Source organism: Delphinapterus leucas, unplaced genomic scaffold (assembly GCF_059928025.1).
Source record: "Delphinapterus leucas isolate spDelLeu-1000000601 "Yukka" unplaced genomic scaffold, BTC_Dleu_Yukka2 spDelLeu_asBTCV2_sq49, whole genome shotgun sequence".
NCBI lineage: Eukaryota > Metazoa > Chordata > Mammalia > Artiodactyla > Monodontidae > Delphinapterus > Delphinapterus leucas.
In genome coordinates this window covers 3,375,821-3,519,999 of record NW_028322258.1, presented here as the reverse complement: position 1 = coordinate 3,519,999, position 144,179 = coordinate 3,375,821, and the positions used below count along the sequence as shown (strand labels likewise).

The window sequence follows — 144,179 nt, the reverse complement described above, 5'->3', positions numbered from 1 at the left end:
AGTTTCAGATCGCAGCCTCCTCCTACCAGCTAACAATCTCCATCTCCCTTCCCTCCTTGCTGTTTTTCTCCAACACTTACCTGATATACTATTCTATCCATTTATTTAGTTTTTATTTACATATTTATACTTTTTTTTTTGCGGTATGCAGGCCTCTCACGGTTGTGACCTCTCCCATTGTGGAGCACACCCGGACGCAGAGGCTCAGCGGCCATGGCTCACGGGGCTAGCCGCTCCGCGGCATGTGGGATCTACCCGGACCGGGGCACGAACCCGTGTCCCCTGCATTGGCAGGGGGACTTTCAACCACTGCACTACCAGGGAAGCCCTATACTTATGATTTTATATTTGCTTATTTACTTTTGTCTCCCCCCTCAGCTCAAGAGAGACTATATTCATCTGTGTTAATCACTGCTGTGTTTCCTGAACATGTCTATAAATCATACTGAAGAATGGTGCCTGAACTTTGGTAAGGGATCAATCAATTTCCTTGGCTGGATGAAGAAATGTGTTCATAAATTAATGAACAGATCTTCGGGGCTTCTGACTTGAGGACTAATGGGAAGAGGATGGCAAATGGTTGGGACAGGGTACAGCAAGAAGTAGTATTTGGAGTACTCTGATAGCTATCCTAACAGATAAGATTGTGTTCATTTAAGTAGTTTTAATGAGAGAGCTGGGAACTAGGGACGCACAGCATTAAGGTTTTTATAATGCATTCTGTAGAGTTCTTTTTAAGTCTGTACAAATATCATTGAAAATATATGCATACATATACACCGCTGTTACTTTATTTAGTGCTTTACAAGAGTCCCTCAAGGAAGGGGTAGTAGCAACTCTCAGTATCCTTCCTTTATGATGAGCTTAATTTATTCAAAGTTACATCATAATTTATTTGTAACTGTGAAACTAGACTTAGTTATTGAATAGACCCTCCCTAGAAACGTATGACATTAATAAAACCAACAAAACTTTGTTCAGTTTCCAATGATAGACACACTACAGACTCAATTATGGGCCATCCAGTTTAATGAAGAGAAGAAGTGATTGAACAAATACAGAGCAAACAGAATATGAAGTTTTATCCTCCATTAATATTAGTAACGGATACTGTGGGCTCCAGTGCCTTCAAGATAGCTTGAGACCATCATCTCTGTGTCATGGGCAGGGGGATGTTCAGCCAGGATGTCTTTCACTGTCACTGAGAAAAATTTCCATAATATATAATGATACCTACTGAAACTGATATGGGGTATTTGGGTAATAAGGAATCAATTAGCATATTTTTCCGGAAGCCCTGACTACAAAATGAAGACAGTAGATTTGGACACTTTCAGCCATGAAGAAGTTGTTTGGATATTCATCTTTATGCCTAATGAAATAAGCTTATTTCATCTCTGCAGCTTCCCATATACCATTTTCCCACCTCTGTTTTATGTTTGGAAAGACTTTTAGAAATTGAAAGTCAAGTTAAAAAGTGAGTGACAACTTAAATGATATATGGAATATTTTGCTGACTTACAAGAGCATGCAGAATTAAATATGACCCAGTTCAAATGTTTATTTTAATGTGTATGTTGAGGTGGAGTTTTCAAGGTGCCAGAAAACGAGAATTCACCTTCCAGTGTGTGCTACCAGTTCTGTTCATTGCACAGAACCATCTTCATAAAACATACTGTTTTCTATGTACCTGGTATATATCTCAATTAGTTTGAAGAATTTCTCAGATACCTCTTAATATGTAGTGCTCCAATTCCAATCTCGCCATGTCCTGTACCAGTGACACAGCACACAGGAGTTTTATTTCTCTTTATTTCTCTGGGTTGTTCAGAACCCAATGAAAGAACGATGGAATGGGATCAAAGAGATCAGGGTTCTTGTCCCAGATTTACCATAAAATAATTGTGTCCTCTTGGGAAAATTATAGTCATTCTAGGTCCCTTTTCTTTACTTTGACAGAGCTGCACTAGATGACCCCAAATAATATAGCACTCTTTCAGTAGTAGCTTAGATGTCATTGGTATTCTGAAACAAATGAAGACAATGACACATGGAGCTGTGCAACATCTCTGTAACTCTGTTGTCTTAGAGTTGCCTCCATTCTACAGATGATAAGATGACTGTGCATAGAAGTAGATGTTTGGAACCAGCGGTTCCAAAGTAAGTGGAGGTCAACCACAAATTTCCTTCCTTCCTGAAGCTCACTTAGCCAAAACATAGGCTTCTGAATAGTAAGCTGTAAAGCATATTATCAGTACATTTAAAAAGAAGCTATTCTTCTAGGATTTCCAGTTAATAGCAGGAGGTTTTGAAATTCTTAAAAGATCATCTAATTTTGTGAGATTTACAGCTCTATTTTCCTGTCAAGCAAGTTGTATTAGTGCCAGACAGTCATCTGAGCTTCTGGATGCTTCTCTGAACCTCTTGAAGTTTTCTTCTTGCTATCTGAAATTCATGCCAGATAAGCCTTTTTCTGGAGCGTATGTACAGACTTGTGTATTTTTATATAGGAAAGCGATGCAGTGAGTCAAGTCGGGGGTTAAGCCCTCATTCTCAGAGTGGTACTGAGCTCCTGGTGAAATATAATTATCATTTCCTCAGAATCGAAAAGCAGTTATCTCAGGTGTATAATCCCATTAACGATTTATACATTTACGTATGATACATGTATTCATTGTACCTACGAGGTGTGTTCTCTTTGGGAAGTACAAAGCTCTTAGAGACATAGGTTGTTCATTTTTTTGTTTTCCCACAAATACTGTGACCCTTTGAGCAGGAAGGTCTATATTTTACTAACATCTAGAACCAGCAGTTAACACGGTGTCTAAGATGTAGTCAATAAATATGAATTAGATAAATGAACACATTTTTATGTAAGGGCCAGGACATGGACAAATAGAAATTTTTCATCTTCAGTCACAAAGCAACAACAGACATAATAATGATACAGACAACAAGTGCTACGGTCATTCAAAGAAGGCATAGAATAGATAGAAGGATCTCCTCTGTGGCACCGGGAACTATACTCAATATTTTGTAATAACATCTGTATGGGGCACCTGCTCCACACCAGGCCCTATGACAGGTGCTTACATACTTTCCCTCTCCCCCATCCTATGGGGAAAGTACCTCTGCTATAGATTTAATATTTGCCTCCCCCATTAATAACTTTTTTAAACCTTATTCACATTGCATCAAAGGGATGCTTTGATGCAATGCTGAGGTCTTCTCAGCAAAGCTCATGGGAATTTGGTATATGAGGATCCATAATAGCGATCCATTTCATCGGTGTCAATCTTTCTGGATAGTTTGGGTGGAAAGGACAATTCCTGAAGGTGCGATACCTTCACCGCATGTACTAGCATTGGGTCTTGCTTGTGTGTGTGTCACCGACTTCAGTCTTGCTGTAGCAATAATAGCTAAGATACTGTACAGCTGAGAGGCTATTTAAGTATTTATAGATATATACATAAGATAAAAGCACCTAACTTTTTTCTACCTATTGCTTACTTTCCACAGCAGTGTACACACCACACTTTAGGAAACAGTGATGTTGTCCAATTTGTCTTCTCATTTGAAGATGAGAAATGAAGGTCTGGAGACCTTTCATTGCTCAAGGTCATTCGAGTGTTTAAGGGCGGGGTGCTGGGGTTCCTGACTTCCAGGGAACCTAACTTTTCTCTGAAATTATACTGCCCCTTAATCTCTTAGCAGTACATAAAACAAATATTGGTGACCTCGTGACATGCCAGCCCTTGGGTGAAATGGATATCTGTGACTGGTTCTCAAACTTTGAAGAAATGGGAGTCTAGAAAAATAAACCCAAAACAGTCATGCAAAGACTCATTGGGCTGGAAGGGGAGCCCGTGGTCGTCTAGCTCAGTGCTGGGCTGAACCCTGGATCGTCCAAGGAGGGTCTTGGAGGCCTCTCTGCAGGCCAAGTAGTCAAGGCATAAGGGGGAATCAGGCAGGTTTGCTTCTGTTTCTTCATGTTATTTTCATGTAAGATAGCACTGAAAACTTCAGAAGTAACACTGGAAATGTGCTGTGCTTGTCCATTTTCATCTTATAGGTAATGACATGAAGGCTCAAAGGGGGATCATGTTTTTCTAGCTGATAACAGACAACATTCCTCATCCAGCATTCCTATAGCTTAAAAAAGCAATAGAGGCAAGTGGGTCCATGAACGTGGGTTTTGTGGTCACGCAGATTTGAACTTGCACCCCAGCAGGGCTTGAATGGAGTTTTTCTCTCCAAATTAGGCAAATTGCTTCTCCAAGGCTCATGGGGTGGTCAGTGTTGTTATAGGGGAGTGAGGTAAAAGCATTTTCTTCACCATATCCTGCCCCAGACGTGTTATCTGAAAGGAAGGAAGGAAAAATGGGAGGGATATATGGAGAAAGAGGGAGGAAACTAAGGTGGCAGAGAACATTCCTAAAAGTCCTCCATGTTACTTCTGCTGTGCTTCCACATGCTCCTTGGGACCTCGCTTGCCAACAGAAATGTTGATTAAGCACTCTGGTTCTTATGTACTTTCTGCATTGGGAACACTTATAGTTAGGTTTCAGGGCTCTGAACTCCCCAAACTGGGGAACTTGTCATTAAAAGGTCCTTTTAAATAGCACAAGTGCCCCAAAGTTTAATGGCATTAGATTTTGGCAATGATTTCTTGAATATGACACTGAAGGCACAGGCAACAAAAGGAAAATAGAGAAATTGGACTTCATGAAAATTTTTAAAACTCTGCGCATCAAGACCCTATCAACAGAGGAAAAGGGCAATCACAGAATGAGAGGAGATGTTTGGAAATCATATATCTGATAAGGGATTAATATCTAGAGTGTACAGAGAACTCCTAAAACTCAGCCACAAAGCAAACAACCTGGCTAAAAAATGGGCAAAGGACTTGATTAGACATTTCTGCTAAGAAGATACATAAATGGCCCATAAACACCTCAAAAGATGCTCAGCATCACTGATCATTAGGAAAATGCAAGTCAAGACTACAGTGAGACACCACCTTACACACTTTAGGGTGGCTACTATGAAAACAAAAAATAAGGGTTGATGAGGATGTAGGAAATTGGAACCCTGTGCACTACTGGTGAGAATGTAAAATGGTACAGCCATTGTGCAAAATATCATGGTGGTTCCTCAAAATTAAAAGTAGGATTACCATATGGTCCAATTCCACTTCTGGGTATATACCCAACATAACTGAAAGCAGGTTTTGCAAGATACTTTGTATACCTCTGTTCATAGCAGCATTGTTCACAATAACTAAACTATGGAAGCAACCCAACTGCCCACTGACAGATGAATAGATAAGCAAAACGGGGTGTATACACAACAGAATATTATTCAGCCTTAAAGAGGAAGTTCTGACACAGGCTACAACATGGATGAATCTTGAGGACATGATGCTAACCTACCAGTCACAGAAAGACAAATGCTCTCGATTCCACTTGTATGAGGCACCTAGAGTGGTCAAATTCATACAGACAGAAAGTCGAATGGTGGGTGCCAGGGGCTGGGGGTAGCGGTTGCTGGAGGGCAGAGAGTTCCAGTTTTTCCAGAAGAAAAGAGTTCTGGAGTTTGGCTGCCGCACAACGTGAATCTCCTGAACGTGTCTAAACTCTACACTCATAAGTGATACGATGATACAATTTTATGTGCATTTCACTACAATTGAAAACCAAACTTGGACTTTCCTGGTGGCGCAATGGTTAAGAATCCACCTGCCAATGCAGGAGACACGGGTTCGAGCTCTGGTCCGGGAAGATCCCACATGCCGCGGAACAACTAAGCCCGTGCACCACAACTACTGAGCCTGCACTCTAGAGCCTGCGAGCCACAGCTACTGAAGCCCATGTGCCACAACTACTGAACTGCATGCACCTAGAGCCCGTGCTCCGCAACAAGAGAAGCCACCACTGTGAGAAGCCCACACACCGCAACAAGGAGTAGCCCCCGCTCGTCGCAACTAGAGAAAGCCCGCGCACAGCAACGAAGACCCAACGCAGCCAAAAATAAATAATTAATTTTAAAATTAATTTTAAAAACTATTAAAAAAAATAAAACACCAAACACAAGTGGCCCTCGGTGACACAGTAGATATTTTTGTCATTCACAGTTTAGAGCTGCCTCATTGTGAGGGTGTTAGTCTTCAGTCAACTAGCTGAGAACTGGTATGGAGGGGATGGGAACTTCCATGAAAGAGCTTCTGAAGCTAAGTAGCCTGGTCCATTTCCTAACTTCTTCAACGAATATCTGAGTGCTTGCTGGAGCCAGTCACTGTACTTGGCCCTCGAGATAGACAGCTGTGAAAACATTATACAGAGAGCCTTGCAATCTGGGAGTGAGAGGTGGGGTAGGGAAGGATCCGCAAATGAAAGCATGGAAGTTTTTAGCATGTTACCAGATGATGCAGGTTACGGGAACAATAAAGCATCAAAGGGAAAGAGGGCTACCCTAATTAGAAGGGGACATGTGGACAGACCAGAGAGAGCAGCCCCTGTAGATACGGAGAGAAAGAACCTTCTAGGCAGAGAGAATAGTAAGTGCAGGAGGCTATGGGGAGGGAGCTGCTAGGAACAGCCAGGGACAGCATGCCAGTGTGTCTGGAAGGGCTTGAGGGAAGGGGAGGGACGGTGTGTGTGTGTGTGCGCGCGTGCGTGCATGTGTGTGTGTGTGTGTGTGAGAGAGACAGAGACAGAGAGCGGGGATGGGGAGGGGGAGAGAGGGAGAAGACTGCTTTTATTCGAATCCAGATGGGAGCCTCTGAAGGGTTTTGAGCTCCGAGCAACACGATCTGACTTGGGACTTACCAGGATCACCGTGACCACTGTACCTAGAACGGATTGAATGGGAGGGGGCAAAGCAGAAAAACGCATTTGAAAGGGGTGCACAGAAGGGGGGAGCAGGGCTGGTGGGACCTGAGGGGAGAGGTTTTCTGTCTCTTGCAGGGTGCCGGCTAGGGTTTAGTCTGGGAGTGGTCGCCCCGCTCCCCATCTGCAGCACTCTGCCCTCCTCACCTCCTGTAAACGGAGGCCAAGTGCATCCTTGAGGCTCTCCCAGAGAGTTGATGGCCTGCCTGGGACAGTCCTGAGTCACAGCCCCTTGGCTGTCACCAGCTCCGGGGATGCTCCTGTCCTGAGCATTAACCTCCCTCAGGGGGAGTCCTCATTCTCCAGGGAGGAAATGGATATCTCACTGCTGCGGGCTCTTAACTCCTGTAAAGCTGCAGGACAAATGACTTCGCTGAACATGCTTCATGCAGGGAAGAATGGGTAATCTCAGAGAAGGGAATAAAACTTCTCAAAACTCCGAACCAGGGGATTGCAGAGAAGCTCGCTGTCTTCCCTCTTGGGTGCGTGTGTGTGAATCCGGGAAGGAGAGGGCGGGCACCGACTTGGGTCTCTGTTCGCCCCCGCGGACCATTCTTCCAGGGCAAGTTTTTCTTAGCGTCACTCGATTTCCTGAAGTGGGAGAATGAATACCCAGTGTAGAAAAGGGGGAAGAAAAGCGTGTTAGTTAGCATGAAATATGGTCATCTGATGACTTGTCCATTATGTATTTGAGGAAGTGGAGATTCTGAAGACCTTCACCTACTCAAGGAGAGGAAATTGCCTCTGTCTACACCAGGACCTCTTACTTTTGCCACTGGTGACATTTTGTGTCCGATAATTCTTTGCTGTGGGCTGTCCTGGGCATTGTGGGATGCTCCTACAGTATCCCTGGCCTCTGCCCAGCGGACGCCAGCAGTCCTTCCCCAGCTGTGACAGCAGAAATGCCTCCTGAACTTGTCAATTGTCCGGGGGACGGGGAGCTGGGGGCAGGGGGGCAAGTTGCTCTGGGTTGAGAGCCCCTGACCCAGGCTCAGCAAGCACATGGGTGAAGTCAGGACTGTGTATGTCATGTCCTCTCTGGCTAACAATAATCGATGGAGTTAAAACTAATAGTGGCTTCTGCTTGGTCACTGGGACAGCAGAGCATTCACTGTTCTGCCTTGAGAGAACAATTTTCCTGTGTTTTAACTAATAAGGCCCTTGTGATGGCTGGATTCTGGGCACTCCAACTAATAAGCGTGCCTATAAGGCAAAGAAACCAAAACCAACGTCCTCCCTGATTGCCAGGGAGGGGGCATGTTGTCTTTCCCCTCCCTCTCCTGGATCCATGCAGTAATTAGCCAAAGTAAAATGAATATTAGCTCATGCTTACTTGCCTTTACAGTGTACTCGCCAGCACTGATGCAGTAGTGCTAAAGCAATGTATTTTAATAAATTTTTTAAAATTTATTTTTATTTTTGGCTACCTTAGGTCTTTGTTGCTGTGCGTGGGCTTTCTCTAGTTGTGGTGAGCAGGGGTTACTCTTCGTTGCGGTTCACGGGCTTCTCACTGGGTGACTTCTCTTGTTGCAGAGCACGGGCTTTAGGCGCGTGGGCTTCAGTAGTTGTGGCACGCAGGCTCCGTAGTTGTGGCACATGGGCTTAGTTGCTCCACGGCATGTGGGATCTTCCCGGACCAGGGCTCGAACCCGTGTTCCCTGCACTGGCAGGCAGATTCTTAACCACTGCACCACCAGGGGAGTCCCTAAAGCAATTATTTTTTTAACTTTATGGCTTTAAATAATCCTTGGCTCTGAAATTCCCTGTACCCCTCAGCTACGTAACCACAAGCCCCTCTGCCCTAAATCCTTTTCTTACACTTTGTAGCTTTTTAAGCAACGCCCCTCTTTAGGACGACATAATTCCTTCTCTGTAGAAAACATGAAAGACCTGAACAAATCAAGATTTCTCCATGGAGAATTCAGCTAGTCCTGTGCTTAGCTCCGAACAAGGAAATCCATCTCTACACCAAGCACGCCATTACCCGGACTAATGCCTGACTTGAATAACAAGCAAATTATTGTGCTTTTAATTGTACCCTGCTCGGTCACAAAGCACGTGTGAGAGAGGAATGTGCCCAGCTTCTTCAGGAGAAACAGGTCAGGCCTCTAATCCTCCTTTTCTGTCACCTTCCCCTTCCCCTTTCCAATCCTTTCTCTTCTCAGCAGAGCAGAGGCAAAAAAAAGAGACAGCTAAATTATGTTTAAAATGGAAGAGTCTAAAAGAAGAAAAACGGTGGTCAGTACTGACTTGGGAGAGGATGCATTATCTATCCACAGCCTCTGCAGTGTGGGCCATTTGAGGACAATCAGTGTTCTAACCGGCTTGCTGGAGGGCGATATCTGCGAGCCTAAACCAGGCTTTCTCAGCCTCAGCATGACTGCTGGGTGGGGTTGGATGCTTCTTTGCTGTGGGCCTGTCCTGTGATGGAAGGACTTTTAGCCTCCCCTAAGCTGTGACCATCCAAAGTGTCCCAAGACACTTTCAAATGTCTCCTGGGTGCAAAATTGCCCCTGGTTGAGAACCACGGCCCCAAGCCCTTCCATATTGGGATGTACTTGCTCTCTCTCCCATTCTCTCCCCCCCCATACACAAAACCCAAGAAAATCATGGTTCCTGTGTTAAAACTGGGGAGATCAACGTGCTCTTCATGTAGGTAGAATGAGCGGAAAGGAAAAAAACACTGACTTGTGTGTAGTCAGGGGACAGAGTGGGAACCCCCTCAACGCCAAGACTGAAAAGAGTCTTAGGATGTGGGTGTGTTTCTGGCTCCCTCTGGGAAGTGGCAATGCCCCTGGTTGAACAAGCCAACTTTCGAACACCTCTACCCTGTGCACTTTGGAATCGGGCTTGCTGTGGGCGAGATGAGGAGTGATGGCGAGGCTGCAGAGATGAAGGCGCCTCTGAAGGTGCTGACTGTCTCCTCCCACACTACTTGGGACAGGGGAGAACTATCCAGCTTCACAGAGATACCCATTGCTCAGACAATGACGATCCTGTCTTGGACCTAAACATCGGGATGAAAGAGGGCTACTGACAAGACAGACGTTGTGCAAGCATGGGGTTGCACTTTCATTCCAGACATTGAGGCAAACATTTCACTCCTGGTGATATAAGACCTCCCCTATTTTTAGGAACTTACAAGAAGCGTTATTGCTTGTTCTTACCGGCCAGAAGGAAAGGCGGGAGAACGAGCACACTGCAGTGAGCCCCCATCTCCACTAGATGGCGGTGTACACCTTACTCAGAAGCCAGGCGGGCGGCGCTCCGGGCAGCTCGTTGGCCTAAGCAAGACAAGGGCCGCTCTTCTTTTGGGAGACAGGCGTCTCCTGTCATTGTCGGCACAAACAGCCCCAAACAATTGCACTGACCACACAGCTCTAAGCCACGTTCCAGGGCACTGCCGTCTGTTCAGGAGTGAATGCTGGGAAAATGAACCACGCTGCTAATTTGCTTGATTGGGGGGAAAATAAGATCTCAAGTGACGGTGGGTGTAATTTATTTTTCCAACAAGAATAGGGGCAAAGCCATTTCATCCCCCCCCCCCCCCCCCGCCAAGTGCTACCATAAATGAAAGCAATCACCTAGTTAGTCCTGAATTACTAACTGGCAGGGTAAAGATCTGCTGGAAGTCAAGCTGAAGTGGGGAGTCTGGAGAAAGGGATGTGATTTCTGCAGGGGAGGAGGGGAGGGGTAGGGCGGGGTGGGAGGGGCGGGAGGAGAGGGGAAGGCCTGAAGCCCATTGTGAGGTCCTGCGCCCCTGTGGTCTGGGAGCCGTGCTGGCCCTGACCCTGGGAGAAAAAGAGGCTCAGTGATGTCTTCAGGCCGTTTATTTTGTGCAGGAGAATGACTTTATAAAGTGAAGGAAAAAGAACCTGTTGGAGAAAACCTATCCGAGAGTTTCTCTGAAAATGCTACAGATGGAGATGAACTGGCTTGGGAAGGAGAGCACAGCCCTGTGGCGCCTGGCCACCCCGCTGCTGGTGGACCCCCCAGGAAGGTTCTGTCACGGAAACGACAGGCAGATCTGAAACCAAGTTGGGCTTTACGTCATTAAGAAATCCCCCAAAGGAATGGAATAAAGGCCTCCTTTCACACTTTGGGTTTTGCATGTGTCCTGAGGAAGCGCCTCTTCCCCAGCTGAGACAGCGCGCTGTCCCCGCGACCCAGTGAGCGGCCCTCGTCCTGCGGGGAAAGCAAAACAGCAGCGGGGTGGGTGCGCGCCCAGAGCTGCCCCTCTCCCAATTGATTTGTTCAGGGATGACTTCTTGCGTTCTAGTTAGATGTGACTTTAATCGAAGTGCTTTCCTAAGGAGATTTATCACAACTGTGAACCGTCAGTTTGCACAGCTGCTGCTCTTTTAGGGAAACGCACAGGCTCGGGAGACGGAGGGGCCGGCGCGGGCTCCCCTCTTTCCCACGGACCGGCCCGCGTGCCCCTCGCCCACCAGAAATATGTGCGCCGCGTCCTCAGAGGCCGCCGCTTCTGTGCTCGGGCTCCTCTGCTGTTTCTGGCTGCTGAACAGCCATCTCCTCTCTCCTGGGAGGGACAGCTGGTTTCCTTTTGGGGCGCTCTCCTTCTCCCCGTCTCAGCTCCTGCAGCGGAGACGAGGCTGCCTCTCTCTCCCTGCACGCTGTGGGCTGGGTGTGCAACCCGGCTCGGGCCACAGTCCCCCACCGTCCCCGCCGACCCCGCTCGGCACCCACCACAGCCGGCAAAGCCCACACGGGGCGCCCAGTTAAAGGTGAACCGCAGATGAAAACCACGACTTCTTAGGGTGTCTTCAACATTGCATGCAACATACTTCTACTAAAAAAATTACTGTTTATCTGAAGTTCAGCTTTAACGAGGCGGGCATCCTGTATTTTGTCTGACAGCCTTCTTGGTTCTAAAGAAAATGTTTGTCCAGAGCAGGTCAAATTGCAATCAGCCTAGGACTTTTAACTGGAGCTTTGGGGAAAAAATACTTAAAAGGTATCTGTTGGGACTGCTAGGCTGGTAGGATTCATGCTTGCAACTGCTGGGAGCCAGCTTTGCTATCATGTGGGGAGAGCTGCTTGAACTAGAAGCCAACACCACAGAGAGCAGACCTGTTTCATTTGAACAGGTGGATCCAGCTGTTCTTGAAGCTGGCCCGGTGGGTGGTAGAGGTCAGGGTGCTGATGGCCAGGAGGGATAATAATTTCCTACCCCTCAAATCTGGGAAGTGAAAACAGCAGGGCTGAATGTGCCCACGGGGCATGGCTTCTGTTCAACTGGAAGAGTGGTGAATGGCTATTGGGTGACAAAAACAGTCGGTCTACTATATTCTTACTTTGTTTGCTAATTGTTTTGCTGCATGTAAACTCTTTGTTGCATTAGCTCTTGTTCATGACATCACGTCTGGAGACAGGGTCTGATAGACTTACATGTGGAATTGGAGACTTAAATTTCAAATCTGCCTCTGCCTGGTTGAGTGGTTTTAGGGTCCTCGTAACCTCTACAAAGTTGAGTTTCTGGGTCTGAAACCTAAGGACAGAGGTTATCGTAATCCATTTGGGCTGCTATAACAAAATACCAGAGCCTGGGTAGCTTATGAACAACAGAAATTTATTTCTCATAGTTCTGGAGGTTGGAAGTCTAAGGTCAGGGTGCGAGCAAATTCACAGTCCGGTGAGTATGCTCTACCTGGGTCACAGCTGGCGTGTTTTCTCTGTAACCTCCCATGGCAGAAAAGTCGAGGGACCTCTGTGGGGTCTCTTTTATGAGGGCACTAATTTTGTTCATGAGGGCTCTACCCTCATGACCTTATCACCTCCCAAATGCCACACCTCCTGATACCATCACTTTGGGGGTTAGGATTTCAACATATGAATTTTGGGGAAGGCAAATGTTAAATCTATAGCAGAGTACTTTCCCCATAGGATGGGGGAGAGGGAAAGTATGTAAGCACCTGTCATAGGGCCTGGTGTGGAGCAGGTGCCCCATACAGATGTTATTACAAAATATTGAGTATAGTTCCCTGTGCCACAGAGGAGATCCTTCTATCTATTCTATGCCTTCTTTGAATGACCGTAGCACTTGTTGTCTGTATCATTATTATGTCTGTTGTTGCTTTGTGACTGAAAATGAAAAATTTCTATTTGTCCATGTCCTGGCCCTTACATAAAAATGTGTTCATTTATCTAATTCATATTTATTGACTACATCTTAGACACCGTGTTAACTGCTGGTTCTAGATGTTAGTAAAATATAGACCTTCCTGCTCAAAGGGTCACAGTATTTGTGGGAAAACAAAAAAATGAACAACCTATGTCTCTAAGAGCTTTGTACTTCCCAAAGAGAACACACCTCGTAGGTACAATGAATACATGTATCATACGTAAATGTATAAATCGTTAATGGGATTATACACCTGAGATAACTGCTTTTCGATTCTGAGGAAATGATAATTATATTTCACCAGGAGCTCAGTACCACTCTGAGAATGAGGGCTTAACCCCCGACTTGACTCACTGCATCGCTTTCCTATATAAAAATACACAAGTCTGTACATACGCTCCAGAAAAAGGCTTATCTGGCATGAATTTCAGATAGCAAGAATAGCAAGAAGAAAACGTCAAGAGGTTCAGAGAAGCATCCAGAAGCTCAGATGACTGTCTGGCACTAATACAACTTGCTTGACAGGAAAATAGAGCTGTAAATCTCACAAAATTAGATGATCTTTTAAGAATTTCAAAACCTCCTGCTATTAATTGGAAATCCTAGAAGAATAGCTTCTTTTTAAATGTACTGATAATATGCTTTACAGCTTACTATTCAGAAGCCTATGTTTTGGCTAAGTGAGCTTCAGGAAGGAAGGAAATTTGTGGTTGACCTCCACTTACTTTGGAACCGCTGGTTCCAAACATCTACTTCTATGCACAGTCATCTTATCATCTGTAAAATGGAGGCAACTCTAAGACAACAGAGTTACAGAGATGTTGCACAGCTCCATGTGTCATTGTCTTCATTTGTTTCAGAATACCAATGACATCTAAGCTACTACTGAAAGAGTGCTATATTATTTGGGGTCATCTAGTGCAGCTCTGTCAAAGTAAAGAAAAGGGACCTAGAATGACTATAATTTTCCCAAGAGGACACAATTATTTTATGGTAAATCTGGGACAAGAACCCTGATCTCTTTGATCCCATTCCATCGTTCTTTCATTGGGTTCTGAACAACCCAGAGAAATAAAGAGAAATAAAACTCCTGTGTGCTGTGTCACTGGTACAGGACATGGCGAGATTGGAATTGGAGCACTACATATTAAGAGGTATCTGAGAAATTCTTCAAACTAATTGAGATATATACCAGGTACATAGCAAACCGTATGTTTTATGAAGATGATTCTGTGCAATGAACAGAACTGGTAACACACACTGGAAGGTGAATTCTCATTTTCTGGCACCTTGAAAACTCCACCTCAACAGACACGTTAAAATAAACATTTGAACTGGGTCATATTTAATTCTGCATGCTCTTGTAAGTCAGCAAAATATTCCATATATCATTTAAGTTGTCACTCACTTTTTAACTTGACTTTCAATTTCTAAAAGTCTTTCCAAACATAAAACAGAGGTAGGAAAATGGTATATGGGAAGCTGCAGAGATGAAATAAGCTTATTTCATTAGGCATAAAGATGAATATCCAAACAACTTCTTCATGGCTGAAAGTGTCCAAATCTACTATCTTCGTTTTGTAGTCAAGGCTTCCGGAAAAATATGCTAATGGATTCCTAATTACCCAAATGCCCCATATCAGTTTCAGTAGGTATCATTATATATTATGGAAATTTTTCTCAGTGACAGTGAAAGACATCCTGGCTGAACATCCCCCTGCCCATGACACAGAGATGATGGTCTCAAGCTATCTTGAAGGCGTTGCAGCCCACACTATCCGTTACTAATATTAATGGAGGATAAAACTTCATATTCTGTTTGCTCTGTATTTGTTCAATCACTTCTTCCCTTCATTAAACTGGATGGCCCATAATTGAGTCTGTAGTGTGTCTATCATTGGAAACTGAACAAAGTTTTGTTGGTTTTATTAATGTCATATGTTTCTAGGGAGGGTCTATTCAATAACTAAGTCTAGTTTCACAGTTACAAATAAATTATGATGTAACTTTGAATAAATTAAGCTCATCATAAAGGAAGGATACTGAGAGTTGCTACTATCCCTTCCTTGAGGGGCTCTTGTAAAGCACTAAGTAAAGTAACAGAGGTGTATATGTATGCATATATTTTCAATGATATTTGTACAGACTTAAAAAGAACTCTACAGAATGCATTATAAAAACCTTAATGCTGTGTGTCCCTAGTTCCCAGCTCTCTCATTAAAACTACTTAAATGAACACAATCTTATCTGTTAGGATAGCTATCAGAGTACTCCACATACTACTTCTTGCAGTACCCTGTCCCAACCACTTGCCATCCTCTTCCCATTAGTCCTCAAGTCAGAAGCCCCGAAGATCTGTTCATTAATTTATGAACACATTTCTTCATCCAGCCAAGAAAATTGATGGATCCCTTACCAAATTTCAGGCACCATTCTTCAGTATGATTTATAGGCATGTTCAGGAAACACAGCAGTGATTAACACAGATGAATATAGTCTCTCTTGAGCTGAGGGGGGAGACAAAAGTAAATAAGCAAATATAAAATCATAAGTATAGTGCTTCCGTGGTGGCGCAGTGGTTGAAAGTCCCCCTGCCAATGCAGGGGACACGGGTTTGTGCCCCAGTCCGGGAAGATGCCACATGCCGCGGAGCGGCTGGGCCCGTGAGCCATGGCCGCTGAGCCTGCGCGTCCGGAGCCTGTGCTCCGCGTCGGGAGAGGCCACAACAGTGAGAGGCCCGCGTACCGCCAAGAAAAAGAAAGCTATGAAAACAAAACCTATGGATGGAGACCTACATGAAAGATGGAAGCGTATAATAATGGCCAGAGTACATTACTGTGGCAGAAGCAGCAGCCCTTAAGGAGGACAACTTTATAAATTACAAATTGGATTTAAATAGACAGGGAATTGAAAGTGGAGACATTATTTTCTGCAGAAGATGATGGACGGGGAGAACAAAGAAAATAAAACTGAGATTGTTAACAAAATACAATACTAAGCATATAAGTTAGGACTGAGTCCTTAACTTTCAGTTTTATTAATGAGTGGCTGAGTACAGATTACTGACTACACAGAACCAAGCCTGGGAACACATTTTATATTTATGATCTTTGTGCCTAAAACTAGATTCTCCTGCAATTTAATATGACACTAGGACAATGACTGGCCAAGTTTTAGATTAATCACTCTTACACAAAGATTTTTCATTCATATAATCTCAAACAAATACTGCGTCACCGATTAAGTTCCAGATCCTATGCACTCTGGCTGAAGATATAAATATCTTGCAAGCCCAGCGTCACTTTCCTCTTTCTCTGGTAATAAATCACACTTTCTATTATGACAATGGCCCCAGTTATCGGCCCAGGAATAAACACTTGACTCAGGAAGAGCCAATTAAAGCCTTCCTTTAGAGTTGATCGAGAGCTTTAAGGTTAGAGTATTTCAATCTTATGAAATTTTTGTAAAACAAAATTATTTCAAAATCTACTAATTATTCTTTAAGTTCTAGAAACTGCATTCTGTGACTAAGAGGACAATTTATTTGCCGTCGTTTCTGCTCTGCCCACTTTATGTTTCTGTTATTGTGAGATAAAGGCAGTGGGGAATGGCAAACCATTTCTGATTCATTCAACACATGAGTGCTTCTTAGGTACAAAACACCATTCTGAACATTGTCCGAGGTAAAAAGATAAATAATACCTAGCCGCTTACCCTCAAGGATCTTCCAGCTTAGCAAGGGAAATAAAATAGGCACACAGATGACTGCAACAAAAAGAAGATAACGATTGCTGCCAGATGTTTGGGGAGAATGAGTAGAGCAAAGAGAGAACACAGAATAAGGCAACATTCAACAGTCAGCCAAGAACTATTTGTTGACCAATTGCAAGCTGTGACCTGGAAATGGAAGAGGAGAACATAGATCTTCACGTGGGCAGGTGAAAAATCAAGTGTTATTACTTGTAACACAGCTCTTCAAATATATTTTTTGGCACCAAGTGCCTACTAAACAGCCTTAAATTAAAAACTAAATAAGGATACAGTCTCTATCAAATATAGCCTGAGGTACTGATGCCTAAATACTAGGATCACAGTATTTGTGTTCCCAAGGATGCCTTTCTATTGCTTTGCTTCTTTCCCCCTTTCCAAATTAGCTAATGCTGCCTTAACAGGATATCTATTTCACTTGTTCCAGCCTTTTTGATCCAATGTATTGAATAGCAGAATAGGTGAGTTACAAGAGGATATTTTGACTTCAAACAACAGAAATAAAATACTATATAATTGAAAAAAAAGAGGCAATCTTTCAGGCACATGTGGATCCAGGAGTTCACATGTTTTAACCAGGTCCCTTTCTCTCTTCCCCACCCCTTCTTCTCTCTGCCTTTTCTCCTCTCTGGTATCTCTCATTATGGGATTCAAATATTTCCCTGTTTATGTGGGAGCTTCTGGCACAGCTGCGGGCTTATACGCTCGCAGCTCCAGGGCTGGCTGGAAGGGGCGGGCGCATCACAGCATAAGGTTGCACGAGGTGTGCACTTATATAGCAGGGCATCACATCTATGAGTGATGGATGATCACATTGTATACAGGGGTAGCTTCGCATAGCTTTTACATCACTTTTCTTGAAGATGGCAGTAAAATGGTATGTGTTTACAAAATCAAATAGTGTAACATTGTCCAAAGATATACATAAAGCATTTAGAGGAAGGAGGCTCCTTTTTCTTTTAACTCCGGCACGGATTGTCTATTGGACAGTGGTAAGCCTATGTCATCAACCTCGTTACTCCAGCAGAAGTCCAGGGATTAGCCCTGCCTAGCTCTTGTTAGCCTCTATTCCCTTCCTTGAACACTGTAGCCAGAAGGTTTTTTTCCTCCTCAAACCTTAAGTATTGAAACCTGGAGGAGGGGCATGTCTGAAAAGAAAATGATGGACTGGACTCTCCCTAGAAGGAAGATAAATGGGTGGTCAACAAGAAAAAAAAAAAAATCCTCTGTACCAGGAAATGTTTGAAGTGTTGTTTGGGTATCAAAAAACGGGTGCCCTACACATAAAGCAACAAAGGATATTGGTCTAAAAAGAACACCATGGCCAAAGGTGCATGGCCTATTTCAACAGAGGATTTGAAAGTTAAAAGTTAACCTGTAAAACATTCAATTCAATTTCATCATTTTACAGATGGGCAAAGTAAAACTCAGGCACAGGAACAGAAGTGCCAAGGTCATACAGGTGGTTGGTGGAAGAGACAACCAACTTCCCAACTTCTGACGTTTTAGGTGTGTGTGTGTGTTGTTTTGTTTATGTGCAAGGACATTTTTCTTTAGTACACTAACATTACAACAGAAAGTATAGTCTTGTTTTGGTTTTCTCTGCGCCCTCAATTCTGTATAAGACAGTTTCGCTGCACTCCAACAGAAAGGCTCAGCAAGAGTAGAGACCACCATAAGCAGTACACGTGGGCACCAAGGGCAGATACATTGCCCTTCCTTGTGTAGGAACTAGGGCCACTTGTTGCTTTAATGGGCCAAGTTTGGGCTGGACCTGCAGGAGGGGACACCTTTGAAAAACAGCTTCCTAACTGCACTACAACCTGCTCTGGCATCCTGATTCCACTCCCCAGCCCCCCCCAAATCTTCAGCCAGAAAAAAAAAAAAAGAATGGATCACTGGATCGATGGGGAGATTTCTGTCTGCTCCTCCTACTGTCACCTCTTTCTTGCTATTTCCTGCCCGAAGAAACCTGACATCAGCCCAAAAGCACCTCTGGAAATGGGTAGGAGGGAGCCTTACACCTGTCAGCGCCAGAGAAGAAAGTGCGCTCTGCAGAGTTCTCAGTTGTTCCATCTCTTGCGATGAAAGGAAGAAAAGGAGCGAATCCGCCACAGATTTACTGGAGACCAGGGTTACTTCATACGGCTCCGGCCACAGTAACCCCTGAAGACCAAAGATGCATTTCCATTCCCAGCATTTCTTGTTGGCGTCTTTCCCTACAGGCTAGCCCTGTGCCTGGCCCCGGAGAAGTCTCTGCGTAAAGGTTCTTTAGGTCATAGATCAGGCTCCTGTGTGTATGTGTGTTTTTCTTAGGAAAAACTGGCACAGACGAATTAGCAGTAGAGACTGGGGTCTCCCTACTACCCTTCATGCTTGGCGGCATCACCTTCGACTACCTCGCATTCTCCCGGCGCTGACAGCCCCGGCTCCGGACCTCAGGGTTGGAAGCAGTCAGCCCCAGCTAGAACCGCCCTGTCCGGGGCTGATGCCACCCTGTGCCTAGAATGTGCGTGTGGGTGCAGGCGGGCGAGCGAGCGGCTTCTACAGTGAGACCGAAGCAGGAGCTCAGCCTTCGACTGCGACCTGCAATCCCCAGATTCCCTGGGGACCTCGAAACTCCCAATCGGAGTTACTACCCCCCCCCACAGCCGCCCACCCTTTCCCTCCCCCTTTCCCTCAGCACGCAGCCCCTCCCTGCGTGATGATGCAAAACCGTGGGAAGGGTGGGCGCTGGGAAGGGTGGGGAGAGCCTGAGAGCGAGCGAGGGTGGGAGGGAGTGGGCCGAGGAGGAGAGGGAGCCGAACGCGCGTTTAAAGCGATAGCCATCCTCGCTCTCTCCCCAGTGCTGGGCTGTTGGAGAGCTCGAGCTGCAAGCCACCGAGCGCGAGCTTGAGCGCGGCGCGCTGGCCGGGGAACCCAAGAGCGCACGGCGCCCCAAGCTGGCAGGCGCCGCGGGGCCCCCCACCCTCGCCGGCTGCCCTTCCCCGGGTGCCCCTACCCTCCTCGCCCGCAGGAGACCCTGGGCTTCCCCGGAGGAGCTCACCCCAAGGGGCCAGGACTCCGGCGAGCCCGCCACCGTCCCCTCGAGTGCCGCCGCCACCACCGCAGCCGCGGGAGCAGCATGGTCCAGCTGGGGAAGCTGCTCCGCGCCCTGACTTTGATGAACTTTCCCTGCTGCGCGCTGGAGGTGCTTCTGTGCGCGCTGGCGGCGGCGGCGCGCGGCCAGGAGATGTACGCCCCGCACTCCATTCGGATCGAGGGGGACGTCACCCTCGGGGGGCTGTTCACGGTGCACGCGAAGGGTCCCAGCGGAGTGCCCTGTGGCGACATCAAGAGGGAGAACGGGATCCACAGGCTGGAAGCGATGCTCTACGCCCTGGACCAGATCAACAGGGATCCCAACCTGCTGCCCAACGTGACGCTGGGAGCGCGGATCCTGGACACTTGTTCCAGGGACACTTATGCGCTCGAACAGTCGCTCACTTTCGTCCAGGCGCTCATCCAGAAGGACACCTCCGAAGTGCGCTGCACCAACGGCGAGCCTCCGGTTTTCGTCAAGTCCGAGAAAGTAGTTGGAGTGATTGGGGCTTCGGGGAGTTCGGTCTCCATCATGGTAGCCAACATCCTGAGGCTTTTCCAGGTAGGGGGGCGCTCCCTCCGGGGCAGAGCGCGCCGTAGCTCCCCGCGCTCTTTTTCCTGAAGGCTGGCTTGGACTCCAGGGGTGCGGGGTCTGGTCAGCCTTCGCTCATTTCCACCCTGGAGATCCTGCCGAATCCCTCCCACCTCACCCGAGGAGGTACTTTCCCTGTTTGATTCATTTCCCTTCCACCTCTCCCCTGTCCGCGCTCCACTCCATCCGGCTTGACTTTCTGGATTTATGGCCCCATTGACAAGAAACAGTCTCCGAAAAACAAGGGGATGATTTAAATGGGTTTGCATTAGAGTGAAATATGGTTCCAAAACAGGCTTGTAAAAGTGCCGGACTCCTATGAGAGCCACTTAGGCGCAAGGAATATGAAAGATGAGAAGACGCCTAGAAACTAGGCATTTCTCAACTCCCCAGCTTCCCTGCCCCAAGCCGCCCGACAAGCTGCAGCTCCCTTGGAAAATTTCGAGAAGAGCTTAGGGAGGCAGTTCTTAAACCGAAGGCTAGTTCTTCACCTACATTTGGACGTGAATTGCCCATTTCGCTCGGGTTGGATTTCCCGACCTGTAACCTGTCTCTGCGAGGGCATGGGGCGGAAGGCGTGGGGACTGTCCTCAAGCGGGGAGAAGCCACCCGCAGACGTGCCCCCAGGTGATTTGCTCTGGGCAGTTGTTTGCACCGTCTAAACTGCCTTTGCGATCCGGCCACTGGCAGGAGCCGGGCGATCAGCTTTCTACTCCTGCCAGCTCAGAGCCCGGAGGTGAGCTCATGCTAACTGCGAAACACAGTCGCTTTTTCTGCACCCACCCTGTGCCCATCCTTTCCCACGACCTCCCTAACGCAGCCCCCAACCCCAGTCCTGGGTTTTGAGGGCGATTCTCAGAGCCAGACAAGAAGGCGCCTGGAAGGAGGCAGTAGGGTGCGCTGAGCAAGGCCGGGCGGTCCTCTAGCTCCGGGTGCAGGCGGGCAACGGCGGAAGATGCGAGGTCGGCGGATCGAGCCAGCTGAGCCGTGGGCGGTGCTGCAGTGCTCTCTCACCGCCTGCTCCCGCAGCCTCGGCCCCACGGCTCCTGTGCCGCCCTGGGTATAGATGGATGGCTTCTGTATGAAGAAATTGAGTTTCAGGGTATGCGTGACTATGGGTTCTCTTGTTTCTCTGTCTTTCTTCCTGTGTGTCTCTCTCCTTGTGTCTCTTTCTCCCTGCTTTTTTTTTTTTTTTTTTTGGTCTCTCTGTTTTTATGTTCTCCCTTTCAATTTCTGCCTCTCTTTTCCTTCTCTACCCCTATCTCCAAGTTTTTTGTTCATCTCTGTCTTGAAGTGATCCTTTCCTAATGCACAGCTCTCTCCCTGCCTGGTAGGACCCAAGCTCAGTTAGTCCCTTCTCCAGGTGTTCTGGCTGACCCTTATGCTCCCCGTAGCTAAAAAGTTGGCTCCCTCTCAAGTGCCTTTCCTGAAGCATGTTGGGTTTCTGGAGGGGACTCCTTGTGAGATTCAAGCTGTCACTACATCAGCACCCAGGGGTATGAAGTTTGTGTTTGTGCCAGAAGGAGGGGTGTCTGTCTAAAGCTGCAGCCTGGTATGGCCCCTCTGAGCCTCTGAGCATCCCTAGCACCTGTTGAGTATGTCACCTCTAGATGTTTGCAAGGCCAAAAGTGCTTCTGGGCAGCCTTCACTTTGAGGTACTGCTTTCAGGAAGAGCCTGGGCTGTTGTAAGCAAAACCCAGAAGCACTTCCTTTACCTCTGAGCTTAACCTAGAGAACCTGAGGAGGCAGCGCTGCAGGGAGGATGAGGCCAGAAGTCACCTGAGAACCACAGGCGCAACTCACCGTGTTTTTACTGGAGCTCTGGGGGTTGAAGGCACATTTGCTGTTTGACATTTTAAAAATTATTTTGGTGCCTTCACTTGGAGCTTGGGAGCTTGCAGATGGGCCTGCCTGTCGAAAAAAGAGTGAAATCTTAAAGTCAAGAGAGAGCTTGCAGACTAGGCTGAAGGATTGTGTTTGCTGAAAAAGATTCCAGGGGGAGCTGATTCCTTCTCTGGTGTGTGGATCTGAGGCACTTGCAAGAAAAGAGAACGCTTGCCTTATGCTTAGTTCCCCCGTTCCCTGGGCTGGGAAGGAAAGGAACTGAATGCCAGCATTAGCAGTGTGGGTTGGGACCAAAACCATTCAGAGAAAACTCTGTCATTTTCCTCTAATTTGCAAATTGCAGCTATTCATGTTGGATTGAACAGCTGAGGGAAAAGAGCCCCCAGTTTTCACCTGCATTTATTGAGAAGAGGCTGGTAGTAGGAGGGATGCACCAACTTGTAGCTTGTGCTGCAAGCTGGATATAAGCTTTGGTGTGAGCATCCTGGTTAACCACTGCCCATGTTCAAATATACAGAGATAGATTCCAACAATCTCTTCCCGCAGCCTTATTTTTGCGTGTGATCTTAGAAGCTCCTGGCATGTAAGTCCAGTCCCCAGTTTCCCAGCCTCTGTAAACCTGCAAAATGAATAGAGAGAATAGTGGAACACAGACCCATTGTTCAAAGACACAGTCACTTTAGGGAAAGAGGAAAAGAACGGGTAGGTGAATCTTCTCTGGGATTGCAGGGTTCAGCTCAATGAAGACTGTCCTGTATAAAAGAAACTTCTCTAAATGGTTGAATTCTTAGCTCTCCAGAGATCTGAGTTTTCTTTTCCCCAGTCCCTGTGGGTTGCTGTGGGGAATGTGCCAAACCTATCATTTGAGATAAAAAGTTATGGTGAGGTAAGCTTCTAGGCTGGGGGAAGGAAGACTTAGTGACTGAAATGGGGGATGCTAAGCACTGGGGGGCAGGAAGGAAGAAGGGGCTAGTAATGGATGTAACAAATGCTGCAGCTGCCGGCAAAGCCTGGATTGAAGTTCCTTCCTGAAAATGAGGACCCGGGCAAGAACGACCACTCAGATGTAAACAGTGTCTCTGACTGGGAATTCTCATCTGCCTGCCGGTGGGCCAGAGCTGAGCAAGTCCTTTCTCTCCTCTGTATGCACACTGAATTGGTTAGTAAGTGACGTGTCAGAGGACAGGAATCATATTCAGTGGATCTTTCAAATCCAGGAGTTTGAGGCTAATGAAATTAGTGTGTGGCCAGGGCTCTGCCAACTAGAATTAAGTCACTGCAGCCACACTGCAATGCATTTTCAGCCTGAAGGGAGCATCAGGGAGGAATTTCGGGAGATTTGTTTCTGAGCCTGTACAAAATAATACTCATAATGCTAAGAAAGATTAAATGTAAATTAATATTGACTACGAGTAACATATTTAAAAAATAATCGCCGAGTGGGGGATGGCTTAAAGTGGAGAGATTATATAATATGGTGTCCAAAGAATAAATCTCCCCTGACCACTGTTTCATGGGCTATAAGTAAGATATATTACAATGGAAAGTAATGGGAACGTTTTTAGTCAAGGCTTCGCTGCTATTGACTTGAGAGCAAATACTCTGAGAGTATAAATTACTCTTGCTATGTGCTGACTCTGAATGAACAATATTTCATGTGCAGTGACATGGTCTAAGCTATAGACTTGGAATTGAATGGCATCTGTTTCAATTGTTTTGTTCTCTCAAGAGCAACTAGATAGAAAAAAGTGGTCAATTTGACCCTTGTGGGAGCGTGTTGCAAATCTAAACCTGTGTCCCTCATACCATAAATGAAATACATTTGTAAATTTGTAAGTGTTTTCTTTCTGTTCATTGATGCTTGAGTATAATCTCAAACTTTGGGAGCAACATTTTATACATAAGTAGTTGGTTTTCTTCCTTTCTTCTTTCTCTTTCTCCTCTCTCTCTCTCTCTCTCTGTTTCTATCTCTCTCTCTTTCTCCATCTTATGTAATTGGATAGAACTGGGCACCTAGGATGATGTGGTGTTACTATAGTGGGATTTTTTTTTTTTTTAAAAAAAACAACTCTAACTTACCCTTTTAAAAATTTCATAAATACAGGTGTCAGTGCCATTTGGAATAGTCTCTATAACAATTTCTGTCTCCACATTTACTGTGTTTCAGCAAATTTACCTAATAGATGGTGAGTGAGCAATTTTTAAAGGGGCATTTTTTAGAAGAGCGGAGAGGGAAGGAATAGAGACAGGCACATACTGTATTTGAAGTTACCTCCACGTGTATTTTATGTATGTATACCCATACAATTAAGAAGTCTTTGGATGTTTTATCTTCAAGAATAATTCAGATAATGGATTACTTGAATATCATAAACATTTAGGGTTTAACAGATTTGTTACATATAGACGTTGTATCACGGATTTAAAAGACCATAGCCAGCGGGCAGCGGCGGGCGGAGCGACCGAGGGGCGGCGCGGGCTGGGCGGCGGGTGCGGGGGTCCGTGCTTCCTCGCGGTGGAGGGCTGGGGTTCGCCGAAGACGCCGGGTTGCGCCGCGTTGCCAGGTTACCGAGCGCGTGCCCCGCGCCCGCTCTTCCGCCCGGGCCGCCCTCGGCGCCGCCTTAGCCGCGGTGCGGGCTGCGCGGGGCGCCGGTTCCGCGGAAGCCTGGGTCGGGCGCTGCGTGCGGGACTCTCGTCGCTCGTGGACGGGGCGCGAGCGCGCGGGGGACGTAGGGCGCCGACCTGGGCCTCCCCGGCGCTCCGGCTCCGCTCAGGGCGCCCGCTCAGGGGCCTCCGGCGCGAGGCCCCCTTTGTGGTCAAGATGGCGGCGCCCAGGCGGGCGGCGCCGAGGTGAGCTGGAGTCGGGCCCGGAGAGGGGCGAGTCTGCCACGCCCAGGACTTGGACCCGGGGCAGGTCTCCCGTCTCCCGCGGAGCGGCAGGTGAGTGGGCGCGGCCGCGCGTAGGTCCCTCTCGTGGGGTGGTCAGCTCTCCGTGCGTCCGCAGACTTCTGTCGTCTGATAGTCAGATCTGGGGTGGCCCAGGTTGGAGGCGTGGGTGCTTGATTGGGGAAACCTGAGGGGTTTAAGGACTCTATTGGGATCGTTTCAGACCCCAGCAAGAAGCTGAGCAAGTTTCCTCTTGACTCTCTTCCCGGCTAAGTTTTCTCCCTTCTCTGAAGGCGCCAGCTTTTCTGAATCACCTTGTTACCCGGGGGGATACAGTTGGTGGTTCTGACCGTGGAACGTAGGACCTGGCGCGGGGAAGCCTGAGCTGGTTCTAGTTACTTTGTTTGCAAAGCACTTGTCTTGTCTTTGGAATCTTTGTGTATGTAACCAACGTTGGGAAGAGCCAGCGTTTTCTCCTCCAAAACACTGTGAGGGGTAACTTTTTATACGTAAGAAACAAGATGGCGTTCACATCCGTCTCTTTTCCAACCACTGAGTTTTGGTTGTGTTTCCTTTCTTTAAGTTTGTCTCGTTCTGAAGTGATAACAAACAAACAAACAAAAAGACCATAGCCAATTACACAAAGTATACTCTAGTCTCAGTCCTGCCATTAATTAGCTTAAGTCATTTAATTTTTCTAGGCCTCATTTTTCTCGTGTGATGTTTTTTCTTTGAAAAAGTATAGTTTCTAGAAGTCTCTAATCTCTGTGTCATAGTTCAGCTTGGAGAAAACCTGTTCTTATCCAAACTCCATGACATTGTATTTCCAGCTCCAACTTTGGACTTTGAGTGAGTTGGGGGCAACTTTTTCAGGATATTTTCACACAGCTTTTTTAGTTAATACCAGTCTAGCTGACTTGTCATACTCAGACTTTCTTCCATATTCTTTTACCAGTGTGTTCCTTAGTCATATATATAAAGACTGTTGTGGGCAAAATGACCTCCTGGGTCAGCTTACTGCATGGTCATCGACACAGGGCAGGGAGTAAGATTCTGTGGATTTTACAGAAGCAGATACAGGTTTCATTATCCATGTCCTCTCCCCTTTCATCTTACAAAAACAGCAGGCTTTTCTTGGAGAACTGCCAGATAATGCCATCCTGCCTCCTCACGGGCCCCGGGGATGAGTCGCCCAGGGACTGAACTCCAGTAAAGCAGGTGATTGGCTCATGGGTAGGCATCTGACCTCGGCTGAGTCTATCAGACTCCTCCCCAGGACTTTTCTCTCAGAGAAAAATGGAAGAATTGTCTTTTCTCTCTGGAATTTCTAAGCTGGGGAGATATGACTCTGGGACTCCCAGTGACCATCCAGCACAAGAAGAGACTTTCTGTAAAATAAAGTCTTGCAGAGGTAAGCAGGGCTGAGCGATGGAGAGAGAGCTGGAACCCTGCTGATACTCTGGAACTTGCAGATCCAACTGTATCTGAATATGGCTGCATCCCTGAATTTCTAGTACTTGTTTGTTGAGGTGGTTGTTGTTGTTTGGTTTTTGTTTTTAAATTTCCTTTGACTATTTTGAATTTGTTTTCAGTAATGTGCATTTGAAAGCATCATAGCTAAAAGAGCTAATTTCCTACATTAATGTCAGGTTTGCTGAGTGGCATTCCTTAAGTGAAAAATAATATCCGCTATTTTCTTTAAATAAAATCCTTCTAGCTCAGGTTTGAGATATTCAAAACTCTGCCTCCTACGCCCCTCTTTTCCAACATTTACTATATCACCTTGAAGCATTTGTGACCACATCTTTCCCATCTAGACGCAGTTGAGAGAGAGAGCAAAGACTTGTGATATAAACTGCAACCTATACGCCTCCTACCTGGAAGCTTTAGAACATACTTGATTCTTGTCATTAAAGCAAATCTTCTGTTGTTGTCTCCAGGGCACAGAAGCATTTTCATGGCATAATGGAGTACAAAGTACATTAAGCCTAACTCTACTTCTCACCCTCTTTTACTTTAAATAGGCAGAAAAGAACAATCTCAAACACATTTTCCCAACAAATAAAATACATATACGATTATGTTTAGAAGACGTTTATGCAACACATAGTTAGACTGATTAATTAATGGACCTTTCGCCAACTGGCACAGTAAATATATATGTTCAATGTGCTTAATTAAAAAGAAGACAATAACATATTTTTACAGGTTAATTATCTGAGAAGAGTATTGTGCCAGCACACTTGATGCTACAGTATTTCATGTTTGACAGGTAATCTTCTTTCAATTATATTTACTGCTAAATGTTTCTTGGATCAAGCTATTAAATTATAAGGTCAAAAGTAAAATGATACGAAATTACAATGATAAAGGGACACATATCCCACTTTATGAGAATAGAAGTTCTAATTTCTTTTCAATACTACTAGTAGTGACCACAGTACTAATTTGAGCCCTTACTATGAGCCACTGTGCCCATATGCATTTAGTTCTTACAGTAGTTCTGCAAAGGGCATATAATAATCCACACTGCAAAGCTGAAGAAAGTGATTCTCATAGCTGAAAGTCACATAGCTGGTGAGTGGCAAAGTCTAGATTCAAACTTAGAGTCGTCTGACAATGCCCAGGTTGTTGACCACTATGTACACTGCTCAATTGTTGCACCAATAAAGAAGTGCTTGAAATAATTATAGATTTGCCTACCCTGAAACTGCAGTGATTTAAAGACATCAAAGTTGCCAGTTGCTTAACCACATCTACTTACAGTAAGAAATTACATTTTATTTCATTTCTAAAACAAGATTAATTCTGCAGGCCCATAGAAACTTGAGCACACAAATCCTACCTCCAAATGAAAGATGCTTGTTTTCCACTATTCAACAGATGGCCCTGTACAGAGGCAATAAATATATAGTAGAATTTTCATTCAAATAAATGAGAAGAGAGGTTTCTTCTTGTCCTGATTCAGTGCCCATCATTATGGATTATGATGGCTCTTCCCAAACTTTACTTCATTCACTCCACTCTTTCTACAAAACTCCAGTAATGGAATCCATCATTCAGATATATGTGCAAAGCGAAAGGACTGTATTAATACAGTTGCTGAAAGTCAAGTTGATAGAGCACGGGAAATACATCCTAATAAATGCAACATTAATGTTTGTGTGGGCCTTGGAGTTAGCGGTAGAAAAATTTTCAGTTTAATGGAATATTTTGCCTCTTGCTGTGGAAGTGTGGCTTAATAGTCTTGTAATTGGTCATTTACAGAATCCTCCATCTCTGGGTTTCATGCTTTCTTTACTCTGCAGCTGTTGATTCCTTCTCTTGTTCTGGATGGAAGATAGCAGCGAAGCCACTTCAGAGGGCTCAGCCTGCCTTTTTGTGTTATTGTTTAGATGAAGATATTTCCATTTATTAAAGCACACTATTTAAACATTTTTATCATGTTTCAAAGTTGACTGTGTTCTGAAGGTATGAGCGCAGGCAGACATAATGGGGGATGTTTTCCAGGAGAGAACATACCCTTATCAAAGGAATTATCAGAATTTTCATGTATGGATTGAGAATCAAATTCTGGAGTTAGACCTGAATTTAAATTCATACTCACAACTTATTACCAGTCTCATCTTGATCAAACGGTTACCACACTTCTCATCAATTTCCTTATCTTTGAAAGTGGAATAAGAGAAGTATGCCTGGTGGAGTTACACATAAAGCTCATCTGATAGAATATTCATAAGGATTTTGCACAAAATATACATGGATATATTTTAGCACCGAGTTTAGCATGCGATTCGTCTTCAATACATTTAAGAGCTATTATTTTATTATTATTATGCTATCGTTAAATATCACTATTACTTAAATGTCATTATTGCTAAAATTGCTGTAAAACTACCGCAATAACCCATGATGAATTCCCCTCTTCTGTTTCCTTTGTTTAAATGGAAAATATATATATAAATCTAGACAGAGAACACTTTAGTGATCCTATTCAGTGGAGTGAGAATTTCCATGGCACTGATTAAAACAAATCCTGAATTGCATGGACTTAAGATAGCAGAGAGGGGCTTCCCTGGTGGCGCAGTGGTTGAGAGTTTGTGACCCGATCCGGGAAGATCCCACATGCTGCGGAGCGGCTGGGCCTGTGAGCCATGGCTGCTGAGCCTGCGCGTCCGGAGCCTGTGCTCCGCAACGGGAGAGGCTGCAACAGTGAGAGGCCCGCGTACCGCAAAGAAGAAAAAAAAAAAGATAGCAGAGAGGCTAAGAGATTTGAAGTTAGACATCCCCAGGTGTGAATTCTACTGTGACCCTCTTCTAGCTCTAGAACCTTGAGGAAGTTACTTAAACTTTCTGAGCTTCACTACTAGTTTCCTCATCTGTATCTTTTTCAGGACTATTTATCAAGCATCTTCCTGTTCTCTATGCTTGGACGTATCAATGAATAAATCAGACAAGAGCCTTTGCCTGCGTGCTCCTTCTTGCATGCTTTCTCCCTCCTTACACTCTCGTGTGGAAACGGATGTTATAAATAAATTCTGTGCTTTGTCACAAGTTGACGGGCGCTACGGGGTAAGGAAAAGGATGTGAAGCTCACTGAAGAGGCTTGGGTTGGGAGTGCTGGAGGAGTGTACAGGTAGGTTCCGGTTTTAAATAGGGTAGTCAGGGTGGATTTTATAAGTTGACATTTGAGCAAAGACTTGAAGTGAGGGAGTTGTCAGAATGTATGATGGGGAGACCACTCCCTGGGAGCAAGAATAACCAGTCCCCAAACTCTAAGGCAGAAATATGCCGGGCAGCTTGGAGGAATATCAAGGAGGCCACCCTGGCTGACTTAGTCAGTGGGGAGGAAGAGACAGCAGGAGGGCTGGAGGTCGGATATGTGATGGGTTGGATTGGGTAAGTCCTGGGAGGCCATCACATGCATTGTGTCTTTTACTCTAAATGTAGGCAGCCAGGGGCAGGATTTTAGCCGAGGTGTGGCATGAACTGTCTCTTGTTTGAAAAGCATAACTCTATCTGTGGCCTTGAGGATGTGGGGAGAGAGTGGAGTCAGGGAGAATCTCGGGAGGCAACTACAGGATCCTCGAGGTCTATGCTGGTGGCCTGCACCAGGCTGCTAGCGGCTGGTAATTCTCAGAAGTGGCACATTGGGAAGGTTGTGACAGCATTTCGTGGTAGATTGAATGCAAGAATGGAAAGGAAGAGGGAGTCAAGGGTGAATTCGAGATTTAGGGCCTGGGAAACTGGAAAGGTGTGGTTACTGTCACCCAAGATGGAAAAAGTTTGGGGTAGAGCATGTTTGGGGGATTAAAGACCAGTTTTGGAGGTATAAGATTTGAGATGTTTTCGTGACGTCCAAGTAGAGATGCTGAGTACACAGTTGGATACACAAGTCTGCAGTTCTGAAGAAAGGTGTGAACTAGAGATACACTTTAATACAATGGAGATATTAAGAATAATGACATGGAAGCGCTATTTTAAAGATAAAATGAAGTCATGCAATTAGCACTCTGTCTTCTCAAAACATTGAATAACTGTTAGCTAAAATAATTACCTGAAATGAAAAAATACCTATAGTTTGTTTTGTTGTTTGCAGTAAAAGTGAATAAAATGTCACAATTATTTTAATAGTATTTGTGACACAGTAGTTTTAGTTAAGACACCATGACTACAAACATTTACAAGAAACCTTTCCGTCTCCTACTTTTCACTCTGATAGGGTACTTGGAACCATATTTTGTAAGGTTTAAGTTAGTTGCCATAGGGTACCTCTTTAATTAGAAGTAATTCTGAACTGTCTAGTTCCATGCAGTTTTATATACATATATGTATAATTATTATTTTATGATTTATCAAACTCAGTTGAAAATTTGCATCACTGATATACATTAGAATTTAAGCATTTACCCAGGTATTCAAGGGAAAAAATGTACTTGTCTTGTAATTTCCATAGGGGAAATTACACATCTTCCCTTCACTTTGCAATTGAATTTGCAATTGAATGCAGGGGAAATACTATCTTACTGGTCTTTGAGTTCCCCTTAGCTATCTGCAAGTCCTTAAACAGCCTTTGTGGCTTAACCAAAATTCTCTTCCATCTTCATTCCGCTAACAGATATTGGTCTAAGCATGTGCTTATACTAAAAAATGCATGACCACGTTGTCTCTACACATCTATAATTTTATGTTAACACTATCATTATGTAAGCTATACTTGAATTGTAATTATAACAGATTTTATGTCAACACACATCCATTTCTAGTGTTCATCTGGTGTTCAAGGGGAGAGCAGCATGTCGTAAATTTTATCAAAATATAACATCTGAAGAATAGAACAGAGGGTAATTGTGTAATTCTGTATTCACTCTAATTAAGTTCAGTGGAGTTGGCATAATAGAATTAAGATGAAAAAAAAAAAAGACATTGAGGTACCATGGCTCCCTCTCCTAACACACCCTTTTTATATCCGAGAGCAGAGACTCAGCACCTTTCTGTACAGAAATGGAGACAGGAAGAGGCCAGAGGATGAATGACAGGCACGAATGAGGTGGAACTTTGAAGAGCAACATGGAAATGAAATAATTCTTTTGTATTTGGTAGGTGGGGAAAATGTACCAGCGTGTATGCCTACTGGGACCACGTTTTCCAGAACAGTTAAGCCCAGTGTCAACTATGCTGTCCCACCTTCCTCGTAAGTAGGAACATACTGTTACTTGAATCTTTGCTTCCTGTTTCTTGATACCTGGTTGAGAAGATTATCACAAGAACTGCATCTTGTTAGCAAATACACTGTTTTGAAATGATTGACACTCACTGAAGAGTGGCAGCTCCAAGCTTGCTCTCTCTTGATCTTGGAGTATTTAAGTCTGGAGTGCAGGAGTGGGTTATGGGGAAAGACCATTGGAATTCTTATGTCTTCAGCATAATGGTTATAGCATAATGGTTAGGAGTGTAGGTGCTGGTTCCAATCTCTGCTTTCCACTTGCTAACCATATGAGCTTGGGCAATTTACCTGATTACCTGAACCTCAATACTCCTGCCTATAAAATGATGTTAATAATATTTCATCCCCATAGACTTGTTTTCAATGTTAAAATGAAGTCACTTACACCAAGCACTTAATACAATGCCTAGAGCATAGTAAAGTCTATTATTATTACTATTACTACTACTACTATTATTATTATTACTATCACGATGCCAGGTGCTATTTTTCCTATGCCTTATTCCATTATCTTCTGCCCTGTTCCCCCATTTCTGTCTTGTTTCTGTACAAGGGTAGGTTTGTCACAGAGCATTTTCTTTCCCTAGTGTCTGACTCTTAGTCATCAAGGTGACTGGTCCATGACCCCGGCATTCATTGCTGCTCGTTGAAGCAACCCATTTTGAGAAGGGGAGTTGGATATTGATGCCAAGTTGGGTCAAGGAGAGAGAATTTTCTCTCTTCTGCACTCAGAGAGCTAAGTGAAATATTCAGGCCTCAGAAGGAGAATCAGGCAAAGGGCAACATGCTTAATTTCATACCTTAGTGATTAAGAACAAGTCAGACAGGCTGGATTTGAACTCATTTCCGTCATGTACTGACAACGGGATCTTAGGTGCTTTTGTAACCCGTCTGAGGCTCAGTCAACATCTGAAAGAGACGAATAACATTATCAGAACCTAGTGTATAGCCTCGTTGTAATAAGTGAGTAAATCCTTTTAAAACGTTCAGCACGTTGTTTGGCATATAAACACTTAATAAAATTTAGCTTCTTTGACTACTACCGCTGCTAATATTATTAAGTAGCTGAGCAGATCCGAGGCCCATTTTTTTCTTAGATTGCACATAATCATTTGGACAACCAGCTCACATTGATCAACCGTTGCTTATATATAAACCCCCATGAACCCAAAGGTGCTTTAACTCTCTCCCAGTCAGAGCCTGTTCTGGGGGCAGAAGCAACACCGGCACTACCCCCGTCATCTTTGCCTTTATTGTCACTACACTCGCCTGCCGTACTGAGCACTTTCTGTTTGCCAGGCACCAAATTTAGCCCTGCGTATGCACTATATCATGTAGTTCTCACACTCCACTCAGGTGGGAGACATTATCATCATCCCCAGTTTTCAGGTAAAGACGCTGAGGTGTTGGAAAGGTAAGAAACTTGACCCACAGCAAGAGATGGAGCCGGAGTATTCAAACCCTTCTCTCTGACCTCAAGAACCCTTAAATATTAGCATACTACTACATCCTGGTAAGAAAATCTGCTTCCAGCCACTCTGGTGAGAGTAGAAATGATTCTCAGTCCCCACATTCCTCTATTGCCCATGCCACCCTAGCCTCAGGACTAGGGGGGAAAGGAAGTGATCTCTTCAAAGAGCAGCCAAAGGGAACCTACTCCCTTCTGCCTTTTCGTAATCAACTAACCAATATTTTATTTCCTTCTTAAGAGTCCCCACATGTTCCTTTTGGTACTTAGCTTGGCCTTTTAGAATTCTGACATTCTGTACGTGACTCATCCACTGTATTTCATGTTAATTTATTGAGGTCAAGTATAGGGTCTTACTCATCCTGAAGTCCAGTTATCCCCTGTCACATCTAACTCTGTTCTCTTCTTCTTGTAGGACATCTGCAGGTATTTATTTGAATTTTGTTGAATTGTTCTCATCAATAGTACATTAAAAGTTATACAGAAAGTGCTTTCTTATAAGGAAAACCATCTAAATAGATTTCTAGCTCTTTACTTTTTATAGCACTATTGTAGAGATTTTAGATCTCCAGGTAATACTTTTTAGATTGAGTTCTTCATATCATCTTATTTTTACATATAATGATAAATCTGAATTTTCTCTATCAAACCTCCGAGACTTCACTGGCTTGTAACTTAGCTTGTTGATTATGTGTTGTTGACTTTTCCATTTACAATGATATTTGATCCTGGTAAGGATGGGGCTGGGTGGGAAGGTACATCTTAGGGCCATAAATTGGTTTTGTAGAGAACTAACATAAAGATCTAAAGCCTCATCATATTTCTGCAGAACTCATGAATCATTTTATTATAATTCCATTCATTCAGGGAGTATAAAACCATTTTCCAATTGTTATTCCTAATTTGTTCATCTTCTCTTCCTTAGTCTTAGTGAGAAGAGAGCAGGCTGAATGGAAGAAAGTCATTATGACCACTGGGGCCCCTAGGGTAGGCATCAGTCCCAGAGTTTTGTTTTCATCTCTCCGCTATTAATATTGGCTAATGTCTTGAGTGCTTACTTGGTGCAAATTACTTAGCCGACCATGGCAAATGGATTGTGTCATTTCATCCCCTGATAGTCATACAATTAATGTATGTATTATTATGATATCCCATAATGCATACATGGAACAGAGCCTCAGAAGTAGTTATTTGCTCACCAAAATATGGTAGATGTGGAATTTGGACTCAGGTCTGATAGACTCCTAAATCACTCCTGGTGATTTTTACCACTAAATTAAAGTTGTATACCTCTGGAGAGTAGATAGTTTCTAAAATTTCCTCAGCTCTAACGTTTTATAATTAAATTTTTGTCTGATGGCAAGCTTAACAGTTAAGATGGGTAGGAAGGAATGCCAGCCTGTTGAATGGAATTTCCCTGAAATAAGCCTGTTTTATGACACCAGTTCATTCATTCACTCAGCATGTATTGAATGTTTGCTCTGTGCAAAGGCATTTTAGGCATCACAGTGGAGTGAGCGCCCCTTCCATAGACTCTCCTGCAGCACTCAGAGAAGTCTTGGACTGGTTTGCCTGTTATGGAATGGGGCTTGGTGATAGAAGCCTGGTTTGTCCTCCACTGATATAACTAAGACATACTCATATGAGTTTATAGGCATCTTGAAGCCGTGGGATAGTAACACACATGAATCTTACCATTTTTGCCTGGGATTAATGATATAAAGGCTTTGGATTTGGGTATGGAAAATGGGTGCAGTTATGGGCGTGTTGGTTCTACATATATATGGACATCACGTGTCATCAGCCTGCAGCTACCTGCCATTCCTCACTACTTCTTTTCACAAACCAAACAAGTACCTTCTTATCTCTCCTGTGGATAAGCTCTTGACAGTGGCACTAGGGCCTCCCTCAATAAGTACATCATTGGCTAAACCAGTGCTTTCTCAGATATGCTCATTGAACAGCCCTTAAGGTGGATTGACATTCCACTGCCTAGAATAGAATATGGTGTTCTTTAGAAATCGGGGGGAAAAAATAGGCCACCAGATGTACTTTCTTTACTTTAAATTGTTTATATATATATATATATATATATATATATATATATATATATATATATGAACAATTGTTATATATGTGTATGTATACTTGTTCATATATATGAATGATTTAAAATTGAAGATATATATATATACACACACATATATATATGTATATTTAAATTTTGGCTTCTGTTAGCAAGTAGTAAATTAAATGATTAGCAGATCCATACTGCAGGGAAATAACCAATCAGATTTCATTCAATAGCTTGCTTTTTTGTAGATTTATGGTTGTGATTTTATATCTGCAGGTATGTTTGCTGAAGAAAATATTTCTACCACTTTACGCAAAATTAAATTCATTTAATACCAATGCGGCATGTCTCAAATGTCTTAATACAGTTTTAATCTTTAATCGCATCAGAAGTATGGAATTAGAAACATACCCCAAAATCATTTGAAGATATAATTACTTTCATTTCCCTTATACTTCTGAGACTTTTGAAAAATAAGTATTTAGTTGTACTTATCTGTTTCTGTCTCTCTAAGGATAGCAAACACTGAAACACAATTATTTTTAAAAGTCAATATTAAAAGTATATTGTCCAAGATGATCAAAACTAAGGAAGTGGCAAAGAAATTCAAAAATTTAACCTTTCAAAGGGTGCTTTTTTTGTGAATGTGTAGTACTTGTTCTTCTGAAGGAATTAATCTTTTTAAAAATTTAATTAACTTATTTTTTATTGAAGTATACTTGGTTTACAGCATTGTGTTAATTACTGCTGTCCAGCAAAGTGACTCTGTTATACATATGTATATACATTCTTTTTCATATTCTTTTCCATTATGGTTTATCACAGGATATTGAATATAGTTCCCTGTGCTATATAGTAGGACCTTGTTGTTTAGCCAATCTATATATACCAGTTTGCGTCTGCTAATCCCAAACTCCCAGTTCATCCCTCTCCCACCTGCTTCCCCCTTGGCAGCCACCAGTCTATTCTCTATGTCTCTGATTCTGTTTCTGTTTCATAGATAGGTTCATTTGTGTCATATTTTAGATTCCACATATAAGTGGTATCATGGCATTTGTCTTTCTCTTTCTGACTTACTTTGCTTAGTATGATAATCTCTAGTTGCATCCATGTTGCTGCTGCAAATGGCGTTATTTCATTCTTTTTTTTATGGCTGGGTAGTATTTCATTGTATATATGTACCACATCGTCTTTATCCATTCATCTGTTGATGGACATTTAGGTTGTTTCCATGTCTTGGCTATTGTGAATATTGCTGCTGTGAAGATCAGGGTGAATGTGTCTTTTTGAATTATAGTTTGGTCTGGATATACGCCCAGGAGTGGGATTGCTGGATCATGTGGTAGGTCTATTTTTAGTTTTCTGAGGAACCTCCATACTGTTTTCCACAGTGGCTGCACCAACTTACATTCCCACCAACAGTGTTGTAGGAGGGTTCCCTTTTCTCCACACCCTCTCCAGCATATGTTATTTGTAGACTTTTTAATGATGGCCATTCTGACTGGTGTGAGGTGGTACCTCATGGTAGTTTTGATTTGCATTTCTTTAATAATTGGCAGTGTTGAGCATCTTTTCATGTGCCTATTGGCCATCTGTATTTCTTCTTTGGAGAAATGTCTCTTTAAGTCTTCTGCCTATTTTTTTGATTGGGTTGTTTGCTTCTGTTGTCATCAAGTTGTATGAGCTGTTTGTGTATTTTGGAAATTAAGCCCTTGCTGGTCACATCATTTGCAAATATTTTCTCCCATTCTGTAGGTAGTCTTTTCATTTTGTTTATGGTTTCCTTTGCTGTGCAAAAGCTTGTAAGTTTGATTCTGTCCCCTTTGTTTATTTTCATTTTTATTTCTATTGTCTTGGGAGACTGACCTAAGAAAACATCGGTATGATTTATGTCAGAGAATATTTTGCCTGTGTTCTCTTCTAGAAGTTTTATGGTGTCATGTCTTATGTTTAAGTCTTTAAGACATTTTGAGTTTATTTTCGTGTGTAGATAGGTTCATTTGTGAAAGGATGTGTTCTAACTTCACTGGTTTATATAAGGCTGTCCAACTTTACCAACACCACTTGCGGAAGAGACTGTCTCTTTCCCATTATATATTCTTGCCTCCTTTGTCAAAGATTAATTGTCAAAGATTAAGTGAGGTGTGTGGGTTTATTTCTGGGCTCTGTATTCTGTTCCATTGATCCATATGTCTGTTTTTGTGCCAATACCACGCTGTTTTGATTACTGTGACTTTGGAGTACTGTCTGAGTCTGGGGTGGCTATGCCTCCAACGTTGTTCTTTTTCTTCAGGATTGCTTTGGCAATTCTGGGTCTTTTATGGTTCTGTATGAATTTTAGGATTATTTGTTCTAATTGTGTGAAAAATGTCATGGGTAATTTGATAGGGATCGCGTTAAATCTGTAGATTGCTTTGGGTAGTATGAGCATTTTAACAATATTAGTTCCTCCAACCCAAGAACATGAGATGTCTTTCCATTTCTTTGAATCATCTTCACTTTCCTTTATTAATGTCTTACAGTTCTCAGCGTATAAGTCTTTTGCCTTCTTGGTGAGGTTTATTCCTAAGTATTTATTTTGGGGGTTGTGATTTTAAAAGGCATTGTTTTTTTACGTTCCCTTTCCGATATTTCATTGTTGCCATAAAGAAATGCCACCAATTTCTGTATGTTAATCTTGTATTCTGCTACCTTGCTGAATTCGTTTATCAGTTGTAGTAGTTTTCATGTAGAGTCTTTAGGGTTCTCTATATATAGAATCATATCATCTGCATCTAATGACAATTTTACCTCTTCCTGAAGGAATTAATCTTGAAGTTCTACTAAGACTTTTGGGATACCTGTTTTAATGAGCCATTACTTCCTGCCTGAGATTGCACTATGCACCAGAGATTCTAGAATTAGCATAATAAAACTAATAATGCAAACAACAGCAACAAATCTTCACAAACCTTCCTTGCAAGGAGGTAAAGTCCACTGGAAAAACAGACAAGTGAAACACACATTCAAAATGGCAGTGATTCTCAAACATTTATGTGCTGAAAAATCATGACAAGCATGATAACCAGGGCAATTACTAGACCCCTTCTCCAGCTGGTCAGGTGTAAGGTCCTGTAACTCAATTTTTGGTGAATGCCTCCAGGAGAGTCTGAGACAGATGTTCTCAGTTGTCGTCAACCTTTAGTGTGCATCAGTGTGCATATCTAACTTTTCTTGGTTGACACTGGGGTCCCCCTTCTCCCTGCCAGCCTGTAGCTCTCACTTCAAGGAGCTCAGCTGGTGGTCCACTCTATTGCAGGCTATTCTACAAGTTCCGGACGCCAAGGGAGATTGTCCTCTTGCTGACCCTTCTTCATGGCCCTCCAACCCAGACTTACTTATCCAAGAGCCATATTTAACTCCTTTCAGCAGCCACTCTTCCAAGAAAAGGAGCAGCAAAAGTCCACAGTTCCCAGGCAGAGACCTGTGAGGAGAAGACTTGAAGGTAGGGGAGGGGCAGAGGGGTGAAGATAGAGGATATTCCCCTTGAACTCCTGCAAGTCATGACTAAAGTAGCTCTTTGTGGCATTGGATTTGCTTTAAACAATTAAAAATCAGACTATTGACTAGCACACAAATATTTATAAAATATACAAATAAAACTATTGATATCTTTGAAGCCCATTTTTAAACAAAAGGAACATTTTTAAATGTGCCAGGATATAAATTATGGGTACCTCAGGATTATTATAACTTTTCTATAACATTTTATTAGATCTTTATGGTGTTTTTAAAAATGTTGGCCACTGATATTTGAAATTTGATAGGTATTTATAAAGTTTCCTCAAAGGATTCTTATGACAGCTAAATTTTTTGACTATTTAGACAGACACTTTTGGCTGGCTACTCGGTAAAGTACCACGTGCTGTGATTATTACTTTTTGTGCTTTCCAAGTCAACACCCAGATGCCTGTGAACCTGACCTGCACAGAGTAGTTATTTTGGTTCTTTAAACTGCCTGCCAGACGGTTGCAGTAGCTTTTTCATATGGGCAGATGGCCACTCCAGAACAAATCAAAATATAATATTTGGTCTCTGAACTTACTTCTGAATTCAAATCTTTGAATATGAATGCTAACTCAGATTGAATTTTGGGTTTGACTAATTGTTTTGATGTTCTTAGGCAGTTTTCATGAAACATATTTGATCAAATAACTTAATATGGACTTCACTTCTTATTAGTTGTATAATGTCCCTTCTGGTGTGTTAAATGCAATAAAAATTTGAGCATATATACTAATATGTAGCTCCTACCCAGCATATGATGAACAAAATATGTATTAACAAGAGACATCAATCCATTTCTGAGGTTATGCACGTAGTTTACTGTTGAAATGCGGTAAAACTTTAAAATTTGTAATTTCTGGTCAGAGTTTATGAGAAACATGAATATGAGCAAGATAGGTAAATTTAGTGTTTTTTTAACAAGGTAGGTATGGCACAGACTTCAAACTATAACACAGATTTCAAGCAAACAAGGGTAATTACATTGATTTAAGCAGTTCTTTCCCATTTATTCATATATTTTTTGTCTTAATTCAGACCTAGCTTAATTCACCCCTCCCTCCCTCCCTCCCTCCCTCCTTTCCTCCCTCTCTCCCTTCCTTCCTTCCTTCCTTCCATCTTTCCTTCCCTTTCTTCTGTTCTGCCTTTCTTTCTCCTATCTCTTTAAACTGCAGTCCTGAGTAAAATGGATGGTTTCAGATTAACCTAATTAATTACAACTAAATAGCCACTTATGTCATTAACCCAGGATACTTCCCTGGGCTACTCAGATCGAAATGTAGGTTTCATATTTTCAATGGAACAATGTTTGTTAGAAAATATATTTCATATTATAATCTTTATAATGAGAAAAATGCTAATTAAAACCAAAACCATTAGTCACCTGTAAGATTTGAAATATATGAAAAGTTTGATAACACTCTGTTGGTGAGGCTAAGGAGGAAAAAGCAGTCTAATATCTTGTTTTTCAAAATGTAAAATGGGACAACATCCATGGAGAAGATTTTATCAATATCTAACAAAATCATAGCTGTATTTGGCCTTTGATCTATCAATCCCTCTTCCAGGAATCTGTTCCAAAGATCCAAAAAATGACATGTATCAAATGTTCTTCAATGTAACATTATTGGTACTAGTAACAAAATTGAAATCACCCTCAAAATCCAAAATTCTAACACCAAAATCCAACAGTTATATAAACTGCAATATATCTACACAGTGGATTACTATGTACTTGCGCAAAGCAGTTGGGAAGATCTCTACAAAATGGATTAAATGGATTATATATTGTATATTTTGGAGTATAAATTGTTAAGTGATAAAAGGAAGTTGCAGAAAACTGTGTATAGTATGTCACCTTTTGTGTAAGATACCCTCCCTTCCTTCCTTCCTTCTTTCCATCCTTCCTTCCACTCCTTTCTCTCTCTTTCATCTCTGTTTCTTTTCTTTATTATTTCACAGTTTGTGCTTTTTTTTTATATTTGCAAAAATAAATAAGGGAAGGAGAGAAGAAAAACTCATAAAAATTGTTCCCTATAAGGTAACTGTCTCTCCATTCTTAAAAGTGAGACGTTGAAATCGTCTACTATTATTGCACTTCTGTCTATTTTTCTAGTCAATTCTGCCAGTGTTTGTTTTATATATTTAGGTGCTCTGATGTTGCATGAATATATATTTGTAATTGTTATATCTTCCTGGTGATTTGACCTTTTATCATTATATAATGTCCTACTTTGTTTTTGTGATAGTTTTTTGTTCAAATTGACAGTAAATTTTAAGCATAATTAACTGTCATTAGCACAAATTCATGAACTGTATCTTCGCTTTTCTCATTTTTTGAAACCTTATATTTATAATCATAGTTATTTATATTTGATAAATAAAATTATTTATAAAGAATTCAAGTTATAAGTAAATGGAAATGTATCATTCAATTTTTGTTTTCTTGCTAGTGGAGGACATTAAGCAAAACTAAGATTTTTAATTCATAAATATGGTAATAAAATTGAACATGTATTTAAAGTATTGAAATAGTATAACTGAAGAATAAAAGAAACATTATAATAAATGCTTTATTATCATTAATGTTAAATTCTTTTGATTACTGATTTTAATTGAAGATTTTAAAAATACACTAAAAAAATAAAAATACATTATAAATATATTTGCATTATAAATCTATATTTAAAACTTGTAAATGTTGATAGAACTAATTGTCCTGTTGAATAATGGAACAGAGTTCCTCATCTAATTATTTAATTTTTATGATCCTTGTGAAATAACAGTTAACTATTTGAAACGTGCTATTCATTTTTGTATGTGTTTTACAGAAAGAAATTGTATTCTGTCATAGCTTACATTTCTAAATTCAAAAAGGCAAATATTTCAAGGCCTTTATTATCTTGATCATTTTGACACATTTAAAAATCATCCAATTTTAACAAAGATGTCCTTACCAGGAAATGGTAAGTTCTACTGACAAGTTAAAACAAATGATCAATTATTATTTTTAATTATATTTGTTGCTGGGAAAAAGAAATTGTAGAAAACTAGTCAGAGAAGAAGGATTATATCCTTTAATTTGTAATAAATTGATTTGTAAAGACGGGTGATGTGATGCCTAGCTGTGAAAATAAGTAACATGACAAGTAAATATTAAAGCCATGGAAGTGATCTAAAAATACCTGGATAATTATTGCAGATTATATAAATGTGGGTTTCTGGGGTAGGATTGGAGGTACCAGCCACTTTCCACTGGAAACAAAGCTTCAGTGACTTATATTCTATTGCCAGAAGAACTGGGGAATTTAAACATAGAAATAGAGTAATTGGATGATTTATTTCATAAGCATACATTTTTAAATGTTGCTGATGACTTTTCTTGAAAGTAAAGCCAGAAGGATTTTAAGATTCTTAACTGTAAATATTAGAAATGATTATTATAATACTTTCCATGATAAAATTATTTGAAACTTACTCTTGTATATTCCCAGTGAAAGGTGATTCTTATTTTTTATTGTGGCTAATTTAATGAAATAATATTTTATACAAAACACAATTTTCCTAACTTGGAAATTATAATTAAGAACACATTTGAGTTTTGAGTGTTGTCATTTAGACTGTGGGCATTATCAGGGCACAATAATCCACTTGGTGAAAATTTAGTCTAGTTGAAGGCCAATTATTTTACTTCCTTGTAATTCACATGATATGTCCTTGCAAATAGAAGCAGCCGCTAGCCAAGTAACTAGGGAGAAACGAAGAGCCTTGGGTGGGTGATATTTCAAATTCAACAGTATAAAGCAAAGAAAAATAACACATTTTAACACATAAAAAATGCTAGAAAAAATGTTTACATGCATGATTCTAGTTTGGTAATTGCTTCTATTCTAAATTTTTTCATATCAATTCAACAATAAGCACCTTCGTATCATATAAATCACTATCACTTATAAGTAAGTAGGTTGTAGTTTTAAAGTATTTGGTTTTATCAAGTAATATATGCTCATTAAAAAAAATCACATGTTAAAGAATGTTTTATATTAAATATCAACAGAGTCAGATCACTTCTTCACTTCTAAGTCTACTCTCCAGACAAGTTCTTCACAATTGTTTATATTTTGGTTATTTCCCTTCTCAAACAATATATATTTTCTGAATTTATTAATATCAGATAACATTTATTATTCCCCCAATATCAAATATAAATATTTAACTCACTCAGGTCCTCTTCTCCAACTGTTTTAGTCAATTATGTTATTGTTTTGGTTTTTCTGTCAATTATCTTTAGTATAAACAATGTAATTAAACTCAATCATTTTTCTATAGTCCTTTAATTCAGTTTTCATACTTTATATGACAATTTTAATGCCCTTGTTTCTCTACCCAATATTCTTCACAATCTGCTTTGTGTAAGTTACATTTTTATCATAGCTCTTGGATTTTCATTCCATCCTTAAACATAGCATCTTCTTTCCGTGGCCTGAAGATTGACTCAAAATTGAAAGTAAATAAACAATATTTTCATCATTATGGTTGCAATTGAGCAATAAAATACCAATTATCTTCCCATCTTTAGGAGTTCAAATCCAAATGCCCCTTGAGGGAGAATGTTAGGCTGAAAGGATTTCCTCAGTTGGTAAAAAATCATTTAAAATTATATTTGGAAAATAATTTCCATCCTCAGTTTCTGTCATTTTTGGAGGTTATATTGGCCATTTAAAAATTGCATGTACTGCTTTTATTCTCAACATTTTTCAGTTCTAAATCATGCTTATCATTATGTTCTACTACCTTTATTTCTAAAAAGTACCTGTAATGATCTCCACTGGAATTTTATTACCTTCTCTGTTGGGTTTTCTCTTTGTTTTTCTTTTATCATAACTTTCTTTTGCTTAATTTACATATTAGTTTCTTTTCTTCCCTTAAGCTCATAATGAAAGATCTTCATAAACTCTGAAGTTAGCAAATAACATTCTGAGTCCTAAGCACTATAGTTTTGATTTTATAGCTTAGGAATTTCTTTAATCTCCTAAAAATGAAATATTTACATATATATAGACAGTATGTGTTCCCCCAGCTGATTGGTAAATAGGACTCTCTTCTATTTAGGTCTGAACTCAAGTGGGGTATTATAGGATGAGAGGCTACACACAGTAATCTCTTTTTTTCACCTGATCATAGCAGTCTGCCTTGCTGTTGATGGCACAAGCACCAAACTGACAAAGGCTTTACTATGAATCAACATTCAGACTATTGATCTTATTTAGGATTTAAATGTTTTATTTAAATTTTTAAAAAAGTTTCATTTTGAAGTAATTGTAGATTCATTAGCAGTAATAAGAAATAATGCAGAGGGGTCTCATGTACTCATTTCCCAGTTTCTCTCAATGGCGACATCTTAGATTATAGTACAATATCACAACCAGAATACTAATTTTTATGTAAGATGTGTGACAAGTCAAGGCCCAGTTTTTTTTAACCTATCAGATTACTCTAGTACCATTGGTTTAAAAGGCTATCTTTTCTCCATTGAATTGTTCCTTTCACTTTTGTCAAAACTCATTTGGGCATATTTGTGAGTTTATTTCTGAATTTTCTGTTCTCTTCTATTGGCCTATGTGTCTATTCCTCCACTCACACCACACAGTCTTGATTACTAAATATAGTATAAGGATGAATTGGGAGATTGGGATTGACATATATACACTATTGATACTACATATAAAATGGATAACTAATGAGAACCTACTGTATAGCACAGGGAACTCTACTCAGTGCTCTGTGGTGACCTAAATGGGAAGGAAATCCAAAAAAGAGAGGATATATGTATACGTATAGCTGATTCACTTTGCTGTACAGTAGAAACTAACAAAATATTGTAAAGTGACGATACTCCAAAATAAATAAATAAAGCAGTAATTTAAAAAAGATAAAGATAAAAAATAAGGCTTAAAATTGGGTAGACTGGCTTCTTCTACTATATTCTTCATTTTCCAAATTCTTTTTGTTCTTCTAGTTCCTTTGTTCTTTTCCATATATATTTTTAAATAATCTGGTCTATACAAAAATTCTTGCTGATGTTTTGATGAGAATAGTTTTAAAGTTATATATCAATTTTGGCATAATTGAAATCCTTACTGTTATGAGCTAAATTGACTCTCCCCAAAATTTATGTGTAGAAGTCTTAACCCCCCAGACTTAACAATATGATAATGTGACTATATTTGGGATATGGTCTTTAAAGAGGTATTTAAATTAAAATGAGGTAATTAAGATGGGCTCTAATCCAACCTGATTTGCAATTAGGACAGACACACACAGAGGAAGACTCTGAAGGTACAGAGAAGAGATGGCCATTTAGGAGAAAAGAAGAGAAGCCTTAGGCAAAATAAAACCCTGCTGACATCTTGATCATGGACTTTAATAAGCCTCCAGGATTGTGAGAAAATATATTTATTTTATTTATGCTACCCAGCCTTTGATATTTTGTTATGATGGCCCTTGCAAAACTAACAGTTACCAAGCTGAAGCTTCCAATCTATAAACACTGAATGTCTTCCATTTATTTAGAACCTCTTTGATTTTTTTCATGAGCATTTTATAGTTTTTGATGACAAGTCTTGTAAATATTTGATTATTTGGATATATTTCTATATTTCATTTTTGAGTGATTATAAAAATCTCACTGCCCATAGTTAATTCCTAGCAAATAGGTTTACAATTAATATTTTATGTTTGTTTTATATCCTGTATCCTTGCTTAACTTATTAATTCTAAAAGGGTATTTTTTGAGTATATGTGTATTCCTAGACTTCAGTTTGTATATAATCATATCATCTGCGAATAGAGACAATTTTATTTCTTTCTTACCTACATATCTGTCTTTTAATTGTTTTTCTTGCCTTACTGAACTTGCTAGAACACCTCATACTATGTGAAATGAGTGCGGTGAGAGTGAATATCCTTGCCTTGTTCCTGATCTTGAGGAGGGAAATAATTCAGTCTTTCATCATTAAGTATAAGTTAACTTTGGGATTTTTGGTTTTGGTTTTCTTTTTGTTTTTGATTTCCATAGGTGCTGTTTATCAAGTGGAAGAAGTTATTCTCTATTCCTATTTTTCTGAGAGCTTTTTGTTCGTTTGTTGTTTTTACAACATGAATGGTTGTGAAATTTGTCAAACCCTTTTTCTGCATTGAATTATATGACCATGCAATTTTTTTTTCTTTAGGATTGGGTAAATTACATTGATAATTCTTGAATATTGAACAGGCTTTACATGCTGAGAATGAATATCAATTGGTAATGGTGTATAATTATTTTTATATATTGCTAATTCTATTATTAATATTTTGCTAAGGATTTCTACATTTATTTTATGATGGAAATTGGTGTGTAGTTTTCTTTTTGTGTATTGTGTTTTTCTTGTTTTGGTATTACTATAATAATACCGTCATAGCAATAGAAATAAAAATCCAGTATTTTACTTCAAAAACTGTGATCCTCATGAACAAGATCTGTGATTTCTGTCATTAAAGATGTGGGGATAGGGAACTAACAAGCCATTATTTTTAAGTTTAACACTTGTAATTTATTGTCTGGAATCATATGATCATTTATCATATGTGATTGCCAATAGGTGAATTTTACAACTACAGTAAGGGGTGGTGGGGAAGTACAAAGAGATTCTTCTAATACCAGACACAAAACTGAATTTCTGTGTAATTTAGAACAAATTGATTTAACCTAATGGAATTGAAATCTCTATGCTGTAAAATGGGAATTATGATGCCAACTATTAACAGTATTGGGGAAATCAAATGAAATAATATAAGTAACATCTTGTAAGAACATAGATTTTTTAATAAGCTCGGTGAGAAATTAACTGTATCTCTATTCTCTATCTATCATCTATAGAAATAGAAAAAAATAGAAAGATCGGTGTGGGCTGGGGATAAACAGGATTTCCACTTCCAACATCCATCATGTCCTTAAAAGAGAATGTAGACTAGGCTTTGGTGGGTTTGACAGGAAAGTCAGAATCCAAGTTGCTCATAAATATTTCACAGGAAGGACATAGATGCTGCTTAAAGTTCTTTCTGAATGGTGTTAGGTGACTTGATTCTGAAAAAGCTTTGAGCTTAGAAAAAATGAGCTTTGCGTATTGACAAGAGTCCTCACATGGGAACAGAGTCAAAATTAACAGACTCTGCAACCCAAAGGAGGCTGGCTGAATATTCCCGCTACCTTTGCTCTGATCATGTGACCATCTCACGCTTCTGTCACTTTCATTAAATAAAAATTAATCTTAACATATTTGGGCAGGAGTGGGGGTGGGTTGGCATGGGTGTCTACTCTGTCAATTTAAAAAATATCCTTTAGTTCTCATCACCTAATCAGTTGATTTCAGCTCCATTTTCTCCCTTTTCTTTCTTTATCACTGCCTAACCTTGTCCCCTAGGAGTTTCAGACCTTGTTATTCATAAATGGCATAACTTCGTGCACCCTTTTCCTTTTTACTCAAAAGTTTTCTTTAAAATCAAAGGATTACCTGGCTGATTATAAAATTCTTGCATCACATATTCTTCCTCTTAGTATATTTTAGATACTGATCAAACTGTCTCCTTGCATGAATATTACTGTGAAGATGTCGAATCCATCTTGATATTTCACACTAGTAGGGGGCATGATTTTTTCCCCTCCTACTCCTAGGATTCTTTCTTTGTACCTGAATTTTAACATCCTTACCAGAATATGCTTTGATTTGGAATGGTAGGTATGAATGTTAGGTTTCATTATTTCTTGGAAATCTATGAGCCCCTTCAGTCTACACATTCAACTTGTTTTTATTTCAGAAAAATGTTGAAAAAATTATACTTTAGACTCTTTCTATATTTTCATTTGCTTAGTTCTTCTTAAAAATATCAATAATGCATGTTAGATATACCTTTTTAAAGTCTAGCGTTCCATCTGTGATCATGTTTACATTCCCCTTTCTCTCTCCCTGCTCCACCTCCCTCCCTCCCGCTCTTTCTTTCTCTCGGAGTCACCCTCATAACTACTTATAAACATCTAACTTTTTCCACCTATAACGGGCATTATTCTCTACACTGGCTTTTCATTTTTTGTCATATTGTGACATTTTGCAACTCAATTCTATATTCTTTGGGCATCCTATAAAGTCTCTTTGGAATACTTTTTTCTCATTGTTCAAATTTCACTTATTACTTATAAAGATGGTATTATCTATACATTCTGTGAGAATAATGAGAAGCATTTCTTTCATTCCTTTGTTTTACTGTAACCATCTTTTTATCAGAAATGACCGTTTACTGATTTAAAGAAAAATGTTTTGTGCATAGAGCACATATCATTTCCTTTCTAAGTATGATCCATCTTTGAATTATTTTTGCTGCTTGCCAGAGATGTTGACAACTATGGTAACTGGGACTATCTGGGGCGTGGATTCAGAGGTGTTGACTCCAAACTTTTCCTCAACAAATTGCTTGGGTGACAGAAAAATCTTCTTTGGTATTCAGCGTACATTTGGCAGATGTGAAAACCATTCAGTATTTAAGGATGGGGAAATTTATAGCTGATCACGGGTGACTAGAGTGATGGAATGGCTAAAGGTGTTAAGGGAAGAGGAGGGTTGTTCTTCATAGATCAAGAAACTGTCACTGCCTTAGGCTACAGCTCATGTGACCATTTTCGCCCCAGAGCTGCTGACAGTATGAGGGGTAAGCTCTCTGTCTGTGTCTGCTACTGTTAGAAATGTATTTTGCTATTAAGCAAAAACTCTACCATTGCTGCTAAATTACTCTCAAAGTTGCTGACATTCACTGCTGCCTAAAATCACCTTTAAAAAAACGGCTTTATAAAATATAGGTTAAATATTATAAAATTCACCCATTTCGCGAGCATTTAATTCAATAAATTTTTGTATATTGTAGAGCTGGTCTGCCTTTCTTTGCCTCCACCCCTGCATGCTCTTCTCCTAGAATGGAGGTTCCATGCCAAGAAGACCATGAGCAAGATGCCTTCTTTTGTCATTATGGTCCTGCTACTGTCACAGCCCCTAGGTGCTGAAAGAAACTGAAATAGCAAAGTAATATTCTGTTTCTTCTTTCTTCCTTCTAAATTCCATCTAGTGCCTCCAATTGGCAGAAACCAGAAAGCTAGGTTGTCTGAAATATGTGGCTTGCATGTTTATCCCTCAAAAGTACAGAAGAAAGTGCAGAAAGGGAAGTGTAATATTGAGAGCCCATCATGTTGAAAGCTAGAGTATCCAGAGCACCCCTCAACTTATAAAATCATGGATTGCCTCCTCTATTCCTGTCTTAGCCCATTCAGGCTGCTATAACAAATTACCGTAGACTGGGTGACTTATAAACAACAGAAACTTATTTCTCACACTTCTGGAGGCTGGGAAATTCAAGATCAGGTGCCAGCAGGTTTGGTGTCATTCATTCATGAGGGATCTGCCCTTATGACCTGATCACCAACCAAAGGCCCCACCTTCAAATGACATCCCACTGTAAATTAAGTTTTAACATATGAATGGGGGCACTAACATTTAGTCTATGGCAATGCTTTTCCTTCTCTCCTCTATTCAGCTCTCAGTGAAGTAACTTTCAGGCTAGGAAAGAAAGTGTACAGATGGTTTTATTTATTTTTATTATTTATTTGTTTTTTATTTGCCAGGTATCTGCTTTTCTGTCGCAAATATCTGGGTCCCAACAGGATATATTCCACAGTACCCAGAGCCTTCCTATAACTCTTGATGTCTTAACTGTCATTTTGTAGAGATTATGCAGAATAAGATACTTAATTTCTTTTTTGGAAATGTACAAATATCTTGGAGACTGAGGAAGTTTGTGAAAATAAATATCATGCACTCTTGTTTAGGTTAATATTTCACATTTTTTAGCTAGTATAATTCTATTTGTATATTGAAGGTTTTTTTTCTATTATATTAAATCTTGAATTTTCTACTATTCTTTTGTTCTTTTAGGCATTTGACAGGGGTCGAAAAGATGAGATTGAAATAAAATGCTTTTATTCCACTGATTTTTAACAGAAAATTTGCATTCTCTACTTCCAGCCTGTCTGAAACCAGTTTCTAATTGTCTCTCAGGAGAAACAATACTGTTCTTTCACCCAGTACTTTTTGTTTGTTGTTGTTGTTCCAAAGTTAATATCATGGGTCTGTCACATAAACAAAATTATAAATTGCAAGTCATTAAGGTATGGTGAATGCCCATCTGTGTAAGAACATGTCAAAGAAATGTTTACCCAGTTGGAATATCACTGGCCAATCTACTATCTACTACTGTATATAGTATGTGTATTAATATCCTAGCGCTGCTATAGCAAAATACTACAAGTATATGACTTAAAGCAACAGAAATTTATTTTCTCACAGTTCTGGTGGCTAGAAGTCTGGAATTGATGTGTCAGCAGTGCCAGGCTCCCTCTGGAGACTCTTGGGAAGAATCCTTCATTGCATCTCCCTAACTTCTGATGATCATTGGCAAATACTTGGCATGCCTTGACTCGAAGTTTCATCCCTCCAACCTCTGTCTCCACCATCATATGGCCCTTTACCCTGCGTGTCTACCTCTCTGTGTCTCTTTCTCCTTATAAGGACACTAGTCATTGGACTTAGGGCCCACCTCAGTCCAATATGACCTTACCTTAAGTTGGTTAAATCGCAGAGACCCCGTTTCCAAATAAGGTCACATTCACAGGTGCCTGGGTTCAGGACTTCAATATATCTTTTGGGGGGACACAATTCAGCTCACAACAGTACTAGATATTATTAGTAGCATGGAGCTGGAAGATCTGGTAGATTTTTAGACCAATGGCAGCCAACATATAGTATATTGATATTTATATCAAACTGACTAAAATTACCTTAAAATTTCCAAAAATGAATAAATCTTCAACTTTGAAACTACTCACCTGCTTATTCCATTTTCTATTCAAAATAAATATACAAAGTATGATGTGTGTGTGTGTGTGTGTGTGTGCACATGCTATATGTATCTACATGGATTTATGTGTAGGACTTTTCAGAATCCTCATTTCTAATTTACAATTGTAAAACTGAATTCTGAAGCTTAGACTAGACAGAAATCAGGGCTTCACGTTGAGGTGGTAAAGTTACACATACATCAATTCTGATAACTAAATTATTCAACCAATTACTTTTTTTTCTTTTTTAAATTGAGATACTATTGACATATAACACTGTGTAATTTTAAGGTGTACAATGTGTTGATTTGATGCATTTATATATTGCAATATGATTACCACCATAGTGTTACCTAATACTTTTAATGTGTCATATAATTATCACTTCTTTCTTTGTGATGAGAAGAATGAAGATCTAGTCTCTTGGTAAATTTGAAGTTCATAATACAGTATTGGTGACTATAATTACTATGCTCTACATTAGAACTTCAGGATTTATTTATCTACTAGTTTTAAGTTTGTATCCTTAAATAACATCTCTCCAATCCCCCAACCTTCAGCCCCTGGTAATCACTATTCTACTCTCTGTTTTTACAAGTTTATCTTTGTTAGAATCCACAAATAAGTAATATCATACAGCATTTAATCTTCCTCTGTCTGACTTAGCTCATTTAGCATAATAAATCAGGGTCCATCCATGTTGTTGTAAATGGCAGAATTTCATTTTTTTTATGGCTGAATTATATATATATATAATAATATTAATTATAATATAATATAAATATATATATACATACATATATATTTTACATCTTATTTATTCATCCATTGATGGACACTTCAGTTTTTTCATATCTTGGTTATTCTGAGTAAAGTTGCAATAATGACAGAAGTGCTGATACCTCTTTGATACCTTATTTTGCTGGGAAAAGAATACTCTCTTCGACAAATGGTGTCTGGAAAACTGGATAACCACATGGAGAAAAATGAAATTGTACCTCTATCTTATACTCCTCATAAAAATTAACTCAAAATGGATTAAACACTTCAACATATGACCTGACTATAAAACGTCTGGAAGAAAACATGTAGGGAAAGCTCCTTAACATTGATCTTGGCAATGATTTTTTGGATTTGACACCAAAAACACAAGCAACAAAAGCAGAAATCAACAAGTGGGACTATATCAAACTAAAAAGCTTCTTCACAGCTAAAGAAACAATCAACAAAATGAAAAGGCTACCTACAGAATGGGAGAAAATTTTTGCAAACCATATACAGAGTAAAGGGTTAATGTCCAAAATATATAAGGAACTCATACAACTCAATACAAAATAATCCAACTAAAAAATGGGTAGAAGAACTAAGTAGACATTTTCCTAAGAAGACACCCAAGTGGCCAACAGGTACATGAAAAGATGCTCAACATTCAATCTGGAACAATTCTTGAGTGTACAAATCCTTCACCTCCTTGAACAAACTTATTACCAAGTATTTTATTCTTTTTAATGCAATTGTAAATGAGATCGTTTTCTTAATTTCTCTTTCTGATAGGTATTATTAGTGTATAGAAACACAACTGACCTTTGTATATTGATTTTGTTATCTTGCAACTTTACTGAAACTGTTTATTAGTTATAACAGTCTTTTGGTGAAGTCTATTATAAATATTATATCATATCATCTGCAAGCAGAGACAATTTAAATTATTATTTTCTGATTTGAATGCTTTTTTTTCTTTTTCTTGACTAATTGCTCTGACTAGGACTGCCAGTACTGTGTTAAATAATAGTGAGAACAGGCATTCTTGTCATGTTCCTGATCTTAGAGCAATAGCTTTCGGCTTTTCATCACTGATTGTGATGTTAGCGGTGGGCTTGTTATATAGGGCCTTTATTATGTTGAGATAAATTTCTTCTATATCCACTTTGTTAAGAGTTTTTTATTAGGAAAAGATGTTGAATTTGTCAAATGCTTTTTCTGCATCTATTAAGATAATCACAGGATTTTATCCTTTATTTTGTAATGTGGTGAATCACATTGATTAATTTGCAAGTGTTGACCCATCCTTGCATCCCAGAAGCAAAGCCCACTTCATCATGGTGTATGATCCTTTTAATGTACTGTTGAATTTGATTTACTAATATTTTATTGGGTAATTTTGCATTTATGTTCATCACATATATTGACCTGTAATTTAATTTTTTTGTATATCCTTGTCTGGCTTTGGTATCAGGTAATGATGGCCTTGTAAGATGAATTTCAAAGTGTTCTTTCCTCATCTATGTTTTGGAGAAGTTTGAGAGGGAATGGTATGACTTCTTATAATATCTGGTAGAATTCACCAGTGAAACCATCTGGTCCTATAACCAAAGATAGGAAATCTGAGAGGAATGAAATATTATGATAAAACATCATAGCCTAATTGAAGTTGGGGGACAAAGTCTTGGTTGCTGTGACAGTAAATTACTCTTAGTTTGAGTAAGAGCTTCTCACATACCACTGTGTTCTATTTAAACATGACTAGGATTTCGGGTGATCCTATGACCAGAGCTACTCATCATCAACTGGGCATAATCATATCATTAAGCCATAAAGTCACAGCAGAAGTTGACTATATAATGAAAATGATACCTTCAGGATTAGGCCAAACAGTTTGAATTTGACTTCCTATCTTCTAACTGTATTTTTTTTTTCTTTTCTGTCATTATCCAAGATAATTTTCTTTCTCATGAGTAGTCCTAAATGGTTTCTTTACAAATCTATCATGGTAGTTTTGATATTAATTTGGGGGATGGAAATAGCAATAATAATAAATGTATGTAGGGCATTCCAGTGACTTCTGGAGAGACATGTTCTCCTGATCTGAAAGGCAACAGGAAAAGGAGAGAGAGGGCACAGCCTCTGAATGTTTTTATGCTTTTGCAGAAATGCGGTTACCATAGAAATTCAATGCAGAGTCATGTTAAGGGGTTAAAATATACAAGCAACCCATCTTAAACATACTACATAAGGAAAAATCTGAATTTTGTTATATCTAGTGTAACACATTTAAATTAACATTACTATCAAACACTCAGTAATTTGGCATTGTAAATCTCTTAAAAACAAAATTATCATCAACTTCAAACAAATAAGTCTCTCACAGCTTAAAAACAAACAAACAAACAAAAAATGGGGCCTCACGTTAAGATTCAATGTGACTTTTTTCAATTTTGAAAAACTTATGAGTTTAATAGGAGTTAAGAAGAGGAAGGACAGGGGAGAGATTGCTAAAGGATTTCTTCCTGGGGTGATGCAAATATTCCAAAATGAGATAGTGGCGATGCTTGCAGAACTCTGTGAATATACCAAACAATGAACACTTAAGCACTAATGCTAAACATTGCACACTTTAAAGTGGTAAAATGTATGGTAAGTAAACTATATTTCCATAAAGCTGTTACTTTGAGAAAAAACAACTTATAATAGGCAGTCTCTTCCTGGGTGCTGGCATTGTATATAAAGATCGTATATTACCTAGTTCCTGAAATGTGACCACTTTTCTCTCTAATCAAACTCAGGAGTATATTTTTTCTCTTTGAGTAAAATTAAAACAAAATTTTAAAAAGTAAATGATTCAAAACACAATTTAATTTATACCAGAACATGAATTTTATTAATTTGTAATTAATTTAAAAAACTGATTAAGACTGTAACTCTTAAATTTTTACCTATATTTACTTATTCTGTTTCCTTATCCATAAAATGGGGGCATTTATCATATAATAAAAAAAATGGAAAGCAATTAGAACTTTTCCTAGTGCCTAGAAGGTGCTTTGTAAATATTTATTATTATTAATAAGTAATGCACAGGCCATATTCACTTCTCCAATAGAATATTTTTATACTTTACCAAATAAATGTCTTATTTTCCAGTAAGTATTATTTTTTCCTCAATTTTTTTCACAAGCTGTCCACTCGAGAACACAAGAATTTTAAACACCAATCTTCAGCTCAATTAGTTTATAAAGTAGGTGTGAAGTCACAAAACTTCAAGATATTGTTTATTTTTTTCAGAAGTCACAGGTCTTTTCAAGAATTAGGAGGTTCCCATCACATATGAAAACAAAGTAACATTGTTAAAAGAATACCATTCAACTGGCATAAACATTGAAACATTCTTCAGTTTTATAATTTAGTGAATTCTAAGCTCCTATTTACCATTTCCACACCTAAAATCTTGATATTAATCCAATTCCTCATGCTCAGTTCAGTAATGATTATGCATTCTCATTATGAAATTTGGAACTTACCCAGTTGTACCTGTGAGTGGATGGATGCAGCAACCCCAGCCAGACAGAGGGGTGATTACAAGGTCTCAGTCCCTTTAGAAATTTAAGTTTGGGCCACAACAGGGCCAGATTCATGGGCATTTGACCTGGGCAGTCCCACAGGTCAAATGAAGGGCCCCATACTTAAAAGAACCTCATGCTTGGTCTATTGCTCTGCTGTCACTGTTTTGAAATTCTTAGTAATTTTTGAACAAGGAGGCCTACATTTCATTTTGCACTGAACACAGAAAATTATATAGCTAATCCTGGGTCATAAAGCCAGGTAAGCTACCAAATCCTGTGGTAATAATTAAGGGTAGGAGGAAGTTAGTATAGGTGTTTGAGGAGGGAGAGGATGAGTATTAATGGTACCCTGAACCTACCTGCAGCAATGGTGTCTGTACCTCTTCTCACTAACCTCTCATAAGTTTCTCCTCAGAAACACGGACAAGAACTACCGAGGAGGGACTTCCCTGGTGGCACAGTGGTTAAGAATCTGCCAGCCAATGCAGGGTAAACGGGTTTGAGCCCTGGTCCGGAAAGATCCCACGTGCCGCGGAGCAACTAAGCCCGTGTGCCACAACTACTGAGCCGGCACTCTAGAGCCCGTGAGGACAGCTACTGAGCCCTCATGCCTCAACTACTGAAGTCCGTGTGCCTAGAGTCTGTGCTCCACAACAAGAGAAGCCACTGCAATGAGAAGCCCGCTCATCACAATGAAGAGCAGCCCCCACTCGCCGCATCTAGAGAAAGCCTGCACACAGCAACAAAGACTGGACACGGCCAAAAATTAAAAAAAAATTAATTAAAAAAATGATTCTGGTTCAAAAGAAAAATGCATATACAAAGCTTAAAAAGAAAATGATGAAGGAGCTGTTTTCCAAACCTCATGCACAGAGAAGAGAATCTGTATGAAGCAAGGGATGGATGGGAGGTGTCTTGCTTACATCTCTATTCAAGGAAGACTTCTGCAGGAAGGATAGCTGGTTGACAGCTTCCAGCTGCCCCAAGATTGGCCAATGTGTTCTTGCCAGACTGCTTCCCCAGTGACTAAGCACTATGACGTACTAGAATCACTATATTCCTGCCCACCCCTAGATTCCTAGAATCCCTGTAATGGTAGACTTTGCTTAGGGAGTCTGATTACCTAGTCAGTTAGCTAGCATCCTCTCTCTCTCTCTTTCAAATATATATATAATCGCTATTGGGATCATGGGTAAATTTTTATTTCTTTCACCCTGCTTTGCTTATGTGTATATTATTTTTTTCTGCAAATACATGTGCTACTTCAAGGACTTATAATATTGTTGGAAATCATCAAGAATAACACATTTTGTGATCTGTTTGAAAGGAATAAATGATTTCACCCACCTACATTTACTGACTACTCATGAAATGTAAAGCTTCACCTTACTTTACCGTATCATCAGAAAAATGATTCCAGTTTTGGTACAAAAGGATACTTCCAAGTATCCTTTCTGCAAGGTTGTAGAAAAGCAGCCTCATGTATATTACATGATAGCTTTTACATGAATTACTGCTGCTGCAAATCAATGGGCAATGTATGTGGACAAATACTCAATGTTTTAATGTTTTTTTAAGTATAGGTTGCACTTTTGCATTTCATGGTGCCTTTTAGAATTAACTATATCTTTTTTATTTTTTCTTTAATGTCACAAACTATGTTTTGAAATATTCAAACACATGAGAAAAAGGCTTATTGAAGTAAATATTCTGCAATTAGTATTTCTCATGCCACTTATACCATGATTACATGAAATGTAAAATCACTGCTTTTGAGTATTAGGAAAAAAATAGAAGGAATCATAATTATAGGCAAGTTTTATTAGGAAATGTTTAGGTTAACTCTGAAATTCAAGTATAAATAAGATTTTTTAAAATCTCAGTTTATAGTTATCACAAGTATGTGTGATAAGTTAAGTTTTGCTAACCAGTAAATTGGGGTGGTCCTTGAATCTTCCTTTGGCAGTTCCTCCCCTTCATTTCAGATCAATCAGAAAGTCTTACAGACTCTACGTCCTAAACCTATCTTGAAGCCCTCTCCTCCACCCTATTTCTGCTGGCATTGGGCTCATGCTCATTTTTTCTTCATTTGAGTGCTCACATTCTGGCCTCCCTTCTGACTCTCCACATTGTTGCCAGTGTGATTGTTCTGAAATGGAAATATGGTCATTCCTCTGCAATTCACATCTGTCATTGAGTTCCCAGAGCCTAGCTTGAAGTCAAATAATTGTTGGCAATATATTTGAGAACTTTTTTGATCTTACTCCTGCTTGCTTCTCAGACTCATCCCTGTCTGCCTACAAGACCTCTCTGCTCTGGCTCTGAATTCCCTGTCATCATTCAAAAGTTCCATGAGTTTTCACAGCCCTGCAAGTTGCATCTTCCGTTGCCACTGCCTGGAATATATTCCCCTCAGCCCAATCCTGAAAAATATAACTCATTTCTCTTTTTTCACCTATATTTTTTCTTAAGTTCATGATTAACATTGCCATTTTAAAAAACCTCAATGCAAAGAATTTAATTTGCACACCATAAAATAATTTAATATTTCTGTATAAAATATTCTTTTATTTCCCATTTCAGAATAACTAAACCATAATATCACATGACAGTTTTTCTCAGCTATTTCACTGATTTTCCCCCAGCAGATAAACAACTTACCTTGAGTTAAACACTTTCTCCTCTGCCCTTTGCTGCATGCCGAATAAAGCTCTAATAAACATCTTCAGGTATTGCATGTGGCAAACATTCTAACATGTCCAGGAAATTCTTAAAGCCAGAGACTCTCTTTGCTCGTTTCCATTCCCTAAATGTCTTGGATACTTGCTACATGGCAAGTACTCATGTAATATTTGTTTAGAGAATGAAAGATAGCAAATAATTGAGAATAAAACTTGATTTTTTAGTGTTATTTTGAAATTTTTTATCAAAATGACAGAACATAACTATTCAGTTATACATTTATCCTTGGTCATGTTCTTGCTTAAATAGTGTATTAACATACAGTTCACTCCAACAGCATTTTTATTTTCCTACGTATTAGGTATTTTGTTGTTTGCTTGGGAAACTCAGATAAATACAACGCTGACTCTCTATTCAATGTTTTCTTATTATAAGTGAGTGATGAAATAATAGTTGGTACTATTCACTGTACTCTGTGCCACCTACTATTTAATCACCTAATAAGATACTTCGAGGTGAAATTTAATCATCAGCAGTCTTATTTTGTGTACGTGTGTAAAATAATTTAAATGCATTCAAAATATGCATTGTGTTGTGGCAATGTAGGTAAATTTATGTATAAAAATCATTGGATATAATGGTTATTCAATTAATATTTTGGATTGATTGAATATATCACTAACATGAATGAGTAATTCATATTACTATAATCCTTTCATTTCAGTTGAGCTCTCTATATTTTTTTCTTTTCTGAAGAGAATGGCACTTCAGTATAATCACAAAAAGAGTGAATAGATGGGATTGCATAGTCTCAATCAACCTACTTTTTACATGCAAAAAATTTAAAAACACATAATTATAAATTTCCTATATTTCACAGTAAACATTATTGTTCAAATCTTAGAGTTACAACAATATAAAATGTTAGTAAAATCAATGTTTTGTTGAAATTATAGTAATTCATGTAAGATTTTTTAGAAACTGACACTAGTGAAAACTCTGAAGTAGTGTAGTTTTTTGGCATTTATTTTTCAAACTTCCAATTGGAAGCTCAATCACAAAGGACCATCCACAGAGCCACACACTATCTACCCTGATTGCATCTCATGATCCTTACTTCCCTGCCTCCACTAAAACACTGAGTTCTTAGTAGTAATTTTTCAGGGTTTTGATCTCTGATCTGTGCCTTATAATTTGATGAAAGTAATTTTTGAAAGGTTAATATGTCAAGACATTTTTTGCAAATGTTCTAAACAGGTTCTCTTGTATTACTATGATTATTAGTTTCATAATGTTGCCATAACAAATTGCCACAAATTCAGAGACTTAACACAGGCATTATCTCACAGTGCCTTCACAGTCTGAAGTCTAGCTTCCTTGGGTCTCAGAAGGCTAAAATCAAGGTGTCTACATGGCTGTGTTCCTTTCTTGATGCTTTAAGGCAGAATCCACATCCTGGCTTGTGTGAGTGATTGGCAGGATTCACTTCCTTGTGGTTGTAGGGCTAAGGTCCCTGTTTTCTTGCTGGTATTGCCGGTTGGCTAGACATCAGGGATCTTTCTCAGCTTCTAGAGGCTGCTAGCCTTCCTTGGCTCCTGGCCCCATTCCTCCATCTTCAAACCAACAAGAGTGGGTCAAGTCCCTTTCATGCCTCAAGTCACTCAAGCTTCATCTCTTTGACTGATGATTCTGTCTTCCTCTTTAGCTTTTAAGGGCTCATATGATTACATTAGGTCCACTCAGGTAATCCAGGATAACCTTCCTAATAGAAAGCAACTGATTAGTAACCTTAATTCCATGTGAAAGACTCTTCTCAGCAGTATCTGTATCAGTGCTTTACTGAACAGCTAGGAAACAAAAAATCTTGGGGAGATATTTTTACAGTTCTGTCAACCACTTCATGTAATGATTTTTTTTTTCCTTCTGGAAAGCATATTGAATAAGTTAACTAAGTAAATATTGAGCATTTTTTTAGCACTTTATCCTATGATGGTTTTCTTTTTCAAAGAAAGAGTACAAACAAGGGAGAAAAACATAAAAGAACATTCTTCATTCTAAGTCTCTCTCTCTCTCTCTCTCTCATTCTCTCTCATCCTCCTCTTCTCTCTTAGTTGTTTTGTTGCTGTTATAAGTTTTTCTTAAACATGCAGCTTCTGACCAATGCCATTGAAGGCCCAGGTACATTCTATCTTCCTGCTTCGCCATTTTTAGCATGTGGATTCCATTCTCCCATTCATAGTATGGTTGATAATCTTCTAACAACCTGCCATTATTCCAAGCATAAAGAAGAAGAAAGGGTGGAAAAAACATAAAGTGCCTAAGGGCAAAAGCATAACTGCCTGCCTATGGAGCCTCACCATTCTTCAAAACATTCCCAAAAGCTCAACTCAGTGACTTGTTTCCATCTAATTGTTGGAACCATGCTACATTGCTTTCCTTAGATGAAAGAAGACTAGGAAAACAGTGGGGCTGAATAGACTGGGTTGATGAACACCATTGTATCTGACACACTATCATCAGACAGAAGATAGCATGGTTTATATTTGAATATTTCTTGTCTAACATTGAACAGAGAAAATAAGGAAATTTGTGCTCATCTGACTGAACTGTGCCTTGGTGTCCTGAAATTAATTTTATGTGGATTGAAGAAATCAATAATCACTAAATTTCAGAATGGAATTTCAATTTTCATTTAGTAAATCCTAAACCATATGTAATATTTGTTTAAATTGTTAATCTTTCTCAAAAACTATTGAAGTTTTTAATGTTAACTTTATGGGATTAAGCCAAAGATATCAAGAGTGTTAGAAATTCCATGCCCTATATATTGTGAAGTGTGGAATGGTATGAATATATGATCTTTTGTCTTATCACAAATTATAATAAATAAGCTTTTAACTTGACTATCTGTTAAGTTCTGTAGCTTTTCTAAAATTAGGATTAAGTTAAATTTGAGCTAATATATTCTAATCCATGTAAAATTTACATATCTGGCTTTGTGACTTTTTGTGACTATCCTTCAAATCAGCATTTCTATAGCAGAGCCTATCTACCAGAAACAACAAAATTTAAGGCATGTTATTTTGTACTTTCAGTGATCTTAGTCCTTGCACTTAAAAAAACTCCATATCAATATACGTTAATGGGAAGACTTTGTAATGTAACAAAATAATCAACAATGTTTTTTTACTTCACTGTTCTCTTGTCTGGGTGGCATAGTGTAGATGATGGGTAATAAAAAAAAAATGAGATTCAAAGCAATTATTTTCCAAACTGCTGGCATTGAAAAAATTGTAGTCATTTGGAAACATTTAGGGCTCTGAGCCAAATGAACTTACTATTATATAAAATGCAAGAGTCAAAATACATAACAGTAATCCCTGAATGTCAAGGACAAATCACTTAGCTATAATAATTTTAAGTCCTTGAGCATTTATTATAAAGCATACTGACAATGTGAATATACACCTGGCTATATATCTCCCAATAACACATTGATTTTCAGCTATTTCAATAATGGAATAGATCTCAGCATAGGACTGTTCTATGATAGAAGCAATCATTCTAAGTAAGGTATGTATTTAAGGTTATGTCAAGTTGTGAGAAACTTACTAAGTACTTCTGTTTAAAAAGTTCCCTGTTTAATATGTTAAAACTTTGTTTACAATATTCCAAGGGTATTTTATTCCAAAGGTCTTTCATCATAAAATATTTTCAGTGTAACATTTACTATTATGTGACAATTCAAGCAGGTAATAAATACATACTTAAGAATTTACAGTTTGTCAGAGTCAGATGTGAAGTTGTCTTTCTTAGAAAGTGACATCTAAGAGAAGACTAATGTTCCAAATAATACAATAGTACTGCTATATACAGAAAAAAACACGTTCTTAAAACAACACAAAACAAAACAGAATTGGTAGGATGCTAGAAGAGCAGACACTTGAAGAAGGATGATTGCAGGCTGGCAATGCCATGTGAAACAACACTGCACTGAAGAAACTGGAGGAGTCTGCATGCCCTGAAGGACTCTTTCATGAACCCCATTGGCCTCTCACAGCAAAGGGTCTGAAAAATCTACTAAGAAGTGCCTATGGTGATACAGACTGGAGAGGGGAACACAGTCATGTGGGTGGGACAAGTATATGCATCCTGATGCTTCCTCCTTATTTCCACCACAAGACAAAAGCTTTAATCAGAAAGAACAGTGACACTACTGGCCTTAGGGTATATTAAGGCCAGTTTTAACGAGCTTATATGATAGGTGAAACAATCATTTGAGGGTACAACCTGATTAATTAAAGGTATATTCATTAAAAATATAACAATGTATATTTTAAATTAGCAGGAAATTACTACAAACTTTATAAGAGATGTATAAGTAATAAGTCAATAGTGGAGGTAAAATGATATACTATATAATGTTTATTTAATGCAAAAGAAGGCAAAGCAAGAGTATATAATAAATTAAATAAATACAAAACAGCTAGCAATTTAGTAAAGTTTTTATCCAACGATATCCATAATCACGTTACTTATGAATGGCTTAAATATAACTTTCTTAAGAATGCAATTGTCAGATTGGATCAGACAGCAAGATCCAATTCTACTGTGTCTATTAGAAATGCAGTTAATATATACTGATAAAGATAAGTTAAAAGTAAAAAGATGGAGAAAGATATGCCATGAAAATATCCCCCAAAACCTTGAATAGCTATGTTAATATCAGAAAAAGCCAGCTTCGGAACAAGGAATACTATCCAGAATAAAATGGGACAGTATATCATCATTAAGGGTCAATTCTCCAATAAGACATAATGACCATAAATATATATATATATTACTGATAACAGAGCATCAAAATAAATGAGACAAAAATGGAAGTTAGTAAAACAAGTTGGCAGTTCTAAAATTATAATTGAGACATCAAAAATCCTTTCCCAGTAATTGATAGAACAAATAGGCAGAAAGACAGTAAGAGTATAGAAGATTTGAACACTATCAACCAAATAGTCCTAATTGACATTTATAGAATTCACCCAACAGTAGAATACACATTATTTTCAAAGACATATGAATATTCAACAAGATAGACCATATAATAAGCCAATAAAAATATCTCAAACAATTTAAAAGAGTAGAAATCATAGCTACATTTTAATAGCATAATAGAATTTAGCTATAAGTCAAACAGGAATAAATCTAAAAAATTCTCAAATCTTTAGATATTAAACATCCCATTTCTAAATAACCCAGGGTTAAAGGGGAAGTCTAAAACCAATGAAAAAATAGTCTGTATGAAATACAGATAAAAATACAACACATCAAAATATGAGGGATACAGCTATAGCAGTGCTTTCAGGGTCATTTATAGTATTGAATACTTATATTAGGAAATAAGAAATGACTCAGATCAATAATTTAATTTTTCATCTTAAGAAATTTTTTTTGTGTGTGTCTGTGTTACGCGGGCCTCTCACTGTTGTGGCCTCTCGCGTTGCGGAGCACAGGCTCTGGACGCGCAGGCTCAGTGGCCATGGCTCACGGGCCCAGCCGCTCCGCGGCATGTGGGATCTTCCCGGACCGGGGCACGAACCCGTGTCCCCTGCATCAGCAGGCAGACTCTCAACCACTGCGCCACCAGGGAAGCCCCATCTTAAGAAATTTTTAAAGAAAAATAGAGAAAACTAAACCCAAAGCAAGTAGAAAGAAGTAATAAAGAATGGAGAAGAAATTAATGAAATTGAAAATAGAAAAATTAAAAAAAATCAATGCAAATAAAAGCATATTCTTTGAAAAGTTCAATAAAATCGACAAACTTCTAGTTACAGTGACCAAGAAAAAAGGGAGAAGAGCTTCCTATAAGAATGAAAAATTTCAATATCAAGAATGGAAAATAAAGGGACATTGTTACTGGCAACATCGGCTCTAAGAGGAGTCCGGTAGATAGCCTGTGACCTCAGTGTTATCACAGAGTTGGATTTCAGAGTGGTGGATTTGGAGCCCTTAGTCAAGTTCATTCCTGGTATTTGGAAGTAAGTGAAGAAAATTCTCAGTCACAACTGTGAAAACGTCGTTATAAAAATAAAAGGAATATGGGTTGTTCTAGATGACCAGAAAATTCAATATGTGATCTTTTATTAGATCTTGGATCAGAACTAAGAAATAAAAACAACTAGAAAAATATTCAGTGGCATATTTGGAGAAAATTGTTATATTGAACACGTGACATAAATATTAAAGAACATTTTGTATATCAGGCTTAAATTTTCTGGATGTGATAATTACATTACAATTAGATAAAATATCTCAAAAAAAATGAAATACAAGCTAAAATATTTGTGTGAAGTATCAGAAACTTAGTTTTAAATAATTGATAAATATGTAATCAAAATGTGTATTGTTGTGAGTGTATGTTTAGGTAGACCGAGGGTGACAGATAAAGGATATATAGCAAATAATGAAACCTGGAAACTCTAGGTAAGGGATATAGGAATGCAAACTTCTAATTTTTGAAGGTCACATATTTTTATACTAAAATTTGGGTTAAAAATAACAACGGTTTACAGTACATTCTTATGGTTAGCAGTTTGTAAAAAGCCAACCCACTTCACAGTTCTTATAATTATTTTTTGCTGTCATACTGCTCAAGTGCCTTAGCCATTATAAATCTGAACTCTTCACCTTCCACCTATATCTCATCCAAATGACACATAAAATCTTTAGTGATTGTGCTGTTACATGGTGTTCTTATTGCTTTCAGTTGAGGGTAAAATTCAGTTCCGAAATTCCACCTTGAAGATTAGCATTCTAAGTACACACTGGTAGCTTAGTCTTCCCAGAAAGCTGAGCCTGAGGCAGAGGAGTTATGTTCATTTCTAGGGAGCAGAAGTGAAAGACAAAGTGGCAAGGAGGAAGGGAGAGATGATACAAGTATAGATTATTGAACTGCCTACCACTAAGTAAGACAAATTGCAGAGTACCATGATTACTCTCAAAAATCCATACTAGCTTCATTTTGGGTCCTTCTATTGGAAGGGATAAATAGGACTGAATTTACCCACAAATTACTGAATCCTACTGTTCAAAGTTTATCCCTTGGGACATTAACTCCCACATACTTTCAGGTTGTGCAAAGGAATGTGCCAAAAGAGGTCCTGTAACGGCTCAAAGAAGTCGTCAGACAGGGAGTAAGAGGGGCACAGTATGGGCGTTTTGCAAAGCACTGTCAGCTTGTGCGTACGTGAAGATTTTTATGGTTCAGCCACAGCTTATGGTCACCCTGGGAACATAGACAGTGAGATGGAGAAGATCGGAAGGATGGAGTGTGCATGTGTGTGTGTGGTGGTGTGGGTCGCGGAGGGAGGGGCTGTGGGTGGTGGAGGCTGGACTTATGGAGTCCTTTGTAACATAGAATAGCAGAAGGGGTGACTTGTCATTTCCAAGATTAGGCTGTAAAAAGACTGGCTTCCATCTTGGCTGCTTTCTCTCATGCTTTCTTGGATTTGATCACCATGTTAGGCCACCTTGTCGAGCAGCCCTGTAGGAGGCTCATGTGTCAAGGGACAGAGACTTGCCAACAACCACATGAATGGACTTGTAACTGGATTTATCCCTCCTCACTTTGAGTCTATAGGTGTGACCAGAGCCCCAGGTGGCCTATGGACTATAATTTCAGTATTGATGTTAGACAAAGGCACTTAACTAAGTCACACTCTGATCCCTGACTCCCAAAAACTGTTAGAAAATACATTTTTATTGTTAGAAACCATTAAAATTAGGTAATTTCTTACACAGCAGTAGATAATACACTCTCCTATCTCATTCCCCTTTGTGGTCTCTGCCTCAGTCACCAGGCCTTAGGCTCTCCACTGTGCCCTGTTTTCCCTCATGCCTGGAGCTTTCAAATAGTGCCACCCATGTAAAACAATATTCCGTAACACTTCTCGTTAACTGCAGCATTTCTCTAAAATCTGAACTGCTAATCACATGCCCCGTGGCATACATTAAAAGCTTTCTGTATTTTCTTGGGCTTCCCTGGTGGCGCAGTGGTTAAGAGTCTGCCTGCCAATACAGGGGACACGGGTTTGAGCCCTGGTTCGGGAAGATCCCACATGCGGAGCAAATAAACCTGTGGACCACAACTACTGGGCCTGCGTTCTAGAGCCCGCAAGCCACAACTACTGAAGCCCGTGTTCCTAGAGCCTGTGCTCCACAACAAGAGAAGCCACTGCAATGAGAAGCCCTCGCACCGCAACAAAGAGTAGTCCCCGCTCGCCACAACTACAGAAAGCCTGCGTGCAACTAGAGAAAGCCTGTGTGCAGCAACGAATACCCAATGCAGCCAAAAATAAATAAATAAAATAATAAATTTATTGAAAAAAAATCTTTCTGTATTTTCTTAATGGAACCTATCCAATTTGGAATTATATTTCTGTATGATTATTTGGCAAATGCCTGAGATTACCAGTAAATTGTAAGTTTAATGAAGCAAGGTTTTGCTTTTTGTTTTTTTCACTCCAACACTCAATGCAGTGCTTGACACAGCTCTTGATTAATATACATTTTTTCAATTATCATATGATTATATGAGAGGCATAAGTGGTATAAAATTTTAACAATTTACAGATACATTACCTAGAAAATTTTAGTAATGTAACAAAAAATTAAAATAAGCAATGTGTTAAATTGGTGATCTAATCATATACCAAAATTACTTCTCCTAATAAAAATTGATAAGAAACATCATAGAAAGAAAAAAAAAAACTCTGTTGCAATAGAACAAAAATTTACATATTTAGAAATAACTCATTCAATACATTTTAGAAATTCAATAGATAAAATAGTGAAGCATTATGGAGAGTCTTCAAAAAAGATATGACTAATGGAAGTAAATACCTTGTTCTTGTATGGGAAGAATCAACATCAGAAAGGTGTCTTTCTATTAGTCATGTGATACATTAACATGGTACATAGTAATTATATAAATATATGTTGTTTTCAACTTGCACTATTAAAATTATGATTTTAAATAGAAGTGTCTAGCAGGGAGGATTATGGGAGAAGTCTCTGCTGTCAGAGAGTGCTGATGCTTGCTACTTACAGGACATAGACAAATAGCTTCTCTTTTCTTAGACTAAATTCTTTATCAGAAGTATAAACTTAATTTGTAGGAACTCAGGTTTTTATAAGGATTAGTGGAAACCATTAAAAGAAAGTTCATAGCAGACTGACACCTATAAAGCTATTAATTTGTTTGCTCTTGTAATTGTTATTATTACTATTACTCTCATAGTTAGCATTGCTGCAGCATTATCAAATCTGATTAACTATTCCTGTTGAGCTCTTTTATTGAGTGGTAAAATGAGTACATACTCTCTTGGAACAGTGTCTCTCATTAGAATTACCTGGGGATTCTTGTTAGGAATTTAGTTTCTTGTGAATCTCATTAGGATATTTGGAAATGAGGACCAGGAATGCACACTTTAAAAAGAAACCGAGGGCTTCCCTGGTGGCGCAGTGGTTGAGAGCCCGCCTGCCGATGCAGGGGACACAGGTTCGTGCCCCGGTCCGGGAAGATCCCACATGCCGCGGAGCTGCTGGGCCCGTGAGCCATGGCCGCTGAGCCTGCACGTCCAGAGCCTGTGCTCCGCAACGGGAGAGGCCACAACAGTGAGAGGCCCGTGTACCGCAAAAAAAGAACAAAAACAAAAAAAGAAACTGAGGTGATTTTCCACCCACACTCAAGTTATGATTTGTAAAACTCACTGTATTACCTTTTGAATTAAAGTTACATTCTCTGTGGAATTTCTATTCTACACCCAATCTAAATCTAGGATATGTCTATTTCTAATTATTTCAAACCAATTAACTTTCCTTATTTACTAATAAAATTCACATTTACTTTATTAGTGTATTTTTTCTTGCTTAATTTTTAAAAACACTTTTAATGTGGATGTATTAATCATACCTTTCATTTTAATTAATGATAAACTGGATTCCAGAAAACTGTATGTAATTTTATTAAAATTAATCATAATGAAGTTAAAATAATCACATTTAAGAATGTGCATTTCCTTCTAATAGGGATTAGATTTCAACTGCTGTTTATATGTCCATGTATAACTCATAGAACCGTACTCTGTATTAAACTCTGATTGTTAACTGTTTTTTCTGTTCCCTCACTGTGATAATATTACCTAAAAAAAAAGAGAGACTTGGGGTTTCAAAATGGCTGACTAAGGCCATGTTTTAATCTCTTCTTCCTTCAAAAATCCCATTGAGATTATAGAAATCACAAAATATAGTAAATAAACAGTTAAAGACTTGGAGGTCCTGAAAAACCAAGAGAAGTCCCTAGTAAGAATCAATTATTCAGTTATTTCTGAAGGATACAGAGCCAATAAGATCAGATTGCCTTGAGAGGATAAACCTAATCTGAAACTTCCACAACCCAATATAAGCAAAATTAAGACACTTCAAAATAATGTGATTTCAAACGTCCTTAAATGCATCAGGTCAAGAAATATATGGGAAACTAGAGAAGACTGTCTTGTAGCCAAGTATGAAAGCTGTTAATTCTGTGCCAGTTACCTCTTAACATTTGCTGTATCTAGAGGATTTGTCCCAGAATACCTCTCCAAAGAGATCAAGTATGGCAGGTTCCCAGAGTGTTGAAGCTGGAAGGAGAAGCTGAGAGGTGTGCTGAGGAAAACTCTGGTCATCACCATAGAAAAGGCTATTTCTTCCTGTTCAACAGAAAAACCAGACCAGACTCAAGTTCATAATTACAACCACAGCTAGAAATCACATAAAGTAAAAGTGCATCTGCTGTTTGGAAAAGAAAAATATTTAGTGTTGTGCTGAGTGAATAAAAAGAAGCCACTTAAACAACTACTATTGATCAATGCTAACTACTGTTATAAATTTACACAGAAAAATCCATAATGACCAAATATCTGAGGGGAACATAGAAGAGGAACACTGGCTGGAGCTAATGAAAGAACTATCTATTAAGGAAAGAAATTAATGGAAAAATAAACACAAATAACTTAATAAATATGCTTAGTAATGTTTGAGAAGGTAGCATTCCTGCAAAATATGAAACTTTTCTTTAAGGGAGCTTAGGAATTTAAAATAAATGCGTATGCAACCTCAGTAACATATATCCTACTAAGGGATAGAGAGAATATAAGAGCAAAAGGTATTTAGATAAATAAATAGTACAACGTATCACTGAATTAAAAACAACCCCAAAAACCCTGTTAAGATTGATGGTGCTTTCATCTGAAACATTCAGACAAAATTAATGAACAAACAAAATAATAATAAATTGCTACAAACTCCTAGGGAAAAGGAATATTTACACTTTAAAACAGTCACATTTTCTTTATTATCTGATGAGGTAATAAAACATGTATTGAGAGATGAGCCCATTCTCCAAAACAATATAGCGACGTGTGCAAGTGTGGTCAAAAAAAAGATATTGCAAAAACAACTCTGTAACTAATTATGCAAGTATAAAAAAACAAATATATTGAAGAAATATAAAAATTAAAAAATAAAGTACATACATTTTTTTTCAGAAAAAGAAAATTAATCACATAGATAAGGTCAGTAAAACTGATAATAAATTTATATATAAAAAAACTATATATGTATGTACATATATATGTAAATAGCAAAACACAGCTTATGCTAAATTGTGATAGATAATTTTATGTGTCAACTTGCTTGACTGGGCTGAGGGATGCCCAGATACCTTGTGAAACATTATTTCTGGGTATGTCTGTGAGGGTGTTTCTGGAAGAGATTAGCATCTGAATCAGTAGACTGAGTCAAGAAGATGGCCCTCACCAATGGAGGGGGGCATCACGCAATCCACTGAGGGCCTGAATAGAACAAGAAGGCAGAGGAAGGGTGAATTTACTCTCTGTTGGAGCCAGGAGGTCCCTCTTCTGCCCTTAGATATCAATGATTTCGGTTCTCAGGCCTTCAGACTCAGACTGGGACCTACGCCATTGGCTCCCCTCCACTTAGCCTTTGGGTTTGAAGAGGAACTACGTCACCAGTGTTCTGGGCCTCCAGCAAGCCAACTGCAGATCGCGGAACTTCTCAGCCTCCATAATCACGTCACCTTCATAAAAAAATTCTCTCTGCATATCTTTATATCTGCTGCAGGCTCTGTTTTTCTGGAGAAAACTGATGAAAACATAAATACTTTTTGACAACACTACTTTGGAATGTAATGCAATTTAAGTACTAAATATTTGTATTGCAAAATAATACAAGTTCAATGCAATCACAGAAATAAAACATTTTCTAGCTCCTTCAAGCAATGAGTTTTTTTATATATATATATATATATATAACTTATTACATCTTTCCTCATGAATTTAAAAAGATACTGAAACCCAGCAGGACCCTATGGGGCTCCTGGGCACAAAAGCCTTTCTGTATCCCCTTCTCTGAGTTCCAAAGGCCAGGTTCAAACAGTTGCTAATCAGGAGAGGGGGTGGGGGATGCAGAGACAAGGGAGGAGCAGTCTAGAAACAATAGTACAGCCTTGAGGGCAGGGTCCTGGTCCCCCCCCACCCCCACCCCACCCCCGCAAAGGATATTCATAACAATACCTTTGAGCTCTTCTGCAGAACTAAAACCCTCACCAAATGGAAGATGTTAACTACTTGAGGAAGCACTCTTCATTCCAGAGAAGGTAACAGTTTGCCCATCACCACCTGACGCCAGATGATATTTGGATTGAAGGAATGCACAGCCCGATCCTTATCAGCAACCCTGCCCCCTTGACTATAAGACTCTTCACAACCCCCCCTCCCTTTTTGGACACACAGTTTTGAGGACATTATACCGCTGTGTCCCCCTTTGCCTGGCAAAGTAATAAAGCTATTCTTTTCTACTTCACCCAAAACTCTGTCTCTGAGATTCAATTCGGTGTCAGGGTACAGAGGCTGGATTCGGCTTCAATACCATGCACCCATACGAAAACATACATACACACAAACACATATGTAGATGTGTTTGCTGTTTACTTCTATAAAGAACGGAAGCAAACTATGCACAGTACTCTGAAACCCGCATTTCCCACTTAAACATCAATCAAGATATCATGTGAGGACGGACATACAAGTCACATATAAAAACGGTAATATTTCTGTATTTATATGTACTATCATTTATTCAGCATTTTTACCATTTAAGAACGTTCATGTTGTTTGCTGTTTTTGTTTGTATATATAAAAACTTATAAACAAGAAGAGATATTTTAGATGGTAGGACCAACCCTTGGGTTTAGAGGTAGGGAGGGGAGAAGGATCAAGAAATTCCATGCAAAATGTATTGCTATGTTATAGAAGAAGTTATGCATAGTGATATTTTTGTTATTTGTTTGTTTTACCAGGGATATATACATAGTTGTTTATGCTGCAGTTAAAGTTGTTTTACATTTAGATACGGTCATTTCAGTTACCTGTGATGTCGAAAGCTCAGCTTCTCTGTACACCAGTGCCGAATCGAACCTCGGAGACAGAGCTTTGGATGAGATAGAAGAGGATAGCTTTATAACTTTGCCAGGCAAAGGGGGACACAGGGGGCTTCTGCCTCAAAAAACTGTGTGTCCCCACCCAGGAGGATTTGATAAGGAGTTTTATAACAATGCTTCCCAAGGGTGGGGTTGCTGACAAGATTAGGGTGTGTGCAGGGTCTCAGTGGTGGGTCTCCTAATCTAGATGAGCTTCTCTGCTCCCTTTAATCTTGCCTCAAGTGGTTTTTTGCCTCCTCCTTCCTTGATTAGCAACTGTTTGAATCTGCCCTTTGGAACTCAGGGAAGGTCAAGGAGGCTGGAATCTCGCCGACAAGAAACAGGGGACAAAAAAGAGACCTCCGTGCCCGGGAGCCTCAGAAGGGCCCTGCTCGGTTTCACATGTACCATTTATAAAGAGAGGATAGACATTTTTAAGTGTTAGAGAAAAATAAGAACCACAAATATAAAATACAAACTATTTCTAGAAAAGTTTTTAAATTGGAATACAAGAAAATGCAGAAACAAGGGAAAAAGCAAAAGAATTTCAATGAAAACCAGATATAAGAGGAAGTATATTATGGATCATAATAATTGTGAATTGATATAAAGCTTGCATTAAAAGACAAATTTTCCTAGACTGACTACTTAAAATTCTATCACTATATTATTTATAGTAGACAAATCAAAACCAAAATTTAAGACATTTAAAAGTATCTCCATTTATAGACCTGGAAACTTTAAGCAAGATTAAAACAAGATTTTCAATGTAAATCTCAGTCAAAATAGAATTTACGGTAAAAATGCTTTAAAAATCAAGGGGTTTGCTTTATATCAGTAAAAATTATGATAAACAAGAACAGAGAAACATCACAAGTGTGTAAAACTTGCACAATATAACACACATGTGAATGAGGGAAATACTCTAAAAAGTGGAATAAGAAATAGAAAATTCTAGCAGTTAAGACATACTTAAGAATTTACAATTTGTTAGAGTCAGATGTGATGCTGTCTTTCTTACAAAATGACATCTAAGAGGTAACTAATGTTCCAAATAATGCAATAGTGTTACCGAGTCCAAGCTCACTCTGCTCGCCGCACGACAGGCCAATAAATCGGGACAGCAAGTGGTGAGGCAAGGGTTCCCAAAAAAACATCTTATCGGGGTCTGGATGCCAGTTTCTTTTACAGAACAGAGAGGGAGAGAAGGTGAAGAAGTAAAGTAAACAAGGCCATTTATCTTGCAAAATAGGAGGAGATGTGTTAATTTCTTCTTAACTGCAGCCATTCACAAGTGGGCAGGGTCAGATCGGCTCCCTGTGAGCTGAACCAAGGCAGTTTAGTTTAACATTCAGGCAGAGGGGCAGTGTTCCTTGAGGCAGGCCATTATGTATGATATAATAATAAAAGCAATGAAAAGCAAAGGTTAAATTCAAAGAAACAGATCTAACCTGCAGTCCAATTTAGCTCTTCACTGTTACAATAGTACTGTTACATACAGATAAAACAAGTTCTTAAAACAACACAAAAGTAAACAAAATTGGTAGACACAGCAGGAAGCTGGTAAGAAGAATTTAGTTAGAAGGACAGACATTTGAGGAAGGTTAATTGCAGGCTGGGAATGCCATGTGAAACAACCCTGCACTGAAGAAACTGGGGGAGTCTGCATGTCCTGGAGGACTCTTTCTTCATTAAATCCATTGGTCTCTCACAGTAAAGGTCTGAAAGATCAACTAGAAATGCTTATTAGTGATGCAGATTGGAGAGGGGAACACAGCCATGTGGGTGGGACAAGTATATGCATCCTGATGCTTCCCCTTTATTTCCACCACAAGAGAAAAGTCTTTAGCTAAAAAAACAGTGACAATGTTGGCCTTAGGGCATTTTAAGGCCAGTTTTAAAGACCTTATATGACAGGTGAAACAACATATCACCTATAGGTAGAAACTGGTTAACTAAAGGTCTACTAATTAAAGATATAACAATGTATATTTTAAATTCACAGGAAGTCATTACAAACTGTATGACGTGTAAGTAATAAGTCAATAGGAAACAGTTTTGTTCAAATATAGCAAAGCAAGCAAAAAACTAAGAGGAAAAAACAAAGAAGGGATTATATCATAATAAAACTTGTTTTACTTGATATTATAAAGTATCTATCCATACCCCTCTATATATTAACCTATAATATATGTGTCTACGATATGAATAACATTCAATCTATTCAAACATCGATAATGTTTTACAGACATAGAATATGGGCACTAAGAAAAATCTCACTAAATGTGCTTAAATGGCAACCATATGGACTATGGGCTGATGAATATATAATATGATAAAAATAGTTCTCAGAAAGACATTGATGTTTCAAGAATTAACTAAAAACCAAGAAATAAATTAGCTAAGCCCTCAATCAAGAAGATAACATAAGAATAATTTTTCCAAGTCATAAAAAGTTTCTGTAACAATTCAGCAGATACTTGGCTTAAAACAAGCAAAATGTGTTCCATTTATTCTCTCACAGTTCTGTCAGTATTACTTAATCTGAGTCATAGTGGCGGCAGGGCCATGGCCCCCCCAGAGGCTCTTAGGAGAATTTTTTCCTTGACTTTTCCAGTTTCTGGTGGCTGCAGGCATCCCGTCAAATGTGGCCCCATCATTCCAGTGTCTTTAAGTATCTCTCTGCTCCATCTTCACATTGCCTTCTCCCCCATCTGTGTAAAATCTGAGTCCCTTTTATAGGGATACATGTGATGGCATTTAGGATAATCCAACATAATTTTCTGTCTTAAGATCTCAATTTAATCACATCTGCAAATACCCCTGTTTTTTTGCAATATAAGGTAACATTCACAGGCTCCAGGGATTAGGTTGTGACTATTTTGGGGGGAGACATATTTCAGCTTACTACGATGCAATTACAATATTAATAGATACACAGAGATATAATACTTTAATTTTAACTGGTATTGAAAATATTTAATATTTACTTTCAAAATATTTTTAATGACCATAGGAAAGGATTAGAAAAATGTTTCCTTCAACTGAGAATGTGTATTTATAGAAACCATCACCATCATTCTTCACTCAGGCACTGTGATAAGACAGATGATGCAAATGAATGAACTCTAAATCTCTGAACAAATAATAAATGTTGCTAAAAATCTACTGATTCTACTAGAGAGTCAAGGATGTCAAAATATCATCAGGATAGTATTGGTCATATTTTAAAGTCTACATGTTACCCTGAATCAGGCCTGAGGAACTAGAATTCACTGGTTATGGAGCAGAATTCCATGAGTAGTGGTCATAAATAAGTAAACAAATAAGTTTTTCAAATATCAAACTAAGCTTTCATACTGTTCATTAATCTCACTGAACTAGCATCTGATCCTCAGAGAAATGGTCTCAATCTCATTAAGTTGAGGCAGCTGCCATTCCAAAGAAAATAAACAGAGAGGAAGAATATATTCTATCTATAGGAGTATTTTAAAAGAATGCCCATCAGAAGCTCTGTGGTTTGAACAAGTACAAAAATACATCTATTACATTTAACTGGAATAGGGCAGAGTGAATCAGTTTCCCAGTTCTGAAATGTTAAAGGGCAGACATTTCATTTTATTTCTTCCTGGCTTCTCTACATTAAAAAAAAGATTCCATTCTTGACAGACGGCAGCAGTAGAAGGCCTTGTTACAATGCACGGTCATTCTGGTGAATGACTTTGATTACCCCGGGTCCTGGTGCTATGAAAATCTGGTAAAACATATAAGAATAGTTTCTTTTTAGTAAAAAAAGGAAAATGCCAGGAAATTCTCTCTTGAAAGAAGAAATATCCCTTCCTATGGAAGTGAGAGAAAAAGCTGAAGCATCCTTATTTTACACAAGGTAAATGCTTTAATGAGAAATGGATAATTTTGTTTTTGAAATTTGAAAGATATACTTTCTCTCTCTTGTTTTTTTTTTCTTAACTTAAATCAACCTGAAATTTTATATGAGTATATAATTTATCTTTAATTCTTTGAATTGAGTCTGTTTTAGAAACAACAACAAAAGTTCTTTACAAAAGACTTTTTAATATAATTAAGATTTATAAGACTGAGCTCCATGAGTTTAGGACTGATGTCTTTTGGAAAGTTACAGAAATTCCATAGCTTGGAGAAGGACCTGCCCCTAAATCAGTGCTCCATAAATGTTGTTGAATGAATTAATGATAATTTATATTTAGTTTGGACTAAATGACCCTTAAGTAAATGAAAATTAATAAAATAGGTTGTTTTATTGCTAGCTCAAGTCTGTTTCACAGTGAGCCCAGTGAATATTAGATAATATATATTCTGCAACTATTGTGATGCATTTCTAAGTGGTATCCTATTTCTCAATAAAGGATGTCCTTGTGGTTAAGTGGCTTTCGTTGCTTTAAACAACAAAATCCAGTATGTAAAAATGATCGGTGTTGAATTAGTTCATGGTACACCATTATTAGAAACATTTGGGCTTCCCTGGTGGCGCAGTGGTTAAGAATCTTCCTGCCAATGCAGGAGACACGGGTTCATGCCCTGGTCCGGGAAGATCCCACATGCCGTGGAGCAACTAAGCCCGTGGCCACAACTACTGAGCCTGTGCTGTAGAGACCACGAGCCACGACTACTGAAGCTCGCGTGCCTAGAGCCCGTGCTCCGCAACAAGAGAAGCCACCACAATGAGAAGCCCGCGCACCACAAGGAAGAGTAGTCCCCGCTCCTCAAAACTGGAGAAAGCCCGCGCACGGTAACGAAGACCCAATGCAGCCAAAAATAAATAAATTAAATAAATAAAATTTAAAAAAAAAAGAAAGAAACATTCAAAAATATGCTGAAGTTCATAGGCTAAAAACCTAACTTGGAAAATAAAAAGTTAGATTGTTTCAGGAAATATACCAGGACTAACATTTATTTGGTGAAGGGAAATTCTTCTTTCAAAACTGCAATACTGGCAGTACTTTGAGCTATCGGCTATTCACTTAAAAGTGAATGCATGTTGTATTTTGTTTATTAACAAAATGCACATAAAATATTGCCCCCCACACCTAATCACTTATTAATAAGATTTTATTATGATCGTATCTAAAATATTAATTTTATTGATTGTAGCTTTTGAATATGTCTGTTACCCAGTGGAATAATTTTCAAGTCACTGCTAATGTGAAAATGGGCCCAGTCTCACGGTTATCCAAAAATAAGCCCCCAAACCCTTAAAGTATAACACCAGTGACCTTAATTCTTGCATTCAAACTGAAGTATACAAAAGTCTGAAAAACGAGACCCATATTAGAGAGACACATCACGCCATTTTAATTATTTCCAAATAAAAATCTAAAACTTTTTCAAATACACACACTTATACAGATGGAGGTGGGGATAAGGTGGTACCAGAGAACCTCTTTAAAGGGATAGATCATGAGATTGAAATCATTTCATTGAAATTTTTCTATAAATAAAGAAGACTCACATTGAACTCGCTGCTGCTTTTACATTTTTACTATATATAATATTGCCAACTTTTTCCATAAAATGAGGCATATGATTATATGTATGTTGAAAATGGTATATAGTAAATATATAAGATTTTTTGATAGTTGCTGATTTTAAGAATTTCTTTTTCTCTTTCATTTCATGTATACCTATTTCTTACATCTTATAGTTGCAGTTATTTTAACTTTCTCTTGAGATTAACTTAGAAATAAATAACTATATTTCAAATTTTTAAAAATCCTATAAGATTTTTTAAGATAAAATCATTAAAAAACATTTGTGTATGAGAGTCTCTTCCACTGAATATCAGAATGTATGAAAAACCCACTCTGGTACAATTATTTGGAAAAACAGAAAGTAACTTCTTAAAAATAAAATAAAGAGAAAAGGCATAAAAGGCAAAATTTTTCAGCCCCAAAGTAACATATTTGTTAACAAAATTATTGCACAAAACAAAAAAGTATAAGGAGAAATAATCACATGTAATAGCACTAGAAATAGTCAGTGTTAAGCTTTTGTTTGCCGTCAAATAGATGCATTAGTAAAGTTCTTAAATTGTGTGATAAATAGTAGGAACTATAGGAATGTTTGTCTTTGCTATTGTTTTTGTTATTATGTATTTTATCTAAATTATAAGGTTTTTTAGATTTATCTTGTGTTTAAGGCCCAAAGGTTTAGAATATATCATATAGTTATATAATTAGAGAGGTCTTACTAGTTTGTATGACATTTTTATTATTCACTATTATCCATTTTCAGAAGGTTTGTAAATTATTCAAATAGAAAACTAATTGGACAGTATACTTCTTGAAATATATTCTTGTTAAACTAAGTTACAGCAACTTAGTCATTTTAATGCAATACCCAATGTTTGTAATATTATGGATGAGCACTATGTGAGAAAAATACATTTTAAAATATTGTAAAACCACTAGTAAATACAGAGGAAAAGTACTACCTTTTCTTAAAGTTAAAATTAGAAAACAGAGCAAAGGCAAATGTTTATATAGATACCCACAAATAAAAGCATTTGGAAAATAATTGAATCTTAATTCTAACTATACATTACATAAGGTATTACATATACATATAAAGTATTAAGTTACATTGAATATTCTAAAGTCATTACTTTTATAACTTAAAAATTACCTATGAAATAACAAAGAAAAAGCTCAAGTTATACATGTGATGGAGAATGATTCAACTCAAAGCTCATAGATAAGTTATTTAAGATCTGGATGAGGATGAAAAAACGTCAAAGCAGAATACAATCTTTGCTACAACCGAGGTGATAATAATTATGGGACTTAAGGTGGAGAGATGATCATTTATATCAGGGGATTTAGTTGGGCTTTAGGATGAAGGAGGGAATGTCTGAAATGAAATTTGAGAGGACAATATCATCAGGGAGAAATTTCGGTAAAGTAGGTTAAACAACTATAGAATGTAGATCAATCAAGGGGGAAACACATACATACGGAAAGCATGTTGCGGAAGTGAAAATAATTGTGTTGAGAACTTTTTTGTTTTTATTGTGGTTTCCAGTTGTTATAAAATGCCCCTAGGAAATTAAATGTGAAATGAAAATTTTTATCACTGGATAGGAAAATAGACTAAATATAATCACTAACACACAGTACTTTAATGTAGATAAGGCTGCATTTGAAGTGTTTCTCGTGTATTTATTTATTCTTGACAACAGATATGAATATATTATCTCCATTTTACAGATGAAGAACAAAGACCCAGAGACATTAAATAGCTTGCTCAAGTAAACACAGCCAATAAAAGGCAGATGTATTTATTTTACCCAAATAGTCTGACCTCAAATCTGTGCTCTTAACAATTACACTAAATACTGTTTCTCAAATTTTTAAGAGTAATGTCCTTGAACAAATATAACAACACTTCAAATTCTCATTGTTCTTCCACTTATGAATTCAAGCTATGCCATTTGGTATAAAAATTTATTTTTCCAAGGGTATCAAACTTACTAGAAATCTTATAAATATTCTTAAATATTTATTCTCAGTACCCTCTCTGTTGTGTTCTTAAACCTGAATACGTAACATGAGTGGAAAAATGACAAACTCCTTTATTTGAAGAGTAGGGAACTTGCAGATAAATAAGATTATATTTAGAAATTCATCATTCCTTCTCCTATTGAATGGAAAATAATTATTGATAAAGAGCAGAGTGGTTGTTGCAAGAATTCAGTGAAATAAAATAAAACAAAATATATGAGTAAGAATAAACAATCTGAACTATATATACTATACATGCCAGGTACTAAAGAATATATGGATTTGATTCAAATCATGCTTTATTCTTTCTATTTTTATCTTGGACTATTTTTGTTCATTTACATTGAAAATAAATAATTTTCCAATTATTTATTGAAAAAGTACATGAGTGTACTCAGCAGACAAATTCAGAAAACTTGACAAAATCTGTAAACATTGATTTAAATAAAAATATCACCCAAGAGTTCTTTGAAGAGAGTCACAACAAATGTTTGGGCTCTGAGTCAGCCTTTGGTATTTGTTTTCTTTGACCACCCTGAGATCACTGATTTTAACTATCTTCTGAGGTCTGGAGAGTGAATATTTCTCAGCTGCCCAATTTGTTCTGAAAAAGTTAGCTCTCAGGAGAAAGCTTCATCTTTCAGACCTCTTTTTCACATTACCCTCTAGCTGCCAATGCCACGGTATATATACTCCTAAGAGATGACCCAAAGTTTCTAAGATGTCTTCTAAGTAGCTAGAAGGGAATATCAGAGATAGTCTCTCTCTCTCTCAATCACACACACACACACACACACACACACACACACACACACACACACACACGCTTCCACAAACACAGAGCTTGTAGTCAGTAAATTGTAGATTGGTGTGGTATTTGCAACACTGCTTATCTGATTTCTTCCTAAAGATGTTAACCTTTACAGAGTATCAATCCTATGCAAAGTTGTGAAATAATCAAACCATGCCTTTAGTGCCTTTGGTCTGACACAGAGTATTGTTCCTTTTTGAAAGGCAGCTTATTCTAACTCTTCTGTTACTCCATGTCCTTCATGTGCTTCTCCTCCTACGAATCCCTCCAGCCTGCCGCATTGACACCTACATAAAGGTCTGAAAAGCTCACTCCCGAAAATGTATGTTAATATCTTACCAGCTTCAAAGTAGTTCCTATTTTATGTGTGTTTTGCATTTTCCTATCTTCCATCATCACATGTGCTAGAGCATCATCTTTTGCTCCCTGAACAATCTCAGCATTTTTGACCATATATGTATGAGTTTATATCTAGACTCCCTATTCTGTTTGTTTATCCTTATGCTAATACTACACTATTTTAATTATAGTAGCTTTATAATAAATCTTGAAATTATGTAGGGTATGTTCTTTTCCAAAATGGTTTTAGCTAACTTAGATCTTTTGTATTTATATATAAATTTTAGAATCAGTTTGATTATTTCTTTGTAAAAAGACTACATTAAGTCTATAGAGCAACTTGGAGATAACTTCATAATATTGTTTCTCCATTTATTTTAGTTTTCTCTAGTTTATCTCAGCAATGTTTTATAATTTCTAGTCCTCAGCACTTACATATATTTTATCAAATGTATCACAAAGTATTCATGTTTGTTGATGCTACTCTAAATGGTATTTTTAAAATGTTCAATCTCTAATTTTTCCTTGCTAGTATATAGAAAAACAATTGACTTTTGTATATTAATATTGTACTCTGTTTCCTTGCTAAACAAATTTGCAAGCTCTAGTAGCTTTTTAAATCGATTCCTTAAGGTATTCAATGTACACAAACAGGTCAGCTGTGAATGAAGAGTTGTATTTCTTTCTATCCAATCTACACAGTCTTTATTTCTTTCCCTTGCCTAATTCCACCAACTAGTATTTCTAGTTTATTTTTGAATAGAATTAGTGAGAGTGGAAAAACCTTCCTGTGCCCAAACATAAGAGTAAATTTTATAATTTCACCATTACATAAAATATTAGCAGTAGCTTATCCAGTTTAGAAAGTTACTTGTTATTCCTAGTGTTTACTGTTTAGGTCTATGATCCCTTCTGAACTAATTTTCTGTTTGATTAAGGTAAAAGTTGAGGTTATTTACCTATTGTTTCATATGGATATCTACTTGTTCCAAAAGGATTTGTTCTAAAAGCATCCCTTTCTCCACTGGCATTTTTGTTGAAATTAATTAACCATGTATGAGTGTATCTATTTCTTGATATTCTGTTACATTAATCTATGTTTCTATACTTACACCAATACCATACCAATGTGATAAAGTATGTTTAGAGTAAATCTCTGAATCAGGTAGTACATGTGTTCCAACTTTTTTTTTCTCTTTGAAAGTCATTTGGGCTTTTCCAGGTCCTCTGCATTTTCATAAAATATATAAAATCACTTGTCAATTGCTACAAAAATAATAAATATTTTTCTGCAGTATTAATTTAGATTGTGTTAAATCTAGATTGATTTATTAATGATGACATTTGGAAAAGTCCATTTAATAAAAAAATTATCATGCCTTCTTATAATCATTATCATACTTCACATAATGTATATAACAAATAAAACATATACAACAAAAGAGCCTATAGTCATTGGTATAAAATATTATGATCCATCAAATGACAGTGAGGTGTTTCTAGAATTTGGATCAGATGATGACTCAAGGGTTTGTTTGCTGGCCTTAGAAATTATGTGGATAATTGAGGACATACACACACACACACACACACACACACACAATTTGGAAATGTAACATAAAATATCGTCTTTTAGAGCAATCTAATAAGGAAAGATACATTCATATCAAATTAAACAAACTAAAAGATTAGGCCAGCAGAAGAAGTCATCACTTTCATAGGGAAAAAATAAGCATGTATAGATGACAAGGGATAAGTAAGAGGAATATTGCAATTGTAGTTCTCATTATAATGTGGGAGCTGTAGGCAAGAAGTATTTCATAGAAACAATGAGCTTCCTGGATTACATACTATGAGTTAACTTTGTCATAGCACAATAGTTTAAAAATCCTAATTCAAACTCATAGTCTTTTGATAGTGTTGAAAATTCATTTGGTGGGAGTATGGATAAATTGACTTTCAATTAATGAAATTACTATAACAATTCCTTTATAAATACTTAAGAGATTTAAGTGTATCCTAGCATTTTTGCTTATTTGGTACTGCTTATAATTTTGCACTTATCCATTATTAATACATGGAACGCATGAGTCAGAAAACACCCATACTCATTAAAGTTAGAGGTAACGTACATAGGCAAGGTTCCAAATTTTATTCTACTGGTAAGTTTGAAACTTTGCTTTTGCCATTTTTCTTTTCTTTTGTAATTGTAATTGGACTTACCTCAGTAGGAAAATGTTTTAAACTTGACTGCAGTTTCCATATTCTCTTAATTTTTCTTTGCATTTTATTTGATACATTTTTCTCAAAAAACATAGTAATGGTTTAAATGTAAATAATTAAATATACCATTCATTCTTGTTAAACATGTTTGGGAATTAAAAATGACTGTGCCCATTGGCTCCTCTTTTCTGTTAGTGGCTGGTGTAGGAATCAGGCTCTGCATGACTATGCAGATTGAGACTGGGAAATGTGAAAGGCCAACAGAAGAAATAGGAGTTAGCAAAGAACATTAATTGTTTTTAATGACGTGCTCTGTTTAGGTTAGAGTGGGCCTAAATTACAGTTTGTCATTTTTATAAGAGTAAAGCAGTTCACTGATATCACATTAGATTATTTTATTTATATTACAGGGCTCCTTACTAGTTGGTAACCCCTGAATGTCGTCTGGCTCATCTATTTCCGTATCACACTCTAACATGGCCAAGAGTTCAAACTGAGTTGCCCCTACCTACCTTTCCATCCAGAAAAGACTTAACACCACATATCTCATTGATTCCAGGTCTTTTACCCCAAAGTCTATAAGGCTATTTCTTAAAAATTCCCTGACTCATTGGTTAAAATATCTATGAATTGAGTCAACTATGCTAGAGACAGGACTGTGGGTTGGAACAAGGCTTTAATTCTGAAATTGGGGACTTCCCTGGTTGTCTAGTGGTTGAGACTCCACACTTCTACTACAGGGGGCACAAGTTTGATCCCTGGTTGGGGAAGATCCCATATGCTATGCGGTGTGGCAAAAAAAAAAAAATTCTGAAGTTTAAGAGGCTGGGAGCAGAAAGGTATAAGCACCCTTTACATCCTTGCACAATTCCTTTACCTTCCAGAAGTAACTGGCTACTTGATCAAGAGCCTTGAACCTGGTGCGACATAAAGGAGGTTTAGTAGCTCAAACAGGTGGCTTTGGAGCCTCTAACCTTGTCAGAGAACTTGAGGGAAACATGCCTGGAGCTTTAGCATAGATATACAGGTATCCAGTTGCTGACTATGTGTAATGCAGGTATTCTCTTGAAAGAGAGATCATTTTGGTGATCCTCTGCTAAAGCATTAACAAGAAAGAGTCTCTGATATACATCTACTCTTTAATTTAGCATAAAAGAACCTCTTTTATTGCCCCTTTTCATTAGTACTGGTACATAAACTTCAATGTAATATAAGGTTGCCTTTAAGTAGGCATGAACTTTTCACTGTTTCATATATTTTTCATTTTAACACTGTCTTCTTCGCATTCATTCTAACAGTAGTACAGGCCTCTTGAACTTAGGTCTGCATGTTGCCGAACATTGTGTAAAAACCTAGTTTATATACAGACGAGAGCAGCAAGATTCTCACACACATGTTTCTTTTCTGGATGTGAAAAATAATTAATTGTCCATTAAACACTCTCAGTGTCCATTACTCCTGGCATGTGATTGTACTGAACAACTCTGTATTTTTCTGCTTATTGTTTTATCAATTCTCACGGGTGGGTAGGGTTGAAATACAATTTATGTGCAGCTATACTTTATCACTTTTTCACCATTATGAGATTAAAAGGTCAATACCATTCTAAAGGTCATAACTGACAGGTTATTTGCAATATTTTTATAGATTTACAAGAAGAAAAATTAATTTGTTGCATCTGTTCACACTAGAAAAACTGTTTTTGGAAAAGTCTTTCCTGTAGTAAAGATTCATAGTTCTGCTGTTTTAGGTATGGCCTATAGTTTCAATAATATTGTGGGGCTTGGAATGTAAGTGTAACTAAAGGCACAAATTCTGTGCCTCAGATAATCATAGGATTATAAAATAGTTTCTATTTTGCCCTCAATTTTATCTTACCTACCTGTCTGATAAGCATCATGTTTTAGCCTTGGTTTCCTAGAAATCAGGACATGAGGAAAATCTTACATATTCAATTATTGTTGGAGGAGTGGTGATCAACTGAAAGCAAAAGTGTAGAAAAAGAGGGATAGGAAATAAAATGTCATGTTTTATCAAACTGAACATAGTTTCAAAAAAAAGTACGATTGCTCAGTTATGGAACATCTCCATGAGATTACACAGCACCACATAGAGCAGTTCCTTGAAGGAAGAAAGGAAAGACATTTCTGTTAGTTGCTTTCCACCTCCTGTCTCTTGTAATCAAAATCTTTGTGAGGCATTAATTCACCTAAACTGGGCCACTAGGAAGGCAGGAATTTTCAGTTGGACATGAGTCCAGCTCAGATGGACTGGATGCTGGAGCTGCTGGAGCTCATGCCTTGGAGGGCACACAGGTGGTCATGTCTAATATCCATCCCTGGTCCTTTGGCACCCTGGGACAACTTACGGTGTTCAGAGATGAGAGGCAGTCACTGGAGCCAGGATTTTAAAATCATTGCCTTCACTCTGGAAGTGAGGGAAATGAATGAGACCCAAGTAACTATGAGTGGTGTATTGACTCGGTCTCTAACAGTTTACCCTTCATGCCAATTAAATAGCATACACTCTTATGATATACAAATCTGTTACTAGTAAAAGAGGCCCTGAATTCTATCTCAAGAAAGAAGGAGCAACTACAATCCCTCAGAGTAGAGGTCAATGTCAATATCCTTCAATATAGTCCTTGATGTTACAGGTGATCCTAGAATCAAAGTTGATATTTATCTTATACTTCCTTTACCATTCATTCTAGATTTCAGTCACCTTTGGACAACATTTTTATTCTCACTCATTTGTCTGATGGAGTGATGAGAATTTCATCTCTTGAGGCATAAGACTGTTGATAAGAATTTTCCTACTTCTACCACTCAGTTTTCAAACCTTTAACTTTCACCAGACCCTGTTAAGTCTCTTGCTCTGTAGTTCACTAGGACCTAGACCATTTTGATGTTCCAGAAAACAACATGCTGATTCACTATATTAGTGATATACTCATTAGACCAGGGAAGCAGTAAGTAGCATGTGGTCTTATCTACTAAGACACAGGCAAACCAGAGGGTGAGAGATAAAGTTTCAAAGATTCATCCATCTGCAGTTATTTGTGACGTTTTTGTGAGTCTAGGGCTCTGTGACATTAGAGGAAATTCTCCTAATTTGTAATACTTGTTACACTTTGAACTTCCAGCCTATAAAAAATGAGGTGTGGTTTTTAGTGGACCACTTGAATTTTAGAGGGCTTGTGGTTACTGTTCTGGTGTTTTTATGTGGTATTTTAGAAGATAACTTGATTTGAGTGAAGCATAGAGAGGGTGCTACATGATATTGCAGCCTACCACTTAGGTATATAATCCAGCAGATCTGATGGTAATAAATATATCTGAGGTAGGTAAGGATGCTAGGCAGAGTTTTAAGGGATTCTCTACAACCAGAAGTTGTATAGATAGAGGTGGAAAAGACAAAGGCCTGGTTGAAAGTTTGGCATGGTGTAGCGCCACTATGGAAAATTAACTACTATCTCATTGCAGTGCCCCCTCTCTCCCTGGGATGACCAGGGTTTTGGTGATGGGAAATATTCCGAATAGGCAAAGATACAAGCAATACACTTAGTTATCCAATATGTATGTCTGATGTGTGGAAATACTCTAAATTCTGTGCTGTGGTAGAGAACTCTGCCATGAGGTCGATGGCCTGAAAAGAATAATGCAAGAAGCTTAGGGCTAAGGAGTTCTAGGGAAAATACATATGGATTATTTAGAACACTTTAGTAAGGGCTGGGTTGGAGACTACAGAAAGAGTAAATCATGATTATTCTCCCTACCATGGGAAAGAGGAAGCCATGGAGATGGATGGTTATTCTTACTGATTCAAGCAGCCAGCATTATAGTAGAGAAAGATAGAATCTTCCATTCTAAGCAATTCTGAATATTAAATTTGCTCTGGATATAGATTTGGGCTCTCCTGTTCTCAATTCACACTTTTTTCCAAGAACTAAGTAAACTATACCACCTATACACTGAAGACCCCCAAATTCAGTATTTGGGATCATTGGAAAGGCGGCCGTATTTTCATAGAAGATAGTGATGGAGCAGACAAGGATGTAGGAGGACTGTGAAAAAAATGTACAAACTTGGAGGCCAGTCAAGAAATGTGAGTATTTTAAAAGGAAAAAGAGTTCAACTGTATTGAATGTTGTTGCTAGATCAAATAAATTTAGATATCAGATCTTAACAAAGCAAAGTCATTTGAAGTGTTAGGTGCAAAGCACACATAGAGGTTGGTTAAAAAGTGAGTAGGTATGTAGGTGAAGGCATCCTGAATCCACTAAGAATTTTACAAACAATTTTCCATTTTCTAGCAATTTTTTTTTTACATTTTACACATTGACATCAAGCATAATTTTGCCATATCTTAAATGATGACTGCTAATCTACTTCTTTTTTGTTTTACTAAAACCATTTACCCTTTTATCTCCTTCACTCCTTACTTCACTGACTTTTGATCTAAAAAAATAAAAGTGAATATATCATGAGGCTTGACCTATTGCCATTTTCCTACTCTATTAATCTCTCTACTTTCTTATCCTGTCACTATAGATCCACTGACTAACCAAAAAAAAAAAAAAAATGCAAGTAACTAATTAAGATAGTGTGTCTATCATTTTACCTCTTATTATTTCTTTGTATCTTCATAGTAATCCTATAGGAATATCATTTCTTTTACTCTCATTTTACAGATGAATAACCTGACACTCAAAGTCACAAAATACGGAAGTGGTAGAAGTGGGTTTGAAACCCATTCATTCTGATTCGATACTTGTTTTTTGATCACAGCTCTCTATTAAACCCTCACCAATCATTTGAACTACCCTTCTGTTCAAATTCCTCATACCTTAAAGCTTCCCATGAATTAGCTATTGAAAGATGTCATTAATATAGAGTAACCTCTATGTCACTTCTATCCTCTTTCTCAGCTCTTGACCTTGCCTTGTACTTCACTAGAATTATTAGGGTCAGAAGACACAAGATAGGTATTTTCTTTGTCAATCACATAGTATTTTTTATTCAGAAACTCAACTACATGCTTCCTTTTCCTCAGTTCCAAAGGCTGGGTGCTCATTTCTTTTGCAAGGTTATATCAACTGTCTCTGCATTGGATTCTATCTTCTTCCATCTGTTTCAGTACTGAAATATTGCCCTATATTTAGGACTTTCTCTCTTCTACATTTTTAGTTCTCTTATCAGTTGCTCTTTTCTCTGTATGTATAAAAATACTTAAGTATTTCCCATAGTGGTTAAAAAATAAATCAACAACAACAACAAAAATATTCTCAAACCTGTGTACTCCTGTAACTATTTATTGAAATAAAGAAATATCTAAAGCTGCCTAGTAAATGTAGTCATAATCAATGCCAAGATATATCCAAAGTGAAATTATTAGACCTTTTGAATAAAGAAAGAGTCTTAGCATACTCAAGACAAAATAATAATAATAATTTATTGAACTACTATGTGTGTGTACCCAGTTTATTCCTTATCATTCCATTGTGTGACTGTAGCAAAATCTGTATATTCATTCTATTACTGATGGACATTAGGGTTGTTTCCATTTTTTGGCTACATTATATGTAGTGTTGATACCAATAGTTTTGTTCAAAGTTTTAGGTAAATATGTATAGTAATTTCTATAAATAGGTTACTTATCTAACAGTGGAATTGTTGGGTAATATGGAATAATATTGTTCAGTTTTAGTACAATACTGACAGTTTTCCAAAATAGTTGGGTCAATGAACACTAGATGTTCAGTTGTTCCATAAAATTGCCAACACTTGATACTGTTTTTCTTTTCATTTTACCTGTTCTGTTGAGTGTGAAAGATTTCTTAAATTCAGAAACCAGTAAGCATAGAGGAAAAAAATATACAAGTTTACCTACATAAAATAAAGATGTTCTACTTATCAAGAGACACCTTTAAGAGTCTAAAAAGGCAAGCTTCAGCATGGGAAAATATATTTGCAATTCATATATTTGTAAGATACACATAAATATTTACTAAGAAATTGAATAAATTTGAATTTATTCAAATAAATTTCTATGAATAAATCATAGAAAAAAATGAACAAAACACTTGAACAGGGCTTTTACAAACAAAGGTATCCAAATAACCAATACATATATGAAAAGGTGCTTAACTTCCCTAGATGTTGGGGAAAAGGCAAAATAACACTTTATACCAATCAGAATGGCTAATCTGGAATATATTTTCTTTTGTTTCTACTAAGTTTCTGGAGTGATACCAATTAGTCATATCTTTAACTTTTTGAGTTTGTATTTCCTTGACTCTATGAGTAACGTAAATTTAAAACCCAAATCCTACAAAAGAGCAGAATTACCGTATATGATTTTTCACGAGAGCTTGCCTTGCATTCTCCATCTAGCATTCAGGCCATTTTGGAAGATTTCTGTCATGTAAACACATGTACTTTTTATTTCCTGCTGATTTTTCCATAAAGGTATAACCCTTTCAAAGTCCCAGTTTCATCCAAAATATCGATTCCAGCTGACCATCTTGTGTCAGTACAAAATATTGTCTCCTATTCCCTCTAAGGCTATCCAACCTTGGGATCTGGGATAAATATACCATCATAGGCCTTCAGGGAAGCCTTGGTTTCAGGGGCAGTTTACTTGTCTGACTTTCCACTTATTTTCACTGTCAGCCTCCTACCTCCTGGTTTGGAACTAAAAATGTTAGCAGTTGGATTTGAGTCTGAGCTGAACGTTTCTGCATATCATACAGACTGAAAACATGTCTGAAGATCAAATTGCTGCATGAGAATATGTAGAATGAGGAGAGACTATAAGCTAGAAAAAAAAAATCTACTGGAATGTTCACATTTAAGAGGCAAATGGAGAAAAATTAACAAAGGTGAAAAAGAAAGAGTAGAAGAAATTTAAAGTAGGAAGTTTTCCCAAGATGTTTGTTAATGAAGAAAAGGAGAGAAACAGTATGATAATTCATGTGAGGTTTGCTAATAAGCAGGATTTTGGTTAATTTGATGAGACAAACATGAGCAACTGCTGACGAGGAGGATTCTTTTTGAAGGAGAAATATGGAGGAATTTCTGAAATATGGAGGAATAAATATTCCAAGATTGAGTCATTGTAAAATGTCTCTCTTTAAGGAATGATGTCGGATCTATATGATTGATATCTGACTGACATTTTACAACATTTCCATGTATGGAACAGTATGGATCATTGACCAAATAAGTTGTTCCAACTTTAAACAGAAAGTTTTCTTAGTCCTACCAGTTCATAGAGATCATATTACTCATCTCTACTCCACTGAAGAAAGCCATTGCCAATATTTGCATATCTAAAGGATTATTTGACCATATGCCTCTCTTATAACCCTAAGCTTGCTCTCCTCCAAAAAATGGCAAGATTATTTCTCCAATTAATTAATTGATAAATTTGTCAGCTTCTCTCTTTTTCTTCTCCTTTTGTTCTCTTCAATTCCCAAAACTGTGCCATCTGCTATGCACAAAAAATTGTGCTAATATTAGCTATCTACTACTGGTGGCTACTTATGCATAGCTACTCTCCAAAAATTTCATGCTAAGCCATGCCAAGGATACATTTATATATTTTTTTAATTTGCTTTGCAAGTGTATTCAATATGTCCTTATTGTTAAATAAAGTGGACATTTTTCAACCCTCATTTTCTTTGGACTCTGAAAATTTTTCATATCTATCGCATAACATTTTCATAGTTATATATGTACTTCCAATGCTGCCCATATTACTCAGTTTTGTGTTCTGGATTCTCCTTCCCTAACTGTATTCCAATGCTGAGGTTGCTCATCTAACCTTGAGACATCTCTTAAGAAAGTCATACATTCCCAGATGTTTAAATGGTGATGATAGTGACGGCAATAATAGCTAACATTCGTGAATATGTATAAAACTCTAGACGTATGACAAGTGTCTTGCATATAATATCTCATTGAATTTCCACAATAATCCTCTAAGATCAATGTCAAGAGGTGCCACTGCAATCCCACTTTTGCAGGTGAAGAAACTGAGGTATAATCCTTTGATTAGGAAAATTGTTTGTAAATGGTCAAGCTTTTAAACCCAATTTATCTAGTACCTCTGCTTGTCTATAAGCCCATTGTACTCAGATACTTTCTTTATAGCCCAGAAATCTTATTTTTTCTACTTGGTAATATCTTGCAGACAATTGGACAGCTCCACTCAAATCTTACTTGTCCCAAACTTAACTTGTGATATTATTCCATCAAAATCTCTCCTATTCCTGAATCTCTTTCTTAGTAAATGGATTGACATTCCATTAATACAGTTATCGCGCAAGACACCTTTGCCCACCTGTCACAAAGCACCAAAAATTCTTTATTCTCCCTCCTACATTATTTATTTTCTCCATTTCTACTGTCAACTCTTTCCAGCTGCCACTGTCTTTCTGTTAACTGCTGAAATGACCCTTAACTTGTTGATCTGAATTCCTTTTTTTTTTCTTGCTTTCCAATCCAGTATTCAGACTGCAAAGGAAACAGTTTACAGAAACACGAACTCATCCTACTGTTATCACATGTAAGGTATTTCCACAATTTCTCTTTTCTACTTAATAAAACTGCAAACTAAGAATAATTTCAGGTTTTTTTTTTTTCTTGATATGATCTCTTCCTACTCTTTTAAGCTCATTCCATAGCAGTCTCTTCCTCTCTTTATATTCATGTTGAACTTTCTTTTTCAGGAGGCCTGGGCTCTAGAAAGTTTTTCATCTGTTAGGAAAGTCTTTGCTTGCTTCCAAATGCACCTTACCCTGTGTTGTGTTATACCTCCATGTGGTATATTTTCTTGGCATATTTTGACTTTGCTTAGAAGAGAGTAGGAAATTTGCCACGTGTTCAAGACACAACTTGTTTCAGCCCAATCCTAGAAAATGTGCAATTTCCATGCGTATGTAAAGTAGGGAGGAAATACATGGCTAGCCTAAGGTAAATTGGACAAAACAATTACAAAGTAAACTGACAGAAAGAGGGCCGAACACTGATCTCCCCAGTTCTTTGTAGGAGGAGTGTATTTTTCTCTTGACCATATGTTTTCATAGATGTTAATGATGTGCTTTCCCTTGTTCTTCTTCTCTTCATCCTTCACCTCCTCTGTCTTCTCTTTCTTCTCCATTTCTTCTTATTTTCCATTTGAACTAATTTCTTTAAAAAATTCACGACATTTCTCTTCAATATATGTAGAGGAAATCTGAAATTCATTGAGAAAGAATTTAGGGACATTGAAATAGCTCCCACCACTCACACTGGAGGTCTCAATACAAAGAACTTATCTGATATCAATGGATTTTTAATGTTTTGTATGAAAATTAAAAACTTGATTCTCTCCATGCCCTTTTCCCTTTATCTGTCTTCAATTTCTACAGAAGAGTGAATCTATGAAGATTTCTCTTTAGTCTCTGATATTAGTTCCATTTCACTCACATTTGTGTTTGGCTATGCTCATCACTTTACAAATTATTGTCATTAATTAAATTTTATTTCATGTAAAATAATATACAATGATATTTTTATTTCTTTTACTTTAACTTTCCCACCTCCTCTTGCCGTACACTGTAAGATACTCTCTCATTCTACCCATTATGCCAACAATATATTCTTCCAAAGTCTTAATGGAAAAATGTATCATTAAAACACTTTATTACCGTTATGCAAAAAACATTGTAGGACCTTAAGCAACAAGCCACTATACGTAGTCTTCATACTGAATTAAGCTGCATTTTGACAGGAAAAAATAAAAGAAAAAGAATTTCCTTAAGATAGCGAGAGATGTCGTTCCCTTCAGACCTGCTCTACAGTTTTCAGTGGGGAAGGATTTTATTCTCCAGCATGGACTTTGACATTCTTTCTACACCAGCTTTTCAGTTGAGATGATAGTACTAGATGTTTGGGGAAGTAAGTTTACTGATGGGAAATACATTTATATGCAAACCTATGCCTCCCCCCAGCCCCGCCTCATTACATTAAAGAAAATCTCACTAAAAGGGGCTTTTTGGCAAAGAGTAAGGAAAATTCTGGTTTTTGATCATCAAACTTGATATATTGATCAATATTTGAAAAGACAGCTTAAATGATTCAAAATTTGCATATGTTTATACAGGATACGTACCTCACCTTTGGCACTCAAAGTGACAGTTAAGGAGATTAGCAAAGAATAAGTGCTTGGAATGCAGTTAAATGCAGCATAAATGGATCCTTTTCTATAACAGTTTTAATGGTTACTTAACCTACATATGACTCCATTTCTCCTACAGAAAAATAGGGATAATATTGATCATTCGTAAAACTTTTTAATATGTTACCCCATTAATCTCCTATTGTTTTGTATAACCCAGAGAGAGAAGAGCTCTAGACAAAATACAGAGGCTGTGATGCTGGCACTCAATTTTAGATACAGAAACGGATATACCCAAAGGCTTGAGCTATTGCAATTTAAAGCTGTTACAGGAGTTGCAATCTTTCACAACAAGCTGAAACTAAATAACCTGGACTTTTGCCTCACTAAGTTACTTAAAAATATAATACATTAGTATATAAGGACACACCAAAGCAATCAATATTTTATGAAATTGCTGGACTGTAATATGGATTTTGAACAGTATTAATGTTAAATGCATTAACTTTAATGAGGAACTTAGAAATGGTCTCTTAATAACCTTATTGGGATATGACTACTTTTAAATGGCTTTTACTTTGTCCTTGGAATTCATATGATGCATGTGACAGTGGCTTGTTTAGTGTTAACAGAGGATTAGATGAAGGAAATTAATTAAAGCTTCCTAGCAACATTTTCCCCTTGAGCTATTCAGTATGCTAAAGTGGTGTGACAGGGTACCATCCTTTCTCTAAATCTACTCATTAAATAACTCAATTGAGTTTAAACACACATCCTTTTTTTAAAAAATTAGACCATAATTTTTCTCCTTGTCTTTCTAACCTGACCCCTTCGAGCCGCTGCCACCTCTGTGATTTGTAATTACCTTTTAGCTTCTAATAATAGGATGGTCACAAAGTGTGTCCATGTGTTTCAGAGTCCACCAATTCACTTCTTGAGACCTGTCTTCAATTGAGATGACAAATTTAAATAGGTTAGGGACATTTGTTTAACTAATCCCCTGGACAAATAAGTATCTAGAATGATTTCCTATATTAGATGAAATACAAGTCTATAAATCTTTTTAAACACTGCTCATGCCGCACTTGAATACTTGGAATAATAATCATTTTTCAATTTTATGTTTTAGAAATAAATAGATCTATTTCGGCTTTAAATTCTCACAAATTGTGATTTTCTCTGTTTTTAAGACATTGTTATAAATGTATTAATTCTTAGCTATTAAAAACTATTACTTATAATACAAAATAAAAATAATATTTACCAGTATTTATTGTTTGTGGATTTTTTTTTGTGTGTGTGTGGATTTTTTGATGATAGCTATTTTGACTGGTGTGAGGTAATATCTCATTGTATCGATAGTTTTGATCTGCATTTCTCTAATAATTAGCAATGTTGAATATCTTTTCATGTGCCTCTTGGCCATCTGTATATCTTCTTTGGGGAAATATCTATTTAGGTCTTCTGTGCATTTTTTGTTTGGGTTGTTTGTTTTGATGATATTAAACCACATGAGTTGCTTGTAAATTTTGCAGACTAATCCCTTGTTGGTCACATCATTTGCAAATATTTTCTCCCATTCTGTGGGTTGTCTTTTCATTTTGTTTATGGTTTCCTTTGCTGTGCAAAAACTTTTGAATTTAATTAGGTCCCATTTCTTTATTTTTGTTTTTATTTCCATTACTCTGGGAGACGGATCGAAAAAGATATTGCTGCAATTTATGTCAGAGAGTGTTCTGCCTATGTTTTCCTTTAAGAGTTTTATAGTTTATGGTCTCACATTTAGGTCTTTAATCTATTTTGACCTTATTTTTGTGTATGGCATTAAAGAATGTTCTAATTTCATTTTTTTACATGTAGCTGTCCAGTTTTCCTAGCACCATTTATTGAAGACACTGTCTTTCCCCCATTGTATAGTCTTGCCTCCTTTGTCGTAGATTAATTGACCATAGGTGTGTGGGTTTATTTCTGGGCTTTCTATCCTATTCCATTGTCCTATATTTCTATTTTTGTGCCAGTACCATACTGTTTTGATGACTATAGATTTGTAGTATAATCTGAAGTCAGGGAGCCTGATTCCTCCAGCACCGTTTTTCTTTCTCTAGATTGCTTTGGCTATTCAGGGTCTTTTGTGTCTCCATACAAATTTTAAAATCCACAAACAATAAATGCTGGAGAGGGTGTGGAGAGAAGGGAACCCTCCTACACTTTTGGTGGGAATGTGAATTGGTACAGCCACTATGGAAAACAGTATGAAGTTTCCTTAAAAAACTAAAAATAGAGCTACCATATGATCTTGCAATCTCACTCCTGGGCATACATCCAGAGAAGAACATGGTCTGAAAGGATATATGCACCCTAATGTTCATTGCAGCACTGTTTGCAATAGCCAAGACATGGAAACAACCTAAATGTCCATCGACAGAGGAATGGATAAAGAAGATGTTGTACGTATATACAATGGAATATTACTCAGCCATTAAAAAGAATGAAATCATGCCATTTGCAACAACATGGATGGACCTAGAGATTGTCATACTGAGTGAAGTAAGTCAGACAGAGAAAGAGAAATATTGTATTATATACCTTATATGCGAAATCTAAAAACAAATGAGACAAATGAACTTATTTACAAAATAGAAACAGACTCACAGACTTAGAGAACAAACTTATGGCTACCAGGGGGAAGGGTGGGGGGAAGGAATGGTTAGGGAGTGTGGGATTGACATGTACACACTGCTGTATTTAAAATGGATAACCAACAAGGACCTACTGTATATCACAGGGAAATCTGCTCAATATTATGTAACAACCTAAAAGGGAAAAGAATTTGAAAAAGAATAGATACATGTATATGTATAACTGAACCACTTTGCTGTACACCTGAAACTAACACAACATTGTTAATCAACTATACTCCAGGGAATTCTCTCATGGCCCAGTGGTTAGGGCTCTGCACTTTCACTGACTAGGGCCTGGGTTCAATCCCTTGTCAGGGAACTAAAATCCCACAAGCCGCATGGTGTGGCAAAAAAACAAAACAAAACAAAAAACTATACTCCAATATTAAATGAAAAGTTAAAAAAAAATATTCACAAAGGAAAACTTTATCTTCTTGGAAAAAAGGGAACATTTGACTATAACAATGACATATGAAAAGTAAAGTAGAATATAATATATCTTTTGAGTTGTATTAAATTTGATGTTTTCAGGTAAACAAGTACAAAATCCAGAGTTCCTTATTTTCTAATCTCGGTCAAATAAAAAGCTCAAGCTTTAAAATGTTATGATACCTCCTCTTTTGATGTCAGGGATGAAGATAAAAAGCTATCCCTCTAAAATTAGGGTTAGACTGTGCAGTCTTTCTTCTTTTTCTCATCAAGATATTATTCTTCTACACACAATTTCGATGAGGAAAACCAACCTGGATAAAGGAACATGACTTCTGTTTAAAATAATTATTTAGGAAATCAGAAATAGATGGTCAATAGCATGGTTGAATTAATAACACTCTGTTCAAAATAGAAATAAAATGTGTTCACACAGATAAATATAACTGTATTTTAAATATCAATATTATAATTAAACATGTATACTCTATGTGCACACAGGCATATGTGCACTTTCATACACACACACACACACACACAAGGACTGTTTATCCAAATTGTTAACGTACTTTGCTGATTGCATTGTGGTAATAACTCTGAGAAAGCCAGTGTTATTATTCCTCATTAAATTGGACTATATCATCTGAAAGTAAAAAACATAAAGCTGATCACATTGACAAATTTTACTAATTTAAAAACATTGATACACCAATATAAAAAGCCACTGTTTATATGGTTAGCACATTTGTTAATCCATTATTTTAATCATTATAGGATTGACAGTTTCATTCTTCTGCAAGCCAGACACATTCGATTTTTGAATCAACCCTTCTAATAACTCAGATGTCTAAGATTAAACATTTAAAATAAGTTACAATGCAAATTTGACCAAGTGAAATGCATTTGGTGTGTTTCAGGATCATAACAATTAAGAGATGATAGCTATTGTTCTAAAATAAAATTCTATGAATGTAATATTTAATGAGATTCAGAAATATTATAACACATTCACGTAAAATTTTACTCCATCATTAGTGAGAAGCATAGTAATTCAACTGTCTTAAAGCATGTACATAACATTTTATTGCAGAAAGGATCAGAAACTTTTAAATTCTCACTGTGCATTGTAATGAAAGTTGTATTTACCTAACTAAAAATGTGAACTGCAAAATTGCAAGATTTCCTGTAGGAAAATATAATACCAGTTTCTTTGTGGAGTTTTTGATACATTGGTAAAGAGTATAATTACAATTGCAAACAATTATTTTGCTTGGACATTAAAAATAAAATAGTTTACCTAAATAGCAAATAATAGGAGTTTTGTCTTAATTAAATCACCTAGAAGTTCTGTCCTTGTAGTGTCTTTTTTTTTTTTTTTTTTTGTGGTACGCGGGCCTCTCACCGTTGTGGCCTCTCCCGTTGCGGAGCACAGGCTCCGGACGCGCAGGCTCAGCGGCCACGGCTCACGGGCCTAGCCGCCCCGCGGCATGTGAGATCTTCCCGCACCGGGGCACGAGCTCGTGTCCCCTGCATTGGCAAGCGGACTCTCAACCACTGCGCCACCAGGGAAGCCCTCCTTGTAGTGTCTTTTAAATAGAATGAATCTCAAAATAATTCCAATGAATAAAGATAATGTCTTATGACATTCAAGTGCACCATTTCTAGTAAAATTCAGGTAATACGTTGGCAGCTGGTAGGAAGCTCCAAACACAGAAGTATTTCCACAGGGTTTGTTTAGATTTAGGTGGATTTCCTACAGTCACTGCGATTTTAATTCATCAGTCCTCTACAGTGGGATTTCTGAATATATAATCTGTACAGCATTTTCATCAGAATCAGCAGGAGTGCTTATTTCAAATGTGAATTCCTAGGTCCCATCAGAGACCAAATGAATCAAAATCTAGGTGGCAGAGCATGCATTTGCATTTTAATGATTTGTCCAAGTGATCCTCATGCACATTAAGTTTGAGAACGCATGTGCACCCTTAAATCCAAGTAAAGAATGTATGAAATATATATCAAGTAGTTCACAGAGTTGTTCGGTGAGCAAATGCTGTAAAATAAAACAAATAGTTTATATAATCTGACAATTATAACCTATTTCACAAACTTTAAGTACAAATGAGGAAGATTAAAAGGCTCAGAGTGTGCCAAGGTCACAGACCTCTTAGCCTTGGTGATTTTCAAGCTTGCCTGAAGAGTCCCCAGGAGGACTACAGGTACACTATAGATAACAATGTCACAATACAATCTACTGAATGAGAATCTCTTGGGGCAGAGGTCTGATAATCATTACGTTTAGCTATCTAGTCTGGTGACATTTATCATTAAGGAAGTTTGGAATATACTTCCTTGAGCATTCCCAGGCTGACACTACAAAACACTCATAATAATCTGAATTGCTAGTGTGGCATTATAGCCTTAGTTAGCCCAATCACTTTAATTTATGTCTCTAATATCTATTAACACTCTATATGCCATTACTTTTTACTTCAAAGGATTGGCTTAATACCGACATCTTATTACTGTTTTTACCTAGGATTGTTTTTAATGAATTATCATTAATGTACTCAATATTTGTACAATCTAATCTGTGAGCTGTCTGATATAATTTTCCTACATGAATTTTCAAAAGTTTCACTGCAGGGCTCCCCTGGTGGCGCAGTGGTTGAGAGTCCGCCTGCCGGTGCAGGGGACACGGGTTCGTGCCCCGGTCCGGGAAGATCCCACATGCCGCGGAGCGGCTGGGCCCGTGAGCCATGGCCGCTGAGCCTGCGCGTCCGGAGCCTGTGCTCCGCAGCGGGAGAGGCTGCAACAGTGAGAGGCCCGTGTACCGCAAAAAAAAAAAAAAAAAAAAAAAAAGTTTCACTGCATATACAAATGCATTAATAGCATTTGTATTGAGAGTAGTTAGGGGAAATTGTCATATCTTATAATTTGACGAGGTGTGATCAGTAGTGATTTTTTCTCTAAATATTCACTTCCATATATTTTTCTATATATTTTCTATAAATTCAATATCTTGAAATATGTGTATATATTATGGCATGAGACAAACAAGCTTAGAAATGACTACTCTTATCAACACTCACATAAGTATATTGATTCAAGGCTTATAATTTTAAAAACGTCATAATGAATACAAGTGAAAACAGAAAAAGTAAAATCAGTCATCTCTCAGTTAAGAAAACATTTATACAACTGTTTAAAAATAACTGTAAAATTCAGTTGTATATATTCATTACTATACATGTAAAACCAAAAACTCAGTTCCTTAAAGGATTCTCCTTCAAGAATAATCTGTAGTTTAGAGTGGCTTAAATGTCCAGCTTCCTTGCCTGTTCTTTGCCAGTGTTTTCTGTGCTGGGAAGCAGAGAATGCAAAGGGCAGCACCGTATTCTGGTCCTGCAAGAGAAACAGAATGGTAAGATTTGGGAGATACAAGGTGCACTAATTATGTCACAGAGACTAGAACAGCAGTGATTTTTCCCCCATTATTAGTATTTTATATCAGTAGAATCTATTTAATATATTCAATAATTCTATTATTTCTAAGACCTTCCACAAAAGGGCATTACAATCCTTTTAGTTTATTGCAAACATATATATTTTTTAAAGTGGATTCACTTTATTTATTTTTTGGCTGCGCTGCAGGATTTGTCAGAAGACAAACAGTAAGTTGTGAGCTCCATTTTGCCCAACTACTTTTTTCTTCACACCCTGGAGAATCTGGTGTCTGGAACTGTAGAGACATCATCATGTTACCACCCCTTCTCCTCTCAGGTTGAATCCACTGTGACAGAACACTCATGTCCTTAAGAGGCAAGGCCTAGCAAATAGCCTCTCACAAATCCACTGAACATCACAATGTCCTGTTTGATAAATTCTGTTGCTGCTTCAATTATATTGCTGATTTCAGGTGCTGCTTTATTTGCTCATTTCTGAATCAGGTCTTCCTGCTTTCTTTATATCTTTTATCAACTCTGTCTCAGTTGATTTGCACATAGTTACTTTGACTGGTAAATCTGAAGAAGATGGCCAGCAGCCTACTGTTGCTGTAAGTTTTCCAACTTTCTGGAACAAAAATCCTGCACAATGGCCAGTGCAATCTGGATGGCTACTGAGTATTGTTCTACCGGAAGTGCCAAACTATGGCCAAACATAGATTCTACCAGCGGTGTCTTCATGTATACTGAGTTAGGTCCAATATGAATCATCATCACTTTCATATTCAGGTGAGAGAGATCCCATCTAGACTGGCCTGGCCTTGGAATCCAGAACCAAGTGAAGAGGACTCAGCTGTCAAAGGGGGGCAAAGAGGGCCTGGGGTTGGAAGAAAGGGTCATAGATGCAGAAGTAAGCACTTCATGAAAACTAAGCAAATGGTATTTCTAGGTAAATCAGTCTTTCTGTGCTGGACTAATTAAAAGAACTTCACAGCTCTCTATCCCCAAGCTTTCTCACCCTCTGGAATTGAGGGCTTTTACTGCTTCCCCCATTATTTTTTTAATTAAGTAATGAATAGTATTTTATTATTATTATTATTTTTGGCTGCATGGTATGGCATACGTGATCTTTCCTCCCTGACCAGGGATTGAACCTGTGCTCCCTGAAGTAGAAGCATGGAGTCTTCACCACTGGACCCCCAAGTAAGTCCCTGAAGAGTATTTTATAGATAAGAAAACTTTAGCCTCAGCAGGGTAAATTTGAGGACAGTTCCAATAGCTAGTTTCCCAGAGATGCCCTTGAAGTGGTCCTTACAGTTTTTGCAAACTAGAATACCTGATAGTGTTTATCAGCGCAACACGTCAGGTGCAGTGTAAAGGTATGGGTACTGAAAAAGTAATATTGACCCTAACTATGCATTCACGCACAGGCATTTACAGATTTTTACCCAGGCTTTGAATTAAAAGATAGATTCTCTGAGTCTGATCAATGTCAGCCTCTTGAGATGCACTAAAATGAAATTCAGAAAAAGTTGAATAACTTAAACTACTCTGGAGTTACAGACAACTGAAGTAGAAAGCCTCTTAAGCAATGTGAGAGAAGAAAAAAAGGGGCAAAAATCTACCTACTAGCTTGGGTTGTAGAACTCATGTTTTTAGGAGTTGGGAGAAAAGAAACTTTGGAGCAGGTGTTTCATGTGACAGATCATTAGATCTGTTATCTAGGTCTGTATTAGATCTGTATAGTATCTATTGAGATACTACAGATGAGGAAAGATGTTAAGTGTATTTGCTTTGTATCATCAATGGAGATTTTTTGCTGCCTCTGAAAGCTTGCTGTCAAGATTTAATTTAATATTTAATTAATTTCCTCTCTGCCGATCTGTGATTTCCCTTAATGCCATTTCCCTTAATGCCATTTCCTTTTCTAGAGAGATCACAGATTACTGTAAATTATTTGTGTTCAGTGAGGATGGGCATAACGGTAGTAATAATGAGAACAAGAATAGTGACTGGCCATTTATACATAAAATGAATTCTGTTAGAAACACCTATAAATATTGTACCAGCGTTATTAATTGGCTTAATAAGATCAATTGGCATAATAAGATCTAAGTTGTTTATTATAAATAAAATGAATAAAAATTCACTAGTCAGCAATAGATATTAGTATTTTTCTTTTTTAAAAATCTCTTCTTTGCTAGCCCTAAATGCTTTATTTCTTAGGGGTCTAATGTTGACTTCACTAGTCTTAGTGGAGTTACCAGCTTGTGGCTGAATCACGCTCACTCTAGTATTCAGACATGGTTTGACACATCTAAATTAGGGTGAGGAAGATTATTCCAGAATATCGAGGCTCTCTTTTGTCAGGAATTGGGGGATGGGGACTTATTCTGAATAAAGAGGAAGTGAAGACTGGAAAGGTTACTTGGTCAACAGAGAGAAAAGATTAGCCTGAAAATAGAAACTGTCATTCCCAACGTTCTCAAGCTCAGACTGCATCAACATATGAATACTTGGCACTAAGTAAATGGTTATAAAAAAACACATCTAATTCCCAGTCTGTAATCTACCAGTGACATTAAAAAATAAGATACCACCACTGGTGATGATGTAAGTGTTGTTTTCGAGAAGGGCTGCTAGCACAGCTTATGATAGCATCTTAATAAACAAAATATTAGTTTTGAGTTGTAATGAGGATTAAAACTTAGATTGAGAATCAAGCTTCTCTGCATATATGTATGTATAAGGAAAATCTATTTTTCCTTAAAACACCTGCATTGTATCACTTTAGAGGTAAAGGATGGTTTTCTCCCTTCTTAAATCTCCTCTTGATAAATATATTTTCATTGGAAGATGTTTTAAGTAGTCCCTCATCTAAGTGGAAAGATTACAGGTACCATAACAGGGAATCTTCAAGAATATAAGGAAAATATTTTAGTCCGAATCAGTTCTTACATGAGATGATATCACGTCACTAGTTAATTTCTAGAAAGAATAAATGCCATGGGCATAGAAAAATAGGAACTGATGAATAAGAAAGGCAATCTTCATCAAGGTTTGTTTCTTGGAATATGTATAGCTAGAGCGTGTATGACACTTTTCGTTTTATTTTAATTGCTAATACAATTTTTCTATATTTTAAAAATTGATATTGTTCATATTAAGAACATTTATTTGAAATGTCTTACAAAGCATTCTAACACATCCTGAAACAGTGTAGTTTTTCTTTAGCTGCTGTACTACCTCTCTACCCTCCCTCAATAAAACACACAAAACACCTTACTACAACCTTAATACTTTAAAATTTTTTTAAAAACTCTAAAATTACAGCTCAAATAATTATTTAACCAATAAAAATAACATTATTTTATGAGACTCATTTTAGGGAGTATTAGTTATTATCTTGTAATTCTACATTTTTTCTCATTCTTCCCTTCCATTTTATTTCCACTCCTCTTTTAGCATACCTTCATACGTCTGTCATCCTTTTGCTCACGAGAAAAAAAGGTGACATTTTTAAATATCAAGTAATATGTGTTATAGCTTTGCTAAACATTTCACCACCAGTTTGTTGCAAGAGATTTATAAATCAGATTTTCATTAAAAAGGAGAAAGAATCAACACCATATGTTGTGCTAAATCCTATGCAGCTGCTGCTACAGCAGCTTAATAATGTGTGAACTAGAAGGCATTCAGTACTCTGTGTGATATACAGGACTGTAACTTCTTTCAAATGTTGTGATTTTTTTTTAATATTAAGATTAAAATCTAAGAAAACATGGTAAAATGGAATAACTTAGAAGTGTTAACATTTATTTTATAGAAAAGAGAGTTGCTAAATGGGTATCTATAACTGAAATTAAAATACCCAAGTACTCTTGAAATTGAAATAGAAAAGCAGGCTCAAACAAAAATGTTGTATATTAATGCAGCTCCTCTTGTAATCTGAACTTCATTGCAATGTACTTTTGCCTAAATATCCATCTAGTTGGCATTTTTATTACAATTCTGCAAATGGAAAGAGAGCAAATGAACCATTTACTGCCTTTATTTTCTAAGTATAATCATGTTTCTGTTTTCCATTCAATGATAGCCAACTCTTTTCCACTCCAACATAAAACATTCTTGAGTGTTAATGATCAGTTATGGTAAGAGGTTGATATCGTACCCCATGCTCATTTATATTACAATGTACAGAATGTCAGAATCAGTTATTTATAAACTTTAGTTGAGAGGTCAGGAAATAATACCCTAATGTAAAACTGTGCATATTTTAAATAATATTTATGGACCAACCACATATGAGATATAAACACTACCCTACATATACATCTTAAATTTATTAGATTTGAAGTAACAACACTGAAGGAGGAAAATCATTTTTAAAAGCACCATAAAGCAAGACAGTAATTTTCTTCTTAAGTGTGCTTTTTTTAGATTTGTTTTTTATTGAGGTAATGTCAGTTTATGACATTATGTAAGTTCCATGTGTACAACATGGTATTATCTACTTCTGCATACTTTTCAACATGTTCACCACCAAAAATGTAGTTTCTGTCCATCACCATACAGCTGATCCCATTAAATGTGCATCTGCACATGGAAATTACATGCTTCTCTTTCATTGAAAAGAAACACCTCATGATAATGATGATTAATTTTCCTATGTTAATATAAATTTGCATTATTTCTGCATGTATCATGATAGAACAGAATGAGTTCATGAATTAGTGTGAAAAAATGTTTCCTTGCTATAGAAATAAGACAGGTGGCTATTTTCCATCTAGTATAAGGACATTATAAGAGCAATCTATAGACCAATATTCTTAATGAATATAGACAAAGAATGTTCAAAAAATACTCGGAAAAAATGCATCCAACAATATATAAAAAATGAATATATATATTCATTTATATATATAAAATGAATCCAAAAAATGAATATATATATTCATTTATATATATAAAATGAATCCAAATATATAAAAAATGAATCCAACAATATATAAAAATAAGTATATACGGCTAAATGGGCTTCATCCAGAGAATGCATTGGCAGTTTTATACGTAAAAACTATCGATATAATATACTCTATTTAAATGACACACAGCACATGATCATCTCTGATACTGATATAGTCGGATATTCACAGTATATTCTCTATTTAATGCCTACTAGGATGACTAAAGTCAAAAGGACAGATCATAAAACTAGCTGGCCAGGATGTTGAGAAATTGGTGGTAGGAATGTAAAATGATATAGACTCCATGGGAAATAGTTCAGCTGTTTCTCAAAATGTTAAAAATAGAGTTACCATATAATCCAGAAATTCCCCTCCTCGGTATTTTCATATGTATATACCTATGAATAATAAAAACATATATCTACCATAACTTCTCTTCACTTTTTCACAGCAGCATGGTTTATTAATAGACAAAAAGTAGAAATAATCTAAATGTCCATCAACTGATAAATGAGCAAATAAAATGTGTTATATCCATACAATGAAATATTATTCATTGTAAGAATTAAGTAATGATACATGCTACAATATAGAAAAACCTTGTAAATTTTATTCCAGATATAAAAAGACATCCACAAATACGACATATTGTATGAGTCCATTTATACAGCATAATTAAATTAGTAATTCACAAAAAGGGGCATATTAAAATATTCAAGTGTACAGTAACTAAACAATTCACTTACAAATAACACTTGGGACAAAAAAATACTCAGGAAAATAGAAAATATTTTAATGAGTAAATATGGAAACACAGTAGATCAAAATTTGTTCAATAGAGCTAAAACAGTCTTGAGATATGTGTCTTTAAGTATTTATATTAGAAAAAAAAGAATTATGAATACAATGACTTAAATTATTCCCTTAAGATGCTGGAAAAAGAAAATCAAATTAAACCCAAAGAAAGTAGAAGAGAGAAAATTAGAAAGGTAAGAGTTGAAATTAATAAAATAAGATAATTGTACCTATAATAATTAACAATAATAATTAGATTAAAATTTTAAAGAGAAAATGCAATAAAATAAAAATCTATGAACTCAAAATAAATTTCATTAATTGATTTCTATGATAGACTATTGATGGAGTTCTCATCTTCATTTGTGTTCTTCCATCTCTGATGTTTCACCTTCTTTTAAAAGCTTACATAATTAGGTCAGCCACACAAGAATAATCTCCCTTCTGCATAACACACAGTTAGCTTATTAGTAAACTAATCACAGAAGTGATATCCCATTATATTGCAGACTACACCCACAGTCAAGAGAAGGAGATTATATAAGTCATTTACACTACAGTGCAGGGATCTTAGGGGAATATCTTAGAATCTTCTCTATCACATGATTAGAATATACAGACATGAGGGAATTCCCTGGTGGTCCAGTGGTTAGGACTCTGGGCTTCCACTGCAGGGGGCCTGGGTTCAATCCCTGGTCAGGGAACTAAAATCCTGACAGTCGCATGGCACAGCCAAAAAAAAAACAAAAACAACAACAACAACAAAACAGGTATGAATTACCATGATTAGTTGTGTACTTATTTTGTGTGCTATTTCCATAGTTTACATTAATCATTTAAAAATTATTTTTAAGTATTCTTGAAGCATTAAAAATGAGCTACTGGGCTTCCCTGGTGGTGCAGTTGTTGAGAGTCCGCCTGCTGATGCAGGGGACGCGGGTTTGTGCCCCGGTCCGGGAAGATCCCACATGTCATGGAGCGGCTGGGCCCGTGAGCCATGGCCGCTGAGCCTGTGCGTCTGGAGCCTGTGCTCCACAACGGGAGAGGCCCCAGCAGTGAGAGGCCCGTGTACTGAAAAAAAAAAAAAAAATGAGCTACTGTTCTAGGGGGTACACTAATTTTGTTAAACATTTTAGTCTAGAAGCCTCCTTCATCTTTGCTTCTAGTAGCAACTCCCAAAGGAAATCACTATCCTGATTTCTGACAATATAGATTATTTCTCTCAGGCAATTTTGAAAATCAGTTCTGGAATTAGTCTTTCCAGTTTTTATCTTTACATCTTTCCTTCTTTTCCATTGCTTCAAAATTGACATCTCATCCTCCTCCCACAAACAATAACAACAACAACAAAATATATATATTTCCTTAGAGAAACCGAATGATTCTTAGAATTAGGAGGGGAGCAATGTTATTTACCAGCAGAGTGTTACAACGATCTGCCCCAGCGCCCTTCCTTACCCCAGCATGCATTTCATTAAGAGTTTGCTATGTCAAATAAGTACAAAAATATTGAGAGTGCAGATAGCATGTGGAAGGTCATCGTTGTTGCTTGTTTTTCTGCACTTGTTGCCTTTTCTACTGATATAGAGAAACTGACAGAAAAATCTTGTCTCTAACACCATTTACATGTTTACAAATTTGATGATAAGCTTAATTTTATAATAAATATTATTTTTTCTTGAGTTTCCATCTACATGCCACTCAACAGCATTTGGCCTTTACTTCATATTTTCAGAGGAGTCATTATTACTAAATTTTGTGGGTTTTAATATGTTCCTTTGACATCCATAAATCTAGCTTCAATAATAAACATTAGAAAGAGGCAGATGGAAAAAAACAAAAGAATAAATTTTAAAAATTGAAAAAGAGCAAAAAGTTGCAAAATAGGGAAAATAAGAAAGGTCTATACTGCCTGAAAAATATCAGTTGTATTTGAGTGTTATTAATGTCATAGTAGATATTTTACGTATTGATTAATTTAATTCATGACTAAAATTAATAATTTTTTATCTTCTCAAATATCCTGGTGTTCCACTGGGCTTACCAAAACCCAGTATTTATTTTACTATTCCTAAATCCAGGCATTAAAAATTACAAGTTAATTCTGTTAAAAATGTGTCCTTATATCTTGTTAATGGTTCTTTAGGAGGCTTTACAACATGAAATTTTATGTTAATACTAAAATAGATTTCTACTATGTGAAGATACCCAAATTTAGTGCAGTGCACAAAGTTTTATGAGATATTTCCTGTTATGCTCTGCCAATATATACAGTTTATGATTTTTAATTTATTTTTCATGATATTTATGATTTTTTATTCATTTAAAACATTTTTCCTTTTCAATTTGATTAGTTTTACAGCTATTCACTAGTCTCTTCTCAATCTTTCTCCCTTTCATTCATTCTTTCTTTCTTTCCTCTTTTTAATTTTCTGACTATGTCATTATTGCAATTTTTCATTTTGATCTTGTAGTCTATTTGGCCATACAAACTCTAGAGCTTCTCATAGGAGTGAATGAAACCTCTATTTCAACTACATCAAGGTTCAAACTCTCATTGTTTCCTTTCCTTTATGGCAATTGTGACTAAGAGCACCGTCTGATACATCTCATGCAAATAAATGTCTCCAATTTGGTTTCCAGAGGACCTCAATCCAGCATCGTTTTTAATACATCAACTCCTTTCTTCCTATCTAACCTCTATCTTCCTATCTAACCTTCCTATCTAGCACAGATCATTGCTGTTCCTGACAACCAAACTTGCACTCTCTACTTCACGCTTCACCAGTTCTCACTGACAATCATTACGAAATTGAAAATGGGTACAAGGACATCATGTCTTTGCAGAAAGAATGCACATACCTCCAGCAGATGTTCCACTTGGAGCAGAGAGAAGGCAGGAAAGTCACTGTGAAACCATCCTCCCTAGTTCATTTTCTACAAATGAACACGTAAGAGGCTTCCAACTGTTAAATGCTTAAATCTAGTGGTATGAAGCCAAAATGGTGCAAGAAGTAATGCCTGCATCCCACCCACGTCTTTAAAAAACACTAAAAAGCTGGAATGGATAATAAATTCACAAATTTAAATGATAAAAAACTTAAAGAGGTTCACTTTATATCACGCTTGTGTCATTTGGAAGCAGAGTGAAAATCTACAATGACATATTTGAACTCAGAGAATTTCTACAGAATCTGCTTTCATATATCCTCTTCTGAATTACATTTTGCATTTGGTTCCCATAGAAATCCTGAAATCTATAGTTTTATTACAATTGGTTTTTATGACCTTTACTATTCTATCTAACTGATTTATAAATAAGGAAACATTTTTAAACAAGTGCTATTGTGTTAAAATAATGTCAATGTATTTAATTAAAATTTAAATGAAAGAAAACATCCACCCTCTAGAAAATCCTTCTAGAATTTTTCCTTAAATTCCAGGTCACCATGCCTCACACAGTGGATGAGGTAGTAAAAAGAGAATATCAAGAATTGAAATATTTAAGCATAAGCAATTCAGAATTTGCAAGAAAATTCTTAAGCAACCTTTAGAGTAAAATATATGATTTGAATTAGTTGAGCATATTAGAAACGGTTACCCATGTGAGGCATAAAATGAGGAAAGGAATAGTTGCCGATATGAATAAAGTGTGTGTGTGTGTGTGTGTGTGTGTGTGTAGAAGGAGATACAAGGGGAGGAGTAGTATTGATAAAGATGACTTAACTAAAGGTGTTGGTTTGCATAGTTATAAGAAATAAGCATGACTCTGAAAAGAGCTCATTCTGCTAGTTACGGAAAAGTCTTAGATGCCTAAGGGATTTAGTTTGATGACAGAGGTACTACAAAATAAAGGCATTTTGTGAAACAAATTAAAGCAGGAACACAAGCCCAGAGTAGAGCAATGGAAGGTACTGGATGTAAGTGGACACTGAAGTAGAAATTGAAGACTTCAAGTCTGGGCAGAGGGCAGACTGGGCATGATCTACAGATGCAAAAGAAAAGTCTAGGGTAAGAAGAGGCACAAGAGCAATAGAAAGACAGCTTTTTGTTTATGACTATTAAATTTGTGTGGTTGGGAGAAAATGAAAGTGGAGATACCTTGAAGGTAGCTTTGAATAGATAATTAGAGAAACAAAAAATTAGAGCACTGGTTGTTAATATGAGGTTTGTGGCCACAAACGTGATAGTTAAAGCATAAAAGTAGATGAGCAACTTGGGAGAAGTATTCATTGAGGAGGATGGAGCTGTGAGCTTAGACTATCCTTTGGACAATAAACTCAGAAAAAAATGTCATATACACTACTGAACAGAAACTTGCTTACTAGTGAAAAATCTGTGCCATAGCAAACCTCCCCAAGTCTGCACTAAAGAAAATAAATGGTTTAAACACTTTTACTACTTGCCTGCCGTATGTTATTAATTGCACTGACTGAGTGAGTGACTACTTGTGCAACTGCTATAAAGTGAACTAAATTTCAGGAATAAAAAATATATGGCATTCATTGAGTCAAAAGTAAAGTTGACTATTAAATGAAATATGTTGAAAAGCATTCATTTTAAAATGCACTTTAACTTCTGGGGTTGAAAGTATTTTTCATATTTACAGCAAAATTCATTCAACTATATTTATCTTACAAGAGAATAAAACGAGAGGGATATAATTCAAAACTTGCAGAGGCTGGAAACTTTCTATTTGATAAATTTCTAGAATTTATTGATTAAAGATATCTGTCATAGATGTGATAATATTTTTATTTTATTTTTGTTCTTATTTAACACATAGTTTTCACACCCTTTTAAGTGAAAACTTTAGAGGATTTACTAATTATTATAAAAACATTATAAAAAGTATTTAATGACCTCCAACTATTAAAACTATAATCATGGCTAATTCAGGTTATGAAATAAATCTATTAACAGACTTAGCTTTGCAGGATAAATCATATACAAGATAAATAAAGAAAATAAGAACACATTTGACCAATTTCTTATTTCTGATAGAAATACACCAGTAACTTATCTTAATATTAATGAAAAAATGAGTATTTTTGTATCATTGTAGAAAGACTTTGAAAACACTTTCATAAGTGCACATGGAAATTCACTCTGACGCTACTTCAAATAGGCAAATAGGAAAATAGTGAAGAATCATTTACATAATGGACAAATGTAAATTCATTCGAGTTGTAGAGAGAAGCTCCCTGCTGTCTTGATTATATTATGCTTTCCTGTCACTACATAAGCTCACACAAAACTGAAAAAAAATTAACATTGTGCAGTTATAAGTCTGAAGCAAAGGAACACCAGTGCAACTTTTCATTGGTTTCTTCACCCTTAAAATCTCAGCTCATGAATTATCCTTGCTACAGATATTTGACACACAAAATCATTTTCTTGGAAGATATGGAATGGCATATATGAGAATCCAGCTTTAACTGCTAACTTTAAAGAATTTAAGGTAAAGGAAATTACATTTTATTGTGGTTGCTCATGATTGTTTGTTCAATGAGTTGTCACAGAATCCAATTTCCACATTACCCATTTTCTGTGTAATAAATTGATTCTTTTGTTTCATTTATGGGGAAGTGATATTTCTACAGTCTTCTTAACTTATTACAAAATGTATTTCATAAATCACCAGTCTTATGGAGGATGAAACATCTGTTTACATAATAGTACTTGCTCAGTTTTAAACAGTTATAAGTACGTGGCTTGGCAACCAGTTGACAGTATGAGAAATATATTTCTAGTGATATTTATTTCATGACACAATTCTGTCGCACATAAATAAAATGAAAAATAATCTTAAAAGGTAGGAAATACATACAAAATAAACACAAATATAGCATTCATAACCCACAGAAGCTCAGTGTTCTAGAATTACTCTATCAATTAATATAAATCAAAGGCTAAATTCCCTCTCCCCTCATTTCTGTGAATGGAGAGTATACTAGTGTAGGGTGATTAGCTAAGTCTACCAACTCTGACTCTCTGCGACTTTCATTTGTAAGAAGTTTGATCTTTGGCAAGTTTCTTAAATTTTTGGTGACTCAAATTCTTCACTGAAAACAGAGGGAACAACAGTTTTACCTCATACATTATAGTGATAATTAAGTGATAATCCAGGTAAAGCACTTCAACAATACCTGAGTCAGATAGCGTGCATTAATGTTGGCAGTCATTATCATTGTTTATATTATTACAACTACCACTATTGTTGTTGGTTTTATTATTATAAATATACTTTAAAATTTTCCAAGGGAGCTCTATTCCAGCTCAATCTGAAATCACCAAAATTGAGGCTTATTTTTTGCAACTGCTGACATCCTACCACTAATGTGTCCTTTGCATTACTCTCCAAATTGTCAATAACAACTTTGATTGTATTCAGTAAACAAAATATGGGCATTAAGGAGGTGTTGGGTTGCACCCCACTGGCCTTCAAGGCCTGTAGTTGCCCAGCTTCAAGACAAAGAAAGAGCCCGGAGTCAGTGACAGAGACATCAATGGTTTAATGGATAGCGGGATCTTATACTTCTGAAGCAACACCCCACCATGTGCAGCAGATGGTGGGCAGCACATGGTGCCAGTCTTTGCTCCTGGGGGGAAGAGGAGATTGCCAGTTATAGGGGGAATTGAAGTCAGGTTAGCTCATTGGTTACCAGGGAAACTAGCAGCGGGCATGCCCCTCACCTCCTCTTTGATAAGAACAATCTCTAGCTGGGGCCTGGGGACAGTATGTAGGAAGGTCAGTCATGTGAGTAGGGTGTAGCTAGACCCCAGGCACTGGTCTAGCTGGGGATGTACAGAGAGCAAGAGAACAGCAACTTCCAGTGACCTGACCACACAGGAGAGAACTCATAACCAAACACAAAACAGCAAATGACTTAACTGTGGAATCTTTGGCATCCTTATCTTCCTCAGTTTATCCATAGAACCCAATCATCCCCTTGTAGTTCATCACAGCCTTTTGCGTTCAAATCTTTCTTTTTTTCTTATTCCAAGTTACCACACATTCTAGGCTTATCATAAACTAAAGAAAATGTAAAAATCCCTTTAGAAGAAAGCTAATTTAATATTTATTATTTCAATTCAGACTTGCAGGAGATAAAGTGGAGTGCGAGAAGATGGTCACGTCCCAGGTCTCAGGCGAGTCCCTGGGACGGCTGCCAAGTGTGGATTCTTGGCTTCGCACAGGAAAGAGTTCAAGAGAGAGCTATAGTAAAGTGAAAGAAGGTTTATTCAGGGAGATACATACTCCACAGAGTGTGGGCCATCTCTGAAGGTAAGAGGCCCCAGGGTACAGGGTTGTCAGTTTTTATAGGGGTGAGTAATTTCATAGACTAATGAGTGGGAGGATTATTCCAACTATTTGGGGGAAGGGATGGGGATTTCCAGGAATTGGGCCACCGCCCACTTTTTGGTCTTTTATAGTCAGCCTCGTAACTGTCATGGTGCTGGTGGGTGTGTCATTTAGTATGCTAATGTATTACAATGAGCATATAATGAAGCCCAAGGTCCACTGGGAGTCAAATCTTCCGCCATCTTGGACCAGGTTGGTTCTAAACAGTTTTTGTCATGTCCTATGGCTATATCATTCTTTTAAAGGTTGTGCCCTGCCCCCTTCCCTCCTTATTCAAGACCATTTGTCGTTTATTGATTTACTTAAACAAAACAAATAAACCAATTTTTTTTTTTTTTCTGCACAGGGTCTGGTGCTGTCAGGCAGCAGGCTTTGTTGGGAAAGAACACAGCTCAGGAGCAGGGTATCTGGGAGGCAGAGCCTGCCTTGATTACAGCGGCTCCGAATTCTATTTTTTTTTTTTTTTTTCTGTACGCGGGCCTCTCACTGTTGTGGCCTCTCCCGTTGCGGAGCACAGGCTCCGGACGCGCAGGCTCAGCGGCCATGGCTCACGGGCCCCAGGCGCTCCGCGGCATGTGGGATCTTCCCGGACCAGGGCACGAACCCGCGTCCCCTGCATCGGCAGTTGGACTGTCAACCACTGCGCCACCAGGGAAGCCCCCAATTCTTTAATCTTTGCTTCTCCTCTTTGAGGTGCTTGTCTTGCTCCCAAAATCATTTTTACTCCAACAGTAAGTTCTGTAAGTTGCTTAAGACTTATATGCATTTGAATATAAAAATTATTTTCCTTTAACCAAAAAAAAAATTAAAGTATTGCAAAAGTCAGCCTCCATCCTGTATAGAACTTTGTAAATTTGAAGTTTTGTATCCATGTACTTTCTTAGCAGCAATTGATTTCCTTGAGATAAACCCAGTTCATGATGGGCATCTCAGGCTTTATGATAACTGGCTGCCCTGTGTTAAATAAAGCACTTCATCTTTGCTAAGGCAAGGTATCAAAAAGAAGTGATGTCTCAGAAGGAAAGTTATATGTAGGAACTATTATAGCTTTCTCCAAAATTCCAAAACTCCATTCTGTGAATCATTTATACCAGCCTGCAAAAGGTTCAATACATTTGTTTTCTGCCATAAACACTTAAAACAAAATTGGATCCGTTGAGTCATATGGTCCAAGCAGAACAGCTTTCTTGGCAGATGGACATGTTGCAGAAACTTAGTCTCACTCAAAACTGGCAGCTTTTCAGGATACTAAATAAATGAGTAAGAATAATACAGCAAAGTGAGATATATGTGGCATTCCAAATCTAAAGAGACCCATAGACTGTTAAAACTTTTCTCAATAGTAGAGGGACAAGATGCAGCAATTTATCTCTCATCTTGGAAGGGATATTTCAACATTCCTATGAGATGGAGCCCCTAGAAATGTCACCAAGGTGGCAAGTCCCTGAATTTTGTGGGATGCATTCCCAAATTCTAACATGCATGTCAAAGTCTCTAGAGTTGCTGATACTTCCTCTTCATCAGATGCAAAATCACCGCATCATAAATGTAATGTATAAACATGACATCCTTTTGAATTGAGAGGTGTTTCAAGTCATTACAGACTAGACTATGACAGAACGCTTAACAGTTAATATATCCCTGAGCTAGAATAGTACAATTGTGTTTCTGGCTCTACCTGCTGAAAGCAAACTACCTCTTTGCTCAAAAGTTTAGAGAAGAAAAGCATTGTCCACATCTATCATTGCCTATCAGTTGACAGGAGATGTAATGATTTGCTCCAGCAATGAAACTACATCTAGATTAGCAGATGCAATTGGAATCACTGCATGATTATATTTTCAATAATCTCATTTCATAATGGTTATTTACATCTGTCCTCTGCACAAGCAAAATAGGTAAGTTGAATTAGCTGTGGTAGGAATAAACTCCAGCATTTTTAGGGGCTTGATAGTGACGTTAATCTCTGAAATCCCTCTTGGGGTGTGATGTTGTTTCCGGTTTTATATTTTATGTGTAAAGGAAGATCTAGGGGTTTTCACTAGGCTTTCCCTACCATAACAAAGCCCTTTCCACGGGTTAAAGAACCAAGTCCGCTGATGAGCATGTGCTATCTGATTATGTATTTTGGAACTCAGAAGATAGTCACGGTGTGGGTTTAGGTGTCCACTGGGTCTACTATGAAATGGACACACTCCATTGATTATGTGACCTTCATAAGCCTCTCTTCTGACTAGTACATTACAGTTCTATTTTTATCTCCAGGCATCAGTGGGAGGTCAGAGTCAATGTCAAATGCCCTTGAAAAGTCTGATAATTTCACCTTCACCAGTTCATAGTAACCATGGTAAATATTTGCAGGTCTTTAGGGAAAAGCTAGGAGAAATATTAACAATATCCATTTTGGGCTATATAGCTAGGTCTTTCCTCAAGAGGACTCAGTCTTCTTTTCATTAAAATGACTCTGGTTACTGTAAACTGGTTGAGGGATGTCTGTGACTGTATTGTGTTCTAAAACAGATCACGGTTAACACATTTGGGAATTTTTACTTTTACAAATTTAACAGACTACTCATTTATTTTAGTTCTAGGTACATAATGATGAACTATTCAACACCAAAATCTTTGCAGCATAGACATTCTGATTCCTGCTTCAGCTCTGCTCTGCAGTGGAGTTACCATTACTATTTTATCTCTGGAGATTAAGTGCCTCTATTTGCCATCTGCCACCCTGGAATTCCATTATCCCCATTGATTTCTGGGAGCCCAGATCCATGACAGTAGTTTCTGCTTATATTTCTGAACAATAGAAAGTAATCACAGGGACTTCCCTGGTGGTCCAGTGGTTAAGAATGCAGGGGACGCGAGTTCCATCCCTGGTTGGAGAACTAAGATCCCACATGCCACAGGGCAACTGAGCCGGTGTGTCGCAACTACTGAGCCCGTGCACTCCGGAGCCCGTGCACCACAACTAGATAGCCCACGTGCTGCAAACTACAGAGCCTGTGCACTGTGGAGCCCATGAGCCACAACTAGAGAGAAGCCTGCACATCGCATCTACTGAGCCTGTGTGCTCTGGAGCCTGTGCACCACAACTAGAGAGAAGCCTGCTCGTCGTAATGAGGAGCTCATGCACCACAATGAAAGATCCCTCAGGTTGCAGCAAAGGTCCCACTTGCGCCACCCAAGACCCGATGTAGCTAAATAAGTAAATATATATTTAAAAAGAAAAAAATATGTAATCACAAAGGAGCTCATTAAGGACACTGTGGACTCCCCATGAATATATTTCTTCCAGACTTAATGAAGAGAGTGTATTCTGATTCACCTGAGGGGTGCATTAGGAGATAAATAAACAAATATGACATCATAAATACATTCTACTGTTCCGATCTCACTAAGACTTTGGTTATATCCCTCAGTAATATGACAGGGAATTTCTAGCATTTAATTTAATTAAATGTAAGCACTTTTTGGTCCCAGATTTTAGTCATTTGCAAAGGAAAATGTTAAAGCTACTCCTATCTTCTTGATTTAACATATTGAATCCAGAATCTTGGCTAAGTGAGACCTTATTGCTCTCCTCAGCCTGAGCCAAATTTGTATTTCTTCTACCTTAATCTAAAAACCTTAGGATTAATTCTCACTTGTTTACCTAGGTTTTGGTAAATGTAGAATGTTAAAATCATATGTGAAAAATTTTTGGTATGTGTAATACTTTCCATGTCACACTTTGTACATTACCTTCTGGGCCCTGATGGAACTTGACTCTGGTTATAGATGTAGGAGCATTAAGAATTGTTGGAGATAGGATATAGAGAGGGTTAGCAGTCTCTTCTTGCAAGAGAACTGTCTCAGTGGGGAGGAAATTATAGTTTCTTCAAACAAGAGGAAACTAACGTCTTTAAAACAAGAGGTTGAAGAGATAATTCTAAAAGAAAGGCAGTTTAGCAGAGTTTAAAAGTTCAACTTTCCAATCTTATTTGGAATTTTTCCATATGCCTCTATCCTAATATTTAGGACCCCAATCCTTCCCAATCAATACCCTAAATTTATCATAAAAAGCCTTGCAAGCTTGAGAATTCAATTCTGTAATCTTATAATTTAGGTATGATTTTTTATAGCTCTTTATTGGAGTATAATTGCTTCACAATACTGTGTTAGTTTCTGTTGTACAACAAAGTGAATCAGCCATATACATACATATATCCCCATATCTCCTCCCTCTTGAGCCTCCCTCCCATCCTCTCTATTCCACCCCTCTAGGTCATCACAAAGTACCGAGCTGATCTCCCTGTGCTATGCTGCTGCTTCCCGCTAGCTAAATATTTACCATTTGGTAGTGTATATATGTCAATGCCACTCTTACTTCACCCCAGCTTGCCCCTCCACCCCGTGTCTTCAACTCCATTCCCTATATCTATATTCCTGCCCTGCCACTATGTTCATCAGTACCACATTCATATGGGAATACAAAAGACCCTGAATAGCCAAAATAATACTGCAAAGAAAAGTGGAGCTGGAGGAATCAGGCTCCCCAACTTCAAACGATACTACAAAGCTACAGTAATCAAGACAATATGGTGCTGGCACAAAAACAGAAATATAGATCAATGGAACAAGATAGAAAGACCAGAGATAGACCCACACACATATGGTTGCCTAATTTATGACAAAGGAGGCAAGAACATACAATGGAGAAAAGACAGCCTCTTCAATAAGTGGTGCTGGGAAAACTGGACAGCTACATGTAAAAGAATGAAATGAGAACACTACCTAACACCATACACAAAAATACACTCCAAATGGATTAAAGACCTAAATGTAAGACCAGACACTATAAAACTCATAGAGGAAAACATAGGAAAAACACTCTTTGACACAGGTATGACTTTTATAAATATGAGCACTATGTCTATAGAAGATGAGGTTTTATTTTATGGTAGTCAGCTCCCTTATAAGAGATTTGGGCAGGAAAATTAGTGTTGTGAACTCATCATTTTTTTTGCTCCAAATTTCACAGCCCATTTGGAAGCCATAAAAGCAAAGAAACGGAAACAAACAAAAAACCTTCCTAATGTAAAATTAATGTGTCTGCTACATAGTTCTCCCTTCCAAATTTCTTGCAAAGTGCTTCATTTGGTCATGCTAACCTGTAATTATGTAGGAAAGAGAATTCTGTTAAAAGGCAGTATCAGTCTAGCTGTGTTGGCACAGTAGAAATCCTCTATGCAGTGGTCCATCTAGAAATATTATTTTGGGGGGGAGAATTTTTGTGGATGAGGATAGTGGCTTCAGTACTATTTAATTTGTTACTATGAGTAAAGGATTGTTTAAGTTTTCATTTTCTTCTTGTGTCAATTTTTGTAGGTTATGTATTTCCAGAAATTAAAAAACATTTTTTTTAACCTCAATTTTATTTACTGACCTAGAGCATTGGTTCTTAAATGAGGGCTAATTTGCCCTCAATGGGATTTTTTTTTTTTTTTTTTTTGGTCACAACAGGATTTTTTCTATTGACATTTAGTAGGTAGAAACTAGGATGCTGTGAACTATCCTGCAATATAGAGGACAACCTTCCCATCAACCAAACCTTATTTGATCCAAAATGTTAATAGTGCCAAGGTTGAGGAACCTTGGTCTAAAGTGTTTTGTGATATGTCTCAATATAATTTTAAAACTCTACTGCATATTTTGTATGTTATCTTTTTGTATGTTACCTCTGTGGCTTTCTTATTTTACTCAAATCTTGACCTGACAATTTTTGCTATTTTGACAATTTTTCAAATGTATATAACATTTTTGTTCTTGTTAGCAGCAGAACCTATCCTAAAACCTATCCAGCATTTTCTTCTAAATTGTATCATTTCTTTGTAGTAGTATCTCCATAATATGTCATATCTGGTTAAGAGAGAAGGTGAATGATAAGTTAATGGTAAGCTGAGGAGGAATGTAATCAAAAGAACAGCAATCTTTATCAAAATGTGAGATTCATAGGTAACATCTTGATTTTGCTTAATTAATATGTCATTCTTATTTGGACAGTAGTCGTGGACAGGTAAAAAAGAGAAGGAAAAACATTGATATCTCCTTGTAAAATGTAAATTTCCCCACATGTTTATTAGGAGGAATTTGCAATTAATAAATCTTTATTTTTTCTCCCTAATGAGAAGACAAATCTTGTTCTTAAATAATCTTTAATTGTTAGTTGAAAGAAATGAAGATGACTCCAAGTGAAAAAACAGGATATGGAAGAGAAACTCTGACAAACAATTCTGAAAGATTCAAGTGATAAATGCGTTAATTTTAGATTCTAAAATTTTATATGTAGAATGCATAAATTTTGAAATTTATGTATAAAATTACATAAAATTATATATATTTGATAAATAGTCCTGAATAAAAAACACCTATACATTGCATATACATTTTAATTTTCTTTGCTTTTCATGGCAAGTAACTAAAATTATTTCTGACATATTGTATTTTTATGTTTATGAATGGTTAAAAGATTTAGGTATCATCGCATTTAACAACAGTTCTACAACTTTGGTGTGCATTATACTTATCTGAGTAAGGTTGATGAATATGCAAATATCTGGTCCCTCTTTCAGAGATTTTGATTCAATTTTCAAATTAGACTGCTCTATCTATCTATGCATCCACACACTCCTTAGGGATATAATAAGGTTTGAGAGATGTGAGTAACTGTGTTTTAACCTAAATACCAAAATAGAGAAAAACAATATATCTAAATATTCTATGGCAAGTTTATACTTAATACATGACAGCAAAATTCAGTCATAGGAAAAATAATTATTAAGCACCTAAAATTTGAAAAATAACATTGCTCTTTTTTGGAACAATATATATGCAAAACAAAGAAATAAACAAAAAATTGTGTACTCACATTGGTCAGCCTTAGCTAAGTTATGCTTAAGTTATAAACCACAAAGTTTCAGGGACACATACAAAAAAGGAAATAAAAATGATGCATTTCCTATTATTGTGACATGTTCATGATGGTTTGTCTGTGGATGTGCTTCTCATTTTTATTAAAGGAACTGAGCTAGATGACCAGTCCCAGTTAAATATATTTCTGTTTTCATGGGAAATGGAAAAGATAAAATGATGGAACCATCAAAGGTTCTTAAAGATTTTCCTTGGAAGTGCCTCATCCCTCTTCTGTTCATATTTTATTGGTCAAATTCAGTGTAAGTACAATAGTCAAGCCTGGAGTTAATGAGATAGGAATGTAAGTCCTCTCATAGTGAAGAGACAACAAATATTTTGTAAACTAATACAATCCTAAAATTGTAGGATTTTACAATCATAAATTTGTACAATACTGACTTGAAGAAATTTTAAATATGATGTTTGTGAAATATGCTATCTAAAATTTATTTCCAAGTATTCTAGCAGAAATGCAATTAAAATTATAGATAAATCTCTTAGTGAATTTTAATCAACATGCAAGATGTATTACTTTTACGTGTCCTATTCAAGAATGAAAGCTGGATGTGAGTGTGGGGTGAGGGGCAGAGAGGAAGAGAGGAAAAGTGTCAGTTGTATCTATGCTTTAGAAATTCTAGATTTCCTAGATGAATATTAGAGATTTATTAATCAGAATAAAATTTTACAAGAAATACTTTTTTTACTTGTTTTAATAAGTGATGTTCAAGATATATTGATTTCTTAGAAATATTATAACAACATCTCTGACTGAATTTACAGAAAAACCTAATATAATACACACTTTTGAGTGGTGTTATTGTCCTAGGGCTTAGATTCAGAGGATTTTTCCACTTGAAATTAATTTCATCTTACACTGAAATAATTTTACTTCTGTCAGAAACAAACCCTACATAAGTTGTATGAAGGTGGATAAAGGCTAGAAAGCTAGGAATTTACTGGATCTTTAAGAAAAGATTGTACAAGTTTTTGTGCCTTTTTACTCATAAATATAGGTGTGTGTGGTGGTGGATTTTTTTCTCGTACTTGCTTTAATTTTAGCATCCACCTGGTAATGTTTAGGGGAGAGAGGAAACCTACAGCTTTCATCCAACTATATCAGTGGTAACATCTACCACAAAGAACCTTGTTATTTGACCTGGTTCAGATCAGTGTGCACCAGGAAGGAAGGTGAGGTTTAGAAAAACATGCCAAAGATGATTACAGTATGAGGTAAAATGGCATAAATATATTTAAGGAAAGAGGGTATATTAATTTATAGTTGTCTACTATGAAAGCAATGGAACTAAATGATTACTACATGGGAGATGCATTTTAAACTGGCCCTCAAAAATTGTATCATGGTTGGAGACAGCCAGGTAGAACAGAACAGCGTGAAGGAGCAGATAATGAAAATTTATGAAAGCATCAGAGTATTCTCTTTGTGGGAGATTTCACAAACCCAAGCCTCCAATTATTTTTTTTTAGTAGAGTTATAGTCAGTTTAAAGCACACATATTCAGCAGTAAAACTTCAGATAGTGATATCATAGACAAATATCTACATTGTAACTTATGAGCTTACATCCTAATTTTTTTTTTTTTTTTTTTTTTTTTTTTTTTTTTTTTACATCCTAATTTTAGTTAAAGTTCTGGTGAAACTCACTTTTACTCTATTTACTGTTGTTCTTTTTAATTAGCATGAATTGGCGTTAGTATTAGTATATGAATAGAAGTGAGGTGAAACCTTTCAAGAACTTACAGAAAAGTAAAAAATTCAAATATTTAGTCCAAAACCTTATACTTCCAGGTAATTGCACTGTTCTTATCTTAGGATAAATCTTAAATACATACTTTAAAATTTTCCTTTAATCAGGAAGACTAATTCTTGAAGAAAAATACTGTGCCCATTTTCTCTTTATTTAATTTTCTTTTTTTAACTTCCGCCTTCCCTTCCTTCCTTCCTTCCCTCCTTCCTCCTTCCCATCCCTTCCCATTCTTACCCTTCCCCTTCCCCTTTCTTTCTTTCTTTCTTTCTTTCTTTCTCTCTCCCCTCTTCTCTCTCTCTCTTCACAATTCACTATGAACAGGAAGCACAAAACATGACAGAAGGAATGTACCCTTCTATCTTGGGAGCGATTTTCAAATCTCTTAGTTCAGCCTTGAGATTATTCTCCATCATTTGCATCTACAGCTCTACAGTTGGCTTCCAAAGTGTTATTCTGCTATTTAGCCCCTGACTCTCAACTCAAGTCGTTTCTCAAATTCTTTCTTCTATTTTCTTAGTTAGGTTTATGTCATTTCGAACAATTGACTATGTGTCATTTATCTCTGAGGGAATCTTAGAAAAAATTATATTAATGATTCATGGGTTTTTTTTAATGGTCTGGAAAGCAGCTCTGAACTCAGATATTTTTTGTTTTATCTAGAAACTTTCTTGGAGCTTGGGTTAGATGTGAGGAATTATTCACAATTACTTTGACAATAACTAAATGCCCTTAATAGAGTGACAGACTTTATTTAGGAATTCAATGTCACCATCCAGGAATAAGATGATCAACCAAGGACACCATCCAAGACAGAAAAGACATAATTAATTGAACCCCATTTATAGAGCATCCTTGAAAATTTCTGGCTGGTGAAATCTATAAAGACCCATGAAGTAATCAATCACATGTCCATGTACAACTTTTTTTCCTCTAGAATTTTTCTTCATTTTTTTTGAGAATATTTTTGTAGTTTTAATATATGTATTAGGTAACATCATTCTCATTTTCAAACACTACAGTGAACTCCCATTGGAATTAGAACCCTATTAGAATTCTCGAAGAGATTAAATTTTAAACACGTCTTCCAAGGCCCAGTCCGACCTGGTTTACTTCTCTGTTCTCACTTTCATTTCCCCTTTTCCTATAGTCACTTGTCTTTTTATTATTCCACTTTAAAGATATATTTTCCCTTTCCTTCTTATGGAATATTCTGCCACCAGATCTTCTGAAGGCTGACTCCCTCATTTATGTATCTGTTCCTTTTCACCTTTCCAACACATCTTTTCTTTTCTTTCTTTTTTTTTTTTGCGGTACGCGGGCCTCTCACTGTTGTGGCCTCTCCCGTTGCAGAGCACAGGCTCCAGACGCACAGGCTCAGCAGCCAGGGCTCACGGGCCCAGCCGCTTCGCGGCATGTGGGATCTTCCCGGACCGGGACACGAATCTGTGTCCCCTGCATCGGCAGGCGGACTCTCAACCACTGCGCCACCAGGGGAGCCCTTTTTTTTTTTTTTTAAGTGTGGTAAGGACACTTAACGTGAGATCTACCCACTTAACAAATTTTTAAGTGCACAAGAGAGTATTGCGAACTATAGGCAACTTGTTGTACAACACATCTCTAGAACTTATTCATCTTGCATGAATCAAACTATTCAGGCTTAAAAAAGAAGGAAATTCTGCCATATGTGACAGCATGAATGAACCTGGAGGACATTATGGTAAGTGAGGTAAGCTGGTCACAGAAGGACAAATACTGCATGATTCTACTTATATAAGGTACCTAAAATAGTCAAACTCATAAAAGTAGAGAGTAGAATTGTGGTTACCAAAGGCCAGGGGAAGGAGAAAATAGAGAATTGTTGTTCAGTTTTTCTTGACCATCGAACTCCTGATCCTTTATCACTCTCAGGAATATGTGCTATTTTGTTGCTTTCTTAGCATTTATGCCTTTCTAAAAGAATTCTGTCCATTTTATTTTTTGCACATGTTTTTCATAGTCTGTTTCCATGAGCCACATACTACAAAATTTAAAAATGCTTTTGAATTCCAGATATTTGAGAATTAGTATTTTTATAATTGTTATTGTAAATAGAATTTGTACCAGATATTTTAAGTTATAAGGCCAAAATCAATTTATAATGAAAGCAATAATCCCCTACTTCACCATTCCCTGAAAGTAGCCCAATTTCCTAGAGACAAATACTTTTAATAGTTTCTATTTTTACTTCTTCCTTCTTTTGGTGATTACTTAAATAATGTTCTGTATTTTGAAAAGTGAAAACTTGATAGTACTAAATTGAACCATGTGATTTTTGAGAAACTTAGTGAGGAGGGTAATTAAATTTTTAAAATATGAAGGGAATGGGAAATATATTAGGTACTTACTATGTATCTTTTCCTTACTCACTCAGTATAAAATTTGTATATAATATTTTTTTCCAAAGTAATAAAGGAAAATTTAATATCATGTAGCAAATATTTAAGCAAGTGATGAAATATTATTAGACTTTATCTCTAATATCCAGGTAAATCATGTTATGTGTCAAGAAAAGTAGCACTTAGGTGGAGATAAATTGGATTTAAAGAGATAAATCCAGTCAACAAAGGATTCTTGTAATAGATTGAAATGTCAGAACCTAATATGATGCATTAAAGAGACTAGTTTTGCAACTATAACAAAATTATCTCCTTCTAAAGTGTTTAGGATTTTTTGACATTTTACTCCAGCATCTAATTTAATACCTTATTGATGATTAAGAATAAGGAAATGAAAAAATGAAACCCTATATTTTAAGAATGTTGTAAAACAATGTCATTATAAATATAGCATATTAATGTCAAATGATATATACTATAGTATTGATAAAATAAAATGTAACTTAATAATACGTATATTCATAGCTACTATAGTATCTTTCCATTTTTTATTTTTAGGGAGGAGAACTTTTTTTGTTTATTTCTGTTACAGATTTGTGAATAAATTGTGGGAATTTATAGCTGGAATTAAGGTGTCCCAATTGGTAGTTTAATACTCCAGTCACTCTAATTTAGTATTAGAAGGAGCATAAAACATTGGAAATGCAGAAGTAAAACATTAATCCTTGTTATAAGTCTCAATTCAGTGAATTTTCAATCTAGATACTTTTCTATTCTTTGTCTAAGAAGAATGGAATTTTTATTGACATAATAAATTTGCATGTGATTTTACTCACAATTATTATTTACAAACATAAGTAATGAAACAATAGAAATTTAATTTAAATAATTTTATTTTAATAAAGATTATTGGTTATTTCCAGTAGCATGATTCATTTCAAATTAGAGCAAAACACAGAAAGCTCTTTAAATTAACTTCAGCAAGTTTAAGAATATGTAAATGATAGATCCATATTTATTTCAGAATATCAATTCAGATTTGTAATGACAGAAAAAAAAGATAGGTCTTTCAAATTCTAAATTTTCAATGTTACTCAAGACAATTTTCAAAAGAGAGTTCCTTAGTTTCTATAGATTATATTTTAGTAGGAATTCCAGTTCTAATTTTAGGTTTATTTGTGTGTTTACTTATTATCCAACAAATAATTATTAGCTATTTCCTGTTATCTGGTCAATGATTTCCAAAGTGCCTACTATTTGTCAATCACTGTTCTAGATAATGGAATTATGGTGATTAAAAAGCCAAAAAAAAAATTCCTGCTCTCATTGAGCTCACAATTCTGGGAGAAAATAGGAAAAACAATATTAAAGGTAAGTAAATACAAATCATAATAAGTGCTTAGCAGAAGATTAAACAGCTATTACAAATATCCAGTTATTAACAAAATAAGCAGATCCCTTTAGAGAAAGTTCTTATATTTTCCCATTTTTGAGTTCTTAAAATTCGTTTTACATTTTAAAATTTGCTTCATGAAAATTAAGGTTAAGCTTATGAAAGCACATGCCAATAAAATGATCTTATTAAGATTTTTTTTTTAATATACAAAAGGTACAACTAGGTTTGTTGATCAAATTTAGTTTATGTGTGAATGGAAGGGAAGATTAAGAATTTTATGTGTTATATGTGCAAAAGAGAATGAAAGAGAGAGAGTTGAGAGAGAGATTGATTTAGAAGGGCTGGGATATAAAAGCTCCCAGCAGTAGTGCAGGAATGATATCTATCACCCAAGTAAGTTGACAGATGTTTGTACCCTGTTCATGTCACTTTAATAGACTTTATTGCGTAGAATTAGTGAATAATGTATAAGGTTAAATATAAATGTGTAATGAAAAAGTATAAAGCATTTCCAGTTTTGACTTGTTCCCAATATTCTTCAAGATAAATGAGATAGATGTAAAACAATTGGAGAGAAAATTCAAGCACTGTGAAAATACGTTTTTAAAAATAAACCCCTTTAAGAAAATAATACAGCTAAATCCATGAAGTATAATTTTTTGCAAAAGCTCATTCAGACAGACATGAATATATATTTAAGTAATTTATGATGTTCCTAACTTTCAATTCAAGTTATAAATAATTCAATATATTCATATGTATTTATGATTACATTCAATTAAAATATTTTCTTAATTTAATTTTTGGCTTTTTGGAAATAAAAAAATCATATAAATAAAGTCAAATCAATTAATGTCTTAATACTAAGTTCTAATAGTATACACGGTTTTAAATTTCCATGTCTTAGCTTTTGTTCCTTAAGTCCAAAATACCAATTTTTGTCTTGCATTAAATATTAAATGTTTATTTCATGTTCAGGTAATAAGATATAGAAACATGGAGAATAGAACATACATTAGTAGTTGAGCATGATTTTAAATGAATAATATTGTGTTTTATTTGACATTGAAATAATATTAAGATCATTATTATTACTATTATTATTTTAGTATTTTGTCACTATCAATATCTTTGAAAATCTTTAATTTGGTGAAAGAAAACTTTGTTAATGTTGGTATTTAAGCACTTAGCACAATTTCAGTGTTACAGAACAGTAAAAAATCATTAATTCTTTCCATTTGATTTTTTCTTAACACCTCTATCACCTTACTCAAAATAACACTGTATTTCTTCTTTTTGCATTCAGTATTTAATTGTCATCATTAGACTGTGATTTTTTTTATTAATCGGTGTACTAGATAGTAAATTCTTTTTATTTCAGAATTAACCTCAATATAGTTAAGTCAAGTGCTCCAAAAAAAATGTGGATTGGTAAATTTCATTAGCCTCCCTCTGTGTGATTTATAGTCTTGTCTCTTAAATAATGTAATTTGAGACAATAAGTAAGATCCTTCACAGCGAAGGTGCCTTTCTTCTCTTGCTACATATCACTTATTCCTTCTATGAATATTAAAACACTGCTTAAATTATAACAGCACCTTTCAGGGGTTATCGTTAGTACTTCAAGAACAAATTTAATATCTTTCATGGTAGATGATCACAATAAATGAGACAGTAACTAAAGAACTCAAATGAAAAATATAGGTCACATCCAATCTGTGACTTTTGACCCTAAATCAATTCTTTTGCTCAGCATGGTGAGAACTGATTCACAGGCTTATGGTGGATAATTGATATATAAGACTGTCTTTTAACATTCCATAATGATTTGAGAAAATTTAGCAACAATATCTTCTCATTCCCATAAAACTTAGCTTCTGGAAACATAATCTAAACGATTTCAAGCCTTACTGCCACTTCCTATTAACTGTAATCCTGAACTTTTGACCTCTGTGACCCTCAGTTTCCCTATTTTAAAAAATTATAAGTAAAATAATTATCCTTTGGGTTTCTTTAATATTACATAAAGAATGAAACAATTAAATGTAGAGGACAATATATGTATTAATTATGAATTTCTAAAAGGATAGGGTAAATACTACTAATGTGCTGGCAGGTTCTCATTATGGGGAAGAGTTCCTTCCATAAAGTCTGAAACTTTGTAGAAAGACAGACCATTAGTGAGGAAATATTAGCCAAAACATCCCTAATGACTAATTAGAAGACACACTTTGGAACTATGTCTGCCATGTGCTTTTTAAATTTCCACATCAAAGTTTGTAATTATGATACTCTTTTTATCAGGAAAAGAATCTCACAATGGATTAAAGCTTTTTGAGAAGACTCTATTAATGACTGAAATTTTCAAAAGGTGAAACAGAAATGTGTGAAACTACATGCTATGTCTGAACAGACAGGCCGTTTTCTGATAATGAACTTGACTTGCTTAACTGTGTATTTCTCTTTGAACATAACTTTGAATTGGCATAACTACTTAAAGTTCTAGATCATCTGGCTACTCTTTAGTGTTCAAATATCGTTGTGGAAATACTCTTGATTATTTTCTTCATATTTTTAACATACTTAAGTCCACCCTTCTGCCAGCATTCATATAGCAAATTCTCTAGGAGACTATACACGATACCATTTCTATTATATAATATTATCTCCAAATTGATTATTAGCAACAAGATGAACAAATTTTATATCAATTGTTAGGGACAAGAATAAGGATTTATTGTTTTGATAATGAAGAAATCAGACTATTTCTTCGTTTTGAAAATTACATTTCTTCGGGGAAAAAATGAGTTTGTTTATAACAGTAGTTGCCTGAGATACATTTTCCACATATGTAAGTATTTACTTGTCTTATGAAAATCAAGGGGCAAAATACATATGGTAAAATGAATGAAGTGAACTAAATCTACAAATACAGCATGATGATGTTTACATGTGTATTCTCCCATGTAATCACAACCCAGAACAAGATACAGAACTGTTTCAGCACCCATGAAGGCACTTCCTTGCCCTTTCTCAGTCTAAACTAGCCCCTAGATTTAACTACTATTCTGAATTCTCTCCTCATCAATTAGATTTGATTATCCTAGAACTTGCCATAAATGGAATCATATAGCAGTTACTACTTTTGTCTTGAGTTGATTTCACTCAGTACTATGTCTGTTAGGTTTATTCATGTTGTATATATTCGAAGTGTATTCTTTTGTACTTCTCTGTAATATTCCTTCATAAGATTTACCACAATTTACCCATTCTCTATTGTTAAGCATATGGGTTTTTCCCAGATGCTTATTATTATGAATAAATATGTTATCAATATTTTTGTCTTTGTGTGGACTCACTTCTCTTGTGTATACATTTAGGAGTGGAAATAATGGAAATGGCCAGCTATCCTGAAGCAGTTTTATAATTTTACATCCCTACCAGCCATGTATTCAATTTTTCCACCTATTCCACACATTTGGTAGTTTCTTTCTTAGTTAATTATAGTTGTCCTAGTAGCTGTATTTATTTGTACTTTTAATTTGTATTTATGTAACAGTATTTCTTTGTATTTTTAATTTGTGTTTTCCTGATGAATAGTGATGTTGACTATATTTATTACGCTTATTAGCTATTTAAATATAATTTATATGAAAATTCTTTTCAAGGGACATTTCCCATTATTTTTATTTTTTTCCTTATTGATTTGGAGAAGTCTTTTCTATATTCTGAATATGAGTCCTACAGCACATACATATAACAAATATATATTTTCTTCTACTATTTCTTTGGTGTTTTCACTTTCTTCATGAGGTTTATTGGCAAAGGAAAAAATCTTTATTATAAAGCCAATTTTTAATTTTTTGTTTTAGGACTAGTTCTTCAGTGTTTTTGATTCCTATATTAGAGATCTTTACCTATTGCAGGGTCATATAGATATCCCTCTGCGTTTTCTTATAGAGACTTTAGATTTCTTTTCACAGTTATGCCTATGAACTAAGTTTTGTCAATTTCATTGAATGGTATAAGATAGTTGTCAAGTTTTATTTATTTTTTACCATTATAGAGATAAAATTACTTGATTCAATTATCTTTCATTAATTTATTGCTTCAACATAATTTCACCTCTTTAATCTTCGATATAAGTCAAGTGCCCAAATATATGGATGTATTTTAGTACTATTGATATTGTTTGTCTATTCTTATGCCAGTACACTATGATGCTAATAACTAGCTTTTTCAGTAATTTGTCAAATCTGGGATGTATGTCCTCCAATTTTATTCTTCCTCAAGAATATATTGACTACAGTAGGTTCTTTGCATTTCAAACTAAATCTTAGAATCACCTTCTCACTTTCTACAAAAGTTAAAAAAATCTTAGACATTTTCATTGAGATTTTAGTGACTATATAAGAATATGAGGAAAATTGATACTTTTACAATGTTTTCACAAATTTGGTATCTGTTCAATTATTTAGAACTTCTTTAATGTTTTTACAGCAATGTTTGTACCCTTTATTGTAGGTTTTAGAAATCTTCTGAAATGTATTCTGCTGATTTTATATTTTTGATGTTATTAATGGTATTTAAAATTTTACTTCTAAATTGTTTGATGCTACTATTCAGAAATATACTTAATTTAATCATATTGACTGTGCATCTGGCAACTTTTAAAGTTTACTTATTACCTGAAATACTTTGTTTAGTATTCAAAACCATGATTAGGAATTAATAACTTGATATAATATTAAGCTAAATACAAACTTATGGAAATTAATTGAACAATGATTCTTTTAAATAAAAGGCTCAAGATGGGTTGACCCCCAGACATCGATAATTAAAACAAAAAAACAAAAAAATACATATCAGATAGTAAGAAAGTAACAGAAAAGAATAAGTTAGTGCAAGTAAGGTTATTCACTGTGTAAGTCCTCTAAAGTTTACAGAAATCTAGTGGAGGTTATTACATTCTGGAGTTTGATTTGGTATAGATATCATTGTACCTATATTTAATAGGCAGGTCCTGGCTGGAAAAAAATCTCTCTGTCTATAAATTCACCTGTTTATATGTCTGTATATATATATAATTAGCATTTAGCAGTGGTTTATAGTTTTGAATTCCAATAATTGCTCCTATTATAAGGAATTCAGAAGTAGAAATAAGGAGGCCAATGATAGAATGACAAGAAAAGCTAAAATTTAAGAGGAAAGAAGTAAAAAAACTAATTTTATGCCCATTGTTTCTTTGTTGGAAACCTACTCATAATTCACTTTAAATGTGTCTTCTTTGTGAAACAGTTAAAAAATAAATTCCTATCTTCGCTAACATATTACCATGCATTCTTCTATCATAACATATAAAACAATTTATCTAAATACATATAATTATCCCAAACTGGACTGTAAGTTTTTTGAGAGAAGGCAAAGAATTGTATTTGTCACTAAGTGCCTGGCAGAAAACAGAATTCATCTGGAGATGAACTGAAGAGCCTCCTGGAAGATGGAGATGAACAGAGGTACCACAGCCAACAGTCAGTCTCAACTGCCAGACCTGTGAATCAGGCCATCTGAGACACTCCAATCCTAGTGAAGTCATCATGCGACTATGGCCATATGAGCAACATCAGGCATGACCCACAGAAGACCTATCCATACTGACAACCCACAGCATTATGAGAAATAGTAAATTGTTGTTCTAAGTCACTTCAGGCTGTGGAGATTTGTGATGCAGTAATAGGTAAAGGAAGCAATTGTCATTTTGTGTAAACTATTTTTGATAACAGCAGATGGAAAATGATTTATTTTGTGAAGTAGTATTTATCATAAAAATAAAACCAAAAATTATAAAAATGAAAACACCTATAAATACAGATGATGACATGTTGAGTGAAATATTAAATGAAATTCAGTGAATAGTTAAATTTATATCTATAACTACTAAGAAAATAGGCAATCTAGAATAAAACCTCATATTACATGAATGAAAAGTCATTCAATAAAAATTCAGCTCTTGTTTCTGATTTTAAAAATAATGCAAAGGGGGCTTCCCTGGTGGCGCAGTGGTTGAGAGTCCGCCTGCCGAGGCAGGGGACACGGGTTCGTGCCCCGGTGCGGGAAGATCCCACGTGCCGCGGAGCGGCTGGGCCCGTGAGCCATGGCCGCTGAGCCTGCGCGTCTGGAGCCTGTGCTCCACAATGGGAGAGGCCACAACAGTGAGAGGCCCGCGTACCGCAAAAAAAAAAAAAAAAAAAAAAAAAGCAAAGGACATGGACATGTATACACACACATACCCACCTTGGCAAAACAGAAAATATTATAACCAAACTGTGTAAAATAATATCATTCTTATATTCCTATACATCTTTCCCATTTTATATGGATTATCACTCCCTAACTTTCCGAGTTCATTACTGTCCTTCTTTGTCCATTTCTTTATAATGTATTGTTATGATCTGAATTATGTCCCCCCCCCCAAATTCATATGTTGAAACCCTAATCCCTAGTACCGTAGAATGTGAGACTATTTGGAATAGTGTCTTTAAAGAGGTAATTAAGGTTAAAAGAGATCATAAGGGTGGGGCCCTAATCTAATAAGACTATGTCCTTATTAGAAGAGGAAGAGACTCCAGGGGTACAGGCATACAAAGAAAAGGCTATGTGAGGACACAGCAAGGAGGTGGCTGTCTTCACGCCAAGGAGAGACACCAATGCTGTCAGCACCTTGACTGTGGTCTTTCAGCTTTCTGAACTCTGAGAAAATAAATTCCTGTTGTTTAAGCTACCATTCTGTGGTATTTTGTTATGGCAGCCCTAGCTGATGTAGGGGAGGAAAGACTTTCTTTCTACCCTCCTAGGTTCAACAGCTGTCTCTATGAAATAAACTGATAAGAGGCAGACTAACAGGAGAAAAGATACATAAGTTTATTAATTTTTAATATCACATGCACGAGGGCATTACAGAAGAAAAGTGAATACCCCAAAAAAGCAGAAACATGGGAGAGCTTACGTTCAAGAAGAAAACAAATATGTGGTATGTCGGTGGAATTATCTAAAGTTGACTCTGTCTTGAATAAAAGCAAGACTAGACTAGGAACAGTCTAAAATAGACATTGTGAAGAAAACAGGGAAAAGAATTATTTATTTTACATTCCTTTATTCTAATATTTTAATCTACTCTATACTATACTAAATTTTATAAGGTGTGAAAATAAATAAAAGACAACTTCATTTAAAACATTATCAGGAAGTTTAGAAGGGAAAGCTCTCATGCACATACCAGCCTGAATAATCAGAAGGAAGACGGAAGAGAAGCAATTTTTAAAGGGTCTTTTTGTATAGAATTCTTTGTGTAACATTCTCTGGGTTTCAACTTTTTATCCATGATGTTAAGAATGTTGTTTTTCTTCTGGTATGAGGGAGGACATTTTTTACATGGGAATTTCATCTCCTGCTTTTAAGAAAAGAAAGGAATGTCTATTTAGGTCTTCTGGCCATTTTTTAACTGGATTGATTGTTTTTATGATATTGAGCTCCATGAGCTGTTTGTATATATTGGAGATTAATCCTCTGTCCATTGTTTCATTTGCAAATATCTTCTCCCATCCTGAAGGTTGTCTTTTCATCTTGTTTATGGTTTCCTTTGCTGTGCAAAAGCTTTTAAGTTTCATTAAGTCCCATTTGCTTATTTTTATTTTCATTACTCTAGGAGGTGGGTCAAAAAAGATCTTGCTGTAGTTTATGTCAAAGAGTGTTTTTCCTGTGTTTTCCTCTAAGAGTTTTATAGTATCTGGTCTTACATTTAGGTCTTTAATCCATTTGGAGTTTATTTTTGTGTATGGTGTTAGGGAGTGTTCTCATTTCATTCTTTTACATGTAGCTGTCCAGTTTCCCCAGCACCACTTATTGAAGAGGCTATCTTTTCTCCACTGTATGTTCTTGCCTCCTTTGTCATAAATTATGTGACCATATGTGCATGGGTTGATCTCTGGGCTTTCTATCCTGTACCATTGATCTATATTTCTGTTTTTGTGCCAGTACCATACTGTCTTGATTATTGTAGATTTGTAGTATAGTTTGAAGTTGGGAAGGCTTATTCCTCTGGCCTGTTTTTCTTTCTCAAGATTACTTTGACTATTCAGTGTCTTTTGTGTTTCCATACGAATTGTAAAATTTTTTGTTCTAATTCTGTGAAGAATGCCAGTGGTAGTTTGATAGGGATTGCATTGAATCTGTAGCTTGCTTTGGGTAATATAGTCATTTTCACAATATTGATTCTTCCAATCCAAGAACATGGTATATTTCTCCATCTGTTTATGTCATCTTTGATTTCTTTCATCAATGTTTTATTGTTTGAGTACAAGTCTTTTGTCTCCTTAGGTAGGTTTATTCCTAGGTATTTTATTCTTTTTGTTGTGATGGTAAATGGGATTGTTTCCTTAATTTCTCTTTCTGAGCTTTTGTTGTTAATGTATAGGAATGCCAGAGATTTCTGTGCATTAATTTTGTATCCTGCAAGCAGAAGACCTAAATAGATATTTCACAAAAGAAGACATACAAATGGCCAAGAGACACATGAAAAGATGCTAAAAATCACTAATTATTACAGAAATGCAAGTCAAAACTACAATGAGGTATTACCTCACACCAGTCAGAATGGCTATTATCAAAAACTCTAGAAACAATAAATGCTGGAAAGGGTGTGGTGAAAAGGGTACACTCCTGCATTGTTGGTGGGAATGGAAATTGATACAGCCACTATGGAGAACAGTATGGAGGTTCCTTTAAAAACTAAAAATAGAACTACCATGTGACCAGCAATCCCACTACTGGGCATATACCCTGAGAAAACCATAATTCAAAAAGAGACATGTACCACAATGTTCATTGCAGCTCTATTTACAATAGCCAGGACATGGAAGCAACCTAAATGTCCACCAACAGATGAATGGATAAAGAAGATGTGGCACATATATACGAGGAACATTACTCAGCCATAAAAAGAAACGAAATTGAGTTATTTATAGTGAGGTGGATGGACCTAGAGTCTGTCATACAGAGTGAAGTAAGTCAGAAAGAGAAAAACAAACACCGTATGCTAACGCATATATATGGAATCTAAAAAAAAAAATGGTACTGATGAATCTAGTGGCAGGGCAGGAATAAAGATGTAGACATAAAGAATGGACTTGAGGACACAGGGTGAGTGGGGAAGCTGGGGCAAAGTGAGAGTAGCATTGATATATATACACTACCAAATGTAAAATAGCTAGTGGGAAGCAGCTGCATAGCACAGGGAGATTGTGCTTTGCGACCTAGAGGGGTGGGATAGGGAGGGTGGGAGGGAGGCTCAAGAGGGAGGGGATATGGGGATATATGTATGCATATGGCTGATTCACTTTGTTGTCCAACAGAAGCTAACACACTATTGTGAATCAATTATATTCTAATAAAGATCTATTAAAAAAAGAAGCAGAAAAGGAAGATCCCTCCCTGCCCCAGCAACAATGCGCTAACCACCAGTAAGAAACTGCCACAACCTCGAACTCCTGTTCTTCTCCAGTGAAATTTTATTCAAAACAACCTTCCCCAATTTCCTCCTAAAACCTAGTAGAAATTGACCTTCCTTTTATCTCTTCACACTTACCAATGATTCACTATAGCTTGCCTGCCCCAGAACTGCAGTTCCCTGCTTTCCAGATTACACCCATTTTGCTTGTAAAGTAACTGGCTATGTTACTTTTTGAGGTTGACATTAGTCACTTTCAAAGCCCTGCTACTTTCTGTGAGAAATAAAAACTTTTCATTTTACTGGGAAGTTATCTTATAGTATAAGATTGCAAATGATGATAAAGAGTAAATAGATCCAATATTCTCTCAGATATATGTGAAATAAGCAAGAAATAAAACAGAAAGGTAGATATGTTTACTCCTTGATAGTTTATATCTTAAAAATCTATTACCATAAGGTAGATGGACATAGAATCTACGATGATTAAAAACATATATGAATAAATTGCTTATCACAGCATTCTGATTTCAGATAAATAGAAATCAGGTGATAATTTCATATCAATCATTCTATTGTCTTTGATATTTTTAAAAAGAACAAATTGTTTGCCTTAATTTCACAGCATTTATGTTACCTATCATTTTAATTGGTTAGGTACTAGGTGATTTTTAAAGTTGTATATATGTGATATGTAGCACTAAAAATAAGTTTACTGTCCATCAGTAAGGGAATGCACTATTACATTTTGATGCAGTCATACACTAGAAACAATGAGAGTTACTTAAATGAAAATGAACAAAAGTAAAAATGAATGTTGAGTTAACAAAGAAAAGATAAATATCAAAATTAGAACAATAGTTTTTCACTGGTTATATAAAGAAAGGAAGGGCTTGTCGTATGAACCTGTTACACCTTCCACATTTATTTCTAAACAAAAACGACACTTGCAGCAACGATTGTGAAGTATTTATACCTGATAAATCTAGATAAATGGTGCTCTATATTTTATGTACTTTTATGCATGTTTGAAATATTATATGATTAAATTCTTTTAAAAATGACAATTTTGTATTTCAAAGTTTTCTTTAAAAATTTCCTGCTCAAATTGAATTTTAAAGAATCTAGTAATGATTTTTCAGTGTGAAAATGATTTTATACCAACTCCATTAGATAAACAATAGATATTCCTCGATACATCTGCACCAAGCCTTTCCTTTTATGTGTGCAGAGATTCTTGGCTAGCTTTATCTTTGTCTCTAGGGGATGTATAATATCATTCTAAATTAGAAAAAAATGTACCCATGTACAATGTATACGTCTTCCATATAGCACTATCTTAAAATGTGTTAATCGAAATACAATGTACATACAAAAATGGACAAAGTATAAGTATATAGTTCAATTAATTTGCACATAGTGAGAACACTTAAGTAACACCCACACGGGTCATAGAACAGCACTTCAAAAATGTTCTCCCGCCTCTCCTTCCAAATAACCATTACCTTTATTTCTAATAGCTTAGATAGTTTTGTCTGGTTGTGTGTGTGTGTATGCATTGTGCATGGTGGGGGTTGTTGTGTATGTTTGTGTGTGCGTGCAAGTATGTGAGGGTCTCCTTTAGCCCACTTATGGGTTGATGAGATTCATCAGGGATGTTGCTTATAGCAATAGTTCATTAATTTACTTTGATTTATAATTTCATGTTACAGGAATATATTACAATTGATTTATTCATTACATTGTTGATAGATATTTGATTTGCTTCCAGTTTAGAACAAGTACAGATAAAGCTCCCATGTGTATTTTTGTTTTGTCTCTTAATGAACATATTGATATTCTGCATTTCTATTTGGTACATATAATTGGATAAAATTGTTGGTGCATGGGTGTCAACAATAGATAGTGCCAGTTTTCCATTTTTACCTGCCACATTGTAGCTCCATCAGTGATATATTTTATTGTCAATCCTATTAATTGTAGCGACCTGGTGGGTGTGTAGTGTTATCTTGTTTATTTATTTTTCCTCATGGCAACTATGTCTTGTATTGCCCTTGTGATTAATGGGAATATTTTCATACAGTAATTGGCCATTCGGATGTCCTTTTTATTTAAGTGCCTCGTCAACCATCCTGTCGATTGCTTATGAGATTCTCTGTATTTTCTTATTGATTTGTGGGACTTTATATATTTTTCTAGAAATGAGTTTTTGTCAGTTATATGTTTTGCAAATATTGTTTCTCAGCTTGTGACTTGAATATTTACTCTAATATATATAGTATTATATTAACTAGTACATTATTATATATGTGTGTGTGTGTATGTTTAACAAATTGACAAAACACTACCATATATGTGTGAGTGTGTTTCTGGACTCCCAAATCTGTACCATTGATTTTTTTGCTTATCCTTAATCCAAAACATAGCTTCCTAATTTATTTTCCAATAAATGTGATCGTCATTAGAATAATCACCAACTCTTTAATTCTTTTTAATTAAATTGCTTTTGCATTACTTATACTTCATATTTTAATATGTATTTTACAATATCCACAAAAAAACCCGATTGTAATTTTGTTTGTGATTGTGTTGCATGTTTAGAATGATCTGAGCAGATTAACATTTAACAATACTGAATCATTGATTGCAGGAATAGGATATCATCCTGCATTTATTTGGTTCTTTTCAAATGTACATAAATAAGTTTTAAAGTCTTTAATGCAAAGGACTTGTACATTTAATATGGATATATTTCATGCTTTTTGATTTCGCTGTCGATGCTACCATTTTCTTTCCATATGGCTTATATCTGGTATATAGATATTCAATCAATTGTTGCACATTTGTCTTATATTCAGAAAACTTGATACATTTATTTTATAAATATAATGGTGTATCAGCAACTTACTGAATTATTCATCAATATTATATTTCTCAATAATAATAGCTTTATGCTTTCTTCTAATGTTTGCCTTATTCCAAGAGTTCTAAAAAATAAGTCTACTAGAGATAACAACAGGCTTCCTTGCCTTCTTCCTTTGTTCAGAGAGAAAACTTTAAAAACTTTTTTTCAATTTTATTGTAATTTTTTTGCTGGAGTTCGTAAATATACTTTATCAGGTTATGGAAATTCTTTTCTATTACTAGTTTATTAAGATTGGTAACTAATTTTACCTGATGCTTTCATTGGTATTTAATGTTACAATCACGTATGTTTTCTCCTGATTCAGTCATAATGGAATTATACTAACAGAGTTTTGAATTGCAAAGGACTCCTCATTCTTGGACAAAACTCAATGTGTTCATGATGAATTGTTGTTCATGTATATTGTTCAAAATATTTTATTTAGGATTTAGGCATACTCATTTAAGTGAGAGATTGACCTGACTTTAGCAAGTATTTCTTCTTTTTCTGACCTTGGCAGAGTTTGTGTAAGATTTATGTTCTATTTTTCACTGTAAGTTTCAAAGAATTCATCAGAGAAATTCATTGGTCTTCCTGTGGAAATTTAATCAGATATTCAATTTATTCATTGGTTATAGGACTATATAAAACCTCTGTTCTTTTTTTTAATGACTTTTAATGAGTTGTATGTTGCTTTTTTTTAAGGCTTTTCAATTTACTGAGATACCCTACTCAAAAGCTGCTTATCTTCTTTAGATCTGAATGTGACAAAATTGAAAGAGCAATAAAGTAGAGCTATATCCAGCGTTAATCCTAAGAAATCCTTTTTTATCCAATTCCTTTAAAATTCTCCACAATTCGTTTTTTCTGTGTTGTTGTATTTATGCCTCATCATTTAAGTATGATTTAATGTGTGTAAAAATGCCTGTATAAATGATGATCATTATTTCTAGGTTATCAAGGCAAATTGCTAGTAATTTACAGGTATTGGACCTATGGTTTTGACTCCTGCTTTTACCTAAACTGATTAACACTTTGACAGAAAAAAAGTAAAATAATGATATATTTATTGCAAAAATAATATTTAAAATTAATTTTTCAATTAGTTGAAGTGATAATGCAGCTGTTTGCTTGCATATCACAGAAAACATGAGACGAAGGATGTCATCTGTACATTTTAGGTTAACATCAAAGAGGAATCCTATGAAATATTAACAAGAAAAGAATTAAAGTATGTATAGGTAATTTTTAAAGATTCTAATGTTCCCTGTAAAACTAATAATTGGATAGACATCAGCATTATTACTTCCCCAACATTAAAAGTTTTTAAATGATTCAAAATTTAAATACAGTAACTTATGAAGTAACCAGGTCCCATTATGACTGACCACTGAAGGGTAGATGGCATGAGGCACAATTACATGAGCCCAAGTGCCAGCTTATCCCCACTACTTCCCTCAAAGCAATTTTTACAGGGAATACTAGTTACACGTATAAGCTATTGATACATATTTTTCTTTTGACCGATCATTTAATTGTAGAGAAGGACACCATTAATCATCATTCTGATTATAATACAAAATAAAAGCAGAGTGAAAATCTAATATCTTTATTCAGAATATGGAAACAGCAATATTCCTTGAAATATTAAGGAAAATATAAAGTACACCTAGGTTTCACCACAATTACAAGTTGCATCAGTAAATGTAATTGCTCTGTATTACAGCAATTACTTTAAACTGTTTAGCCTTCTGTCCATAGGAGGGTTTTGTTTTTCTAATAGTATCAGGCCATTAAATGTGCTGACCAGTGTTATCATTGAATTTTCCTTTCCTCCTAAATCTCATGACAATGAAAGCATTTCTGCAGAGTCTATACAAAGTCACTAGGCTGGAGCTTGTCACCCAGTAATAGACTCTGTCATTTATGAGTTCCCACTTTATGTCACTCCTGAATGCTTTCACCTGAACCATTACTGAGCAACCTGAAATGTGGGGATAAATCTGCCACTGTGTTCTGCGTACAATGACAGATCATCTGAGGGTGAAAGAGTCTCAGTGAGAAGAGAGCCATTTCTATCACACCTCCCCTCTGCCTATGTATATGCATGCCTGAGCAGGACGAAACTCTGCTTTCTTACAGTGTTATTTATTGGAAGCTGTTACTCCATTGCATTTTTCACTCACAATTTGACACTTCCTCCTACAATGTAGTTGCTGCAGCGAACACATCTTTTCTGTTGTAACTGCTGTCAGTAAAGGAGAGTTAATTTCCTTCTTGCTGATTCTCAATTTGAGCATCGATGTGCCAGGCATTCTGCCTGCAGTTTGCATTCATTTCATTTAGTGCTCATGGCAGCCCTATGGAATGGATATTATTGCCTCCCTTTTAAAAAATGTCCAGGTCACAAACATAGTAAGTGGTGCAATAACTATTCAACCTTGATTTCCTCTGATTCCGAACTCTCTGCCTTTTGAATGGGCTGCGTCTCTAGTGTTTGTGCACATAATGTATTATTAGCATTGCATTTAAAAAATGTTTTTAAGTCATTAAATATACATACAACTGCTGCATATAACTTAGATGTACAATTAAATCATCATGATAAACCAAACAATGTATTCAGAAGTCAGGGTAATACCTTAAAAGCCCCTGTTTGTTCCCTGTCAACTTCATTCCCTCGGGAGTAATAACCACTTATTCCAAGTTATGTGTTATTAAATCTCTCTTTTTCTTTAGAGTTTTACTATCCATGTAAGATATATAATACGTATGTATATATATTTAGTTAGTTCGTTCATTCATTTCTAGTGCATTTGTCAATTTATATAAATGAAATTAGTATATATTCTTTTGCAGCTTGCTATTCTCAGTTAATGTTATGCTTTTGAGATTCACCCAATTTGATTCATGCAGCTGCAGTCTATTCCATGGTTGATGGACATCTGGGTAGTTTTCAGTGTTTTACTCTTATGAACAGGGCTGCAAGGAAAATTCTGGTTTCATGTCTGCAGAAGCATATGTGTAGGATTGTCTCTAGGATGTATACCGAGTAGTGGGATTGCTGGGTCATAAAACATGCACTTGTCAACTGTATTAAATAACGCCAAATTATTTTCCAAAGTGGCTGCAGCAATTTGCTGTAAGACGAGCAGTTGCTAGGTAGTTAATGAATGTGCCCATTGCTCATATCTTTGCCAATAATTGGTTTTGTCCAACTTTGGAATGTTTTCCAAATTGGTCACTGTGGTTTTGATTCACATTTCTCTGCTCTCTAATGTCCCTTTATTATTCATGTTATATCTGTGAAATCTTTGTTCATATATTTTTACCATTTTAAAATTTTGTTAGTGGTCTTTCTCTTACACACACACACACACACACACAATTTACTCACTCACTTATACATCATAAATATTCTCTTAGAACACTAATTCTTTGTGAGTTATATTTGTGGAAAGTATTTTCCACTTTGGCTTACCATTTCTTTTCTCTAGACCAACAGAAGTTCTTAAATTTATAATGTTCTTCTTTTTAATAACTTGTGAATATTAAGAAATTATTCCCTACCCAAAGCCATAAAGTTATTCTCTTATATCATCTTCAAAAACTATATATAAATTTCACTTATGCATTTAAGCCAATGACATATCTGGAATCAACTGTTGTTTGTGTTGTAAGATAAGCATTCATCTCCTTTTTACATAATGATAATTATTTTTGTATACCCATTTATTTATTAGTCCCCCAAGAATGTATAAGCTCTGTGATAAATTTGATTACCACATATAAATGACCATATTTCTATTTGGGTTGAGATTTCAATTATATAAATACATAGATCAGTTTGGAAAGTATAATTGAAGAAACACACAAAAAATGTTAAGCTCCTAAAAATGAAAAGTAGTAAAGCAAAAATACAAAGACAGGGCTTCCCTGGTGGTGCAGTGGTTGGGTGTCTGCCTGTCGATGCGGGGGACGCGGGTTCGTTTCCTGGTCCGGGAGGATCCCGCGTGCCGCGGAGCGGCTGGGCCCGTGGGCCATAGCCGCTGGGCCTGCGCGTCCAGAGCCTGTGCTCCGCAACGGCAGAGGCCGCGGCGGTGAGAGGCCCGCTTACCGCAAAAATATATATATATATATATATATATATATATATATATACAAAGACAATGCAAGAATATATATTAAAAGGTAATATATAATGAACCATTTGTTTTTTCCCCAGAAATTTGCAACCTTTAGCCAGTCTATAAAAATAATATTTCTATCAATTTTATAGGTCTTCTCTAAGGTTTAAAGTTTTATTTTTCCAGTAAAGACCATTTTGTGATATTTGATAAAATGTACTTTATATATTACTTCTGGTATATGTCATTAAATTTTTTTGCACAGTCTCAATATTAAGCTAAAAGTTTACTTTCCTAATTTACTAAGACTTTCTAATCATAAGATGATATATAATTGTATTGCCCCTTTTTCTGCAGGTATTGTCACAACCATATAGCTTCCTTTCTTTAATTTGTTAATGTTTAAAAGCATATTGATCAGTTTTCTGTTGTTAACTTAATCTAGGGGCTACCCTGGTGGCACAGAGATTGAGAGCCCACCTGCCAATGCAGGGGATACCGGTTTGGGCCCTGCTCAGGGAAGATCCCACATGCCACAGAGCAGCTAAGCCCGTGCACCACAACTGCTGAGTCTGTGCTCTGGAGCCCGGGAGCCACAACTGCTGAAGCCCACCAGCCACAACTACTGAAGCCCATGTGCCTAGAGCCCGTGCTCTGAAACAAGAGGCCACCCAGTTAGAAGCCCGGGCACTGCAACGGAGAGTAGCCCCTGCTCACTGTAACTAGAGAACGCCCGTGCGCAGCAACGAAGACTCAACACAGGCAAAAATAAAGAAAGAAAGAAAAATAAATTTAAAAAAAAATTAATCTAGAATTTCTGGGAAACAAACAAATGGTTCATTATGTATTATCTTTTAAGATATATTATTTTATTGTCTTTATATTTTTGCTTTTACTACTTTTCATTTTTAGGAGCTTAACATCTTTTTTGTTTCTTCAACTCTCTGCAAGTATATGTGTGAGACACGATTTATCTCTAAATGAATGTTTAGGGAAAAAAATCTATTCTAGGGGCTTCCCTGGTGGCGCAGTGGTTGAGAGTCCACCTGCTGATGCAGGGGACACGGGTTCGTGCCCCGGTCTGGGAAGATCCCACATGCCGCGGAGCGGCTGGGCCCGTGAGCCATGGCCGCTGAGCCTGCGCGTCCAGAGCCTGGCTCCGGGAGAGGCCACAGCAGTGAGAGTCCCGCGTACCGCAAAAAAAAAAAAAAAAAAAAAAAAAAAAAAAATCTATTCTAAAGCTATTTGACTATTGTGTGGAAAATTCAGAATTTATTACTGATTCAGATTCTCTGAATCTGTTAAATTTCCATTTAAATTTTCTATTTCTTTACATCTTAGTCAAATTAAATTATTCAGGGAATTTATCCACTTAATAAGTTTTCAAAACTACTAGCACACAAATATTCAATTTTGGCACCTAATATTGAAGTTTTAATATCCTACTTTTGTACTTTTATTTACATCTTTATTCCTGTTACAGTTCATTTGTATATTCTCTTTATCTTTATTTATCTTGCCAAAGTTTGTCTATTTGTCTCAAACATAACCCAAGCACTCCTAAGTCAATATATCATTTTAAAATAATTAAAAAGCCACAGGTATTTAAAATTACTCAAACCAACAGATATAAAAAGAAAAAAGGCTGGAAAATAAATATTTAAATGATCACAGTTTCACATTTAAACAAAATAAACCAAAAATATTAAGTAATTATAGACTATGTCTCCTGTTATGATGTAATTTCATAAACAAAAAGTTCATCCTTCTAAAAATTGAGATATAAATAGATAGTAAAAATTAAAGATTTAGTTTAAAACAGTGAACACTCTTTTGCTATGGAAGGTGAAAATATTTTTACACGGTTTTGTTTTAGAGTGGTACCTCCATCTCAAGACCTACCCTTATTTTTCTAAGATATTATGATAAAAGGGAAATATTTATTAATCAGTATTCTTTTAAGCAGTAGAAACTCATCATGGTGGTGGAAAGTGTAACGTTTACTAACGGAAAATGTTATGCTTATTATAAAGCAAGTCAGTTCCTCTCAAATTTAAGAGTAATAAATATTATACCAGTACATATAACCTTTTTATAACAATGTTTTTATATTATGCACCTTGGAGTAAAATTTTCAATCCCTTTTGAAGAAGGAAGAGGCATATCATTTCCATTTCTCTGAATTAGGATTTTATAAGTATACTTGCAGGAAGTAGTTACTGAATGATAATAAGTAATATGCTGTGGTGTATTAATGAATTCAGGAAATCATTTACTTCTTCAGGAAAGTACGAATGTCTTGAAATTTTTAAAAATATTAGTAGAATAGTGATGAGAGAGTAAAGATTGAATTGCTTTGAAATGGTAGAGAGAGCTAGTTACTTGACATTCATATGCAATAGGGTGAATATTTTAGTGTATTAAATAAATATTTTATCATCTGCAATCCTTATTTTAAAAATGTACATTGACCCCCAGTAAAAATTATACCATGGAGAAACTGAGATTATAGAGTTTTGTACATAAGGCAGAATTTTTCAATACCCCTTACATAATGTTTCCAATAACTCTTTAATATGTTTGCCACCTTAAGATGGAGGATATAGCAAGGAGAAAAGTGAGAAATTGAAGGAGAAAGAGAGTAAAGTATGAGAGCCCATTACTCATATTTCTGCTTCCTCACAATGAAACCATAAGGTGGGGTTTGGAGTTCTATGAGAGGCCTCAAACAAATGGAGAAACCTGAAGCTACACAATCAAGAGCCTGAAAAACAGTGTCCGGGAGGATAGATTCGGTGCAGAGAGATGTTAGGTTTGGCAAAGGGAAAGAATAGCCAGTTGACCTTGAAA

The 144,179-nt window shown here is 36.7% G+C and overlaps 1 protein-coding gene and 1 pseudogene across 1 annotated transcript; one reads left to right on the top strand and one right to left on the bottom strand.

Annotated features, from left to right (window-relative positions):
• Positions 1-23,303: 23,303 nt before the first annotated feature.
• Positions 23,304-142,086, top strand: LOC149743941 (uncharacterized). The gene is made up of 4 exons (XM_089906018.1): positions 23,304-23,381; positions 24,745-25,255; positions 31,805-31,895; positions 141,775-142,086. Exons 1-4 carry the CDS (start codon positions 23,304-23,306, stop codon positions 141,875-141,877), a joined length of 783 nt encoding a protein of 260 aa, XP_089762144.1. The 3' UTR covers positions 141,878-142,086.
• Positions 95,275-119,187, bottom strand: LOC149743942 (FUN14 domain-containing protein 1 pseudogene; annotated as a pseudogene).
• Positions 142,087-144,179: the final 2,093 nt, after the last annotated feature.

Excerpts from the sequence above, each read along its gene's own strand:
- LOC149743941 (XM_089906018.1), top strand. The coding sequence starts at position 23,304 with ATGCTGCAGCTGCCGGCAAAGCCTGGATTGAAGTTCCTTCCTGAAAAT. Across the intron at positions 23,382-24,744 it reads GCAAGAACGACCACTCAGAT|ACCATAGCCAGCGGGCAGCG; the intron begins GTAAACAGTGTC and ends CGGATTTAAAAG. Across the intron at positions 25,256-31,804 it reads CGTCTCCCGCGGAGCGGCAG|GTGGGGAAAATGTACCAGCG; the intron begins GTGAGTGGGCGC and ends TGTATTTGGTAG.